General features: G+C 42.0%; 3 protein-coding genes and 1 long non-coding RNA gene across 4 annotated transcripts; 3 read left to right on the top strand and 1 right to left on the bottom strand.

Annotated features, from left to right (window-relative positions):
* The first annotated feature begins 9,839 nt into the window (after window positions 1-9,839).
* LOC134440336 (organic cation/carnitine transporter 2-like) lies at window positions 9,840-28,836 on the top strand. The gene is made up of 10 exons (XM_063190371.1): window positions 9,840-10,199; window positions 13,369-13,472; window positions 13,824-13,978; window positions 14,153-14,324; window positions 24,639-24,780; window positions 26,138-26,238; window positions 26,381-26,595; window positions 27,512-27,694; window positions 28,311-28,446; window positions 28,550-28,836. Exons 1-10 carry the CDS (start codon window positions 9,840-9,842, stop codon window positions 28,665-28,667), a joined length of 1,686 nt encoding a protein of 561 aa, XP_063046441.1. The 3' UTR covers window positions 28,668-28,836.
* A 3,771-nt stretch (window positions 28,837-32,607) lies between these two features.
* Window positions 32,608-50,531, top strand: LOC134440295 (organic cation/carnitine transporter 2-like). The gene is made up of 10 exons (XM_063190314.1): window positions 32,608-32,967; window positions 36,130-36,233; window positions 38,983-39,137; window positions 39,258-39,429; window positions 42,103-42,250; window positions 43,948-44,048; window positions 44,336-44,550; window positions 48,710-48,892; window positions 49,964-50,099; window positions 50,192-50,531. Exons 1-10 carry the CDS (start codon window positions 32,608-32,610, stop codon window positions 50,244-50,246), a joined length of 1,629 nt encoding a protein of 542 aa, XP_063046384.1. The 3' UTR covers window positions 50,247-50,531.
* Window positions 50,532-54,819: 4,288 nt separating this feature from the next.
* On the top strand, window positions 54,820-123,918 carry LOC134440294 (organic cation/carnitine transporter 2-like). The gene is made up of 17 exons (XM_063190313.1): window positions 54,820-55,360; window positions 56,147-56,250; window positions 59,290-59,444; window positions 59,600-59,771; window positions 61,863-62,004; window positions 68,710-68,856; window positions 70,053-70,153; window positions 106,026-106,197; window positions 109,991-110,094; window positions 110,356-110,510; window positions 110,670-110,841; window positions 116,474-116,615; window positions 120,091-120,191; window positions 120,616-120,830; window positions 122,896-123,078; window positions 123,294-123,429; window positions 123,540-123,918. Exons 1-17 carry the CDS (start codon window positions 55,001-55,003, stop codon window positions 123,589-123,591), a joined length of 2,613 nt encoding a protein of 870 aa, XP_063046383.1. The 5' UTR covers window positions 54,820-55,000; the 3' UTR covers window positions 123,592-123,918.
* Window positions 95,322-97,305, bottom strand: LOC134440296 (uncharacterized). The gene is made up of 3 exons (XR_010032941.1): window positions 96,689-97,305; window positions 95,955-96,064; window positions 95,322-95,487 (listed from the first exon to the last, which is right to left on the bottom strand). It is a non-coding gene; the product is annotated as an uncharacterized LOC134440296 (long non-coding RNA).
* Window positions 123,919-127,347: the final 3,429 nt, after the last annotated feature.

Below are 127,347 nucleotides of genomic sequence, written 5' to 3'. Positions count from 1 at the left end.
GATCATAAGTCGTCAATGTGTGCTCTAAGTAAAGTGAAGTTCATATGGATGCATCTATAACGCACTGTATAATGCACATCTATAATGCATCATAATGTACTGTAAGCCCCATCAGGCAGCCTGTAGTTTATATCCTGTCATGAGCACTCATAATACCCTTGGATTTATAAAGTATTATAAGCTACATTCATGGTTATGCATTACTGTTAACATAAAGCATCATGAAACATCATCGGTGTAGTCGTAATGCTTTGTAAGTGATTATAATGTGCATTATAATTTGTTATAAATGTGCTCATAATGCGCTATCGATATGGGCTTCATAGAAAGTGTTACCGAAAAGGGCTTATCAGAAGGTAGACCCAAGGCCAGTGTGAAAGGTATGAGTGATATAGAGACAGGCGATCGTGGTCGGTTTGGTGCTGTTTTGTCTGAAATGCTAAAAAAAAAGAGGAGCATGCCGGTATTTCCTCCTTCTAGGCCCAATGACCTCTGGAGGCAGGACAGTACAATAATACCAAACTGCTTAACCCAAGCTGTAATATAGTTGTAGTTGAATGTAACGTAAATATGTTTTAAAATGTTCAACTGGATGAATGTACAAGCTTTGGTTCACGTTTGTTGCACCTCAATTATACAAATACAATACCATTTTAAAAAGAAGTGAAGAGGTTTTGTAAAGCAATATCAACACTGTAAGATTTCAATAAATCAGGACAACACATAATTTGTCACTTTGTGGTGTTTTTCCAAAAAATCCCAGTGTCACTTCAATGGACCACTGCTGCATTTTATTACACATGAGGGAGACAGTTAAGGCACATTCTTTTTTCAATTACATAGGCGACACAGTCACCTCCAATATGTCTTGTCAGACCATTGAGAACAAATGGTAGAAGGGTGACAAACTTAAAGGTGCACCGTGTAATTTTTTTAGTAGTAGGGGATCTTCTCAATGGGCCGCCACTTTCAATTTTCAGAAATAGACATTTTTAGCTGCAAAATTTTACTGTGTTTTGGCCATACTAGTAAATATTGGTTTGCTCAGAAAATATTCATGAAAAGATCAAATTTGGCAATAGGCAGCCCAGTTTCAAAGAGCTGCATAGTTGTAATACCTGCTCTGGCCACCCTGCACCACCATCTTACACGGTGCGCATTTAAAGTGACTCTCCGGGGATTTTTGATCTACTTAGGACCTTATTTCCTTCTTACCAGGCGAATATAACGGCCGCAACGAGATTCAAGCGACACAGAATCGCATCTGTGCAGCCAGAGAGATACGAGCAATTGAAGCGACTAGAGTATGTCCGTTAAAAGCAGAGCCCAAGCATTCCAACATTCCCATTGGCTGTGGTCACTGACTTCTATACAGTCATTGGCTCTGGCGGCTTGTCGCCAAACCGAGTCATAGCTCATTTGCAATTCAACTACAAACTGTCGCTCTCGTCACGCGAATCGCCTCTAGTGTCCAAAATCACTTTTGTCGCACGACTCAAATCAAAGTCAATTACCTCTGTCGCTCACCTCGCTCATGTCATGGTCGTTGTATTTGTGCGGTTAGGCTGAATCCCATTTCACCCCTTAGCCCTACGCCTTTCCACTTCCCCTCTATTTTCCGTGTATATGTGAAGGGCTAGGGCTGTCCCAATTCACGTTCAGACAGAGGGGAAGGGGCAAGGCAAGGGCTCCTTCAAACGGAGATTATCCGAAGGCACACTTCAAATGGAGGGGTACGACCGAATTCCCTGAATGCATTGCGAATGCCTTTTAAAAATGTTGGCATCAACAAAAGCACATACATATAAGTATTTTCGGCATAATTTATGGCTTTACATTTGTAATAATTGTTGGATTGTGCAAGTTTATCATTGGACCACGAACCGTGTCAACACAAAAAGCAAAAAGCTCTATACATATTACAAGGTTCTTCAAAAATGAGTAATTAAGTAAGAGTAATTGTTCACATTTTTGATCATGTTAGCATGTCTGGAACCTCTGCTGCCCTTCTATGTGAATAGGCTCGAAGTTACAATTTATTTTTTTACTTACTTTTGTTATTTGTAAGACTTTCCAAATGTGTCAAAAGTTTTGTTTTGATGCACTGAACATTTGTTCGTTTGCTGTAAGTTGAAAGATTTTGGTGTCAGGAATACTATGTGTGAGTCTTTTTTTACTTACAATTTGATATCAAATCAGGGGTTAGTTTCTCAAACTACTTCCTAGGTTAGCATTAAACTACACATTTTCTTTAGTAGTATCTACTTTCTTCAACAGGCGAAATACGTGTTTCTCGAAACCCTCCTTTCCCCCTAGTAAATCAGAAGTAGTTTGCCTACTTTTTGAAATCTTCACTTCTACCTCTACTTTCTGACCTACTTTATATTCATGACAGTGCGTGAACATGAAAGCAACAAGAAATAAGCATGGATAGCCCTATTGATTGGAGGACAACCATATGTTCTTTGTGACCTCATGACTCAAATTCTCCTCTGCGAAAATACACTTCCTTATTAAACATTGTTGAAATCATTCAATTACTGTAGATGTGGTAAATATCTGGCGGAAATACATAATTTCTTTTCGCAATACCAATATGCACATGCAGTCAGGGAAATTGAGCGTTGTGCTGTGGGGAACAAAAAAAAACGATTCTATGTTTTCTGTTCAAAATGATAGCTTCAAAACGGAATCGAACTTGTGTGGCACACAGCTCGCTTTAAACGCGAGAGCTCGTGTCATTACGCCACCATCATCCAAGAGCACGTCCATTTATTATTTATTTTTTTTAGCACTGATCACTTAACACGGTGCTCTCTTTTGCCAATGGATGTGCACTCCTAAAAAACAATGCCCCACCTTGGCCCTCTTGGTAATTTTGGTCTAGAATTGTCCCTGCCTGGCTGATCCATTCTAGAAGGCTACCTTTATTCCGGCGTAATGCTCTTTTGTATTGAATACTCTTTCGTATACTCTTTTGTATTGAAGCAAAGCAGGTAGAGCATTAGTAGTATAAACAACTACTGGTTTCTCGCAGAAAATTCTGGCATGTGTAATATGTTTATGTCTATGCACTCATACCTGGTTTGAATTTGAATTGAAGCGGTCTGACGTCACATGATGGTAAAATTGTGTGTTTTGACAAGAATGTAGGAATCTGTGGAATGTAGTCCAGCCAGCTTCTCATGACATGTAGGGGTATAAGTTCTTATTTGACTCCATGCCACTAAATTCAATCACAGTCAGTGTATGTTGTGTAATTTTTTCTTTAATTTTCAGTTTATACTTTCAACAGTTTTTAAGACCTAGGTTAAAACAAGTGTATGGACTTCTCATGAAATGACTCTGACATTTTTTTTTTTTTTGCAACGCCCAAAGGGGGGCAGAAAACTAGAACCCAAACTCCACCTCCTCTTTCTGTCCACTGTCAGTTTTTTTCTTGTGTTCCCTGGGTGAGGATATTATAGGTGTTACACTTCGAAGAGGGGATGTCTGCGCTTCAGCCTTGGTGGTGCTCACCGTCGAGGACAGCAGTATAGAGACAAGCTGGGCTACTTCACAGTGACTAGACCCAGAGATGACTGGAGCACTCAGCAACTTTTTTAGAGGTTTTTTATTTTGGTGCACAAAATGACTGACGTTTCGGCGCACCTGCGCCTTCCTCAGAGTCAAACCATACTGGTGATACCACAGTCAAAATAAAAACATCTTCCCTCCCTTCTGCTTTGGCATTGGTTCTTCAAAAGGGGCTGGGTGTATGTAGTAGTTAACCAGTAAGGGCACTCATGGTAGATCTAACAGTTTTCATTTGTCAGTAAAAAAATTAACTGAAGGTGAAAATAAATCAAAGTGAAAATAATCATTATGGGCCAGAGCATTCCAAACACCCAAGTGGACACAGTTAAACAAAAAAACAAAAAATATTAATGATAAAATTAAACATTCTCAAAGAAAACATGAGAGACAAAGTTCCTCGTTAAGTCCATGGGGTTCCACTGTGTTAAGTGTGTGGATCCAGAAGGCTTCTCTTCTCAGTAGAAGTTTGACCACGTCACCACCTCTTTGGGGAGGTGTAATGCTGTCTATTCCCCAGAATTTAAGCGAAGCGCATCAGCCATGATTCGCCTTTGCATAGTGGCGCGCTATTGCATAGTCCAAGTTCTTATTTCTTATGGCAGCCTTGTGCTCAGCAATTCTGACTTTCAGTGCTCGTTTGGTCTGCCCCACGTATATGAGTCCACAAGGGCATTTTAGGATGTAAACGACATGGGTGGTATTGCAGTTAATGAATGAGTTGATTTTAAACTTTTTGCCAGTATGTGGGTGGGAGAACTGTTTGGTGTCACTCGAGTTTGAACAGTGGGTGCATCGACCACATCGGTAGAACCCTTGGGGGGGTGCTGTCAGCCAGCCTAGCTGTTTAGGAGGGCTGGGTGATGTATGCACAAGTCGATCTCTCAGTGAGCGCGTTTTCCTAAAAGCGATGCGTGGTTGTTCAGCACAAATGTCACTTAGGGCCGGGTCGCTTTGTAAGACATGCCAGTGTTTTTTGATAATTTGCTTTACCTCTCCACCCAGGTTTGAGTACTCAGTTGAGAAGCATAGTCTCTGTGTTGAAGCGCGCCTTGTTTTTCTCAGTAGGTGCGCCCTCTCTGTGCCTTTGGCTCGCTGATAGGCTGTGGCTATGTCCGTTTCAGCATACCCGCGTTCGCGGAAGCGCTCCGCCATTTCCATGGCCTTTGTGTTAAAGTCTGCGTCACTGCTACAGTTTCTCTTTAGACGTAGGAATTGACCGATTGAAATATTTTTTATTAATTGTTTGGGGTGGTGACTGTCTGCTCTGAGGAGCGTGTTTCTACTGAGGGGTTTGCGATAGATAGTGGTTTCTAGTTGGCCTTGGGCATTTCGGAGAATAGTCAGATCGAGGAAGTCCACTTTTTCCGGAGAATGTTCACTTGTAAATCTTAAGAATGGGGTAGTGCTGTTGATGTAATCCATGAATTTTTTGAGGTCAGTAAGGGTTCCAGTCCATGTGAATATGACGTCATCTATGTAGCGTTTCCATATGGGGATGCATGATAAGTAAATATTATTGTTGGGATTAAATATGAATTTCTCTTCCCAAAGTCCCATCACTAAACACGCATACGATGGCGCAAAACAGTACACGCCCGAGAATTGAAAGTAATTCTTTGTTAATATCAATTCAGCCAATGTTAAAAGAAATTCATTAGGGGGTACCATCTCAGGTGCACGGGTGTTAAAGAAATGTGAGAGGGCCTCCATGCCAGCTGTGTGTGGGATACAAGTGTATAGGCTCTGTACATCACATGTCACTAGTATGCACCATCATATTTGAATTCCTTCTGTGTATTTAAAATGTCCGTCGTGTCCCCCAAATAGGATGGAAGATTTGTAACATATTTCTTCAGAAAAAAGTCCAGGTATTGGGAAAGCGGTTCCGTTAAGCATCCAATACTAGAAACTATTGGTCTGAGGGGAGGATTTTCGAGTGACTTGTGAACCTTGGGTAGACCATAAAAAATAGGACATATCGGGTGTTTCACCATCAAAAAATCTTTTTCCTTTTCTGTTATCCAACCACGGGTGTGTGCAGTCTGGACAACTTCGTCAATTATGACTTTGTATTGTTCCATGGGATTGCTTGGAAGTCGTGTGTAATGTGCCGTTTCATTTAATTGGGACATGATGCCTGTGTCATATTGCTGTTTATTCATCACAACCACAGATTTGTGAGTATATCTTTTCATAGGAAAGCATCAAGATTTGTTTATCTCGGTCTCAAGAGAGATGAACAGACCAAGGATATGGGTCACTGGAACCATGTCGTGTGATCTGAAGAGACCAAGATAAACACATTTACTTTAGATGGTGTGAAGCATGTGTGGTGGTAAACAAGTGAACTTTACAAACAAGTGAATCCTCTCGATGGCCAAGCATGGTAGTTGGACTGACATACATGGTTTGGAGATGCATGAATGCTGTCAACATTGGCAATCTGAAATACACCTAAAAGAAGCATGCATGTCAACATGCACTGACTACTGAAGCAGATCATGATATTCTCCATAGGATTGCATTCAAATCTCACACCAATCTATTTAAGCCAGGTGCACACTCAAAATGTAAAAGTTCAATGCAAAGAAAGGTTGAAACGCACACCGATGACCTCCCTTTTAATCCCTTTTCATTTCGAGATGATTCGAGCCAACACGGCCCCTTCTCTGCCGCATTTCAATCTGGGGTGTACTCACTTTTGTGGGTACATGTTCAAACATTAATGGCTGTATTTCGTTTTTTTTCTGAGTGAAAATAGTGGTTAAATATGTTGTTAAAAGGACACTAAACATTGTGTCAAAGTGATTTTTTATGCTTTCCTATGAAAAGATTTACTCACAAAACTGCAGGGGTGTACTCACTTTCGAGATATACTGTAGTATACTACATGTACTACTGTCAGAGGCAAAGCCAAGTTTGCAACGGAGACATTTGCCACTGCTTTATCTTAGTGTTTGTTGATGTATGCTGCTGTTTCAGTTTGTACTTCAGGGTCTGTCTCAACCTTGCGCAGTAGAAATGAGCTTATCAGAAGGTAGACCCAAGGCCAGTGGGAAAGGTATGAATGATAAAGAGTGCGTTTTAATATGCGACCTTGCCTCCTCCACTTGCGCTTGTCTCCTCCTCCCGCCTCCTGGCCCCTCCTCCGTGGAGAAAACGATAAAGTTTCCCAGCTGTCAGCTTAGCCACAACAACTTTTGAGGGACTGTTTTTCATTCACCATCCCAATTGCAAATGAGAAAAAGACTCTATAATTGAGCTTTTGCAAGATATTGAAATATAATGCTGTTGTCAGTGATGTCATCACGACGAGAAGCAAGTGGAGGAGGCAAGTGGAGGAGGCAAGGTCGCATATTGCAACGCACTCATAGAGACAGGCGATAATGGTCGGCCAAGACTCTGGCATGCAGTCTAGAGGACTTTTATGCTGTTTTGTTTGAAACACTAAGAGAAAGAGAGGCCTGCCGGCAGGGCCGTAACCAGACATTTTCACATACCGAAGTCAAATACTGCGTGCTGTACTACATACTGTACATTTAGAATGCTTCAAACACTTCAGTTTGTTTTCATTAATCACTGCCTTGAGGATAAATGGGGGTGGAGTATACAGACTGAATTTGTCATTGTTGATCATATTACTGAAAATAAAATACAGAGGACATGACCTCTGTGTTCTCAATAGTAGTTAACTTACGGCCATGCCTGCCGGTATTTCCTACTAATACAATCCCAAGGACCTCTGGAGGCAGAAGAGTATAGCAATACCAAGCTGCATTGTAATATAGCAGTAGTGAGCTAATGTAATCTAAAGAGTTTTCGAAATATTCAATTGAATGTACAAGCTTTGGTTCAGTAAAAGTGTGTTGCACCTCAATTGCACAAATACGGTGCAATTCCTAAAGGCAGAATTAAAAGGTTTTGTAAAGCAATATTCTAATACTGTAACATTCTATTCAATCATTACAACAGACATAATTCATCTAAATTCATCACTTTGTGTTGTTTTTGAGGAATCCCAAAACGATTGATCTGCGAAGAATATGGTGAAGTAACATAACTGCCACATGTTAATAGTCTACCTCAAACTACTTGGGTTGGACAGCAGGATCATTTCTAGTCATTATACTCAGCTTGGAGCTCTGCGTAGCTACCGCCTTTCCACTTTGTAGGGCAGAAAGGACCACTGCTGCATTTTTATTACATACAGTACCATATGGGGGAAACACTTGAGGCCCATTATTTTTTAATGAAATGGTTGATACAGTTACCCCCTGTATGTCTTATCAGACCCTTGAGAACAAATGGTGTGAAAGAGTGACAAACTTAAGTGGTAGACTTTATCACATAATATAATGCAATGAGGTTTGAATATCATGTAGAAGTTACATGTGTTTCTGTCTTGTGTATGATATTATTCTAATTTGCAGCATGGTGTCAATCCTGGACATATATTTGGTGGACTAGACACCTAATGAAGATCTGCGTGGTTCTGTGTCCAAAAGACACCACACCCAAAATAATAGGAAATATATACATACGGTCCACATACACGAACCACATACCATATGTAGAGGTCGACTTTACTCCTACATATCTGTTGGCGCTGCAGTATTTTGATTGGGTCTGTGAACAGCATCAATGGCCTTTACCAGCGTAGCCTCTTACTGCAGATGGGGTCGCCGGCGGGCCTATTCACTATTTGCTCAAAATTCTCAACTACATCATAACAACATTGCTATGACAGTACCGAGAGCCTTATGTAACAGATTAAGACATAGCCATTACAATTTTGGTGACAGAAAAGTTATAGTATAGGCTCTGCGCTAAGGGTTTAAAATCGCATTTCTGCATCACTATACCTGTTAAAAAAGGTGCAGATAGAGTCCTTGAATCAGCATAGTCAAGTCAAAGTTTATTATCATGATGCAGTCACTAGACAGTAAATAGGATGCAAGACATACTGTAAGAACATTGTAACCTTGAGCTTAAAAACATCTATAAATGTTTACATGTTAAATTCAGAAGACACAATAAGTTACGTTCACCCTCTGGTGACCTCAGTCTGTTATGTCAGAGAGCACGTGCAAGGAAAATACTTACTAGGCCTAGTAATTATCAGCAGCAGGGCAGACTTACACCAGTCTGTAATGTGCAGGGTGTGGTGGTTAAGTGTGCTAAAGTGCTTGGGGTCAAAGATCAGCATGAGGTGTTTCATTGCCATCAGCTGATCAACGCAATGTTGTGTTCACCTTTTGGTTTAAGTTTTGTAGCAGATCATCCAGGATTATCTTTCACAATTGGAAGAGTCATGGAAGATTATATTTAAAATTCATGGTCAAAATCGGAATAGCTTATGTAATTAATGTGCATTGTCCTAATCAAATAGGCCTAAATGAATGAAATGAAATGAAAAAATCCTGTGGGTGCATTTCCACTATATGTTCTGACAAAACAAGACTACTGTAGTGTTTCAACCTTAAAGATGTAATTGTTAGTGGTTTATTTGCAGAATTTATTCTGCCCATTCACAAATGTTATCTTTTTCATGAATACGAAGGCTACTGCTACATGAAACTACTGGTTATGCTTGAGTAACAGGCCTTTATTCGATCATTTGAATGTGGTCGTGCAATGTTTGAAACTTATTTTACTTTGTTACTTATATTGTTACTTTGTTAGTAGAACCACATTTGACTTATTTGTTAATTATTTAAAATATATAGCTAATATGTAGCTAACTTTTAATCTCTGATCACATATCAGGGCCATTTTATGAGTACTGTACAGGTACCTGCTGTAAAGACTTCTTGAATATACAACCTTTAACACTACTTCAAAATGACGTCACAAGATAGGTTGATAGCTAGAACGTAATGACTGTAACTACTGGTAATAAACTAATGTAGCTGGCCACTGGCCCAGTGCCATACCATGTTATTACAACAGAGAGCAAGTCAAAGGACCCACTCAGAGCACAAAATCAAACACATCTATCAACATTCACCAATGCTGTAAGATATTTCCCTTGAGAACAATGTTTTCGTGTGCTGTTTATAATCAAAAAGTTACATTTTACGATGTCCAGAGGGCAGATGGCTGGATATGCTGACATTGCTGAACACAAGCAGATGCCTCCAACCACTCCTGCTCTAGCAAAGGTTTTTATGATTTAAATAGTGTTCTAAACTCCACTGCTGGAATTGTACATACATGTTGATTGTTCTAGCTCTTTGGAATCCTGCCGGGAACATTCAATCATCATGAAGTACTATGAGGAGACCATCTCATTTTTAGGGGAGTGGGGTCCTTTTCAACGACTGATTTACATTGTCTTGAGTCTTGGTGCCATTCCCAATGGATTCACTTCCCTAGTCATGGTTTTCCTTGCGGACACTCCTCCTCATCACTGCAGAGTTCCATCACTGAACAGCAGCTATGGAGGACTGGGCTACAATCTGTCCATCCCGACTGAGGAGCTGAAAGGGGAGACCATCCTGAGTCGCTGCAGACGCTACACTGAACAGGAAGACTCTGACTCTGTCTACAGCAATGACACAGAGGGCTGTCTGGATGGCTGGGTTTTCAGTAAGGACAGATACGTGTCCACTATTGTCACTGAGGTGAGTCTAATGACCGATTATGTTAGTTTATATATAGGCCTACATATATGTATGTACATAAACATACTTACTGTATATAGAGAAAGGACAAGTATGTATACAATCTGTTTTTGGGCTTTTGTGGCCCTTATTTGGATACAACCATTTGAGAGGGGAAGGGAAATGAGAGGGAGGAAGAGATAGGTTAGATTTGGGAAATGACCCAGGTCAAACCCGCACCGTCTGGGGACAGCTGCCTTGGTGGGCTGAATCACAGCAACTTCACCCAGGCTGTGAGTTAATGAATATGTGAAGCTCTGTCCTTTGATGAGACGGCTTACTCGTGGAAGTAAGAATATACTTAGTTTGTTATTATCTATGAGTGCGTTTTAATATGCGACCTTACCTCCTCCACTTGCCTCCTCCACTTGCTTCTCGTCATGATGACATCACTGACAACAGCATTATATTTGAATATCTTGCAAAAGCTCAATTGTAAAGTTTTTTTCTCATTTGCAATTGGGATGGTGAATGAAAAACAGTCCCTCAAAAGTTGTTGTGGCGAGGCTGACAGCTGGGAAACTTTATCGTTTTCTCCACGGAGGAGGGGCCAGGAGGCGGGACGAGGAGACAAGCACAAGTGGAGGAGGCAAGGTCACATATTGGGATGCACCCCATGTGTTGGACTCACTCAATAGTCAATATGGTGTTCCCATGTCTTCCAGGCCTGTCATGACCAGTTGGGCAAACTAGGCAGTTGCTTAGGGACCTCAGCTTAAAAAGGAGGCCCCCCATAACAATGGATGAAACAAACGACAACTTGGCCTACTGAATGTGACAGCGTTTCCCCACATTTTATTGCTGACAAGTGCAATATCATTTTTGAAACCCCCTTTGAGTGAAATCATTTGGTTCATATCGCCATCACTTTCTCGCACTCATTTCCTATACTATATCTTTATCTTCCCCATCCTTTCAGTGATAATACATGACATGTTAGCTAGTTTTGTCAAGGGACACACCAGGGGAGGGCTGGGCGTTATGGTGCGCACTATGTGTCCTCTGTCCTGAGTCAGCTCTGGGGGATTTTTTTTTCATTGAAGCAACAATGGGGAACAAGATTGTGCCATTTTGAATCCATTTTGACCTGAAAACGCCTGCTAAAAAGGCCATAGGTTTTTTGCCTATCTGGCCTTACGTATACAGGCATTGCTTACTTAAACCTTCATAGTCTACACCAGTGTTAATTTCGTCAGCTTTTTTTGATTTAGTCTTAGTCACAATGACAAAAAATCAATTTTAGTCTTAGTCATATTTTAGTCATTGTCTTCCCAATTTAGTCTTAGTCTTAGTCAAAATGTCGAAAATCAATTTTAGTCAATATTGTGGTGTAAAATAAATAACCTACAATGGCTATTGTTATTTCAGAAAGTATTACTAATATAGCCTATTGCAGCAAATATTCACCTTGTTACTTGGTCATTTTCCACCAAAACCCAAATCAGTCATTTCAACATCATAGAGCAAAAGAGCATCGCACACACACACACACACACACACAAACACCCATGTGCAGGCTGCTCTCTCTCTCTCTCTCTCTCTCTCTCTCTCTCTCTCTCTCTCTCTCTCTCTCTCTCTCTCTCTCTCTCTCGTGCATTAGAAGCTGCTGCATATTATTTGATTTTGAGTTTGATCACGGAGGAAGCTACATGCTACCGCGTGACTTAAAGCCTGCAGATTGCCGGCAGTGGGAAGACCAGACATCCCAAGTCTCCATGAAGTTCAAGAAGTCTCCCCGATGACCACGAGTCAGATCAAATATAGCTGGTTTTAGACTATGCAAGTTAGCGGTTTTTGTTTTCAATTGGCAATGCGAGCAGAGAACGATAATGACTCGTGCGGCATGCATGGAATAGGCTTAAATAGATTGCGCGAGCACACTTCGTAGACCCCTATGCCCTGCAAAAGTCCCAGGAAAAATAGTTAGGCAGGGGTATGCAGACTGGACGGTAGAAAGCACATGTACATACAAATATTTAAACATAATGCTGTTTTGTTTGTCTGGGGTGTCGAGGCTCGATAACCATGACCCTGAAAAGAGTTTTTGGAACTTAGGAAGACGCTGCAGACGCATGGAAATGCTGTCGACTTCCTTGGGTCTTTTAGCGTTGTTCTCGACGAGAACAAGTTTCAAATCTCAACAGTTTAAAACTCCTTAGCGATCGCCCATCCATTGATTATTTTCAAAACTACAGTAGCCGTGCCTCTGTTTAGACAGGCCAACTTTCCCCCCGCTGGCGCGCGCTCCCCCGGTGACTGATTTAAATAAATTCACAAATCCGACCTTCATGATTTGCTTGCGATGCCTACTCATGTGGTTAAACAACAAATATAGCAAACATCACAAAAAAGAACAGACAACGAACGCCGGGCAGCCTAAGTGAAAAGGAGAATAGTGGAAGCTCGAGGAGGTTTAACATGACAGTATCAGAGGATTGGCGCGATGACTGTCATTACTGCAGAAACACATGTCTTCGTCATGGACAAGAGGGTTGTTGAACATATTTCAAAATTAACACTTCCCTCAACGTCGGCTATTTTTTCTCTTTCTCTGGGAATGTTTTAGAACCTAAACTCAACTTAAATGGACTCATTGAACTACTAGGTTACAGAACTACTGACTGAGCCGCGCCATGCACTGGCTGGCTGCCAGCAGAGACAAGCGAGGCAACAGCGTGAGCGCGCAATAACCTATGAAGTTCAAGTCACTTTGGCCTATATTACAATTACAAATTGCAAATTATAAATAATTATATTTTTTTAATGTCCATTCGTCCATGGCTTGTACATTTCGTCTCGTCTTAGTCTCCTTGATGAAAATATGTTTTATTTTCGTGATATTTTTATTTGCTGGAGTCAATTTTTAGTGCGTCATCGTCTCGTCATCGTCAAGGGAAAAAGGGGCGTTGACGAATTATTTTCGTCATCGTCGTGGTTGACGAAATTAACACTGGTCTACACAGTATGTAGCATGCAGCTGAATTTTAATCTGTGTAACTCCAAACTTTTGCAGTAGCATATATATTTTTTTAACAAAGAAAATTCAAAGATGAAGTCGTTATTGTGTTCAGTGTAAGCTTGTGATTGTAATTCGCCTTTTATGCACAAAATATTTGGTTATCTTCCACAGTGGAATCTGGTGTGTGACGATGGATGGAAGGGTCCCTTTACATTAACTGTGTTCTTCTTTGGAGTACTGGTTGGATCTTTTTGTTCTGGAATTTTGTCAGACAGGTAAGACTTATGGCTCAGCAGTATGGAATCAAAACTGACCAAGTCAATATTTCATTTGGGTTAAATTTGTTTTCTAAGGCTATTCAGGATAGAGTATGCAATGCAACTGCAAGCACTCAGCCAGAACAAAAATAGTTGGGGACCCCAACATCAAGTCAGACGCCTAACAGAGCAAGTAACTGAAGAACCTATCTGAAACAGATCTCACCAAATAATAGTTGTTAAAACCCGAAGGACACATTTACTGTACATTCACACGTAATTATAAGACTATCTTTTGGATATAAAACGTTAGTCTTGCAGTTGGATTGCAGTCATACATGTATTAATCCCTTGGTCATCTCTTCCCAGGTATGGCAGGAGGATCACTTTCTTCTCTGCAAAGACCCTGCAGATTCTCATCAGCTTACTTATGGCTTTCTCGAACAGCTGGGAAATGTTCTGTGTAGTTTTCTGGCTTGCAGGAGTAGTGTCTATCTCCAGTCACAGCGCTTGCTTTGTACTTGGTAGGTCTGTATTGCTGCAACAGAGTTGCGTCAGGGAATCTCATGCACTTCAATGCATTCTGATAAGCCTTGTCAGGGTTTTTACCATCATATTTCTTCACATAGCAATACAGATATAATAATTATTTGAACTGATTCCTGCCATTTTCTTTTTTCCTCCGACCGTTCTGACAGGCTCTGAGATACTCAATAAATCAGCACGTGAGAGTTTTGGGATCATTGGGGTTGGTTACGGCTATGCCATTGGCTATGGTTTCCTACCACTATTCGCATACTACCTTCGGGACTGGAGGACACTGCAGATAGGACTGTCTCTGCTCGGGTTTTTATATTTTCCCCTCTTTTGGTAGGCCGACACTCACACAAACACAAATGCACAGATCATGTTTAATTATTGGCCTACCAATAGGTACGTATATTGTTGCTGACATATTTATAACATTGTAGGTATCTAGGTCAGTTTCTCAGACGAATCTCCTTGAACTACTTTGTCACAGCCAGAGAGCTTTTAGCTTCCTTGAAAAAAAAAAAGGTTTCTACCTAGTGACCACGGATGGTTCTTTGAAGGTTCCTTGTTAATAGTGTGGAATCCTGGACTTGAAGCTAGATGGAGCAAATCTCCTCCCCTTCACTACAATTGTGTACCTTTCTGTAAAAAAAGAGCATGTCCTCAAGGAGGCTTCAGCTTGCCACTGTGGGGGATCCTTCAAAAATTTTCTGAGGAATCTATGTGACAAATTAGTTCTCAGAAGAACCCTAAAGTTCTTCTAAGGTTCTTCAGACAACCTTTAGGGGTTCCCTAGGCCTACCCCTAAGAATTAATTGGAAACATTGAATTCCTGAAATGTCCTGGCCCCTTCATAGTCAAGTGCAGATATGAGTTGACCCCAAAAAAATTCTAACAAAAGGTTTCTCAGTGGTTTCCAGTTGTATCAGATGTACTTAAAAACATACTCAAAGTCTACCAAAATCAACCTTCAGGAAAGGCCTCATTTTCAAGATGGCTGCCGCCAGGCCCTTAAAAGGACTGCGGAATGAGAAAAGGTTGCACCATGCATAGGTTTCTTTTTTTCTTTATTACACAGACGCGTTTCGGCGCTCTGCCTTCCTCAGTGTGCAATATATACAAGTGACAACAAGACTTAAATACCCACACCCATCCCATTCCATCTCCCCACCACCCAATGGGAGCTCAATGATAATTTACAACAATTATGTCATTACATCAAGCACATAGGAGATCAATGAGTCACAGTCAAGCATTGGCAAAATTAAAGAAAAACACCCACAATAGGAGCCTATGATCAAAAAATATCAACAAAATTAGACAAAATGTTTAAAGAAAAATGGTTAAAGAAAACAACTTAATGACAGTTCTTCATTCATTCCGTTGGGAATGCATGTGTCAAGGTTAAAAATGTACCAGGCCTCGCGCTGAAGTAGGCGATTCTCACGGTCGCCCCCTCTTGGAGACCTATTCACAACCTCCAGCCCCATAAACCTCAAAGAATTTGCGTCATGGCCAGCTGCATTAAAGTGTCTGGCCACTGAAGATTTTTCATCCTTTCTTCTGATTGCGCATTTGTGTTCAAAAATCCTTGTTTTTAAGTGTCGCTTAGTTTTGCCAACATAATGTAAGCCACATGGGCATGATAGCAGATAAACAACACAAGTCGATAAGCAAGTAATGCGACCCTTTACTTTATATGTTTTGTTAGTTGTAGGGTGCGTAAAGCTTTTTTCAGTTATCATGCTGTTGCATGCCGCGCAATTCAAACACTTAAAATTCCCATGGGGAATCTTGAATGGAAATGGCGAGGGTACGGGGAGCTGTGAGCGCACCAACTGATCTTTTAAATTGGGTGCTCTTTTGTAACAGGTGCGCGGGGTATCTTGAAATGCATGGCCAATGTGTGGGTCGCTACTCAGAATGTGCCAGTGTCGGTTTACAATGTCTTTCAGTTGGTAAGAGATTTGTCCATACGTGGATACGAAGGTTACTGGAGTATTGGTGGGCCTGGATGTTAATCTCTGTGCACCACCCTCCGTCAGTAAATCAGTTCGTTGGCTAGACCGTACTTTAGCAAGAGTCTGTTGTAATAAGTTGGCATCGTAACCCCTATCCAAAAATCTCTGGCACATTTCACCTGCCTGCCTGTCAAACGCGTCATCATTGTCACAGATGCGGCGCACGCGTAACAGCTGACTGTATGGTAAACTGCGTTTGAGCGGGGGCGGATGAAAGCTCTTGTAGTCCAAATAAGCATTTCTATCTGTGTCTTTCCGATAGATCTCTGTGCGTAATGCACCATCACGTTTTTTTACCAGTACATCCAGGAAAGATATGGACTCGTTGTCATGGTTCAAAGTAAACTGGATTGACCTAAATCGAGTATTGACATAATTATGGAACTCATCCAGTTCTTCCTTGGTGCCTTGCCATAATATAAACACGTCATCAATATAACGAAAGTAAGCCTTCAGATGGTGTTTAAATGGGTTGCTAGTGTATATAAAATCTTCTTCAAATTTCCCCATGAAGAGATTGGCGTAATTTGGTGCCATTGGTGAGCCCATGGCCGTCCCCTGGGTTTGTAAGTAGTACTTGTTCTGGAACATAAAGTAATTCTTCGTCAACACGTCTTGAGCTAATGACAGTAAAAAGTCTGCATTTGGCATTTGTTCCTTCTTCAGGTAATATTCCAAGGCCATTAAGCCTTCTGTATGTGGAATGTTTGTATACAAACTATTGACATCCATTGTACAAAGTAAATCCGACGCATTCACCTGTCCAATGTTCGATATCTTTTTCAGAAAATCGGTTGTGTCTTTTAGATAGGAGGGCAATTCATGTACCAATTGTTTTATATGGTGGTCTACAAATTGAGACAGCGGTTCAGTGATAGATTCATTACCCGAGACAATAGGACGACCAGGTGGATTATCGAGTCTCTTGTGTATTTTTGGAAGAGTATAAATTACCGGTCTTAATGGGTTAGTTTTTACCAGATATTTATATTCATCATCATTAATGATAGATTCAGACAATGCCTTTTTCAGTTTCGATTTTATCTCATCACCAAATTTCACAGTCGGATCCGCTTGTAAGCGCATGTATGCACCCGTGTCCCCCAACTGTCTTTCAATTTCATGCACATAAGAAGACACATTTTGGACAACAATAGATCCTCCCTTATCCGCAGATTTTATCACAATTTCGGAATCAGACATCAACATTTTCAATGCTTCTTTCTCAGAGGTTAACAAATTCGGTCGAATCGTGCATGTCCCACTTTTCAAACTGGTGAATGCATCTTGTTCCACCAGCCGGCAAAACGTCTCCACAGAAGAATTGGTAACAGGAGGAAGAAAAGTGCTTTTTGGTTTAAATGTTTTAAATGCCATGCATTTCAAGATACCCCGCGCACCTGTTACAAAAGAGCACCCAATTTAAAAGATCAGTTGGTGCGCTCACAGCTCCCCGTACCCTCGCCATTTCCATTCAAGATTCCCCATGGGAATTTTAAGTGTTTGAATTGCGCGGCATGCAACAGCATGATAACTGAAAAAAGCTTTACGCACCCTACAACTAACAAAACATATAAAGTAAAGGGTCGCATTACTTGCTTATCGACTTGTGTTGTTTATCTGCTATCATGCCCATGTGGCTTACATTATGTTGGCAAAACTAAGCGACACTTAAAAACAAGGATTTTTGAACACAAATGCGCAATCAGAAGAAAGGATGAAAAATCTTCAGTGGCCAGACACTTTAATGCAGCTGGCCATGACGCAAATTCTTTGAGGTTTATGGGGCTGGAGGTTGTGAATAGGTCTCCAAGAGGGGGCGACCGTGAGAATCGCCTACTTCAGCGCGAGGCCTGGTACATTTTTAACCTTGACACATGCATTCCCAACGGAATGAATGAAGAACTGTCATTAAGTTGTTTTCTTTAACCATTTTTCTTTAAACATTTTGTCTAATTTTGTTGATATTTTTTGATCATAGGCTCCTATTGTGGGTGTTTTTCTTTAATTTTGCCAATGCTTGACTGTGACTCATTGATCTCCTATGTGCTTGATGTAATGACATAATTGTTGTAAATTATCATTGAGCTCCCATTGGGTGGTGGGGAGATGGAATGGGATGGGTGTGGGTATTTAAGTCTTGTTGTCACTTGTATATATTGCACACTGAGGAAGGCAGAGCGCCGAAACGCGTCTGTGTAAATAAAAAGAAACCTATGCATGGTGCGACCTTTTTTCATTTTTCAGTCTTACAATATTTTGGTCAGCACCCTTAAAAGGAAGAAAAAAACTGTTGGGTGACGCCTGCTCCAACCCTTATGAACTTTAAGATTAATTAAGCAGAGCTCCCCTCGATATGTCATTCGAAGAACTTGAACGTCTCACCAACGTGAGAGCCAACACCTTTGCCTACACAGAGCAAGACTCAGAACAAATCCTGTTTCCTCCGATCGCAATGGGATCGCCGACAGATACCTGGGAGGCACAGTGTGAAGTGATGCACGACCTTCAGAAGAAAGAAACCAGGGCATTCCTGCACGGAAGCACGCTTTCACAATATTGGCGGAACAAACGCATACCAAGAGGTTTACGCATCAAGAAGAAACCGACACTGGGCCGAGAAGACCCCGACTTCTGCGTCAAGTGGTGTGACATCCTCAATAGATGTTCACTGGACCTGATGCTGCTGGTAATCGAAAACCAAAACAAGCGAATGACATCCATCAAACAAGAAATCGCGGAACTCGACACTCAACTAAAGAAGGACTTCTCCGCTGAGCAATACAAAGAATTGGTGGAGAAGTGCGACGCTCAACTAGAGATCTACAAGACGGAAATGCAGCGCTACAAAATGGACAAGTACAGAAGAGACACAATGGACTACCGAAACAACGCCGTCTACTCATGGCTTCGTCAAGGGCCAGGACAAGGCCTTCCGGGTAGACCCAAATCAAGACCACGGAAAACTACGAACCAGACCACTTCCTCGAGCGACTTCAGCACGGATACTGACTCATCCCTGACGACATCGCGTTTTTTAAGATCCGCCCAGGGCCCGCTACCATCTCCAAATTACGCACCTGGCGCGCAACGCGGAAAACGAGGAGGGGGAAAAAGCGCAAGAGGCCGGACATGAGTGGTGGATCATCCAATGTAATCAACATCTCCTCCAAGCAGCTGACTGAAGACCAACTCTCACTCTTGTCCAAAGGCCTCTCATTTGTTCCAGCGAGAGGGAATGACCCATTCACCACCAAGGTAGAAATGTTTAAATTTTTCCGATCAATACGCCTCAAGGCTTTCTACTCGAAGGACATTCACAATAGACAATACACTCAACGGGAATATTCCACACAAGAGGGCATTTTGCCCCCCAAAAAAACATTTAAACCAAAAAGCACTTTTCTTCCTCCTGTTACCAATTCTTCTGTGGAGACGTTTTGCCGGCTGGTGGAACAAGATGCATTCACCAGTTTGAAAAGTGGGACATGCACGATTCGACCGAATTTGTTAACCTCTGAGAAAGAAGCATTGAAAATGTTGATGTCTGATTCCGAAATTGTGATAAAATCTGCGGATAAGGGAGGATCTATTGTTGTCCAAAATGTGTCTTCTTATGTGCATGAAATTGAGAGACAGTTGGGGGACACGGGTGCATACATGCGCTTACAAGCGGATCCGACTGTGAAATTTGGTGATGAGATAAAATCGAAACTGAAAAAGGCATTGTCTGAATCTATCATTAATGATGATGAATATAAATATCTGGTAAAAACTAACCCATTAAGACCGGTAATTTATACTCTTCCAAAAATACACAAGAGACTCGATAATCCACCTGGTCGTCCTATTGTCTCGGGTAATGAATCTATCACTGAACCGCTGTCTCAATTTGTAGACCACCATATAAAACAATTGGTACATGAATTGCCCTCCTATCTAAAAGACACAACCGATTTTCTGAAAAAGATATCGAACATTGGACAGGTGAATGCGTCGGATTTACTTTGTACAATGGATGTCAATAGTTTGTATACAAACATTCCACATACAGAAGGCTTAGTGGCCTTGGAATATTACCTGAAGAAGGAACAAATGCCAAATGCAGACTTTTTACTGTCATTAGCTCAAGACGTGTTGACGAAGAATTACTTTATGTTCCAGAACAAGTACTACTTACAAACCCAGGGGACGGCCATGGGCTCACCAATGGCACCAAATTACGCCAATCTCTTCATGGGGAAATTTGAAGAAGATTTTATATACACTAGCAACCCATTTAAACACCATCTGAAGGCTTACTTTCGTTATATTGATGACGTGTTTATATTATGGCAAGGCACCAAGGAAGAACTGGATGAGTTCCATAATTATGTCAATACTCGATTTAGGTCAATCCAGTTTACTTTGAACCATGACAACGAGTCCATATCTTTCCTGGATGTACTGGTAAAAAAACGTGATGGTGCATTACGCACAGAGATCTATCGGAAAGACACAGATAGAAATGCTTATTTGGACTACAAGAGCTTTCATCCGCCCCCGCTCAAACGCAGTTTACCATACAGTCAGCTGTTACGCGTGCGCCGCATCTGTGACAATGATGACGCGTTTGACAGGCAGGCAGGTGAAATGTGCCAGAGATTTTTGGATAGGGGTTACGATGCCAACTTATTACAACAGACTCTTGCTAAAGTACGGTCTATCCAACGAACTGATTTACTGACGGAGGGTGGTGCACAGAGATTAACATCCAGGCCCACCAATACTCCAGTAACCTTCGTATCCACGTATGGACAAATCTCTTACCAACTGAAAGACATTGTAAACCGACACTGGCACATTCTGAGTAGCGACCCACACATTGGCCATGCATTTCAAGATACCCCGCGCACCTGTTACAAAAGAGCACCCAATTTAAAAGATCAGTTGGTGCGCTCACAGCTCCCCGTACCCTCGCCATTTCCATTCAAGATTCCCCATGGGAATTTTAAGTGTTTGAATTGCGCGGCATGCAACAGCATGATAACTGAAAAAAGCTTTACGCACCCTACAACTAACAAAACATATAAAGTAAAGGGTCGCATTACTTGCTTATCGACTTGTGTTGTTTATCTGCTATCATGCCCATGTGGCTTACATTATGTTGGCAAAACTAAGCGACACTTAAAAACAAGGATTTTTGAACACAAATGCGCAATCAGAAGAAAGGATGAAAAATCTTCAGTGGCCAGACACTTTAATGCAGCTGGCCATGACGCAAATTCTTTGAGGTTTATGGGGCTGGAGGTTGTGAATAGGTCTCCAAGAGGGGGCGACCGTGAGAATCGCCTACTTCAGCGCGAGGCCTGGTACATTTTTAACCTTGACACATGCATTCCCAACGGAATGAATGAAGAACTGTCATTAAGTTGTTTTCTTTAACCATTTTTCTTTAAACATTTTGTCTAATTTTGTTGATATTTTTTGATCATAGGCTCCTATTGTGGGTGTTTTTCTTTAATTTTGCCAATGCTTGACTGTGACTCATTGATCTCCTATGTGCTTGATGTAATGACATAATTGTTGTAAATTACCATTGAGCTCCCATTGGGTGGTGGGGAGATGGAATGGGATGGGTGTGGGTATTTAAGTCTTGTTGTCACTTGTATATATTGCACACTGAGGAAGGCAGAGCGCCGAAACGCGTCTGTGTAAATATAAATAAAAAGAAACCTATGCATGGTGCGACCTTTTTTCATTTTTCAGTCTTACAATATTTTGGTCAGCACCCTTAAAAGGAAGAAAAAACTGTTGGGTGACGCCTGCTCCAACCCTTATGAACCTTAAAAGGACTGCGGAATGAGAATTAACTTGAAATGACAAAGAATAGTGGTGTTTCAAACATGTTTTGACAATGTCATATTGTAATTAGTACATTTGCTTGATAAGTATGTGATTAGGAGTACAATTTAATATAAAACAAATTAATTCGGAATGTGTGGTACTGTACAATTGGTCAAAACAGGGCCACCATGTGTACGCTCAAACTCTTGTGTGTGTGTTCTTCTGTTGTTGTTTGTTCCATTTTTTATTTTTGTTTGTTTAATGTTTTTTTCTTATTTTTCTTTTTTTGGACAGTTGTTTTTTTTAAAGGGACACTGTGCAGGAAATGGTCAAAAAAGGTACTGCAACTATGCTGCTCATTGAAACTGGGCTGCCTATTGCCAAATTTGATCTTAACATGAAAATGTATCAAGTTATAAACAAAAATGTTCTACTATGGTCCAAGTACAGTGATTTTTGCAGCTGAAATTGGCTATTTTTGGAAATTCAAAATGGCGGACCATGGAGAAGATCCCCCTTTTCATCTATGAAAAGTGCCATTTTTCCAGTCATAATGAATACTTAAAATTTGATCGTGGTGTTAAGTATTCATGAGAAAGGTAGCATTAGGGAATGGGCAGCATGAATTCTGGAAATAAACAACTAAAAATCTCACACAGTGTCCCTTTAAAAACACACATTTACATTTTGACCTGAATGTTGAACAGAAACATTTGTATGTATATTCTGCAGCTCTGTCCTATTATTTCTTTTTTTTGTTTCAACGACCTTGAAAAGATGCGCTAGTCATCACATTCTTCCTCCCACTGAGGCTTATTGCAATTGCCAACTTGACATGGTCCATAAGCAGTAGTCCATATGCCTTACAACTGCACCGTTGGGTTTGTGCAGTTACAGTGGATCATCTTCATGAGACTATTAGGGGCAGCAGGCTTGCTGGTCATAGCTGGCAGGAAGTGGTTGTCCACAAGTTTCCATCCCCAGTTCACTGGATTCAGCTGACCTTTCTTTCCAAGTCAAGTCATGACCTGAAAGTAAGTTCTGAGTGAGTGGAATTTGGTGGAACATTCAGTCGGGGGCAGTCGTTCTGGGGTAACAACAGATTTAGTGGTAACAAGCTTCCTGCTGAAGATGTGGTAACGCAGAGAAGCAAGTGAATCCGTATTCTTACCACCAAACAGCACTGCCAATGCCTTGGTCCTATATTGTGGTGCCGTCTTGATTTGTCATCAAAAACAAATTGGCACATGACTTGAAGGTAGAGTCCCCATCGACAAGTTTGTGAAAAGCTGTCTGTTTGCCAACACCAAAAATGTGTGATGTTGAATTTACCTGTTACCAGAATGGCAATGACCCAAGTCATAATGTAGGGCCTATTACTAAAGGCCATTTGCACTGTCTTAGTCGAGCAGTACTATGGATGTGAAGTTTTCAGTTTCCAGCGTTGCACTGGTGGAACGGCGTGCGTTAAGGGTCTACAGGAAACACATGGAATCTGTGGCCAAGTCAATTAACTAATTTAAGAGCTTCATGCCCATTTTAGACGCCATCTTGAAAATACACCTTTGTAATATTCAGATTTTGGTAGACTTTTACTATGCTATTAAGGGCACCCTATAGTACACAAAACAGCTAATAGAAAGCTTTTGTTTCAAATACTGTTTCGGAGTAGGGTGTTTTGTCATACACACTCTTATTTTAAGAGCCAGCAGTTGTAATGTTTCTGTAAAAAAAAAAACTACAAAAAACATCCAATTGTACTTAGAACCACTTATCTATCAAGGTAATATTGTAATTAGAATATTACATGGTCAAAACATATATAAAAACACTTTTCCTGATCATTGCACAGTAATCTTATGTCACAGTCATCTTACAGTAATTTGAAGGGCCTGGTGGCGGCCATCTTGAAAATGAGGCCTTACCTGAAGTCAGACTTGAGTAGACTTTTAGTATGTTATTAAGGACACATAATACTACACAAAACAGCTCAGAAACCTTTTGTTAGATTTTTTTTAGGGTTGGGTGGTGTTTTTCCATAACTGCACTCGACTATCAATACAAATAAAATGAGGCCTTACCTGAAGTCAGACTTGAGTAGACTTTTAGTATGTTATTAAGGACACATAATACTACACAAAACAGCTCAGAAACCTTTTGTTAGATTTTTTTTAGGGTTGGGTGGTGTTTTTCCATAACTGCACTCGACTATCAATACAAATAAAGTCTACTGCCCAGTGGAATCTGTTAAGCAAAGGATGAAATATCTACTTTGGCTGAATTAGAGTTATACAGGTACATCGATGGGACTAAATGTAAGATTTCATAACCTTCCCACCAAGGTAATTATTTCCTGGCACAGTCATTAGGAGACAGCCGTTATTGTGTTAGCAGTAAATTATTATGTTGCCTATTATGTCTGAAGAACTGCATATTTTTCAGGTTATTATGTTGGTGGGTGCTACATGGGTCTGAACACTGAAGCTTAGAAATGACCAAGATGTTCCACATGTTCCCTTTTAAAATACGCTTACTTGATTACACAACCCAAATGTTGCACAAAAGGATCGTAGCGATTTTATGTGCAGATGAAAGAATGGGCACTGTAATGAAAGGCATATAATACACCTTAGGAGCATGTTGGCGTCAACACATTGATATCTGATCACGTTGAAGGAAGTGAAGATATTTTTAGGAGTGAAGATCAACGTGAGCGCGCTCCTGAGGAGTTATTGCACTGTTTACTGCAATGCATTAGCAATACATGTTTGTTACATAAGTCTGCTTTACTTCATGCTCCCCTCAGGTTCATCCCAGAGTCCCCTCGCTGGCTCATCACTCAGGGCCGGTTGCAGGAGGCAGAGGCCATCATTCGAACTGCTGCCAAGAAGAACGGCATCACGCCACCAGAGGACATCTTCCAGACAGAGTTCAGTATCAAAACTAAGGTGACCCAGACCAGAAGCAAGTAGCATAATGAATTCTATACTGTATATTACTGCTGCGGTGCACTTTGTTGGATAGTGTGTATCAGGGAAGTTTTGTTTTTTAAGACCATTGCCTCTTTTCCACTGCCGGATTTCTGGTAGGCCTACAGCTCGACACAGTGCAACTTGGCTGCCACTTTTTGCTCTTCGATTGAGCTGTGTCGTGCCCAATTGAAAAGTAAAATGTGGTGGCTGAGTTGCGCTTCCTTGAGCTGTGGGCCTTCCAGAAAAACGGCAGTGGAAAAGAGGCATAATTGTACTTGTGTGGTGCAGCAGACAGCTCATGTCTAATGACAGGATAGTCTTCTGACCAAGTTGAATTGTGAGAACAATGTTGTCGATCAAAGTGAAACGTAAGAGAAATTGCAGATTTTAATCAAGACACTGAACTTCCAGACAATGATTCGTCTGTGCAGGGGCGTAGGCAGAAATAATAAAACAGGTGGGCCCAGAAAAAATCGGACGGGCCCAACCCGAAAGCATGTAGGTAGATATAATATATATTATAATATAGTGCTCAAAAATGATACTTTGAAATTGAAATCATAGAAAGATCACAGAAGATGAACCAGACTTTTGACAAAATGATTAATTATCTCTCAGTGCTATGCCATTAATTATAGTTAAATGAGGCAACAGTTGACTGTCAAGTGTGAATGGGCCATGAGCCTCTGCTTCTTCCAATTTGTTGTGGGTTACGGTTGCGCTTTCACGGTACATCAGCTGTTCAAGAGAGAATTGCAAATACTGCTATGTTTTTATGTGGAATTATAGTTTACACACTCCAATATTGACACCAACTACACACCTTCGGTACTAACAGACATGCTGAGTATATCAGAAGCCTAACCAGAGATGATGGATAAGGAGGTGATGGCTGATTCATAAGGAGTTTTTTTCTGGAATGAGTATGACGTAAGGTTGTAAGTTTACAATCCTATGAGGATGAATAGAGTTCAAAGTGGAAAGTCACGCCCATTTAGGACACTGGAGTTGAGCCCACTTTGTTGCGCTGATAACGTTTGGTGTGGTATGATACGCTTTATCTTGGTATACTATATATTAGCACTAATGACTGTTCATGAATGCTAAGACTGGCTTGTCAGTTCACTATAGTGGAATAATGACTCATACCTTCCAAATTAATAATAGGCTCCCACCCAATTATTATTAGAAGCAATGCACAGACATGGAATTAAGTAATAATTCATACTGAACATTAATGGCATGTGTTGAGACCTGAAGAAAGACCTGATTTTTCCTACTTTCTGCCATATAACTAGCAGAAAATGTCATTACTGTATATGTTTTGTTCCAGGAAACCGAGCTTGAATCAAAGGGTCAGGATAAGTTCACTTGGCTGGATCTCTTAACAACTGTAAATATACGAAACATGACTATTATAAACATCGCTATCTGGTGAGTTTAGTTTTTCATAGTCTGTTATGGAATGGATGTTTTATCATTATATAAACTTAAATGTCCTTGTATACTGTAATTGCCCTTATATGCATGCCGACCATTGGAGTGAATTGGTCACAAAAAATGTGTATTTCTACAGGATAACTGTATCCCTGACATACTATGGCCTGTCCTTTAACACCTCCAATCTGGATGGGGATCCTTATCGCAACTGCCTCATTTCCGCTGGCACACAATTCCTTGGTTACACTTTTGTGTGGTTCATGTTATGTTACACTCCACGCCGGGTCATTCTGCCATTCACTCTTCTTGTTGGAGCGGCTTCCCTGCTGCTCACCCAGCTTGTGCCTGAAGGTTTGTATGATGTAGCTTATTAGTCAGGCTCTGCCTTCCTAGTGATGCAACACTTTCAGAGTTGCAACTAGTCAGGGCTGAGTTTCCCAAAAACGCTTAAGTAGTACTTAAGCCTAAGTAGTACTTAAGTATGAGGGGCCACCTAGGCAATATACCAGAAATAGGTTTCACATCATCACTAAAAGTTTCTAACGACATTATTTTACCTCACACATGCAAGCATTTTATTTGCATGTACCAGAACAAAACATTGCATGTAGGCCAATACGACTATTTTATGCATTCACTTTTTGTGATATGATATTGCCTAGACGGCCCCTCATATCAAACTTAAGTACTACTTAGGCTTAAGTACTACTTAAGAGTTTTTGGGAAACTCAGCCCAGGTCAGGAGCAATGCAAGTACTTTCTGAGTTCCCGAAAATACGGCAACTCCTCCCACTTTGTCGGTAAGCAAACAACCATCATCAAACCAAGGGAGGTGGGTCAACCATGCTGTTTGGGAAATATTAATCGTTATGCTCTTGATCAGACCAAGTCTCAAAGAGATTTGAATGTCGATGAAAATCAGGCTAGTAGCTTACTGTAATCCACCAGAACTAGACAAGGGGTTCCCAACCACCAGGTTGCGGACTGGTACCGCTCTGCGGGGTATTTGATACGAATGTCATGAGTTTTTTTTTTAATCCAGAAGACATTGATATGCCTTACACAACATATCTAAAATATAGGTCAAACTTTTAGTATCGCCATATCAACATTTGCCATAGCCTAGTCTAGACGAGTATTTTTTGATGCAGCGCAAATCTCTGTGATAAAAGCTGTGTCTTCCTTGATCATGCTTGATATAAAGTTATATGAGGACTGTCATTATGGTGCCCTATCACTCATCAAGCCATTTCTTCATTTCCCCCAGATCTCAGTGGGTTGACTGTCACCTTGGCAATGGCAGGAAGATTGGTTGTAACTGGGGCCTTTTCCTTCCTTTATGTCTATTCCACGGAACTCTTTCCCACTGTGGTGCGCAGTATGGGATTGGGTGTCTGCTCCATGGCTGCCAGAGTTGGATGTGCTGTCTCGCCATACATAGCTCATATTGGTAAGAACTGCATCTCACAAGACGTCTCTATTGTCATCAAGTTAGTCATTGGCCCACAAAAGGCATTTTTCCACATAGAACCCGAAAGTGCTGTGCCGTGCTTTGTTGAGCTGAGTGGTGCTGAGCGGTACTGTCAAATCAGCCTGGTTTGTGTTTCCATTGCAAACCGTTACCTAGAGTATGGTTGGGGTTACGTTTTTGGCGTCATGTAGCATTACTTTACATATAGGCTAGTTGACTTAACGTAAGGCTGACAGATATCTCAGCTATCGAAGTAGGCTACAAATAGATACAGCGACATCATATTTGGATACATAAATGTCAAAGTAATACAGTGTAAAAACTAAAGAGCATTCCAAGAGAGTTGATCTGGTGGCCACCATAATTATTTTTTGATTCACCGGTTAAGATGAGCTGACGCCGATTCTGGGTAGTAAGCTGCGAAAGACCCGTTCAGCTGGCTTCAGCGCTGGTTGTCGAGCTGAGATGAGTTGTGTTGTGTCCAGTTGAAAAGCAAAAAGTGCCAGCCAAGTCGCTGTATCGAGCTATACCTGGTAGAAATCCGGCAGTGGAAAAGAGCCTATACATACACATAATATTGTGGTTTTGCTTTCAGGTACATATAACAAGATACTACCTTTTGTTCTGATGGGTGCAATGAGTCTCCTCTCTGGTGGTCTGAGCCTGTTGTTACCTGAGACAAAAGGAGAAAAACTCCCAGAACTCATTAGCCAAGTCAAACCTGTCCAGTGGTAGGTACTTATGTTGAAGCTATTCCAATGTACTTATTTGTCTCTTTCTGTCATTTTAGCATGAAATCCGTTCAGCTGAGGTTGGTTTTATATTTTCTTTCAGTTGTTGCTCTAAGGTGAGGTCTGGTGATACGAAGGGTCAGGATGGCGATGTGCATTTGAGGAATGAAGATGAAATTACACCAACAAAAGGACAGGAAGCTGCTGTTGGCAAAATTTGATGAAACCTTTTGAACACATCAAGCAGAAGACTGTTTTGCATCTGTGGAACCTGCAAGAGATGTCTTGTGTTACTGTCTAAAAACATCAATTGTTATTGTTATGAACTTATTACCGCATTGTAGGTAAAGAATTATAGAGTTCAAGTGTTGATTGCGTAATTTCACACCAAAATGAGTCCAGAATTGAGGTTATTTAATGTATTAACTTAGAGGTGCAGTGTGTAAGATGGTGGCCAGAGTATGTATTGCAACTACGCTGCTCATTGAAATTGTGCTGTTTACTGCCAAATTTGATCTCTTTGTAAATATTTACTAAATAATGATCTAATATTTATTACTATGACCAAAGTACAGCAAGTTTGCAGCTAAAATGTCTTTCTGGAAATGTAAAATGGCGGACAATGGTGAAGATCCCCCTTTTCATGTATGAAAAGTGCAATTTTCCCAGTCATAATGAACACTTAGAATTTGATGGTGGACGGTAAGTATTCATGAAAAAGGTAGGCTTTGTAAATGGGCAGCATGAGTTCTGGAAATAAACCACTAAAAATATTACACAGTGCACCTTTAAGGGCTCAAACTTTAACTTTCCAGTAACTATGTTGCAAAGTACTAGTAGAGAGAGTCTATGGGTAGTACGAGAGAGGAATCTCGCAACTTTTTCCGGGTGGTACTGTCCACTAAGTGGTGCCATCCAGACAGCGCAGAGGAGTGCCAAGGAGCGCAGAGGCTGTTAGAATGAATGGGGTCAAATGGAGATTGCTTTGGGAGTGAATTGGTATCATCGTTTTTTATTTCTTCCCAAAGGCAGGATAAATTATCCTTTCAAACAGCACTTAGTTTGAATGTTTAAACTTGCTGGATCTTCCTTTATTGTCAATATGACGTCACAAGTGGCTTCACACTGCTTTTGGATTGGTCGGCCGGCTGCATTACTGTGATCACGACGGCCGTAAAGCAATTTTGTTAACTAGATGCTAGCGGAGCCTGACTCATAAATGCCAAAGCTCTAAGAAATCAGAAGGACATAACTCCCAGGTTATTGTACATTTCATTTAAATCCACATTGGTTTCTCAGAACTTACAGTAATATTGTCAAGTTTCAGCCAACAGCGAGCACAATTGTCAGTTATTAGCGCCAGCCTTATTGGCTCTGCTGTCTCGACAGCGCTCCCTACAGTAGGTGAACTGCAGGCACGGGTTGGATGGCGAGATTGGACACTGTATGTAAACCCACTGTGGTACTAGGGACAGCATCATTGTTTGGGGGTGGTTGCACTTGCAGCACATTACAACCACAGTGTATTGATGAATGTTAATAAATGACTATGATTAAAAATGTAATTTCTAGTGTTTTTTTATTCACTATTATTGTTAAAGATTTATATTACATATGTGGCAACTATTGGGGAGCGTCCCAATGTTCCCACGCCCCATTGGTCCCACAGCCCATTGGTCCCACGGCCCACTGGTCCCACAGCCCATTGGTCCCACAACCCATTGGTCCCACAGCCCATTGGTCCCACGTCACTAAGACTTTTTTTCATTATTTAGGCCCATTGGTCCCACAGCCCATTGGTCCCACAGTCCATTGTTCCCACAGCCCATTGGTCCCACATTGCTTTTTTATTTGAATTTTTAGGCCCATTGGTCCCACGGGACTCACTAGTTCGATGCCCTTTCGGTACTTACCGCTTACGTCATACGACCCTAAACCTAACCCTAACCCTAACCTTAACCCTAAACCTAACCCTAACCCTAACCTTAACCCTAAACCTAACACTAACCTTAAATCGCTTGTTTGAAATGTTTGATTACCATGAGAAGTACAGAGAGGGCGTCAAACTAGTGGGTCCTTTGGTCCCACAGCCCATTGAACTGTTTGTGATGTGGGACCAATGGACTGTGGGACCAATGGACTGTGGGACCAACGGACCTAAAATTAAATTTAAAAATCTTAGTGATGTGGGACCAATGGGCTGTGGGACCAATGGGCTGTGGGACCATTGGGCCTAATTTTGAAAAAACACAAATGTCTTAGCAATGTGGGACCAATGGGCTGTGGGACCATTAGGCCGTGGGAACATAGGGCTGACCCCAACTATTGTACATCCTTGCATTCAGTATAATTATTTGCTTGATAAAATGTTAATGGTGTTTATACCCAGTGGTGATTCCAGACGATTTTTGTAGTGAATTCAGAGGCAGTGGTTTTGTGATGGTGCTTCTGGCAGTTGCATGGTCAGCCCATCCCTAAGGGGCCCTCCTGTTTATACAGCTGATATTGCTGTAGCAGAAGTTCATGTCCTTGATGGAAAGGTGAAAAGGATGTGCTACGGATTGCAATTCTAACAACTATTATTGTCCCCAACCTCAGTCATAATAAAATGACATATGCTTGTTGAGTTTTGTTAATTTTTCAGTAACCATCACCACCAGCCGTAATCGTAATCTTATTCTCAACAAGAAACAGAGTTTCATTATACATATATTGTTCATAACCACATCACTTGTAGACAGAAATCATGTAGTACTATCACCATTGAGGAACTGAACTGAACAAGTTACCAACAGGGGCAGAAGTGGGCCTTACTTTTCTTCACAGCATATGGCCATTTCAATTTGCATCAAGCTTGATTTGTTCTCTTCTCTTTGTGCAGAGGAAGAGGTGTCTCCAGGTCAGAGTGTTACAAATGCTGCATGATAGGGAGAGGCAGCTGATAGCATTCAGCCAAGCCAAGGCCCCAGTCTAGCTGAGTTTGGTGCTATTTTGTCTAGAAAAGGCTCTGTGATTCCAAACAAAAGTCCAACAGTAAGCCCTGCCTGTAGTGAGACCGGTTTGATTTTAAAACAGTTTTACGCTGAGTTTCTTTGTCTTTATATGTTATTTTCTCAAATGTGCCTTAACAACATAGGCTACAGTACATTAAATGTTACATTATGTTTTGTAATTTAATCAATCTAAAGAGAGCACTGCAAGTAAAATGCCAATGTGAAAATGCCTATGTGGTATCACAATTAAAATATTGTGCATTTGTCTTGTTTAACACTGATGAAAAAAAGGCACATCATTTTTGGATATATTTTTTTAATTTGGGGAATTGTGTGTAGACAACATCTAAATCGACAATTTGTTATACACCTTTGAGTAGACATTTTGTTTATTTGTGCAACAAGACCATTATGGTGAAAAAATACACAGGGGGACCCCTGAATAACGAAATGCTACATGACAAGCTTGGTACTGCAAGTGTGCTTGAAATCAAACAATTCACACCATTTGACGTAACCTAATTTCTTGTTACATATCTTGAGACTGAAAATCAGAAATATGTGAAATATCAGATGTTGACCTAAGCCTAAACTTTTATCTAAACCCATATATTTTGTATGTTGGTGGTGCACTGTATCAAAATTCATTGATCACTTATTTGTTAGGGTACCTAACAACTGCTATGTATTCACATGAGATTTCATTCTGGAAAAAAAAAACCCAATATGTCCCTTTTTTGACATCAAACGATTTTTGCACAAAATTGCATGAAACATGTGAAACACAAAATATAAACATGTGAAAACCTGATGGAAGCGTTAGAATAATAGTCTACATGTCATTGAAACATTTTATTATGTCTCATCATGCACACCCTATTTGGTTAGTGACCCATCACTTTTCTGTACATTTAGTCTTTTTCTGTTCAGCTGTTTTACTTTTATTTTATTCATTCTGGAATCAGGATATGCAAACTGTTTTGTTACTCACCCATCAGGGTTTTTGGGGGAAACCTGGTTTTCCTGACACCTTGCTTTTCCTGTTTTAAAGTTAAACTCCACCCCTTCTTTCTTCCCACTGCCAGCTATTTGTCAGTTTACACTTTCTGAGGATACTCTAGATGTGCTGGTTCTACTGACACATTACCTCTTTCATTGATATACCAAGATGAAGGATTATGAGGAAACCATCACCTTTTTGGGAGAATGGGGTCATTTTCAAAGAATGGTTTTCTTTGTCTTGAGTCTGAGTTACATGAACAATGGATACATGTCCCTATCAATGGTCTTCGTGGCGGATACTCCTCCTCATCACTGCAGAGTTCCATCCCTGAACAGGAGCTATGGAGGACTGGGCTACAATCTGTCCATCCCGACTGAGGAGCTGAAAGGGGAGACCATCCTGAGTCGCTGCAGACGCTACACTGAACAGGAAGACTCTGACTCTGTCTACAGAAATGACACAGAGGACTGTCTGGATGGCTGGGTGTTCAGCAAGGACAGATATGAGTCCACTATTGTCACTGAGGTAAGATTTCAAGGTCCAGGGGCCTCATGTACAAAGAAGTGTGTGGATTTCCTACCAAGTAAGTGTGGACGCGAAAATCTTGAAAGTTACTTACGGAAAAAAAAAATCAGTATCAGTATCAATAAGTGCGTAACCAGGTTTTGCCGTGAAATCTTGCGCACATGCACGAGCACACGCGGTCCCAAGTCTCCGCCTTGCCTCCTCCCTTATGTATGGAATAGCGGACGACGAGGTGTCCCGATATCAAGGGAAATAATGGACGAGGCGGAGCGTTCTAAACAGCCCGACGGCGCAGCCGAAGGGCTGTTCGCTTCGCCAAGTCCATTTTCCCTTGATATCGGGACACCTCGAAGGCCGCTATTCCGCTTATCACCCGGTTACCAGCATTTAAGTATTAATTTATTAATATGTTGATCTAAGGCTTCGTGAGAAAGTAGATTCACCACTGCGCTTGGTACGTTGCTATGGGCACCATTTCCTAATCTAGTGAGACGCGCCTCTATCGGAGGCATGTTAGAATGCGCGCAGAATGTTGGGGTGACTTGACAACCAAATGCGATAGAATTGACGACTGGGTTTTTGACTTGACAACCAGATGCGATAGAATTAGTAACGGGGTCTTGACTAGACAACCAGATGCGATAGAACTGACGACGCGGTCTTGACTAGACAACCAGATGCGATAGAACTAGTAACGGCACTTCGCCAGAACGTTAGAAAAGAAGCAACTTGGACGCCCGCACGCCCGCATGACATCATAGGTGTCCTGCTACTGGGGAATAAAGGACACCTGCTCGGCCAATCAGAAGACGTTCCGTCTGCTCACTGGGTGATAATATTCTATATGAATATTCTAATTAGTATGAATAGACCCATTCGTGTGTATTCATTGGTTGAAAGAATGGGAAAGGGAATGTGGGAGGGGGAGCGCGGGAAATACATTTCATGATGCGAGGGAAAGGCGCTGTTTCGGAGGTAGCCAATTTAAAAGGAAAAAGGCTGCGCGCAATAGTCTAACGAAATTACTTTAGCGTGTATAAAATCAGGCATTGGTAGGCTAATACTTCATGTGAGGACTGCAGAAAAAAAACTGTCATGTTATACTGTACGTACGATGCAGGTTTCCCCCCAATTGATATATACTGCTTTACATCAAAACATATTGCGATGAGGCAGTCGTCACTGCCGAGAAATAAACGTTTATGTTGGGTATAAATATGAAAGATGACGCATGCGCATAGCCTACGCCACATGTATGAATAACCTGCAGCCAATACTCAGTTATAAATTCACCTGTTAATTAATGGACTGATTTTACAGTAGCCTTATTAAAAGAGAAAGGCAAGCACTGCAGTGAGGACGTTCCCAACAAATGCGAGAAGACACATCGCAGATGTCGTAGTCTAGAAAATATTCAATGTTTAATAGCTGCCAAACACTTGAAATAATACTGCTGATGGGCATCCAATTTCGTTGTAATTCCAGGATAGTTTCATGAGTCCACTTAATTTTAACCAGCTGCCTCAACAATAATATGGTTGAGGTGGTTTTCTTTTTCTATTTTTTTTTTAATCACACTCCTCAACATTCAAATCCACATTTAACTGGCTGCATTTTTGCAATATTTCCGACCGCGTAGCCTACAGCACATGTAGTTGCGCTGCATGTCTCTGTGTGCCGCCAAAAAGATTAAATGCACCAGTTACTGCAACTTCCACGCTTATGGCAAGTCTGTTTTAGTACATCTGAACGTGGCCGTGGAAAACAACTTAAGTATTTTTTTTTGTTCGTAAGTGAGCTTCGTACATGAGGCCCCAGGACATTGTTATGTAGCAATTTTTGTCATTTTGTCGATGACTGGGAGATATGTGTGTGTCCACAGTTGTCACTGAGGTGAGCCTTAATAACCTTATACTTCTCCCATCAATCTTTGAAAAATGATTATGTGGACATTTTAGGCCTAATTGATATAATCCTCAGGAGGCATTAGCACTGAATCCAAAAAGTCAAAGAATGCGTGCACATCAGTGGCACAGGTGCTAGACCATGTAGGAGCGGGAAAGGATCTGTACACTGCTTGCAAAAGACTCAATTTATTAGGAGCAACGTTTCGATCATAGATCTTCTTCAGGCATGAAGAAGGTCTGGACCAAACATAAGATAACTGAAAAGAAAATAAAGGTCCACAACACCACTGTTTGATGCTCCCAAGGATTTAATGGCACAACGTTTTGGACTAACCGTCCTTGTTAGGCTGCACTGTGATGAGGGATGGTTAGTCCGAAACGTCGTGCCATTAAATCCTTGGGAGCATCAAACAGTGTTGCGGACCTTTATTTTTTCTTTTTAATAACAGTAAGTTATCATAACAAACATGATTCAACATAAGCATTTGCACGCTGACACAGGTGGATACTTTTAAATTCAGATATTCTTTTATCTATTTACGCACAAACACGACATGTGGATAGAGATTAAAAACTCCTGTGCTGTACATTTTAGCTAGACTGGCTCTCACCGACGATGCGTAATACCGTCTGGTAGCGCTGCCATTAACATGCTCTTCTCGAGTCAGAAAATAAATGGTGCATTTATTGCAACTCAGCACCAACAAATTCCTCAAAATATGTTTTCTGTTAATTTCTAAAGAGTCAATATAGTCTATAATCTGTCCTGTGACTCATCAATGCGAGCTGCCGTTGATATTTAAGCAATAAATGCTCCGTTCATTTTCTATAGAAAATGTTATTGTTGATGTTAATGGCAGCGCTACCAGACGGTAGTTTGTGTAGCTCCGCTCCACCAGGGGTCTCCGGAGCTACACACAAGCACCGTCGGTGAGAACCAGGCTACAATTTAGCCCCCTAAATGGGATATTTTTTTCAGATTTAAAATGTGCATTTTATCATGTGAACAAGGGGCCAAAGCCAATACGTTTTAAAAAATAAATATAAAATGTTGACCTATGTTTGACCTAAGTATATTTATTTTGTTCACTTGTTCATGTAGATAGACCTTTAGAAACGGCATTTCAAAACTGGTTTTAAAAATATCCAAAAAGATTTTTTTAAATCCACATCTTGCATAAATGATCCGTATCTGGTGTAACCAGTACCTTAATTGTTGGTTCTCCTAAACTGATTTCCATGTTGTCTTCTACAGTGGAATCTGGTGTGTGATGATGCATGGAAGGCTCCCTTTATATTGACTGTGTTCTTCTTTGGAATGTTGGTTGGATCCTTTGGTTCAGGACTTTTGTCAGACAGGTAAGGCGTCAATGGTACTAACTGCACTGAGGTTTCATGCATGTACTAGGCTAGGGTACATCAAATGCCCCCAATGAAATTTTTTGCCTTGGCCCTATAGTAAAAATGTTCTACACCCAGTAAAAACACACTGTGTAAAATATTTTGAAATTTGGATGAAGTCTACCGGGGTCACCAGTCCCATGAAAATATGGTGATAGTGAAAATCTTGGAATATAATGGACATTTCGGTGCATCAAGCAACCCAGTAAAAACATATTGCCTCAGCTGTTTGATAGAAAGGTTCTATGCACAGTAAAATCACTCTGTGTAAAATATGTTGAAATTTAGATTAATTCTACTGGGTCCACCAGGCCCATGAAAATACAAAATAATGGTGATAGTGATGGGCAACCTGGATTCCAAAGCTATGTTTAGACAAGAAACCGGCCATTTTAAGTTTTTTTGATATTCAATTTTTAATTTTTCAATGTATCATAATTCATATTCTGAAGGTTGTTGTATTCCATGCCGTTTGTGTAATTTGTAGAGCCAGAAAATAGCTTTCAAATAACACCTCAGACATCTTTTTGTGACTTTTACTGACTGATATAATCAAGGCTGAATGTATAGTGTCCTACCCTAATATGTAAACCTTTGCTAGTCTGTTTCTCCCTTAATATTGGTGCCAGATTCACACAAATGCAGTTCTGGGGTGCTACCTTGCTACTAAACAGGCACAGCAAGTATGATTGAAATCAGTGTCGGTCGGGTACCAAAGTGTCTGATTTCATGTGAAATGACCCAGACATAAATACTTAAAATTGATGGTGGTGAAAAGTATATGATAAGATAGCTTTTGTGAATGGACAGGATAAATTCTGGAAATGTATTACTAAAAATATTACATGCACCTCTAAAAACAATTCCTGTCGTTCCACTCATGCTCATTGCTACACGATGATGTGAAGCAACAACGCAGTCCCAGCAGGTGTATCCTCAAACTATTTAATTTAGAACTATATCTTCGGAACTTCATAGTGTCAAATTGGATCATAGCACTGCTTTAACTGTGTGATTTACTCACGAGGGAAGACCAGGATTTCAAATTGTTCTGATTTTATTGCGACCCTAGGACTGCACAATGGTGAGGTGAAAAACGCTTGTCATTACCCCATGTACACATGTGAGAATCACGATTGACCTCCGATTGAGCAAGAAATCGGCCCGATTCTTAGAAAGTTGTGCGAGTGACAAAAACTGTCACAAGTTGCACAGTGTAAGCCTGGCTTAAGATTCAATATTTATGTGTTTTTTACACTGAGTTTGAAGTAATCATGAAGAAATCCAATTGCAGAAATCCAAATGCATTTTATGCTTAAACAGCGATGCATTTAGCAGAATTTAACCAACTTTTTGGATATTGAATGCGTTAAGGGTCACACATCTGCTGTACCCAGATCTCTTCATCAATGGCTACGTGTACATGATGTTTTTAAGTCCGATTTAATAAATGCGATTTAAATTGATCGGATTAAGAGTTATTTTGCGACGTGTGTACATGGCACTTTCACTTAAATGCGATTAAACGTCTGGGGAAAATAAAGCATTGCGATTGGACTGAGGACGCACATGCTGAGTGAGCCAAATAAGGCTTGGGGGCGTGGTCGCCAAACCTTCGGGGAACTCTGTTTGCTTCTGCCCGAAAATGAATTCCCCCAGTCGGACTGAAGGCTGAAGAAATCCCCTTTGGGCCTGGTTCTTTCAAATGCTAGTTAGCACCCACCTAGCTTAGAAAAACGAACTGGTCAAAGGGTGATGTGGAGTAACGTTTTTGTGCTTCATTACTTCGTGGGGCACTTTTACATCAATATATGGAAGCCACAACATTTATAGTCGCTTAGGGGTTGCATCCCAATATGTGACCTTGCCTCCTCCACTTGCCTCCTCCACTTGCTTCTCGTCATGATGACATCACTGACAACAGCATTATATTTCAATGTCTTGCAAAAGCTCAATTGTAAAGTCTTTTTCTCATTTGCAATTGGGATGGTGAATGAAAAACTGTCCCTCAAAAGTTGTTGTGGCGAGGCTGACAGCTGGGAAACTTTATCGTTTTCTCCACGGAGGAGGGGCCAGGAGGCGGGACAAGGAGACAAGCACAAGTGGAGGAGGCAAGGACGCATATTGGGATGCACCCAGGGACTTTAAATTAAGCAAAACTTTCATGTGAAAATCAACAGGAAGTGCCGCCATGTTTTTCTCACTGGCAAAGAGCACGGTCTCTTGGCGCCATCATGTGGTCAACGAGCATGCGTGGAACGACTGGATTTATTGTAATTCCAAATAAAAGGTTACATGACAGAGGAACGTGTTTAATCAGATTTAAAAGAGGAATAAACCACCCACTTTAATCGGACTTAAGTTTAAATCGGAATAAACTTAAATCCTGTTCGGTAAGTGTTTACATGATATTTTTAGAGTGGAATTAAGTTTTAATCAGATTTAAAGTGAGTTAAATCGGACTTAAGTGTCTCATGTAAACGCATAGATTGGAGGTATAGATCAATTACTGGATAATACATCAGTGTACCCCATCCCTCATTACATGACACATGTAAAGGAGTTAGTGTTGTGGTCGTAAGTTCTCAAACCTGAACTGAGAGTGTACGAAGAATTGAAGTTGGGCATGCTTTTATTATTTCATTAACAATGACATGTATAATATATAAAAATAATTCACACTAATCCCTCAGTCATTTCGTCCCAGGTATGGCAGGAAGACCCTATTTGTTTCTGCAAAGACCCTGCAGATTGTTCTCAGCTTACTCCTGGCTTTCTCTAACAGCTGGGAAATGTTCTGTGTGGTTTACTTTGTCATTGGACTAATGACTATCTCCAGTTCCTGTAGTTGCTTTGTACTTGGTACGTATGCATTGCTTCAACACAGTTAGATATTTACTCTATCATCATTTTAACATGCAAATACACAACAATGAAACTCTTTGAATTCCTGCCATAATCTTCTTTTCCTCCAATGGTTAGGCTCAGAGCTCCTCAGTAAATCAGCACGTGAGAGTTTTGGGATCCTGGGTTTCGGTCTGTGCTATGCCACTGGCTATACCATCCTGCCACTCTTTGCATACTTCATTCGGGATCGGAGGACACTGCAGATAGGACTGTCTCTAGTGGGGTTTCTATATATTCCCTTCTTTTGGTAGGTGCCCCAACCCCACACACACACACACACACACACACACACACACACACACACACACTTCAATATTTACAAAGTTAAGTCAAATTGGGGATTTTCTGTTGATTTCCATTAGTTTTTAGTTCAGGGTCGTTAACAGCTTTGGCAGAGTCCAATTGAAAAGCCCCCCACTCCATGAGAGGAATTGGGACCCAATTCTGGGTCCCCTCTCTCTCAGGGCCGAGGAAAACAGACAACTTACCCACTATGTTGAGGGGGTTTGATGATTCAATGACATATGACACGAGCCAAGTACATTCAGAAAAATATGGTAGGCTACTAAGGCACTGAATATTAAGTTAATCATTTGAATATGATTATCACTTGAACTGTAGGAATGTCGTTTATCGTCGTTTGGAATGACATTTGTCCGCTCATCAAAATAATAAAATAGTTAAGGCAGACACAATGTACTCAATAAACGTCTACTTTATGTAGTGGAGCGCTGCTCCTTTAAGGGAAAGTCTGACGCTGCGGCACACGTCACCACGCCGCTCGTAGAGGCTTATGGGAAGTCTCTTCATAAATACTGCCAGTGGCTAGCATTCGGTAAGCCTGCAAAGTCCCCCTTTGCGCGTTTCATCGCCACCGGCGAATGCTGTGGTTGCTTCTCCCCTCGTCGTCGAGAGGAGTGCGGTGTCCAGTTCAGATCTAGGAGATGTGGACCATTTCTTGTCCTCGTGAGTATGTGGACCATCTCTTGTCGCTGTTTATGTGCTAGCCAGCGGCTAGTGGCTAACTTCGCGTCTGCTGTTCTATAGGTTGTGATTCCAACTTGGCGTCTCTTACTTGGCTAGAGTGATCTCTTGCTTCTCCACTGGCAAGGACTTCGGTGGACAATACCAACGGTTACCTTGCGCTTTTCCCGTGTCCTGCACGCCGGTATGTATTATAGTGGGTTAGCTTGTGCCTTTACCCAGCTCTGACTGTTTGTTTTCTTACCATGGTTGCTAACGACGGCCATTATTATGGTTTCAGCGTGTGGTCGCTACCGGCGCCTCGGCCGTGTACCTCTGTATTGGCACTCCGACTGTGAGAATTGCGCATCGGTGCACCCTCATCTCCGGGTAAGGTAACCTCTCGGCAGCAGAATCGTGTGATAGTGGGTGTCCTGCTAGCTTGGCTAACGCTCTCCTCCTCCCTCGCAGGTTGTATCCGTGTGGCCGTGGTCAGACACACCACGCGTTTAGGTGCAAGAGCGGCGACTTTTAGCCCCGGTTGTGTGGTGCCTCTGGACGCCGGGAACCCGTATCTCGGCTGCTGCTCCGGCCTCGGGAAATCGGACATTCGTGTGTGTGTGTGTGCGTTGGCGCGCTTTAGTTCAGTGTGTGTGTGTGTGTGTGTGTGTGGGCGCTCGGCTCGGTGTGAGCTGGTGTGTGAGCCATTCCACAGTGTGTGCGTGTGCGTACGTTGGTGCGTGTGAGTGTGTGTGTAGGTAGTGACGAGTGAGTGTGGGGATACCTAGGGGACTGCACTGAGCTGAGCCTCTGGGGTTGGTTTACCTCATGTTTTGATTTTCGTTTTCTTTCGTTTGCTGTGCCTAATTTCCTTTTTTTTTTCATTATTTCATTCAATTATCTAATTTCTTATTTAACTGCATGTGTTTACTGGATTTTGATTTATTTTGCATGGTTTGCTGTGATTTCTTGTTGTTTCTGTTTGCCGTGAATTATTTCTGTTTGTTGTGAACTATTTCTTTACTTTTTCTTTTGTTAATCCTGAGGTGTGCCATTCGCCCTATTGTGTTAGCCGTGCCAGCCCCTAGTGGCAAAGTCTGACAACCTGAGTGTGGGTTCTAAGGCCTTAGGCCTACCAGGTGTGTTGTCTATTGTGAATTAGTGAACATACTTTGGGGCAGGTGTTTACAGATCCGCGGGTGTGGTGGCAGCACACCCACCCCTGCACTTTACTGTTAACGTGAACATACTTTGGGGCAGGTGTTTATAGATCCGCGGGTGTGGTGGCAGCACACCCACCCCTCCGCACTTTACTGTGAACGTTTGGGGCAAGTGTTTATCGATCTGCGGGTGATTGCGATAGCACACCCACCCCACTGCACTTTGTGAATTGTGAGTACCTTTTTATATTTTATTACAGAGAGTGACAAACATATTTTTATAATGAAAAGAATAATAAAGATTTGAATTATTAATGGTCACCACTGTCTCTGCCTCCATTGTGCACGAACCTGTGTTTGCCTGGTAATCTATTGTGCGGGTACATTGTGTGTTGGTCCGGGGTATCTGTAACTACCCCTACTTCATTTCCTCCGGGGGCTCCACCCCCGGGGGTGGCGTAGTCGAACTACCTCCTGTAACGGTCTCGCCCACTACATTTACATGAAATTCTACAGACATTTTTCCGCTAATGATTTTTTTTTTGATGGTAAAGCCACCAAACAATGAAATTGACTTGAAATTTCTTCAGGATTGTTATCTGATTTTAATTGGTCTTGTTGACATGGCAACTTGCTTATATTCATTGCCCCCTCTTTGCTAACCTGATGCATGATCTCCTTTAATTTAACTTTATAGAAACACATTAGGATTTGTTTACGCCACTGTATACGGGTATGTTTTTATATTTCTATTGCTACTTCATACATAAACCTGCTTTTCTTCCTGCTCCCCTCAGGTTCATCCCAGAGTCCCCCCACTGGCTCATCACTCAGGGCCGGTTGCAGGAGGCAGAGGCCATCATTCGAGCTGCTGCCAAGAGGAACGGCATCACGCCACCAGAGGACATCTTCCAACTGGGGCTCACCTCAGACACGAATGCCTTGGTCAGACTACAGGATTTTAAGATCCTTTTGTCTTGAATTTGTCAGGCTATACACCTTCTAAAACCTTGAAAAGCTAGCTTGTTAGGTTCACACATAGGAAGTGGGACACTATTAAAATCGAGAGAATGGGACTAGTTAGTAGCGATCAAAATAAATAAACTAGCCTACAGTAGCCTATGCCTGCTACACGGTGTGTATTTTGGGCAAAAAATAAAAGCTATGAAGGTCATTGGAAGTGCGTTATTTGGCTACTTACTTTCTCGAGAAAGTGTCATCTTCTGAAATAGGCTATTTGTGAAAGCACCGTAGATGGCTGTCTCCAGTTTGCGTTCTGTGATAACTCGACGAGAAGTCGGCAAAATAAAGTCTTAAGTTCCTTTGTGCAGTGAGTAGGCTAGCAAATTTGGAAAGGTGATGTGTCCTCTTGGAAATCATTTGAAAATTATAGAAGAAGCAACACTGCTACAATTACGGTCAAGTTTTAATGTGAAAGCTGACGTTTCGGTCCATCAGACCTTCATCAGAGCCTTGACCGTAATTGTAGGGTAGTGTTGCGCTTCTTCTATAAATTTCAAGTGATTTCCATTAACATAGGACCTGCAAACAAAGATTCAAGGTGTGCAGGTCACCTCCTCCGTATATTAACTCCGATATTAACAATGTCATAGCCTGTAAGACCAGGCAAAATTAAGCAGTCTCAAGCTATGCGAGTGTGCTGCTTTTTGACGGCAGCTGATCTCGTCCGTAGGTTACCTTTGTGTGGGCAGATGAAACAGTAAGCTAATTGAGTGGCTTGATGTGTTACCAAAACGTAAGGAGATGAAGACTAAGGAATCATGGCCAGTTCTTATTTTTGGAAGGTGACTGTTTGCTCCATAAAGGGAGCGCGTAAAAACGTGCGAAACCGCTGGCTTGGTGGTTATGGCACTGGGGGTGCATAGGTAGTCTGAAATTCCACCTGTTTGTTAGCAGATGCAAAATGCAAGTAGCCAGCTCAACATAGGTTATCTTCATTGGCCTTCCCTAATAGCCTACAATGTATTTAACAGTTTTTGGGAATGTAGGCCTAATTGCCTCAAATTCTATGACATGAAATGAATGACAGGTTCACAATATTTGCGTACGACACAATCTCACGCGATATAGGCCTAATGTGTTTCTAACCCCACCCCGCATTGGTTTACACCAACGATAATGTATAGATGTTGAGATTTTGTTTTAATTATTTTTTTTTTATTTCTGTCTATAGTTAGTCCTAGCCTCTTCTTGACCTTGCAAATGTCCAGTGAGCGAACCGGCTGTTTAAATCGACCCATCCTCCGAGCTCCGACTTCTCAGCTGTTAAGTTGATTGACAGCAGAATGTCTTAAGCTATTAAAATAACCTGAATGAAGGCGATCACTAAAAACATAAAATGAAAAGTACTAAACTGCCAGAAGATGTGTCATCTAGGCAGGCGAGGGGACGTCACAGTGGCTTATGTTCTAAAACCTTGCGACTGCGATTTGACATGATTAATCTTTTGAAACTGCTTGCAACAGCTCGACGCTGCTAGACGTAGGGAATAAGGAACAGGGAATATATTCTGATATCTTGAATAATATAGGTCATTAAGAAGGTCAAACAAGAGTTTTGATTGATGTAGCTGACGTATAATTTGTATGGAGCTGACTTTGAATATCACTTATTTTTTCCAGGAAACTGAGTACAAATCCAGTGGTCAGGACAAGTACACTTGGCTGGATCTTGTCAAAACCACAAATTTGAGGAACATCACACTTATAGTCGCCACCATTTGGTAAGTTAATACGTTCATAGCTTCAAGTAATGTTCTAGATAGCAATCTCTTTACTTAAATGCAATTTAGACGTCTATTTTGCTATGTATATTTTTGGTTTGTTTTATTTATTTGCAATGAATATATGATTCGGATAAGGTTTAGGGAGCTCAAAAGGACACAGGCGGAGGCATCAGAATCAACACTTTCGTGTGGAGTTCTCTCAGTTTTCATTAAGATTATGTGATTATGTGTTTATATCACAGTGCTTCCAATCACTGTTCAAAACAATGTATGTATTTCTACAGGATAACTGTATCCCTCACATACTATGGCCTGTCCTTTAACACCTCCAATCTGGATGGGGATCCTTATCGCAACTGCCTCATTTCTGCTGCCACAGAATTCCTTGGTTACACCATGGTGTGGTTATCTACTCGCTATGCTCCTCGCCGGTTCGTTCTGCCATTCGCACTTGTTCTCGGAGGGGCTTTGCTGCTGCTCATCCAGCTTGTGCCTGAAGGTTTGTATGATACAACTTAATGTGCTCTCTGTGTCACAGGTAGGGGGCGCAGGTTTCTATGCAGCGTCCCCTTTGATACCAATAACTACCCTGAGCAGTACACCACTAAGAACACCAAGACACAAGATTAGTTTTTGAACCCATGTTTAGTCACTAAATCCAAGAGTCTCTTTTGGAAGTGTCTTTATCAGTCCAAAGTCCAATTGGGCCTTATTACCTCCAATGTGGAGCCCGTTTCCCAAAGGGCCTTAAAGGAGAAATCCGGTGTGAAATGGCTTAAATAGTGTTAAAGCATGATGTTCAGCGCTAACCTTTTCCACATACCTCACCTGGTTAAGTCCCCTCCATTCAGAAATCCAGCGCTAGTTAGCTGACGCTAACATTTCTCATTTGCAGCGAGTCTGTCAGCACCAAAGAAGCCATCGTTATAAATCTGTATTTTCCATCCATTTACGAGGCTGAAAGTTACTCAATGCTTCATGCTGTAGAGTCGTGGGGTTGTTGACATGTAAATCGAGGCATGGAGAGCTTTGGTAGTGCACAGTTAGTTTAGAAACACGGCCATTCGTAGAGGCTGCGCCACAGCCTGATGGAGCCAGCACCACAGCCAGTTTAACAGTTACTGCCACTCCACTCACTCGATCCATGCCTGCAGTTCACCTAGAGGGCGCGGTCGATAGAGCGCAGTCAATTAATTCCGCATGGAGTCTACACGTTGGCACCCCTAGAGTGCAGTACCACCTGGAAAAGTGGTGAGTGGAGTGGCTGTAACTGTAGACCTTCTGTGGCGCAGCTACAGAGGGGATCTGTAGACATTTTGACGGATATTGTTTTTAATAACAGCAGGCTGACATGCAAAGTTTCCCGACAGTTGTCAAAGCCTTGAACGCAGCTAAAGATTGTAACTTTGTGCATCCCAATTTGGAACTCCAACCAATAGGCCTACTTGTCCTCTTAATTTTAAATGCACTAGCCAACTTCACATGCTTTATCTGAGTCTTATTGCCCTCTGATGGGTCAATCTGCACAAAGGGGCAACAAGATACAGTGTGAGGAATAGGCTATGTTTGTACACCCTTTAGAATTCCTTACCTGTTAATGCAAATTGGTCAATATGGTCTGGTATTCACCATAACTGCATGAGACAGTGTGAATGATTGTTTTATGAATTTCTGTAAATTGTGTCAATACACATTCATTGTTCCACTAATAATAGCAACCTGACAAGGACCAGAGGCACCAAGCTAGCCCCATATGACGATGCTATAATAATGCATTTGTGAACATCAGGACTTTTAGAGATGGTTTTGTAACCTTTTAGAGATGTATACAAATCAAGAATATTTTGAATCAGACAATGCTTCTCCGTTATTTAATTCTTTACTGGTGTGTATTTTCCACTGGAAAGGGCAGCTATAGGCTAAGCGACACCTGAATGAGTGATGTTGAAATCCCTCAAATATGATAGTATTGTTTGTCTGAATGTCTCTAATTAGCTTTTGGAGGATTCTTAGCTAAGGATGTACTTACTTATTCCTCCCTCTCTTGAGAATATTATAGTCAGTAAAAATATAATGACATGTTTGAGTGGTATTAGTTAAAGCAGACACTGCATGGACCTTTATGTAATTTTTTGGAAGATCAGATAATGTTTTATGACCAATTTAGACAGAAATATAAGAAATTACAAAGGGTGTACTATTTTTTTCCTCCTATAAGTCTGGTGTTTTGCACATTTAGTACCTTTTCATCTGCAATACAATATAAGCTTAGTGTTTATTGACACTTGTCTACTATTATTTAGTAGGCTACCTACTAATGCAATGTTTCTTCTCAACGTTTTCTGCGTGCAAGATATAACAATATTCATCATAATAATGAATAAGACAGTCAGCTGGTATGGAGGTTGGGTACAGCACCATTTGTTTTTGCTTTTGTGTGTGCGTGCATGTGTGTGTGTGTGTGTGTGTGTCAGTGTTGCCGGTAGTTACTGTAGTCATACTACTTTTTTGAGTGACGAGTAGTCTAATGCAACTACTATTTCAAAACTAGTAGTCAGATTAAAGTTACTTTTCTAAAACACAGTGCGTTACTATTTCTGCTACATAGGCCCGCCTACTTTTTGTTTCAAGTGAGGAGTTTGTAGCGTCGCCTGAGGATATGATATGAAAAAAAAACGTCTAGGAAAGGCGATAGGGATTAACTTTGCTCTGACATTAAATCAGATTGTGGGGAAATGTAGCAGAATAGTCCTAGGTATGAACAGTTGTACCAACATCATTCGCAATTTCTAATTCATTATTTGGGTGCAGGGACGCGCGCTCTGCAGATGCGTAATATTTGCGTTACATGCCGAGAGAGGGGGAGAAAGGTGAAGGATAAAGTAGCCTATTTAAGAAGAAATGTGGTCTCTGCGCAGATAATAGCGAATTGAAATGCATACTTGATCTACTGATACGGGTGTAGTCTATTAAGGGGGGTTGAGAATTGTCAGTCTTCCTTAAAAAAAATCTATGACAAACCCTCTGTTAACGTGACCTATGTGGTAAATGAAAGAGTAACGGTAAACTTCGGCAAAACCTTTCCCTTCTTTCATATTAAATGTACCCTTCTTTGTTTTACAGCCTATTTAACTGTAGGACTACTTGAGTAGCTAAACTATAATTGCAGCGACAGGTTCTGAATCTCTCGCTGAACACGCAACGCATGGAAGCTCCATGGCGAGACTATCTCATTCAAAAATCGCGGATAGCCTACTCATAGTGTTGCATTGCATTTCGGTCATCTGGAAGGGCTACAAAGCTAACTGGTATGTTGTAGCATAATAATTTGCGTACAACGGGACTCAGTTGGTGCGCAACTTTGTGGTGACATCGCTGGGGTTTCTATTAAGAGGCGCTGCGTAAAGACATTTGCACGCGCACATGTGTTTCCTGTTATAGGCTATTGTCTTGTGATGCAAACGCTGCTATAGCAGGCAGGGAGAAAGCGAGAGATAGGGAGTTAGCCTATGAGAATGAAGAAAAGTGTTCATTCTCATAGTCGCTATAGCAGGCAGGGAGAAAGCGAGAGATAGGGAGTTAGCCTATGAGAATGAAGAAAAGTGTTCATTCTCATAGTCTTGTATGTACAACAGTCCATACAGCATGGCTAATTTAGGAGGATTCCAAAAACTAAAAGAAAATTGGGTCGCATAAAAAAATGACAGGGTCAGTCGGCACCGGAACCAAAACATTTTTTTCTAGGCCCTGTCTTATTTATTTTTTATTTTAAAAACATGCACGCCTATCTCAAGAAGAGGTTTGCAAATGTCAGTGTCATTTTTGATGTTGCTGTTATATGTCAATAAAATGAGTAGCCTAGGCCTATTGGCAGAACTGGTGATCATTTTCATGTTATAGGGGCGGGCCGGAGTCAGGGATCAGCTTCTGCTGAACGTAACTAAAAGTAATCTAACTTAGTTACTTTTAAAAGCAAGTAGTCAATAACGTAACTAAGTTACTTTTTAAAGAAGAAGTCAGTAGTCAGTAGTGGTGTCAACAATGATCGATTCGGCAATGCAATCCAATGCGGGGCATGGACGATCCAGAATCGATCCGACAATTTCCAGAATCGATCTGGCAAATTTTAAGTTTCAATTACTTCCATGTATATTTCGGGAGCAAATGAATGTTAAATTAAATAAAAGCACTTCAAAACATTGCAAGACTGATACCGACTGATACAGAATACAGCCAATACATTTTTGCTCAGTATCTGACTACTTGTATTGCCTCATCATGACTGATTAAAAATTTGCTTTGCTTTCAGTAGAAATGTAATGCATTGCAATGCATTGTAGAATTGAATCGGATCGGATCGGATCGCATAGAATCGAATTGAATCGAATTGCTACCTCCCGAATCGGATCGTGAGGGCAGTGCCAAACCACACCACTAGTAGTTAGTAGTCGGATTACTGTTTCACAGTAACTGTGGCAACACTGGTGTGTGTGTGCGCACGTGCGTGTGTGTGTGCGCGTGTGTGTGCGCGCACGCGCGCGTCAGATTGATTTCACTGTTGATTTCACCCTAATTTGTTTTTAATAAGGCTATAGCCAGCTCAACTACACCATACTGTCATTATGGCATCATCTCACTCATTTCCTCCTGTCCCCCAGAGCTCAGTGGATTGACCGTCACCTTGGCAATGACTGGAAGACTGATTGTGACCGGAATTTATGTATTCATCTATGTGTATTCTGCGGAACTGTTTCCCACCGTTGTGCGGAATATGGGATTGGGTGTCAGCTCAATGTCTGCCAGAATTGGAAGTGGTGTCTCGCCATACATAGCCCATATCGGTAAGGATCTCTTAGGACAGGTAGTGTGTCCACATTTTGATGCATGGGTAATGTATGTTGTTCACACACATGAATATACATGAATATACATACATGTATCATACATATACCAGAAGCAAACATAACCATTACAGTAATAATGTCATATCTATCCAAAATGGGCTGTGTAGTATTCCGCTAACCTGCTTTGGTCATAACTTAAAGGAGCACAATGTAGGATGATGTCGTTTGCGCGGTGCCCGTGGCATGCCTTTCTCAAAATCTACACAGTCATGAAAAAATGCTGTTTAAATAAACTGTGGGAATGTTTTTCATCAGGGAATGCCAGCGGTTGATACAAATCTGAATACTGTATGTAAAGCTATTTTTCGCAGATATTTCTGTCAAAAGTTGCATTTGGGGCTCTCTGATAGCGGACCGTGAAATTGATCGCGAGAGTCATCGTTCACTTAGTAATGACTCAAATAAGAATCGTCTGACTCTACTCGGGACAGTGATTAATTAAACGTTTAATCCTACTTACTGTAGAGCCCCTTTAATGTTACCCATGACACACATATTCATAGTCAGGCTGGACAATGGCAACATGATGTGCAAAATTACAAAACACTAACGGTTCAAAAGATCGATCTGCGATCCAATATCGATTCACAACTTTGTGGATCGATCTTTTGCAGATGATTATAGGCGGTATTCCTCAATCACATCCTGTAGTTCTCATCCACATTCATGTAGGCTACATGCCCGCTATTTCATGTTTGTGTGGGCATCAAAGGCTGAAATATTTAGGTTTTTATAACTGGTCTTAGGATTCTAGGCATGAATGGGTTAAAGTGACAACCCAGCAATACAGAAGATCGATATCGAATCGAATTTAATCAGATCGTGGATCGAATCGGATCGTGACCTTCTGGATCGGAATCGAATCGATCCAGGAAATTTGGAGCGATAACCAGCCCTAGTAAATGAGCCCATAAAGTCCATGTAGATTGTTGCTAAAAAAGACAATTTTGCTTCCTTGGAATTGATGCCTGCATGCACGAATGGGTGACATTCTATTTTTGCTTTTAGGTACATATAACAAGATGCTACCCTTTCTTCTGATGGGCACAATCTCTATATTCTCTGGCGTTTTGAGTCTGTTGCTACCAGAGACTAAAAATGAAAAACTTCCACAACTCATTGGCCAAGTTAAACCTCTACGGTGGTGAGTTGAAGATACTCAATTGTATTTGTTTCACTATCGTTTTAACATGGCATAATTTTTGCTGAGGTTATCTCACATTTTTATGCTCACAGTTGCTGTAACAAGAAGAGTTCTGTTCAAACAAACAGTCTGGAGGGGGCCATCTGAGGGATGAAGAGACAATGGCAAAAACAAGAAGACGAGAGGCTGCCACCACCGAATTTTGTCAAGACATTTTTGGGCACATTTCACACTGACGTCTGTGTGTAACATCTGTGGAACTTGCAAGCAGGGCCATCGCGATACATACGAACAGTATGCAGAGCGCTGTAGTTATCTTTAGATGCATGTATATGTAGGCCTACTGTATGTGTGTATATATTTATATGTATATTTGCATATTTGCAGTTTTTCTGGTCTTATTGGCATGTGTGTCAGTAAAATAAACATTGTTGTTTCATTCTATAAACTACTGACAACATTTCCTCCGAATCTCTTAGTGAAATCTCTTAGTGAAATCTGATCTACCGATTCCCAAACCACAATTTTTTTATCACGGATCCCTAATGGCAATTTCCCATGTCATAACTGTTTACATTGTTACGCTATGCTGAAAAGCAACACATTCAGGGAAAGTGTACGCTGTAAAGGGCAGGATAACATGCAACACGACTCACGTAGTTTACCTACTGAAATGTCCATGCTGTCTGTATTACGTGGGGAAAACCAAACGGCTATTGAAAACAAGGATCTGCGAACATAAGTCGTCTATACGCAACTGTGACGACTTAAAACATATGGGAATTGAAGTTGTGGAGACACCACGCAGGGGTGGGGATAGGGACAATTTACTTTTGAAAAAGGAGGCTTATTGGATTCACACTTTGGATAAATTCATCCCAAGAGGGATGAATTAAGAAATTATACTGTCTTATTTTTTGTAAAATATTTCTGTGACGTGGGCTAAGATCTTTCTGTCTCTCTCTCTTAGCTCTTTTCTTAAAGAGACATGTTCCAACTTGTAAAATAACATTTTGTCTAAAACTTTTTTGATGGGGTTTAAAACCCTCTTTTGTGCTGTCTATTGCAGACTGAGAGACCAAGACATGGACATTGAAATAATTTCTATTTGTGTTTATGTTTTGATGGAACGTGCCTAATTGTTGTAAAGTTATAATGATGTGTATCCACTGTGTCTCCCTCTGGTGGTGCACTTTGTGTACCTGCACTGGATATTTTTGGAGACACTTCCGGTGGCATTTTAGGTAACTAAGTTTATTTAAGTCACACCTACTGGGGTCAAAGGCGAAATCGCCATTTCACACTGAAGAAGGGTGTAAGCCCGAAACGTCTGTGATGTGAGGCGATTAATAAAGCAAAAAGAAATCTGATGAGTGCTTCTTTATTCATTCATTTTTGAGATTTGAGTTCATTCATTGACTGAGTTAAGCACCCAATGTTAAGTAGTAGACTACAAGGTGTTGAGCGTGCTCCCTGATCCTTCTACGGGTGCTTATCAGAGCCATTAGCACTACTAGTATCAGTGGACCTAAGCTTTTGCCAAGGCACGTTTCTTTGGATGGGTTTTTTGCCATCACAATTCAAAAAGTGTCCTAATTCCGTCTATATTGAGGTTTGTAGATTGCGGAAGCACCCCACCCACAGAACAATGTATTAGCCAAAACTGAGGTCCACTGATACTATCCAAGATACACTGATACCATTCTGCTGGTGGACCAGCAGTATCGCGGGTATGGAACTCAACTTGCCCTCAGGCTCCATCACAAATGCCTGCCTAGTATTCAGGGGAAGAAAACCTTAGGCCCGACAATGTCAACCCAACTGAACCTCCATCCCTTCTGTCTGTTCACTGGTAGCCTATTATTATTATTATTATTATTATTATTTAGTAAAGAGAGATATACTCCACGCTCCTGCACTTCACAATCTGGTGCATCACGGGAAAGGACTTGATAAAACCAGGGAAAGAAAGGAATCACTGGAGCATCTTCAGATGTGGAAATTAACTTGTTTTATTGGGCAAGCGCCAAGACTAACGTTTCAACGTTCCCACGTCTTCTTCATAGTAAATGCTTGCCCAATAAAACAAGTTAATTTCCACATCTGAAGATGCTCCGGTGATTCCTTTCTTTCCCTGTATTATTATTATTATTATTATTATTTATCCGTAGTAGTAGTTGTTGTTGTAGTAGTAGGAGGAGTATTATCAGATATAAGCGAACATAGGGAATTGACTTTGGGTGTCTGTAATAGCAAGTACAAAGTAGTACAAAAAACATCCCAATCATGATACTTGCAGCACCATCAAATAAGATTGCAAAAGCATAGTTTATCAGGATGGTGTCATTATATGGGGATGTTGTTCATCCTCTTGTATTGTTGCTCTTTAAGTGAAGTAGTGGGGCGCACATCCAAGACGCAGGTGCGGGACAAAAAAAAATGCTCTTAATCAGATTTGACTCAAGATAGACAAACGTCATACTTAGGCCTATTTGTAGGAAGTGTCACATGATATATCAGTCAAGTTCAGATTAGATAAACCTAATTCAAAAAAGTGCATCCCAAGGTATTTAGAGATATTAACACATATTAACAAATATCTTTAGTATGTTACACCAGTCTTTGCCAAATGTACAAACATATTTGCAAAATATTTACATTAACTATATATACACACACTTTTGACATTTTTAAGCATGATAAGGTACTACGGATATCTATACAGTTAAAGGGTTGTTTTTTATCCAGGAGACTACAAAACAGCATCATGTTAAAACCTTCATTGCAGTCTTTACCCACTTCCAAAGGACAAACAGTAGAACAAAAATAATGTTGATTAACCCATTGATGCCTAAGGCACCTGCAAAAAAGGGTGCTGAATGCCTGAGCCCTTACATAAAAATATGCACTAAGTTGCATTTAAACACTAAGATCCTCATCTTTCATTAGAATGTGTTCATTCATCTCAAATAGATATTTGTTAAATAAAGTTGTCTCAAATGTCATGAGCCTGAATGTTGCATAATGCAGCTCCAAGCGCCTGGGCCAATGTTGCACAACGCAACATCAGGTATCGATGGGTTAAAGACATTCAGTTGTTTGTGTGTTTTCTTTTCTTTCTTTTTTTGTATACACACAATTAGCAAACAGTCACTAAACCTGTTACGAGAATGGGCTGATACTGAGGTCCTCATTCATGCCCCTTGGTGGCATGGTGTAAATCCAATACAGCTCACGTTTGAGAAGTAAGTTGTCAATATTGCCCCACCTCCTGGGCATTTTTACCATCTCAATTCCCATGTATTTTAGAGCAGACACATTATGATGGGCCACTTTAAAATGGACTGCCACTGAACTTTTCATGTCCATGGTGCGCATTGCACATGTGCTCTGCTATCCTGGTCTTAAGTGCCCTCATGGTCTTCCCCACGTAGGCCAGGCCACATCGGGCATTTAAGCTCATGAATCATATTCTTTGTGAGACAGGATATGATACCCTTAATGGCATTTTTTACCAGTATGAGGGTGATTTTAAAAAGTGAGTTTTACTGGTGAAGTTACATTGTTGGCAGTTTTCACATTTAGTTGCTACTTGGATGTTACTTAAAGTGTGTCGGGGGAGGAGGTGGGGGTAAATCCGCCCTTACCAGCATGTTCCGAAGGTTTGGTTGCCTCTTTGGTTTGGTTGTAGTGTGTTTGGGGGAAATCTTTTTAAAGCTTGGGTCAGAGTCAATGATGTGCCAATGTCTTTTTTACACTCTGTTCAATGTCCTTGGCAATTGGGGAGTACTGTACACAACATGATATTCTGTATTGCATTTTTTGTTTGTTCTCCTTTTCAAGCATTGATCTTAGGATATGTTATTAAAACGGTCAGCAGCTTGTCTAATCCATTGATCCTTGTAGCCTCTTTCTTTGGACCTGTTTTTCAAAACCTGACAACAAAGGTCATAGGTATGCTTCAGAACATTCACGTATTCGCAAAAAATGCTGAGCAACAGGTCTGAGTTTGTATAAATGGTTGAAAGGGACAAAATGTGAAAATGCCCTAAAAGCAATGGAAATTCCAAGCTTCAATGAGGAAATAGATTGTGCACATTTTTGTGATTGTTTTTAGTTTTGCGTGGTTTTATCTGTAGGGAATATAGTGTTATATAGGCCTCTATGTGCATGTATGTAGGTTATGTAAATACTGACAACAATTGGAAAATACTATGTTCTTTGATATTGCTGTTGTATTTTGTGAATGATCACTGTCTTATACATGGGTTTCCCATGTCTTTGCAAACAATTCCTCTCTGCGCCTACCTGGCTGCACACTGTTCTACCTCTGATTGTTGAAAACTGCTGTCATGCAAAAAGTGCGCTCACGTGATTGGCTCCTTGCCATTTTGCCCCTCCTCACATCACAAATGTTTGTAAACAGAAAACACATCTATGCCGTGAACAATGCGAGAGGTGGGCCAAAGCTTTTGGTAATACTCTTTGATTGGCAGCTTTCTAGTGCTGGGAGCTGTGTGAGAGGCGGGCTTAGTAATGTGGAGAGCTTCAAGTCTAATTGTCTAATTGCCAGCACCTGGCCTTTGCTTCACCCTAAACAAAGCCACTACTCCATTCTTTTCTGCTACTGCCCTGAAGAAGGTACTCATGCCAGTACATGTGGCCTTTGTTTTTAATATGTCCATGTAGGACTTTATTTTTGATTCTTTTAAATTTTAATTTTAATTTGGAGTGCCATAGTCAGAGATTTTCTCATTTTTTTGACGACACCAAACGTCAGCTCTGAAGTCCTCTGAACTTGCAGTGGGGGGGCTTTTTGCATGTCAGGTTTTTTTGTGTTACTGATATACAAGATGTGTTGGTTTCACTGACATATGACTACCTGTCATTGATATTCCAAGATGGAGGATTATGAGGAAACCATCTCATTTTTAGGAGAGTGGGGTCCTTTTCAAAGACTTATTTATATTGTATTGAGTCTAGGTGCCATTCAGAATGGATACACGACCCTATCAATGGTCTTTGTGGCGGATACTCCTCCTCATCACTGCAGAGTTCCATCCCTGAACAGCAGCTATGGAGGACTGGGCTACAATCTGTCCATCCCGACTGAGGAGCTGAAAGGGGAGACCATCCTGAGTCGCTGCAGACGCTACACTGAACAGGAAGACTCTGACTCTGCCTACAGCAATGACACAGAGGGCTGTGTGGATGGCTGGGTGTTCAGCAAAGAGAGATATGTGTCCACTATTGTCACTGAGGTGAGTCTAAATGGCCTCAAATTCCCTACTAGTGTGAGCTAAAGCCTAAGGCAGTGTTTCCCAACCAGGGGTACGTGTACCACTAGGGGTACGCGAGCCCTCTTGCAGGAGGTACTTGGAAAAATGTAATTTGAGCAAATGCATGGAGCATGGAGCACACTAGAGGATAGAGGAAACCATATAGAACAGGAGTTATGGGGTACTCATGGCACAGCAAAATGGCTTAGGGGGTACACGAGACAAAAAAGGTTGGGAAACACTGGCCTAAGGCACCACACACACACAGGACTTTTGTTTTCCAGTGTAAAGCATGCAATGGAATAGTGTAAAGAAATAATCCTACCAACATGAGTTAATCAACATAAATTTGTGCTGCGTTGCAGTCCTTCAAACACTTGACATGTGCAGGCCCCTGTCACCTTTCAGAATTTTGCTTCCTGCCACTTAGAGCTACTATAGCCCACAGTGTGCAATATGCCAGTCAAACCATTAAATGCCTGCAGTTATTATGAACATTTTTTGATGATGGGAAGCAAGCACTTCCTCACAAATCATCCCTTTGCCACATGAATATGCACTAAAATCCTGGATGGTGTTTTTTAATAAATATCTCGAATATGACTTGTTTGCCGTACACATTAGGCTATATATTTTCATATTATATTCTATTTCATGCAGTATCATTCAGCATTTGGATGAAAACAAATATATAATAATTGTGATTTCACCAAGAATGCTTAGTGCATTTATTTGTTTGATACATGATTACCACTTTGTCTTCCACAGTGGAATCTGGTGTGTGATGATGCATGGAAGGCTCCCTTTACATTAAGTGTCTTCTTCTTTGGAATGCTGGTTGGATCTTTTTGCTCAGGAATTTTGTCAGACAGGTGAGGCACCTCAATGGTTGGGCCGGACATGCGCCGCGCTTACACCGGGCTCCTGTGTGCAAGGCATGATAATGTTAGAATTAAAGAATCTTTGTCCGCGCCGTTGGTGTGTATGCGCCGTAACCCAAACTGACATGATTTCATTCATGTGCACATGCATTGATCATGAGATTAATCTGCACTGTATCTGTCAGTGAAGTTTACTTGGGTGCATGTATTTGCTGAAATCAATTATTGACTTCGTGCATGGCCTTATGTAAGGGTCCCAGATCTATCTAAAGTTGAAGAGTTCAGATGCAAAACCCCCGAAGTGCCTTTTCAAAAAATAATCTTAATTCATTTTTATTTAAAACAAAGCTATCAAAAATGCATATTTTTTATTGTATTTATGTAATATAACTATTTATATGTATTATCGAGTACATGAATGTAAACCAAACCAACAACGGGGTTCTCTAAAAATATAGAAGTGCAGGTCTTCAGAAATGGAGGTAGGGGGTTTTGCATCTGAACTCTTCAGTTGCTTCCCTGGAGGTAGGCATCCTAAAAATGACTGGATGAACTTGTCTGACAGGGAGCTCACTCTAGCCTGGGCGAAAGCCAACTGTTGACTCTTGAAGGCTCCCGAAAGAAGCAATCTGTAGGCTATGGAAACCCCCACTGTTGAACACTCTATTGCAACTTCATTCAGTCACGTCGAACAAAGAAGCAACCTAGTTGCTCCGTAGTAGGCTAGAAACACCACGTATGAAAACTGATGTGCAATGAAACAGAATTAATTTAATGCTTGTGAAATGATTAATGTGCATTATGAAGATTTTTTTGCATTCTACGTGTTTATATTTCTCCCGTCAAAACGGCTTCTCACATGGAGGCTTGGAACTTCCAACATGGCTTCATGGGAATGGTGACATAATAGCTAGGCCTATTTGCCATTTTGAAAAAATGGGTCAATAATGCCGCAAGCACACACAATTAGACACACAATTCCTCGACAACTCATTCCTTGGTCAAGGACTGGAGTCACTTTAGACAATCGGAAATTGGTCAAGCAATTCTTTAGAGTAGACTACTTGTAGAAACTGGCGACAGAAAAGCCATGGTGATTTTTAAAGTGCGTGGGTGGGGAACATGTACAGCTCCAGGCCACTTTATTAGAATAGCATGAAAGAGTTGATTTATTTCCATAATTCCATCAATAATGTTAAACTGTCATGGATTATAGATTATAGATTTCCATGCCACGTTTTGGTGCACTCAATAGTTTAATTTTAATTGACCAGAAATAAAACCCCATTCATTTTCAATGGGGTTTCATTTCTGGTGATTTCAAATTAAACTGGTGAATTGGCACCAAAACGTGGCATGGAAATCTACAGGGTATATTGAAGAGTGAAGTGTGGGTCACCAGGTCAACAAACAAGAACAGCTGACAGAAAAACATCAAGAATATCTGGGCTTCCATAACTCCAATGCACTGTTTCTGCCATTGACTTCAATGTTAAACGCATCATGGCAGTTATTAAGACAGAGAGAGTCCTAACCCAGTATTGAACATTGCATGTTATGTAGAAAGTGCCAAATTTCAACTGATTTGATGTGACCTGAATTTTGCTGAAAAAAAATGAGATTTTTATTACAATATTCTAATGTTGCGAATTCACCAATTCATGGGTTTTTTGAGCTGGAAGGCCAAAATATGTAAAAACAAACAATTGAATGATTGGAATAGTGAAAAAAAACTGGGCCATGAATCTTAGGATGCCTGCAATTTTTAATAAGTCTATTTTTCACTTGAGCATGTTCTTAAGTCATTCCAGTTCTTTCATTAGTATAACCCCCTGCAGTGTCAGCACGACACTACGAGGGAAATGTTCTATCACATTTAAATCTAGTGCCTTATGTTCCTATCTTGACTCTTGCCAGATGAATTCGTTCCGCCTTGCTCCACGAACTTGTATCTGGAGCCAGTGTTGGGCTCTCAAAAACTTGCAGAAATGCGCTAAATTCCACCCAATTTCAACATATTACATTGATTTCAATATTTTCCCCGTTTTTACCCGCAGACGGCCATCCCAAGCAGCCCAATTGGGCGGGTAACCGCCACTGTCTGGAGCTGTGCCTTATGTGTAGGTGTGCAAAGGCATGGTTTTATTTTATTTTTAAATCCTTGGACGTGACAGGGGAAACACCTTTTATTTTCTTGAGGTGTTACTTAAATACTCTAAAATGGAATTGACAATACAGAATCAATGTTGATGAGTGAGTTATTGTCTGAAAACACTGCCACGTTTCACTTATTTCTTCCCTTCTCCACTATGTTGAAACTGACTACGCCACACCTCTGTCAGCTCACAAAGATGAGCAGAAATACACAATGGTCTGGCGAGAGTCAGCCAATTTATTTCCCTAGATTTAACTAAAAATTGCATTACATATGAAGAGCTCAGATGTAAAACTCTAAAGCCATACAAAAATCTGCATTAAAAAATTGCATTTTCACCCAAGTAATCTTCATCACAAAGTCTCTTAAATATCATTATTAAGTACATGTAAAACATGTAATAATAATATATATATATATAATAAAATTTGAGAACATTTACAGAAATACTACCTATTTCTGTTAACTCAACTCTTGCAATGCACTTAGAATGTTCTGCATCTGAACCAGTCATATGCAGTCAAATGTGACTTGATAATAGTACGACAACCACATTGGGATAATTGAAGATAAAGGACATGTGGGACGACATGGGGCCTAATTCTGAGGCTAAAATATCATAAATGTGTGAGTGTAGTTGTGGGAAGATGGGGGTGAGAGAATATGGGCATGTTCTGTTTGTAGGCCAAAGACACAAAAGGAAGGGCCCCTCTCTTAGGTCTACCATGAGCAACATCAACTCAGTCATGATTCCCTAAACTGCCAAATTTTCCATCTCCGCTGATAGGACACCGATACTCCAACGCAACAAAAGTAACTTTTGTACACACAAGTTTTACTCGAATGTTTTTGATCCCTTGATCGTCTCTTCCCAGGTATGGCAGGAAGATCACCTTCATCTCTGCTAAGGCAATGGTGATCCTCCTCAGCTTACTCCTGCCTTTCTCCAACAGCTGGGAAATGTTCTGTGTGATTTACTGTCTTCTAGGAGTAGTGACCATCACCAGCTACGGCCTTGGCATAGTACTAGGTAGGTCTGTATATGGTGATGCATGTCAAGTGCTTTCATGACAGTTTGAGTCTTTATCATAATTCTTTACATATGGCAATTGCAGAACAAAACATTAAACTGTTTAACTCTTGGATTCCTGTGATTTCCCCCCCCCCCCTCCTCTAACTGTTCAGGCTCAGAGCTCCTCAGTAAATCAGCACGTGAGAGTTTTGGGACCCTGGGGTACGGCCTGTGCTACTCTGCTGGCTATACCATTCTACCCCTATTTGCGTACTTAATGCGGGATCGGAGGACACTGCAGATAGGACTGTCTCTGGTGGGATGCCTATACATCCCCTTTTTTTGGTAGGTGCAGACTATGAGAAACTGTAATGAATATGGCGTATCAGCGAAGTTTGACACACAAAAATAAATGACCTATTATTGAACTGACATGAAGGAATCCACACAATGTGCATATGCAAAATAAATGCCACGTCGTGAACAGTTTTTGACGAAATGGCTATATTTTGATCATGTATTTCAGTTCTGATCACTGAATAACCAAAATCGCACAAAAGGTGAGCATTCGTGAAAATAATAACAAGAACAACAACAATCAAGACAGGAATGTGTTTTGGTTATCAGCCAATGGGACCTACAAAATGTAATATTACATTATAGGTACTTCTAGTACTCCTTCAAGTGACCTGTTTTTGTCAGTTATAGAGTAAAGACTACACTCCTCAGTAGCTCTAGTCTACAGTACCGTAACCACCGTCTTGTATACCATCAGTCCGCCACGAATGGCAACTGCCACGCTGGAGCGAGTTTGTCCTTTTCACACAGTCTGATTTCTCATCCCATATGTTTTCCCCACAGGTACATTACAAGTTTTACCATTATAAGAATTAATCAAGTCTGGCGTAGCCTTTAGTTAATGCATTGCTCTTTAAGAATGGTACTTGATATAAGCATACTGGCCCTCATTTATCAAACTTGCGTGGAAACCATCGCAGAAATGAGCGCAGATCTCATCGTACGACGAAGCTCACGTGAGATTTACTAAACATGTGTACCTCTCCAATCCCATCGTAAGAGCGAGCGGCTGTTGATAAATCCAACGTCTGAAAACCAAAACCTGGCCCTCGTTTATCAAAGCAGCGTACGACGAGAATCATACGTACGTTGTACGTACGTTATTTTTCTACGACCAGTTGGTATTTATCAAATCTCATCGTAAGCGCAGGAAAGATGAAATCCTACGACTGCTCTCAGACGGTGTACGCCGTTTTCAAGTTGGACTTGAGATGACTATGATCACCAACTTGAGCAGCAGTTGTAGCGCAACAACTCATCATAAATATGTGGCCTACATAATTACAAAATGTTTTTACATTGTATATTTTGGCTATAAGCCAACGTCTACCTGTTTGAATTGGTGCACCCTTCCTGGGAGCGCTGCGTTAATTTGGCATAGGAACAAGAGACTTCTAATTTGTGATTTGACGTGATGTGTGAATATTTGTGCAATATAGGCCTACAGCCGCATATTATTCAGTTGTGGGATCAATGACCGACGTCCCTTCTTTTTAACAGCTGGGAGTTCATGCGCACATCAATCAATAGCCTACAGACAGTAGCCTAATAATCTCCCGGTTGAGTTTCGACGTGTGATCGCACACAACTACTATCCGAATATAGGCTACACCACGTGTGTGTCCTATAACATTTTATAGTCGTCCACTCCATAGGTGGTAAAAGGGCTATCCGGTCGAAGGACTGGAGCGCTGGAGAGAAGCAGGGCGCACATGAGCGTGAGAAGGACAGCGCACTGGACATAAACAACTCTCCTTCCCCAACCAATTGTTTGGGCACTGTTTGTTGGCCAGTTTCACGTAGGACCCTTTTTTTGACCTATTTTACAAAAGATAATCATATTTAATGTTCATATATTTAAATATTTCAATAATATTCATTAAAAAATATCTTCCTTATGTCTACTGTAGTCAATCAAACATTTCATTGTAGGCTAACCATCAGTATTTGGAAATCAATATCTACCCCTTCCATATTGAGAACCGAAACACTGTTGACTACAGCTGTTGATTATTTCCACGTGTTATTTTGTTGTCTACCTCGCGTAAAGCCTAAATTCAAGCTGTCAATCAACCAGAAACGTGGATGTTTTAGACGGTTTGCGTCTCTCCATGTCGCAAACTCAGGGGTGCGGTCTCCTTCCCGCCAGTTTAGAGAAGGTGTGATTATTTTAATTACGATGGTTTTCAGACGATGGATTTATCAACTGCCGCTCGCTCTTACGATGAGATTGGAGAGGTACACATGTTTAGTAAATCTCACGTAAGCCTCGTCGTACGACAAGATCTGCGCTCATTTCTGCGATGGTTTCTAAGCAAGTTTGATAAATGAGGGCCACTGTGTTTCTGTTCCCCTCAGGTTCATCCCAGAGTCCCCCCGCTGGCTCATCACTCAGGGCCGGTTGCAGGAGGCAGAGGCCATCATTCGAGCTGCTGCCAAGAGGAACGGCATCAAGCCACCAGAGACTATCTTCCAGCTGGAGCATAACGCCGACACTGAGGTGACGCAGCAGATGCCAAAATACACATAGCATAATGAATCTGATCTCTCTACTGAAATACAATAGATATCTTTCTTATCATGGAGGAAACATCTGTTTGGGTGTACTCCTGTATGTTTGTCCGTTCCACGCACAACTCTAACACCACTCCACCAAATGATCTACAATTTGTAGGGGGACTTTCCAATGGTATGACAGTGTGAAGTGTAAAGTGTCACACTGTTAGGACATAACATGGCAACATAAAATACCAAAGGCAATTGATTTACTGTAACTAATTCCCATTGTCTTTTGTCACTTGGCACTCTGGGTATAATGACTCTAATAAGTATTTGATCCCTTGATGATTTTGTTGTTTCCCCAACTAATAAAGACATGGTCAGTATACAATTTTAAACATGGGTATATTTTAGCATGTAGAGACAGAAAAGCAAAAAGAAAAATCAGAAAATAACTTTAAAGAATATACTATTGTAACTGATTTGCATTTCATTGAGGGAAATACATATTTGACCCATCTAGCCAAAGACGACAAAGAACTTGGTGGCCTTGTTTTCAGTGAAGTTGCCTTGTGTCTTGACAAACCATAATATTACTACTTTCATGCATGATGGTGAGGAGGCTGTGTAGCCCATGTTTTAAAAATGCTGTTGTGCATATATTTAGGCTAGTGTTGATGCATCGAAGTGAGAGGTCCCTGATGAAGACTGTGAAGTCGAAACAATATCCTTTTTGTTTTCTTTTATTATTTCATGGCTGGATTATAAGTGTGCGGACCTCTCACTTCGAAACTACAGTTGGCCTTTGACCTGCGCCTGCACAGTCTTCACCTTCAACTAGTTTCTGATGTATGCCTGCTGTTCTAATAAAATTCTATACATTATTGTTTTTTTTGTCTTGTTACCTTTCACCTGATTTCATCCACTTCTACAATAAGTCTGGCCTTGCCATACACCAGCTTCCACTCGAGTTCTCATTATTATTGACCTATGGGGCACCTAAGTCATGCCTGTTGTAAGGATGTATAAGGGCAATATTCAGTTACTACCAATAGGTGGCGCTTGATGACCATGGAATGTTTGGAGGTGCAGTATTACCCAGTGCAGTCTGTGTTGTATCTCAGAGTGGAAGACTACGTTCCCATGACAAGCTGTGTTAGTTATCTCCGAGGCCGCTAACGTGTATGTTTTATTATTGACCTTCTTATATAAAAGTACAAACTCGGCATCAGTGTTTTCGTGGTTTATTTATTACAAGTTACCACATATTTTTGGCGACGAGGTGAAACTGGAGTTTGTTTTCCCGTTTGTTTTGTTGTTAGCGTTATCTAGTCAAGTGTCAGCTAGTTTAGGCGGCAAGACTGGCTATGAGTGAAACCGGTGGAGACCAACGACAAGAACCAGCTATCGCAGAGGAACGAGGGGTTGTCGAGAGGAACAGAGCGCCCGTTGCTGTTGAAAGAGGACAGGGAGAAGGACAACGACCTGTGCAGATCATGGCAACGTTCGGGACAGTCGGTGAATATGTGGAGGGAGACGAGGATTGGACTGAGTATGAGGAAAGGTTGGGACACTTTTTCAATGCTAATGGAATTACTGAAGAGGCTAGGAAGCGCTCGATTCTCCTGAGTGTGTGTGGGGCGAGGACGTACAAGCTGATACGGAACTTGGCTACACCACGGAAACCAGGTGAAATTCCATATGCAGACTTAGTCAAACTTGTTAGCGACCACCACAATCCGAAACCGTCTATAATTGTCCAGCGTTTCAAGTTCCACAGTCATTTCAGAAAGTCGGGTCAGTCAGTGGCTAACTTCGTAGCAGAGCTTCGACAGCTGTCTCAACACTGTGAATTCGGAGCGGTGCTAGATGATATGTTACGTGACCGGCTTGTATGCGGCATAAATGATGATGCAATTCAGCGCCGTTTGCTGAGTGAGACAACACCAAAATTGGATTTCAAAAAGGCGCTAGAGATTTCTCAGGGAATGGAAACGGCTGCTAGCAATGCCAAAGACATTCAGAAAGGGCAAGCTGGAGCACAACCTGTGGCAGTGCATCATGTAAAGAAAGACAGTTCGCGATCTGGCAAGCCAGTTGAATGCTTTCGGTGTGGAGGGGCACACTATGCAAACGAATGCAAATTCAAGGATGCTGTCTGCCATGGGTGCAAGAAAAAAGGACACTTAGAAAAGAAGTGCAGGGGGGTTAAAAACAAAAACACTGAAAAATGGAAAGGAAAGCAAAATCAGGCACACACACACCATGTTGAGGAAACAAGCGAGGAGGCTATGTGTTCTTTTGACATGTTTGCAATGGACACTGATGAGGAACCGCCTATGCCATACTATGCCACAGTCACTGTACACGGAAAGGATGTCAAGTTTGTGATCGATTCAGGAGCGACGGCGTCTGTCATCAGTGAGGAGACCTACAGGAGGACATGGAGGTCCAACCCACCGTCCCTGACTCCATCCAAGCTCCAACTGAGGACGTACACCGGTCAGCCCATACCCCACCTGGGAGTGCTACAGGTGAGCATAACAGTGGGAGATCAGGAGGCTGAGGGAAGACTAGTGGTGGCCAAAGGTAGTGGGCCCAGTCTTTTGGGCCGGGACTGGCTCAGAAAGATAAAATTGAACTGGCATGAGGTGAAGTACACGGGCACAACAGAGGACGTGCTGCAGCGATACAGTGAGGTGTTCAGAGATGAGCTGGGCACACTCAAGGGAATGACAGTCAAACTGCACATTGACCCCAATGCCAAACCACGTTTCTACTTGCCCAGAGTGGTACCCTACGCCATGAAACAGAAAGTGGAGGAGGAGCTAGAGCGCTTACAGGCGCTGGGCGTCATTGAGCCAGTGCAGTTCTCCAAGTGGGCAGCTCCCATTGTTCCTGTTATGAAGCCTGATAAAACAGTTAGGATATGCGGGGACTATAAACTTACCGTGAACCAGGTCTCAAAGCTGGAGGAGTATCCGCTGCCAAGGGTGGATGACCTGTTTGCAACTCTGGCTGGGGGCAAGTCATTCACAAAACTGGACATGAGCCACGCCTATCAGCAGCTGCTGCTGGACGATGAGTCCAAGGAGTTCGTCACAATAAACACACACAAGGGATTGTTCAAATTCAACCGCCTTGTGTTTGGAGTGGCGTCCAGCCAAGGACAATGGACAGTCTGTTGCAGGGCATCCCACACGTAGCATGCTACCTGGATGATTTGCTCATTACGGGTGCTACAGAGGCAGAGCATCTTGGCAACTTGGAGCAGGTGCTACAGAGACTCTCAGATGCAGGGCTGAGACTAAAAAGGGACAAATGTGTGTTCATGTCACCAAGTGTCACTTACCTAGGACACAAGATCACAGCGGAGGGTATCTCCCCAGTGGAGGACAAAGTGCGCGCTGTTAAGGAAGCCCCAAGTCCCAAGAACGTCACCGAACTCAGATATTTTCTTGGGATGGTAAATTACTATGGGAAATTCCTGCAGGACCTCTCAAAGGTCTTGGCGCCGCTGTACAAACTACTGCACAATGACACAAAGTGGCAGTGGTGTGAGGAGCAAGAAAAAGCGTTCATGGAGGTGAAAGAACGACTCCAGTCAGCGAAATTGCTTGTGCACTTTGATCCAGACAAAGAGGTGACCCTCGCATGTGATGCCTCACCGTATGGGGTAGGGGCAGTGCTGTCCCACGTGATGGAAGATGGATCAGAGAAGCCTATTGGCTTTGCTTCACGCACTTTGACGGCTGCGGAAAAGGGGTACTCGCAGCTAGACAAGGAGGGCCTGGCAGTTGTGTTTGCTGTTAAGCGCTTCCATCAGTACCTTTACGGCCGTCCTTTCAAAATCCACACAGACCATAAGCCACTCATGAGTCTGTTTGGTGAGACACACTGCATTCCACCACTGGCCTCCGCCCGAATCCAACGTTGGGCACTAACATTGTCAGCCTACCAATACACCATTGTGTTCAGAGCAGGAAAGGACAATGCAAATGCCGACGCATTCAGTCGCCTGCCATTGCCGGATACACCTGTCACCACTTATGTGCCTCCAGAGACTGTCTTTTCATTAGAGAAGTTGTCGGAAACACCAGTGACCGCATCCCAGGTCAAGCAATGGACTGAGCGAGACCCTGTCATGTCTAAGGTAAAGACTTACCTGTTACAAGGCTGGCCAGCGGTTATTGAGGATGAGGAGTTAAGGCCTTATGTGAAAAGAAAGACTGAGCTGAGTTTACAAGATGGGTGCATCTTCTGGGGGTCGAGGGTCGTCGTGCCTGCCCCAGGCCACTCACAGATCGTGGAAGAATTGCATGAGACACATCCAGGGGTGTCTAGGATGAAAAGTCTAGCAAGATCCTACATCTGGTGGCCAAGCATGGACTTAGACCTGGAAAACAGGGTGAAAGGGTGCAAACAGTGTGGGGTCAATCAGAAAAGTCCGCCACCAGCTCCCTTGCATCCATGGGAGTGGCCAGACCGTCCCTGGTCTAGATTACATCTGGACTTTGCAGGGCCCTTCATGGGTCAGATGTTCATGGTCATGGTCGACGCCCACTCTAAGTGGATAGAGTGCCACATCATGGGCAACATAACAGCTCCCTCAACCATTGAGAAACTCCGACAAGTGTTTGCAGTTCATGGTTTACCTGACTCCCTGGTCAGTGACAATGGCCCAACCTTCACAAGCGAGCTGTTCAGTGACTTCATGCAGCAGAATGGAATCCGTCACATTCGCACGGCTCCTTTTCACCCAGCATCGAATGGACTGGCTGAACGTGCTGTAAAGACCGTGAAGGAGGGGTTGAAGCGCATGACAGGTGATTCACTGAGTTCTAGACTCTCACGTTTCCTGTTCAAGTATCGCCTCACTCCACAGACCACCACTGCACGTACACCAGCAGAGATGTTGATGGGCCGTAGGCCTAAGTCAAGGCTAGATCTGCTTCGCCCTGACCTAAAAGCAAAGGTGGAGAGAAAACAAGAAAAGCAGAAGGAGAGACACGATCTTCATGCGAGAGACAGACTGCTGAAACCAGGTGACAATGTCTATGTCAAGAATTTCTGCAGTAACTTCAAGCAGCAATGGCTTCCGGGGGTTATCCTGTCACAGAAAGGTCCCGTCTCCTACGTCATCAAGCTGACAGATGGACGAGAGTTCCGCAGGCATCAGGACCATGTGCGGCTGCGTCACGACACCGACCCAGAGACTGTCAGCACTGCAGAGTTGCCACTGGTGACTCCTGGAGGAGCGTCTCCGGCAAAGAAATCGCAACCGGAGGTGTCTGTGCCACCGGCAGAGACTGGACAGTCAAGCACCGGCACACCGACACCACCGACCCCTGTGGTGACCGCAGCACAGGAGTCTCCCAAAGCTCCAACGCCTGTGGTGACTGCTGTTCCACAGGAGACAGTGCGCAGATCACAGCGTGCTCGAAGGGCTCCTGATAGACTGGACTTTTGATAAGTATCACTGCTTTTCTTAATGCATACTATGTTTTCTTTTCAGGTGTATGCTAAAAATAATTTGTTGACTGTGTTAAGGTCAGTATGGGTTTATGGAAGTACTCAACTCCAGATTGATTTTCAGTTGTTACATTTAATAGTTAAGGGAGGAATTTCTGAACTTAATTGGGGAGGAATGTTGTAATGATGTATAAGGGCAATATTCAGTTACTACCAATAGGTGGCGCTTGATGACCATGGAATGTTTGGAGGTGCAGTATTACCCAGTGCAGTCTGTGTTGTATCTCAGAGTGGAAGACTACGTTCCCATGACAAGCTGTGTTAGTTATCTCCGAGGCCGCTAACGTGTATGTTTTATTATTGACCTTCTTATATAAAAGTACAAACTCGGCATCAGTGTTTTCGTGGTTTATTTATTACAAGTTACCACAATGCCCTACTTCCGAGTCGTGGGGCTGAAGTTCTGAAAATTTTGAATGGGAGTTAATGGAGCGAGTCAAGCTAAATCCTCATCCTGTTTGGCATGTGCTCCGGATTTCACATATGATGGCAGTGAATTTTAAAGGTTTGGATTTGCGCCGTAAGACCACTCATTTTCGTTACACAAGAAAGGTTATTTTAGCTTTTGCGCAAAACTGTTTTAGAGACTACAACGTGCGCCTCGCATTTTGACGTGAACCGAGGCACATCCAACCCTGCCGCTGCACCGCGGCTAAAGTGGCTGCATGTCGGACATGCGACTTCTGTTGTGTAGTCCAAATAATTACATATTTTTGCACGCACACAACTCAAAAAACGCTTGCCAAGTGAAGTCGACAAACACACCATTGGTTATCTTTAATTCTGAGGTACAGCATATGTGTGATCGACGGAGGAATGTGAGGTGGATCGGAAAATAACTTTGATCAGTCCACTAAAGCCCAGTCAAAAGTTTTGGCTTTCCCAGCCCCATGAGCCGCCCAGAAGGGGTGGAAACTTAGGTGCCCCATTTATTACCATCAGCCTACTGTGATAAGAGGGTATGGTAGCCTACCATTGGTAGCCTACCATTGTAGTCATATAGGCTACGGTACAAAACACAACACTGGCAATTAGGTCCTACAGGCTGCACTAGCTGAAGTACAATGGCCCTTGTACTGTAGGTTTTGTGTGTGTTTGCTTGCTTGTTTATTTTTTAATTTAACTATTCTTCTTGCACAATCCACTGCAACATCTCCTTGGATTTTGTTTTCAGATCATGGAAAATGTTCAGGAGCAGTGCACATGGTGGGACCAACTAAAACAACAGAAGAACATGAGGGGCATCATTTTAAACATCCTTGGATGTTTTAAACCTCCACCAGAGGATATCCTTCAGCTGCAGCTCAGCTCCAACTCCAAGGTAACTAACCCGCACCATGATGACACTAGCAGTGTTGCCAGATTTTCTACGACAAATAAGCGGCTGACGCCCTAAAAACAAGCCCAAAAGAAGCGACTGAGGGGCGTCGTGAAAACAAGCCCAAAAGAAGCGACAGAAAGGGTGGGTTGTCAGTCGCGTGCCTGGTCAGGGAAGACCTTGCTCTTTACGGGGATCTGCGTGGCTGCTAAAATCCCCACAAGTGACCACAGAAAGTGGGAGTTAACAATATTGTAGCAGGGTCACTTGTAAGGATGAGTGAGAAAAAACGAGTTGCCATTGAGAAACACATTCAAATCACCACCAGAGCAGGAGAAAACAGCAAGCCCAACCTTGAAAAGAACAAGCCCAAAAAACCGCAACCCGCGACTTTACAAAATTAAAAGCGACTGCTCAAAAAAAGAAGCCCAAAGTCGCGTATAATAAGCGGACTTGGCAACACTGGACACTAGTACTACTACTGGGGATTGTTATAGCCTTCTTCGGTCTCAGTAGAAGCAAACATCATAGTCTTGCAAGACCTCAGGTTGCCAAGATTGGTCCGTATACCCCCATTCTAATTCAGTATTATTAGGCTGGAAAGATCATACAAACAATCTTTTTGTTCAGGCTACAGATGGCAGAAGACTCTGTAATTGCATCTGATAGGTTTGGTGTTGTTAGGACGATGTCATTATGGCCAAAACATTATAGTTATAGTTCTACTTCAAATGGCGTTTTCTCAGCTTTTTAGCGAGAAGTGAGCATTTGGCAAATTCCACTATTTTCAACAGATGATTATGAAAGAATGGAAAGGGGTAGAGAGACACAACTTTTTTTCTGATGACAGATGAGAATCTAATCTGTGTTTTGATTGGTATGGTGTTGACATAGACACAGAACTCAATTTTCTGTGAGCCTCCAAAAAGCACTCTAAATGATGAAAAATCTATTTTATGAAAATGACTGGCAGCCAATGAGTTCAGTTACTAAGTTAAGTTACTAAAAAGAAGTTTCTAAAAATTACACAAAAAAAAGAGTTAATTAGTTACTTATTAAGTTACTCAAATTAATTTACTAAAATTTATATAAACATCACCCGAGTTAATTTTATGAATCTGGTCCCTTCACAAGTCAGTGGTGAGTCAGTGTAACATAATAGCCTTTCTATGTTGTTGATTTACCCCCCACCTCCGCAGGAAACGGAGTATAGATCCAGTGGTCAGCATAAATACACTTGGCTGGATCTCCTAAAAACGACAAATATGAGGAATATCACAGTTATTAACATCATTATCTGGTTAGTGAAGATTTTCATTCAGTACAGTAGTTTGTGTTTAACATGACTTTATAAATGCATTTTATATTACACTTTTAATGTTGGATCATCCTTTTTTTCTTTAGGCATATGCTAGAGGGTTGTTTTTAGACTTTTTTCATCATTATACGTTATGCTACTGTTATTAAAATGTTGCCAAGTCTTGGCCAAGTCCCTGCTAACAATATAATGTGCGTGTTTCTACAGGATAGCCGTAATCCTGACATACTTCGGCTTGTCCTTCAACACCTCCAATCTGGATGGTGATCTGTATTGCAACGCCCTCATTTCTGCTGTCACAGAAGTCCTTGGTCACATTTTTGCATGGTTGTCTACACGTTATGCTCCTCGCCGGTTCCTTCTGCCGTTCACTCTTCTTCTTGGAGGGTCTCTGCTGCTGCTCATCCAGCTTGTGCCTGAAGGTTTGTAGGACGTAGCAGCTGTCGGTAAAAACGTGTGGGGACCAAAATCCTCACACTGATTGCACCAAAATACTGTATGTTGGGAATGGAATGGCGTTTAATGATTCATTGTAATTCAGTTATGAATTATGTAAGGGTTAACGTTCGGCGAGAAGGTCGCTACCGTGGAATAGCAGCACGACAGAGAGAATCTTTAGACCCCGACGCGGAGCGGAGGGGTCTTGTTCTCTCTGAAGTGCTGCTATTCCACAAAGCGACCGACTCGCCGAAAGTTAACCCGCTTATTATATGGATATACTTAAATGATTCACACATGCGGGGACATTTCTTTAGACCTATTTAATGTTAAGATTGTTGCTGCGCAAAACAAAACAGTGCCGTTGTGGAACACCGCTAGGCAACAGCTAGGTAGGCTAGCCAGGACAACAGGTGTTGTCTATCACAGCAGCTGATTAGAGTGACAAAAGACCGGACCCCCTGCGGAGTGATATGAAACATTCGCCTTAGCCACTGACTTGTATACAAGCCAGTGGCTTTAGCAGTGAACGTCTTGTTGCCATTGACAGCGGTAGCCAGGACAACGGGTGCTGTCTATCACAGCAGCTGATTAGAGTCTTGTTGAAAAGTCGCTTTAGCAGTGTAAAGTCTTGTTGCCATTGACAGCGGTCTGTTATAGACCAACCCGTCCGTTATCGAAAAATAACAGACGTCCGAACGTTGGGGAGCCCCGTTGAAATGAATGGAGCATTCGACAGATGACGTCACAACCATATAATAAGTAATAATTAACAACTGAATAAATCAGGGTGCAATTAAAGATCAATCGCATTAAACCTTTAGGGGAGCTTTCTACACAATGCACGTTCAGTGGTACACAGCAGGTCAGAAAAGCACACACAAAGAGCTCAATGTGAAGGCAGGTTGAATTCTTTGAGTGGTTGATTCAGTAAACAAGCAACAATAATCTACTTATTCACACAATTTGTTTTATCAACAAACACGAAGGTTTCCTCACTGCTCAAATTGGGTAACGAGTAGGCCTAATGACTGTAATGGCAGTGTGAGTGTAATGGGAGTTATATACAAAGAAATGTATCAATCCAGATTTCTTGGCATTTTTGATCAATATAGCAAGCAAACTACCCCTAAATTACAGCTCAATGTGCCCTTACCGACCTCAGGACATGTGTTTTTGTTCACACACAGCTTGCTCTCGTGTTGTTGCTGGTTGTTGCTAAATCAAACATTATCATTTGAACCCGGCCACCATAAGTATGTACATCATAGTTATTTTCAGTCTATGTAGGCCTATACTTTGTGCATACAAAGTTCGATAGCTGTTAAAAATCTACTTGTAAGGAGAGAAATACACCTTCATGATGACCACAGGTATCCTGGGATATCTTCATGTGCTCTACAGTCATTGAGTAACGCAGTACGGTTGCCGTGGTGATTTGCATAGAATTGACATAAACTTCAAGTGAGCCCAACTTTTTGACGTGCCGCAGAGAGAATACCTGCTTTGTGAGCACGGTGACAATGATCGGCCAGATTTCATTGAAAACTAACTGAATGCGTTGGATACGACTTGAGGAGACTGAGGAATAGACGTGTAGCATGAGGTGTGCAGACTGCCCATCTGCGCAAAGTTTTGTTGATTTGGACAGGTAGCTCTTTGTTTCTTAACGTCATTCAATTGTGTTTGTATTGCCTAGTTTAACATTAGCAGTCATAGAAACATGACGATCAAAACCAAACACTAAGACAAAAAATCCTATCCTATTCTTATACTTTAATAGTGTAGGACTTAACTACATATGAGCAATTTCTTGAAATGAGGTGGACTGTTCCTTTTAAGGCTAGTTTGGCGCTTCTGGTTATGCTACTCCATTAGACCACTCCATCTTGTGCTCCATTTCTTTCTGTCCCACAGGGCTCAGTGGATTGACTGTCACTTTGGCAATGACAGGAAGGCTGGTTTTGATCGGGGCTTATGCATTTATTTATGTCTATTCCATGGAACTATTCCCCACCGTCGTACGCAGTATGGGAGTGGGTGTCAGCTCCACAGCCGCTAGAATTGGAAGTGCTGTCTCGCCACACATAGCCCATATAGGTAAGTATATACATTCCCAAAATGCAGCGTGTTTTGTATATTATGGTTCTGCCCCGACCCCCGCTGTCACCTCTGTTGATGTTTTATTAAGTGGGCTTTAGGGATACCGCTTTTTGTACAGCTGATACGAGTAGGCCTACGAGTACATCCATTTCTGTACTTGCGATACAGAGTATCGATACCAATACTTTTACCCCCAACATACCATGAAAATAAATGCCTTGTTCTTTCCACCTGTGGTGTACAGCAATAATGAGTACACCCCTTGAAAAGTACTGTAACATTTTGAAAAATATTCAAAAAACACAAACGTTATCTCCACAATATGCATAGACTATGTTTGATACAATATCTGTTGACCAAACAACATAAAAGTACATTTTATAAAATTTTATTTATATTACATATTTTTTAGTTTTGAGCAAATTGGGGTGGTGATGAAAGTCTAAGAGAAGAGACACATTTTAGTAATTGAGCAAGCATTCAATCAGTTTCACAAGAGTGTAAGGATTCATTACACAGTTTTAGATCAAACAGTTTGCTATAAAACGGAGCAAACCCCTTCCCATTTCTGTCTGTAAGCAATGATACCACATGGAAGAGAAGGGACAACATTTTTAAAATATATTTATTGTGATCATAAATTGTTGGACAGGTGAATCTGCAATTGTCTCACAGAGACATCCAGATTATTTTACAAACATTTAGGTGAAGTGTACATGGAATGGGCAACAAAATTAAACAATCATCATCTCTAATGGAAAATGTGCAGATTATCCGATACGGACGTCAAATTTGGGAAGAAATGATGAGCACACGGACACCATTGACTTGCTCGATATTTCCCGAAGCTGCACTTAAAGTGTGTAGGCACTACGTGCATGCACTCCTTTTGTTTATAACAGTTACGGAGTACGGAATAGAAAAATTAATTGCTGAGCAACTGTAGTTTGTGTGGGTGCTGTACAACGCCAATTAAACTGTTTTACAGTGTATTTACTATGCTTAGAATGTTGTGGAGAGACTATGTGATGATTTGACTTGATGGTATACTGGTAAATGTATGAAGGGGCATGCAAGTAGGCCTACATGAGGGCAGTGCGCCCTTGTTTCCCGGTTCAGAAAAAAATAAATGTATCATCATGTTTAAAGATATGGAAAGATCACAAAGCCCCTCCTTATACACTACAACACCAACAAAACAAAGGAGTACGTAGAGAGTGTAATAACAGATGCTGGCTAGCATTCAGGAACTTTAAAAATAGTGAGGTTTTTATTTTTATTTTTCAATAACACCAGAAAATATTAACCAGACAACGCTGATTTGATCAACTATCGGTCAAACGGACATTGGTTAACATCCCTGAGGCTAATTATTATTATATACATGTTTCCTTTAGGTACATATAACAAGATAATACCTTTTATTGTGATGGGCACAATCTCTGTATTCTCTGGTGGTCTGAGCCTGCTGTTACCAGAGACAAAAGGAGAAAAACTCCCAGAACTCATTAGCCAAGTCAAACCGCTCCAGTGGTAGGTACTTTTGCTTATGTTACGCCATTTTATTTGTTTCAATTTCATTTTAAAATGGATGCAATTTTAAAAGAGGCTGTTTTTTTCAGTTATTGCCACAAGATGAGGACTGGTGATACAGACAGTGTGGAGATGCCTGTGGATGAGACGGCACAATCAAATAGCAGAGTTGCTTAACCAATTGATGCCTGATGCTGCTTGATTCAACATTTACCCTAGTGCCAGGAGCTGCATGATGCAGCACTCATGAAATTTTAGATTTATTTTTTAAAATGTTGGTATGTTAGAGCTGAGTGATTATTTCATGTTTTATGTGTTTCAGAGGTTGAGATATTTAGGTTTTTATTGTCCGAAAAATGCTTAATTTTATTTATTGGAACATTAATTGTTTACTGTTTTATTGTCCTAAAAATGCTTAATTGGTTTTATTGGAACATTCATTGTTTTTTATTGGAACATTGTACTGAAGTCTGTGTTATCTCCTCTCTCTGCCTGTTTGTATACTTGTACACTTGAACCAAATCTCTGCCATTTGTCTGTCTGTACACTTACGTTTGTATTACACCGCATTCCACATTATTATGCAAATTACATTTTTTTTGCCTTTTTCCCAAATAATCAATAGAAATGACACTCGTCATAATTTTCAAGTAATCAACCATTAGAGTACAATTTAAAAGTTTTTGAATGAACCTTCCAATGATAACGGTATTTTTTAAAATAATAAAAAAAACTTTAAATGCTCTGTTCCACATTATTACGCAAAAACGTTTTGTAGTGTTGTAATCCAAATTTCCTTGAAATTATGACGACTGTCATTTGAATTGATTGTTTGGGGAAACAGAGAAATATGTCATTTGCGTAATAATGTGGAATGCGGTGTATGTTTGTAGTCTAGTTGTTGTAGTTTCTATTAGTAGGCAAACATTATTAATAATTTTCTGCTCACACCTTGAAAGCAGGCTTCAAATGTAATTGTACCATCTATAATGGCAATAAAGGCATTCTATTCTATTCTATCAAGATGCACTTATTCCATAGCCTGGGAACTCCCATACTGCCTTTAGTTCTACGCAACTGTTTCGATCTGAAAGACACTTGTGATTAGGTCTGGTGTTAACCAGGCAACTTATTCCATGCACCAAATAAGCAGGGTATCAAACCAAAATAAATCTGGGCATCTAGCATCGGCAGCAGACTATTCTCACTTTTACATAGTTTTAGTGTGGTAAATGTTAGGGTCAAGAACTCGCACACCTTGGATGCAGATGCAAGTGTCCTTTTATTGCATGTTTCGAAAATAAAAAAGTGCTACCAAAGTGCACAGTGCAAACGTTTCGGTCCCATTCAGACCATCCTCAGTGCCAGTGCCTCAGTGTGGTAAATGTTCACATTTCAATTTCAGACAAGCATGAATGTACTAAAATTGTTAATCATGACATATTTCAAAAGTTCAGATGGAAACCCCTATAAATCCACATGGCTACACCGTTAAGTAAAAGGTCATTCTTTTTTTATCTAACATTCATATTTAAATATAGGAATGTATTTTTATTTGAAATTACAAGGTTATTAATTGGTGGAAAATGATAATCAGCATAGGCTTCAGGCAAAACCAGCTAAATCCATAGGTGTTTTGTGTGCAAAAACCTCTAAATTAATTTTCTTCTTTGCAGACATAATTGTCACAAAACCACCAAAACTACAAATTGAAACATTGAAAAAAGTTAAATGCCAAGTATATGGGGCAGTTGTGATGGTGGTGTTGGTATGGTTGGATCATTCATAGCTTATTTAAAATGGGGCCTATGGTCATGGGCCAAACTATAAAACTCCACCCTCAGGCTCCATTAAAAGGTCACCCTGAAGTGCTCGCATTAAAATCATAGATTTTTCAAGGAAGACCAAATATGCCACTCACTGGTTTCCCAGTGCATTTTAGACAGGCGATTTTAGTTGCAGTTCCACCCTCTTTCCATGTGGGGCGCTCAATTTTTGGAGAACAGAATGAATGTAGTCAGAGACTGTCTGTACATGAGGAGATGGAAAACTCCATAGTCCATAGGAATGACTGGGAGCAATTCGTTACACCAATATGGTGCATGCTTGCACGTATCCCACCTGGCCGGCAACAAGAGCCAATTGCTTGCTGAGCTGTGGAGCAGCTTGTTGTAATTTATCCAATCATCTCGCCACCTCAACGCAAAAGCTTTTACGACTACTCAAACCCAATCGGTATGCTTTCAGAATGTACTTTCGCCGGTCGGTGGCAGATGACATATGCACCCATATCAATTACTCTTATGTGGTTGCTCTTATGGAGTCTGCCCCCAATGGATCCCACAGACCGCGAAGCAGAACATTCCATGCATGTGCAGTTCAACACATCAGTAGGAAAACCATGATTTGCAGCATTGCTTTCATATATACGGCCAGTCCTAGATAGCCATTATAATCGGGTTTTCATTGTGATTCCAACCATATGGGTTGTGCATCCCTCAATTTTTGTTTAATCATTCGTTCTTTGATGCCTGTGGTCCTACTGTCACAAAGTACCACGGCTCAGGTTGGGTTCCTTAGAAAAAACAGACTGGCTCCGCCACAGCAGCACTTAAGTGCAGGGTGTTTATTATTTGAAGTGCACCCAAAATCCAAAAAGTGACAAAAATGTGAAATTGTGGCTTGTAAATAAAGTTGGCCAATAAAAAGAAAAATTCAATAAAGAAAATAAACTAATTTGAGAGTCCAAAATAATTATTCAAGTCCATCAAAATAAGTAGTGATGTCAAAATTGAAGCGAGGCTACGGAGCCTGTGTCGAGCAAAAATGGGCGTGGAAACGAAGCCCCGTGCCGAGGCTTGCTTCGTCAACGCAAAACCACGTGACCGAGGCCTCGGATTCTGTGCATTGCGTCATCGTTTTAATTCAAGTGCCGGCAAGAATAAAGATGGGTGGCGCCTCGTGGCAATTCGTGGGTTTTGAGTTGGCGTGTGTTTGGCATTTGGTGAGAGATTGGCTATTAGAGATCGACAGTGTATTTGATAGAGTAAGTTCAGTTAGTTAGCTAGTTACTTATAGGATCAGATATTATAGGGCGACATTAGATATATTATAGGATAGATTAGTGATAGATAAGAGTATAGGTTTAGAATAGTGTTTAAGGGTAGATTATCTCATTAGGCTATATTAGACTAGATCTATAGTACACATTCACATACACATAGTATAGGATACACATAGATTTAGCATTACATATAGATTAATTTGCTGCATTAGGCATTATCAGATTAGAGTAGGGCATAGTTTACTGCAGTGTTTGTCTAGTGTTTGTCCTTTGTCCTTTGTCTTTTGTTTGTCTTTGTGTTCCTACTGTTTGTTTAAAAAAAAAAAAAAAAAAAAAAAAAAATCTGTTTGTGCTAACTGTGTGTCTGTTTGTCTTACCTGTTTTTCTTCAGTGTTTATTTGTGGCTTGTGTGTTTGTGTTGGACTTAATAGTATGTATATATACACATCTATATTGCATATTTTTTATAGCTATTATTAGCCTAACTTTATTATATATAGGCCTATATATAATATAGATATCATATAGTATTATTACCCTAGACTATATTATTGGTATAGTATACACCGATAGCTAGGTAGTTGTAGGCTTAGTATAGGCATAGGCCCGGGTAGCCTTCTACCACCATGGAGCCACCCAGAAAGAGAAAGACCTCTCCTTGCTGGGAACATTTCGAAATGATTGCTCAAAACAAGGTGGGTCATATTTTGTATTATTGAAGAATATAGTCATTTTGTCAATACTATGCATTCAGTTCATGCACACTAGCTGTCATTGGTTAGTTTTTCTGTTTTTTTTTAAATAGCAGTTACTGATTATACTCATTTTCATTTTCATAATGAAGGTGAGATGTTTGCTGTGCGACAAAGTACTGACATACAGCAACAACACCTCTTCAATGGTGCGTCATCTTCGTGCAATACACGAGCATGTCCTTTCATCTGCTGATGGCCAACCATCTGCTGCTGCAGCTGATCCATCCTTTGGTCCAGGTAATATCCATATTTCATGTCATTGTTGTCATATTTGGAATTCCTTAGCCTGATCCTGTCCATCCCATAATACTGATTTCATGAGCCAATCCTTTGACGGAAGTACGTAGGATGTCTCGCGAGGCTATAAATTCCCATTATTGAATTTTGTATTAGGTTCCAGGCAAAAAGAGTTTGAGAAGCTGTTGGTCAACCTGATTATTAAGGACTCCCAACCCTTCTCCATTGTGGAAGACAGTGGCTTCAAAGCCCTGATGTCGTTCTTGGACCCCACTTGTGTTCTACCCTCCAGGGGGGTATTTGTGATATACTGCATGGAAGCATTCACTGTTTGTACTTGCAAGTGTTATTAGACTAAGTTATTTATGTTTGTATTTTGTCAACAGACTCTGAAGACAATGGTCGACAAAAAATATGAGGAAGAAAAGGAGAAGGCAAAGGAGAAATTAAAGAAGTTGCATCCGTCAGCTTGACCTCTGGACATCTATCAACACTGAGTCTTACTTGGCTGTGACCTGCCATTTTATTGACCAGGAGGACAGTCTCCAAACTGTTCTCCTTGGTGTTGAGCACTTTCCAAATGCTCACACCGCCGATAACCTGGCAGCAGTCCATAAGCGCTTCATGGAGGAATGGGGCATCCAGAGTAAAACAAAATGTCTGGTGACTGATGCAGCAGCCAACATGATTGCATGCGCAACAGCATTGAATGTGAGGCATGCCTTGTGTATTGCGTACCAACTTAATCTGATGGTTAAGAAATCCCTTGAGGAAGTACCCGGCCTCCCCGAATTGAGGATGAAGTGCCGCAAGATGGTGGCCTACTTTAAGACCAGCACCACTGCCAAGGAAATTCTGGCCAATAAGCAGAGGCAGATGGGGAGGCCGGTACTGAAGACAGTCCAAGAGGTTGAGACGAGATGGAACAGCACCTACACCATGATGGACAGGCTCTATAACATTAGGGAGCCCCTTGCAGCGGCCTTGGCCTGTCTGAGAACAGACATTGTTCAGCTGACATCGATTGAATACAGCATCGTTAAGGATTTGCTGCAGGTCCTGGGCCCATTTCATCAGGCCACGGAGGAACTGTCAGCTGAGAAGTGGGTCTGCTCCTCCAAGGTCATCCCCATGATGAAGATGTAGAGCCACAGCACAGCCACAAAAATTGATACAGTCGAAATGCCCATGGCAAAGGAGCTCTGTGCCAAGCTTGTACACAGAGTCAGAGACCGCTCTCTGAAGGCAGAGTCCATTACGGACCTTACATTCCCAACCTTATTGGACCCAAGATTCAAGCGATTCGGGTTCCTGAGCGCAAACAAAATGGAAGAGGCCATTGCTAAGCTGCAAGGGAAGTGTGCGGAGGTCATTCGGAGCAATGCCCCCCCAACACCTGCAGACGACACAGCCATCTGAAGCTGCAGAGAGTGGTGAGTATTTACTCCAATTTAGACATATTGTGGTATATCACCTATTAATAGTTGTTTTCTCTTTCCCCCTTGTACTTTTATAGGTGACCTTTGGCATCTGCTCGATACAAGTGTGGACCACAGCCGGTCAACAGCCAGTGCAACAGCAGATGCCACCATAGAAGTGGGGCGCTATTTGTCTGAGGCCATTCTGCCTAGACAGGAAAATCCACTCAAATACTGGAAAAGGCAAAAAAAAAAATTATCCAAATTTATACAGTCTTGCATCATCCTATCTGTCCATTCCTGCATCATCAGTTCCTTGTGAAAGGTTATTCTCCAAAGCCGGAGAAATCGTGTCTAAAAACAGAAATCGACTGAAACCTGACTGTAGAAAAAATCCTTTTTCTTAATAAAAATCAATGAGAAACATTTGCCCTGTTGTGATTACTCCGCTCCCAGTTCCAAGAACACTCTCACTCTGAATGTCCAGTTCATAAGCACCCCCCCCCCCCCCCGCTCCCTCCCTCCCCCCCCCCCACCCCCCCCCCCCCCCCCCCCTCCCCCCCCCCCCCCCCCCCCCCCCCCCTAGTTCCATAACTCACATCCAAAAGCACTTTTTCAATGAAGCATACATGCAACCACATTCATACTCCCAGTTCCACAAACTTTTTCAGTGTCAAAATAAAGCTTGATTTTTTTATTTTGGGGTTCACATCACTTCCCTTAAACTGACTTTCAAAGTCTTCCCAACACCTTTCAATTATGTTGCTATGATAAAACTTAGGCAACTGTTATTTAGAGATATTTAGGTAGATTATGCCTCCTAAAAAGAACTTGTGTTTGATCTAGCAGACAAGGTGTTTGCATACCAACAATAGGGTTGTTGGTTCACCTCCAGGCTTCCCTGTACATGGAGTTTTATTTAATTATTCTATCTATATATTGTTGTGGTGTGCCATATTTCACTGTTCCACAAGCACTCCCATTCTAACCTCTTCTGACAAGTTGCACTCTCACATATGGATAGGCTACTCTTTGGTCGACAATTCCAGTAAGATTGCCTTACCAAGTCCAATTACTGTGGCCTAATGGGCACATTGCTAGATTTGACATCAACAAGTAGTAGGTTCAAATCCCATCTACTGCATGATTGAACATGTGAAGAAAAGAATGCATTCTGTGTTAAGTCCCTCTTCCCATTTTCAAACCACAAAGTCTATGTAGGCCTATATTTCGTTTTTAAATGTATTTATTATGGTACGTTACTGCATTGTACTCCCCGTTCCACAAGCACTCATATTCCTCTCATGTGTTGCACCCTCACTTCCACAATCGAGCTTGCATCAGTGTCAGAGCAAAACTCGAAAATAAAGTGTTCCACAATTTAAAAAAAATATGATACCTCCATGGAAAGACCTTTCACGTATTTATTAGAAGAAAAGGTGTGAAATCAACGTAGCATGTAATTTCATTGCACTGTAGTAGATGACGCAAGCGAGAACTGTTCACCGAGGCCTCACATTTCGTGAGGCGCGTGGACGTTTCATTTTGTGCGGCGCTATGCACCGCAACAAACTGTTTGCGCCCCAGGCTGCTGTTGACAACAATATGACAAATAAATAAAGCCCTGCACAGTTCAGTTAATGTGCCTGTTGTTTGGCGCAGTGGTCAAGTTGCCCGACCTGCAATCATAGAATCACAGGTTGAAATCCTTGCAGAAGCGACTTGATGCTGATTACACTGAGATTGACAAGGTCAGGGAGCTGTCTGCTAAATGGGAAAAAGGAAACTAAACCGTCTGTTATGAACCTGGCTTAGTGGTGAGTGTGACAAACTAGTACTAAGGACGTTATATGTTCGAAGTCGGGTAGTGGACAAATGTTGGTAACACTTTACAATAATGGTGCATGAATTATAACGGAATAATGTTGGAAGTAATGTATGATTTATGGTGAATTAACACATGATTTATGTACATAGTGATATTTAATCTATCATTAGTTAATAAGGAGTCATGACATGAGTGATGAGGACTTACCATTAAGTAAATGTGGTAGATCAAAGGGAAATTCGTGGTGTGAATTACAAGGTTAACATATCATGTATTAACATGACTGATGAAAATCCTGTCAGATCAACCCAGTCATACATGAATCCAACCTTAGTTAATGTTGCCTCTCCAGCAATAATGGAATAATGTTGTAGTCATTAAATGACACTCAGGATAAAGGTGGTAGCCTAGGCCAGCGGTTCCCAAACTTCCCCGCGCACCCCCTTGTACATTTCATTGTGGCTCGCGCACCCCCTTAGCGAATATTTTGGTGTGCTGATGGCCACGCAAGTATGGATTCACTGTACATTCACTGCACATTATGCACAGTTTTGAATAATCCTCTTTTCCAAGTCTTGGAGTTAAACTGCACTTCAAATGGACCCTTCACAATTCACCGTACAATTAAAAACTACTTAAAGTTAATTGATGCTGTATAAAAACTCTCACCATTGCTCTATTCAGCTCGCGCACCACAGGCTGCGCAACCCCAGGGGTGCACGGACCACAGTTTGGAAAACCCTGGCCTAGCCTACATTTAGGCTACTATAGTGGATTTCTATGATGACCAGCCGAAATAATCAGCCCACAGCCTTGGTCTCATTAGCGGCGCTTCAGCGGCCTGGGGCCGCCCGGGGCTCAGGAGAGTGGCCGGCTCGGAGCTGCCGGCCCCGGGCCATTTCTTGCCTGATCGGACTCATAGCCGACCCCAGGCACATTCAGGTACACGCCTTGTTTGTGAAACGTCAGTCGGGCACAGCCCAAATCACAGAACGACAACAACAGAACAACGACAAAGAAGGAGAAGAAAATTGAGCAAACTCTGCTGGAGCAGGTCGCCGTTTGGCTCGTAGCCTACGGACAAAGACGACAAGAACTGCAAAGAAAATGGCTTGCCTTTCAAGAACAGTTTTATTACATGGCAAAGTTGTCGATTCAGAAGCTGTATGGGACGCAGCGCATGTTAAGAAGACAAAGACGCATGAAAATACGAGCAGCTCGACAACTGAGAGTGAACAGAAGGAGACGTGCGAACATGCCCAGTTATCAAGAATCAAGATCAAGAGCTTTTTATTGTCATTGACAAATAAATTTGACAACGAAATTGCGTTTTAGAATACACTGTACATGTACCCCAGGGCCGCTGCTCATACGAGCGCCGCCACTAACACACCTCCACCACCTAGGCTCAAGTTTAATACACATTGGGAAAGGATGAGGGTAAAAAATATGTCCATGTCTTCATATTATAGAGTTACAACATCAAGGCATAGATGAAAAAAAACCTCATATTTTAGCAAAAAAGCAGTAGAGACAAACATTCGTATGAACCGGGGGGTGGGGGTGGGGGGGTTGGAGATGGGGAAGGGAGAGAGGTTGCAGATAAGACAGAGGACGCGTTGAAGTTGAGGGAGGGGGGGGTGGCACTGGGTAGTCCTATCCCCACTGTGCACCAGATCTTATCCGCCTGAGAGACGGCCTTGGCCTGGTCCACAGCAAGTCCAAAACAACACCAGGTGTCCATTGTGATGGGTAGGGAGGCAGAGTCTCCTGACACTGCTTGTCCTCCAGGGAGAGATAGATGAGTCCTGACCTAGGTCAGGTCGCTGATTTGCTGGGGCGCCAAAGACAGATTAGATTCATGTTTGGGTTATTGCAGGCATTCCTTTTTACTGCTCTGCAGGGATACGCATGTGACTGGCCACACGTCTCAAATACAGATGAATTTCCAACAATTTTGCCTCCAGCCCGATCGATTCAATTTGGCGGTTGTGTGCGACAAGTCCATCAATGCGGCGATCCATAGCTTCGAGGTGGCGTTGTACGGCCACAAGCCCTTCCAACAGTCTGTCCATCGTACGGTGACCAGCCACAGAACTCTCCAAAGCGTGATTCACAACCACATTCTGTGCTCGAACTTCACTGCCCACCTTATCAATCAAGCCGCGCAGCTTGGGGCCCATAATAGCTGCTGCGATCTTCGTACAGTTGCGGTAGATCAGGCCCAAGAGTAATCCAATTCCCAACAAGCCTGTCACCAGAAAGCCAAAGATGTATAAATCTTCAATGTCCTCCACGTCCATCGGAGCAAGACACATGATGCGCCACTTCCCCCACGGGTCCATCACGTAGCCAGCTGCCGATGTCCCGTCTGGACAGTTGGGCTCCCCCGAACCCACTTTGATCTTCGAAAAGATGGTGTCAATTGCGTTGATAGACCAGTTGACCAAATCCATTGTTAATTTCAAATTCAGGAGAAAAAGACAGCGGGAGCCTCTGCAGAGTAAGTCAGACGAAGACAGAGTGCATAGCAGGGAGAAGGATAGGAGATAGGGAGAGGGAAGAGCTAAGAAAAACACGTCCGCCTCCTCCGAGGTCATCCCCCCGAGTTAATCCCCCCAATCGCGCACAGAAGCATGAGCCCCGGACATAGCGAGACATGAATGTGCAGGTAATTGAATAAGTTACCATGTGAAAGGAGACCAAATCCCGGAGACATAGCCATCAGTTGCTATAGAAAATTATGAGCCCCGGACAGCGACACACCCCCTCGTTGCGGCGTGCCACTTGTCTATTCATTCATGTTATTTCCATCCATTTGACATTAAAGCCCTTGTGTAAATTTCAAACTGTGTTTGGCGATCTGTCTGAAACGTGCGATATAGCCTACCAGACCTACTAGTAGAGCGGCTACAGGAAAAATCGTGCAAATTATGATACAAGCGTGAAATTCGGCAAGTATGTGCTCAAGACCCATACGATCAAATCTACCCGATTGGCCACTTGAAATGGCGGCCATTTTCCAAGATGGCCGCCAAAAAAGACCCCAGAAATGGATTTATTGCATAGAATTGACCTAGAAATGTATAATACAAGCATGAAATTCAACATGTATGTGCTCAAGAACAATATGATCAGATCTACCTGATTGGTCACTTGAAATGGTGGCCATTTTCCAAGATGGCCGCCAAAAAAGACACCAGAAATTGATTTATTGCATGTAATTGACCTTGAAAATGATGATACAAGTATGAAATTCAACATATATGTGCTCAAGACCAATACGATCAAATCTACCTGATTGACCACTTCAAATGGCGGCCATTTTCTAAGATGGCCGCCAAAAAGGACCCCAGAAATAGATTTATTGCATAGAATTGACCTAGAAAATGATGATACAGGCATGAAACTCAACATGTATATGCTTAAGACCAATACTGTCAAATCTACCTGATTGGCCACTTGAAATGGTGGCCATTTTCCAAGATGGCCGCCAAAAAAGACCCCAGAAAGTGATTTATTGCATAAAATTGACCTAGAAAAGTATGATACAAGCATGAAAAATTCAACATGTATGTGCTTAAGACCAATACAATCAAATCTTCCTGACTCGCCACTTGAAATGGGAGCCATTTTATAATATGGCCACAAAAAGGCTGAATTTAGCCCAGAGGTGAGCAAAAAAAATGATGATACAAGTATGTAATTTTGTGTGTTTGTGCTTAAGAGCAATAGGCCTAAAATCAAATCCACTCATTTGCAACTTGAAAATGTATGGTAGCCATTTTTAAAGATGGCCATCAAAGAAGACACTAGAACTTCATTAATTGCAATTAATCTAGCAGATGTGGCCCAAATCAATGTTAACATTCACTGTTTGAATTTCCAATGATTTCATCATAGAAGGAAACACAATCAAGCAAAAAGGCACACAACTATAGGCTACCGAGGGTAACCCCGGCTCTCTGAGGCATATGAACCAGACATCTCACTATGGCCGCGACCATTTGCCAAAACTTGCTTTCAACCATACCGTCAGGCCAATGAGCTGCACAGCTGGGGATCCCGCCCCCTCGGGGACAAAGCCCAGGTGCGCTGGGCTCTGAGCTTCAATCTGAGGCAACTAACCTTTGAGCTTGTGGGTGAGTGTAGCAATCTAGTGAGATGTCTCGTTCATCTCCCTCAGAGAACCAGAGATACCCTCGGTAACGTATAGTTCTCTTTTTGTCGAAACACTCGACATCCCACTATGGGTATTGAAAAACTCCAGATTGAGTTGACTTTACCTAGAATGCGCAAACAAAAGCTTGGCCGGGGCACAGACCGTTCTCCTGCCGATGCAGAGCTGTTGAAGGCGAAGAGGCAGCGTCCATCAGCAGTGATAAACGTCATGCTCACCCAACGCGCAGCCCGAGACGCAACAGCCGCCCAAGGGCCCAGGGTCTTCGTTCCGAACCCGAAGAAGAGAGGCTAGGCACCAGGCGCACAAAGGCAGCGTCCGGACATCCAATACCACGGAGAGCACGCAGTGGAGGGAACCCAGGGCACGGAAACCACCCGTCTGGGTGTAACCGATGTGCAGTTGGAGCCCACAGAGGTGTAGCAAGGCCCCCAATACCAAGTGGTATTCCCCAATGGCAAACCAGGCCTTGGCACAAGGGGGCATTTCCAGCATGTTCAGTACTAAACATCCGCAGGTGCAACCGTGCTGGCAGAAAAGACCATTCTCGAGCAGGGCCGTAGGTCCAAGTTGCAGACGGAGAACCTAGTAGCAACCACCACCACAGCGAGCTGGCCAAGCCAGCCCCGATAGATACCCGTTTGAGGGCACACACTATGGTTCCCAAAGTCCAAGGGGGACATCAAAGATAAACTTCCCCTCGATCATGCATCCTGGTCGAGCAGGGGCCTGAGATACTTCATTGGAGGAGTATGGTCTAGCTAACCACGGTCGCCCTACCCAGGGACAGCACTCCAGGCAGCACAATTGACACTCGCGCTCCTGCTGAACGAATGAGACACACACAGTAAGGGATGACCGACCCAAGGGAGACACGTGTAACCGCGCGAATAGACCAGGCGCGATGCGATTCAAGCGACAGAGTGCAGCAGCAAGCGATACGAGCGATTGAGGATGTCCGTACAGGCAGAAGGCAAAGCATTCAAGCATTCCCATTGGCTGTGGTCACTGACCTCTATACAGTCATTGGCTGTCGCGGCTTGTCGCCGAACCGCGTCATAGAAAGTTGAAAAGATTTCAACTTCAAACTGTCGCGCTCGTCGCGCAAATCGCTCTAGTCTCCAGAATCGCTTTTGTCGCGCGACTCAATACAAAGTGAATTACTTCCGTCGCTCGCCTCGCTCAGATCCCCGCTGGTGTATTTCTGCGGTAATGCGTCCTATTAGGAGAGGCGAGGATCCAGGTGGCCTTGACACGATCAGCCTTCTCACCCTCGGGTAGAGGGCGCAACTGACTAGAGAAGTTGCGTTCCACAGAATGTTCCACAGTCTCTGGGAGGAGGCTCTTATCTTTGAATGTTCCAGGCTGACAAGCCAAAGCCATTATGTGATAGCTAAATCAAACATGTCAATGTCAAGTCCAGAGCAAATAAACTAAATTCATGACAATGCTTGTTTCTGGTGTACCTTTTTTTTAACAGCAATATCGAGAGAACCACGAATTGCCGTTATTGACACATTATTACCGCAGTGTCATTGTATTATTAGCATCTCATAGCCTTCGGGGTGTGTGTGTGTGTGTGTGTGTGTGTGTGTGTGGGGCACTGCCTCCATTGATATTAAATTAAGAACTGGCATTAGCATGTCATCACCATGCTATTTGTGTGTCATACTGTGAGTGGCTTATGTGTCATTGCAGAACATTTTTAATATCTGTGTCACTTCATCATCCATGCTAACATATTTAAGGAGAGCGAACAATTATTTCCACCAAATTTGCAATTTGCACTTATGAAATTTGCTAATTTCTAGGGTCTTTTTGGCCGCCATCTTGGAAAATGGCCAGCATTTTAAGTAGCAAATAAAGTAGACTTGATTGTAGGCCTATTGGTCTTAATCACATACAAGCCAAATTTCATCATAAATTGCTTGGACAATTCTGTGCAATAAATCATTTTCTAGGGTCTTTTAGTTTTTTGGCAGCCATCTTAGAAAATGGCCGCCATTTCAAGTGACTAATTGGGTAAATTTGATTGCACTGGTCTTAAGCACATGTGCTTTCATGCTTGTATCATAATTTGCTAGGTCAATTCTATGCAATAAATCAATGTCTGGGGTCCTTTTGGCGGCCATCTTGGAAAATGGCCACCATTTCAAGTGGCCAATCTGGTAGATTTGATCGTATTGATCTTAAGCACATACATGTTGAATTTCATGCTTGTATCATAATTTTCTAGGTCAATTCTATGCAATAAATCAATTTCTGGTGTCTTTTTTGGCAGCCATCTTGGAAAATGGCCGCCATTTCAAGTGGCCAATCAGGTAGATTTGATCATATTGGTCTTAAGCACATACACGTTGAATTTCATGCTTGTATCATAATTTTCTAGGTCAATTCTATGCAATAAATCAATTTCTGGGGTCTTTTTTGGCAGCCATCTTGGAAAATGGCCGCCATTTGAAGTGGCCAATCAGGTAGATTTGATCGTATATGTCTTAAACACATACATGTTGATTTTCATGCTTTTATCATACATTTCTAGGTCAATTCTATGCAATAAATCCATTTCTGTAGCCCTTTTTGGCGGCCATCTTGGAAAATGGCCGCCATTTCAAGTGGCCAATCAGGTAGATTTGATTGTATTGGTCTTAAGCACATACCTGCCAAGTTTCATGCTTGTATCATAATTTGCACGATTCAAGCCAAATTGGCCTTGTAGCCGCTCTACTATTCGGCAATAATAGCGCAAAAGCTAAATAAGCCGACATAAATGTCATGTGTGAGTATTTGTGAGACACTTTTTATTGGTGTCCAGTGGAAAGCATGCCAAATCACGATAATGGCACAAGAGTTGGCGGCTAAAAGCACAAAAAAGCCGACATGACTTAGCTATGACATCCCAAGTTTAAGTGTAGTGGTGCCCATGATGCCCTGATAACAACAAAAAAGTTATGTTGGCTAAATAACTTTAAAAACACAAACAGAAGTGCCAAGGTTGCATCTTATGAAATTATGCCATAAGAAAGCCAAACACCCCAAACTAATGCTTAACCATAATTTGCCCAGAATTTAGCGATAAGTCCCCCATGCAGCCACATTATTACACAGAGGTTGACCCCGCCTCCGAGCCTCGGCGGTGCTTGATGGCCCCGGATGGCCCATCGAATTCGACGGGCCAGGGAAAGCGGCCCTTAGCCCCACAACCTGGCCCGGCGGCCATCTTTAGCACCTAGCCCCCTTTTGATGAGATCACCGTCAGCCCCCTTTTGTCCGGGCCAGCCCGGGGCTGGCCCTGCAATGAGACCAAGGCGTGTGGCGTGTGGAGGTTTCATTGCGCGCCGCTACCCAAACGAGCTTTCTGCGCCTCGGAGCACTTCTCAAGTTTTCAAGATTTGTTGTGTGTGTTGAGACTGGATATGTAGGCTAGTGACTTTGATTTGGTTCCACTCTGCAATAAATTCAGCTCATGCCATAGATTGACCCAAATGTCAAAATGATCTATGCACCTCCAATTCCCTTTTGAAGTAGTTTTTCAAAGTGAGACGCTTCCGAAGACGAGGTGGGAAATTGTTTTAGTTCTACCGCTAAGCAACCATAAACGAGACAGCAGTTCTGTCAGCAATCATTAATACTAAACTAGGCCTACAGCTAAATAAGAGAGCAGACCTATTTTATTTATTATAGGTTTTGTGCGGGTTTTAACAGTCTTTACCAGTTGATTCATGTTGACTACAAGAAGGAAACTCAGCTGGATCGTACAGAGTCAAGCGGCTAGCGCAGTGGTTAAAGTGTCCGACCTGGGTTCTCAAGATCATCAGATCAAATCCCTGTAGTAGCGACATAGTGATGATGATTCAACTAGTTCTTGATTTCGCAGGGTAGCTTTCTAATAAACTTGACCAAGTAAACTATGACATCATCTGCCAGGCTGGTATAGTGGTGAAGGCGACAGAGTATCACTTAAATAATTGTGAGTTCGAATATAAGTAGTGGATAACTGATATTTGTTGGTACCCCTTGAATTACATTTAATTCATATAATGTGAATTATAGTAGGCTAATATTTCTTTCTGGTTATTTTAATTGGCTGCTTATTGTGTTGCGTTTATGGCCGATCACTCCCAGTTGCGCGCCGACCTCCACACAATGATGCTCTCTCACTTCCAACACAGGGTCAGCGTTAACCTTGATTTTAGTGTCCCACAATCACGAGTAATTAATTCCATACACACACACCATCACATTTATTGAAACAGAACGGATACAAATAAGACGCGAGAAAAAAGTTAAAATTAAATCCAATGCCTGCGGTGCCAATTCATTGCACACCAGATGGCGCCAGTGAGAACTGAGGCTTCGAGAAAGGCTTCGAAAGCTCGAACCTTTTTGCATGAAAGCCTCATTGGTTCAGGAAGCCTCATTTCGCCATCACTACTTACATGTATATGACGCCCATTTTCCGTTGGTATGTGAGGAACTTTTCCCCCATATCGCCAAGAAACTTGTAAACCACACAGACAACGCGTGGTTCTGTTCAATCAGGAAGGTGATGTTGACCGCGGCTGATGGCTTCTTTGTGGCTTGTGTGTGGAATTCGCATTGTGCCAATTAGTTTTACTGCCACCTAAAGGCTTGGTGTAGAACTAATTTAACCAGAGACGGTCTATTTTCAACTAACTTGAACAATCCTTGCTTTAGTTCAGAATACCATTTTAAAAAAAAAAACAGAGTGGCCAAGCACATTGATGTTTTTCCTCAAAAGCAGCAGAGGAACCTTTTTAATTCGAAGGGTCACTTCAAAATGTAGGCCTATGTCCAAGAAAGATCATTCAGATGATTCTATTTTGATAGCCTATTCTGTAGGTTCATGAAATGTTTATAGCACAGATCGAATTGTTTGATCAACTTAATTTCTGAGCTTATAGTATCATAATAAAATGTACTGACAGCAAAGCTGTGGCTAGTAGAAAGGTTTATGCAGGGGTGGGGAACCTTTTTCATTCGAGGGGCCACTTCAAATTCCTACCATGGTCATAAAATCCTCCGGGGGCCGTACTATGAACACAAATCAGGATTTCCCCATAAAATGTAGGCCTATATAGACACCTTTAGGCCTATATAGACATAGACATCTTTAAAGGTAGACACCTTTAAAACAGTCCCCACCTTTTCTAGGTCCCCTGAATATAACTTAATTGCATTGGAAATGTAATTTCTAAGATTCCTTTAGGCCTGCAAAATATGTCATAGGCCTATTTCATGTGAAGTTGCAAAACATTATAATGATATCAGGGGCCGGATAAAACAGCCTCAAGGGCCCTCGAGACATAGGTTCCCTACCCCTGGTTTAATGGTTAGTGATTCTGAAAAACACCACTGGGCAGCGTGAAAAAACATACACACACACAGACACACACATTTTAGTAAAAGGCCAAAAAATGCCCTTGGGCCCCCAACAATCCCGTTGCCTAGGGACCCCAAAATCCTAGAAACAGGCCTGCCGACCCCCCACTCCCTCCCACCCACCTGACCTCACCCCACCCCACCCCACTTGAAATTGACTGGGGCAGCTCCCGACCTGATCACTGGCATTTACATATTAAAGGCTCTTCTAAGAAAGGGATGGGAGGGGGGCATGGGGGAGCCGCAAATGCTGTGGCTTGAGGTATGAGGCAATTTAAGGTGCAAAACTCATCCACAAATTCCTCTTTTCATGCAGTGTCCCATATCAGCCAAAAAGTTAATCATAATTTACATAGTTACTCATAAATTGAACAGAATAACTATGCAGTTGTTATTTATTTAGTAAGGTGCCATTTCCACGTAGCAGGATAATTTTACATGTGGATATTTTGTTCTCCTTTTTAAGCGGAAACACGACAAAATAGTTTTTTTTTTTGAGGCAGGTTTTTTGATATGGCTACATGGAGATAGAAGGCCAATACCAATGCTTTTTCAGAAATAGTACAATACGTGGAAGCGGTTTCTAAATTCCTTTTTAAGCGGAAACACGACAAAATTGATTTTTTTTAGGCAGGTTTTTTGATATGGCTACGTGGAGATAGAAGGCCAATACCAATGCTTTTTCAGAAATAGTACAATACGTGGAAGCGGTTTCTAAATTCATCCTCACTGTTGTCCTAGTTCTCTAGGCTCATTGGTGGTGTTAATGTGCATAGGCATGGTGTGATGTGACGGTGGAAAAAGGAATGGATTGGGGGGGGGGGGGGGGGGGGGGGGGGGGGGGGGGGGGGGGGAATCAGTTTATTTTCTCGTTGAGGACCCAGTGGCAGCAGAGGGGTTGAAGTACAGGGGTAGTAATGTCAGCATCTGAAACAGCACAGAAACAAGAGACAAACAGTACATAAAATTAAAAAAAAAAAAAAAACAGCGACACTGCATACCAACCATTGACACACAGCTGCACATATATTATAAAAGTATCCAGTGAGGCTCATGAACTGACCTGTGGTGAGAGTGAGTGTCAAATGTTTATGTTAAAAAGCATCATGAGATTAACTTACAGTTTGAGGATCTCTTCTGACCCCTGTAACGGTAGATTCTTCTCAGGCCCATGACCTGAAGACGTGGGCTCATGGACTGACCTGTGACAAGAGCTAGAAAGTCAAATGTCTGAAGTGTCACCGTCTACAGGCTCTTCCTACAGCAGGGGTGGGGAACCTATGTCTCAAGGGCCGTTTCACCGGGCCCCCCGACATAATTTCAATGTTATGCAGCTTCACATGAAATAAAACACATTTTGTAAATGAATCTTAGGAATGACATTTGCAATACAATTAAGTTATATTCAGGTGACAAAGAGAAGGTGGGGTCTGTTTTGAAGCTGGCTGCCTTCAATATAGGCCTTACCTGCCTGTGGATGAAAAGTCTATCATCTATATTGACCCTTTTAATTTAAAAGTGTACTCGCTACTCTGTGGTATTTTTTATACAGTCAAGGATAAGTGGGGCAGTCATTGGTAAGCGGTTAGGGTGTCCTGTAGCCCAGGGCTGAACAACCCAAAGGTTGCTGGTTCATCTCCCAGCCCGCCAGGTTGGTGGAGGGAGTAATTAACCAGTGCTCTCTCCACCATCCTCCATGACTGAGGTACCCCAAGTATGGTACCTTCCCGCCACACTGCAACATACTGCTCCCTTGGGATGCCAATGTAGGCTGCACCCTTGCACAGGTGAGGCATAAAATGCAATTTCGTTGTGTGCAGTGTATACTTGTGTGCTGTGTCACAATGGCAAAGGTGGGCTTTCACTTATATACACCTAGAGATTTTTTCCCCTGAGTCCAATGTTTTTAAAACAGTTGAAACATGAACATTTCCAGTCAATATTTACAATGGAATAGTAGACCTCTGTGTCATATTCCCAAGGAATGGTAGCATCGCATCTGCTGTGCTGTGCTGAGTCAAAGTAATTCATAAGCCTACTGGTTGTGTTTTCCCTGCCCATTCACAACTTTGATGGCCTGCAATTTATTCAGATGTGTTCTACAACTTTTTGATGAAACTTCCATTTTACATTTGATACCACAAACTAGGCTTACTTGTTGTGCTGTGTGGATTTTTGTTGAGCAGGGATCTCACTTACCAATTAGCATGTTTTCCTCTTGTTACCAGCATCAGTCTGAACCTGACTGGACACCTGTGCACTTCACCATATGTGAACTCTGAGGGCAAGTGTACAAGCGGATTCCAAAAAAGTTGGGACACTTTGTATTTTGTGAATAAAATCAAAATGCTGGCATTTTCAAAACATCTAATATGTTAATAATGTAGAGCATTATGTACAGACAACATATCAGTTGTTAAAGTCGAGCAGAATTATTGTTTTGAGGTAATTATGTGATCATTTAAAATTTGACCCATGCAACAAATCTCAAAAAAGTTGGGACAGAGCCAAAACATGTTGTAATAGTTGGATAATTCTAAAAATAACACAACGAAGAATATTTTAAAAGGAACTATATTGACTGCCAACATTAATGCACAACTAAAATACCATCACAGAAAGGCTGTGGCACTCAGCAGCGAAGATTTTGAGGGACTAATTACTTATCTATTACACAGAAAGATTGAATTATCAAAATTGCAGGCATATAAGGCCTATTTCCGTAATATAGAGTTCTGTGTAATCATTGCATGAGTTATGAGATCATGACATACTCGTGGTCAATAAGCAAACTATGACACTCCAACAATGACAGCTCTCGAAAAAATGACCGTAAACACAACACTTGATTAATGCACATGATGCACACATTAAACAGTGTTGCATGCGGAAAAGCTCATTCTATGAACCTAGGAGACATGTGGAACTGTCCTCTGGTTACAGGATGGAAAATATTTAATCCTTTTTGAAAATTATGGAGTCATGCACCCTCCAGGTTATATAGAAATTGAATACTTCAGCTTGATTTAGTGGTCAGTCTGAAAGACAGAATATACGATGGTAAGGGGGTGCAGAGGTGACTTGGTTAGGGTCTTCTTACTCATGTAGAGTATTAAAATGAATGTTGAATGATACATACAGACTTTAAACAGCAAACATAGCTACCAAGGCATTATATTATGGAGCACCGCCTTTAGATATTGTCCCCTAATGGTGGCAAATTTAAATCTCTACTATGTTCCAATAGTGTGGTTCCATCATAAGAGTAAACAGGTCACAAAATTGTTTTCTTGCAGTCAGGATATGCCCATATTAAGCATTACAAAAAGGTAAACAAGTTGAAGAACACACTTATCAGTTGAGCTGCTGAAATCATGTCTCGCACATCAAAATATCTAATTTTTGAATAAAATTATGCCATCAGTCAAAGTATTTAACTGTTCAGTCTCATCCCTTGTGTTGTGTTAGTCTTATCTAATATAAAATGCATTTTATTGGCCCTGTCCCAACTTTTTTGGGATTTGTTGCAAGGGTGAAATTTTAAATGATCACATAATTACCTCAAAACAATAATTCTGCTTCACTTTAACAACTGATTTGTTGTCTGTGCATACTGTTCTACCTTGTTAACATATTGAATGTTTTGAAAATGCCAGCGTTTTGATTTTATTCACAAAATACAAAGTGTCCCAACTTTTTTGGAATCCGCTTTGTAGAAGCCTGGCAAATAAAGACAGGAATAAGTCGGTCTCAGTATCACTGTGCAACTACATTCACAATGTAATATGTTGGTTGAATTCTGTCCATCACAATTTAATATTATGGTTTACATTTCGGCATACAACTTTCACAATGCCAAATTAGTTACATTTAGCTAGCTAGTGTCCTATTTGGTAAGGACATGTACAAGTGATGTAGGCTGTACAGCAGGGGTGGGCAACTTTCATTATAAGGTGGGCCAACATTTTTAATTACCACAATCAGTGGGCCACATCACCACGCACTTGAATTTACAAAAGGATACTTCACTTTTTCTTTATTTATACCTGAATGCTTACACTATTGATTTATAGGGGGTTAAAAACTGTCCTGCACCCGAGCCTCCAGTTGCCCATCCCTGCTGTACAGTATCCTAACAGCAAGGCTCTCATAGTATTTCAAATAATGGTCTATATAAAAACTGGTTATAATAGGTACAGTGCAGCATAAACAGGGTTGAGGGGGTGGTTTCTTTTATTTCGTTGTACCTACCGAGTAGTTTAGCCAATGTCTGTGTGACACGTTCATGCTGCCACCTCCACAGCATCCTCTTCACAACCGCAGGGGCAAAGCATCCTTTTTCAGTCCAAGATATAGACTAGAAAATGAGTGACAGCATCACAATCAGGTATGCAAGTGTAGTGGACCCCCCATTTTTGTCTTTTTGTTATTCCCTTATTCTCACTCCCTGTCTTTTTGTTGTCCTGTCAGAAGTTGTCTTTTAGTTTAATTATGCTGTTGCACGTTTTCGCCAATAGATGGCATCATAGGACCAGCAATGAGTGCAGAGACCCTCTCTGGTGCAGTAGCCAGTGACTTCGGTCACATAAGAAGAACGAAACGTGGAAGTGACAGGCTTTGTTATGATACAGAAGGCAGTGGTGTCAGCTGTACAGTTATGCTGAGGAAAATGTAAATAAATAACGAACTCTACACACTTGAGGATCTTATTTGTTAAGTGTTCAACATAAGCATTCACGCAATAATGCCACCAGGTCACATTTAAGATTTAACTAGGAGTATGTAAAATATTTTGTTATGGATCTTATGTAGTGATAGACTTACCATTTCTTGTTCTGGCATATCTGGCCTATTCCCAAGAGAAGGCTGATGTCCCTGTCTGTTGATCTGATTTTGACGTCGGCAAGATGCTTCGTGCTGTCTGGGTTTCAAACCTAGTGGTGAAATGACAAGGGATTTTATGTAAACAAAATGCGTATTTCTAGTAAACAGATCTAAGAAGTTCCCAGAGCACCCTACGATAGCTGGCATGGTTGGCACAAAGACCCAAAGAGCAAAATTGTCCCAAGATTGTCTTCCAAACAATTCCACTCCAAACATTTTCCTTCTGAAATAAACAATGTCCATATCCAATCAAACCTCAGTAGGCAGCTATCTCGTCAGGTCGGCCTTACCATAGACACATCTAAGCTTATGGGCCTTACGAGTGGCCCGTAAATTTACAATCTCAAACGTCATCACCGTATAAGCCATGGCACAACACAAGCGTTTTTTTGAGAATACAATATATCTTGGCACGTTTGCGCTAGTTATCTGAACACTGATCGTTAACGAATGGCCGAAATAGTGTAGAGCTAGCTGTCATTTATGTTGTGCTAGCTAGGGTCAAGTCGGCTCATCCAAACTAGCCACAGTAGGGGGGGGAGGATTACGCTTCAAATGAACGTGAATGACTCAAAACTTAAGAAATATGTTGTTAGAATGTACCGTATACAAGGTTAGTCTATGAGGTTAAATAGTTTTCTAACATATACATATTTTATATCCCAGTTACGTACCTTATCTTCTGCACGAATCGAGGCCTCCTGTTTCATTGGGCACAATCACGTCACTGGGTAGTCTAATGTTGCCTTCACCAGCTCGGGACCTCTCGAGACAGCTGACGACACTGCTCACATGACAATCGAGTTCTGGAGTTTGGCGCATGAACGCCACTGATCCCGGAACAATCGGGATTCATGCGTGTTTTGTTTTGGTTCTCTTTTCTTTTTTTCACCTCACCTTGAGCCTCCACACCCACGACATATAATTTTAGCTGAAGTAAGCTAAATTAAACAGCCAGAGACCAGCATTACTGACCTATGTGCATCTGCAATTGAATGACATTGACTGGTGTTGTTGATAGTGATTACAAGATGATATTTTAGCATTTATGATACTGTTTACATGTCAGTTGCATGCATGGGCGCCATGTTGATGATGCGTGTGTCGTCACACAAAACACAAGCTCGGGAACTCGTTCTTCTATACTTCCGCCAGAGATCAACCTCGATAATTATCGATCTGACATTGCGTCACCAAATGTTCACTCCCACTTTCCCGAGGTTTTAGGTCGGCTTTCTGGGGATTCTCGACTTTTTGAACGAGGTATAAGTATGATTATCAGTTTTGAGAAGTGGTGACTTGGCGTTTGGCCTACCACAAGGGTCTTATCATTCTCTAATTGTAAGCTAGCCTATTAATATAATAGCCTATATTTGGTTACGGTTTGAACTGAAATACGTTTATACATTATAAAGAAGTAAGGTCATTGAAATCGTGAAAAAAAAACTGACTAAATGTGGAAGTCGTCGCTGCAGCGCCACAGAAACTCCTTCGGCTGGCTCCCTTCAGGGCGTTGGTGATGGCTGGCTAATGACCACACATCGGAACGAGAGACACCTTAAATAAGCCGCTAAAAGAATGCTATGGTGGGAAACGAAACGTTACATTAAGACGGGAGCAGGTAATAAGAATGAAACGTGACTCCCTGTGTTTGCGGGGAGGGGGTGTAGGCTACTATGATGGCCTGGGGAGGTTGCTTCAAGGCGCAGTCTGCAGGTGACGAAGGAAGTGTCGAACGCCACAGCCGCTGTTCCTGACAATGCTCTGTAGCTTCTCTGAAGTTGCCCATTGCCTGGTTGAGATGACTGGCTCCACGAGGATTGTTATGCACATTGGCAATGGGCTGATTATTTCGGCTGGTCATAGAAATCCACACTAGTAGCCTAAACATAGGCTAGGCCAGGGTTTCCCAAACTGTGGTCCGTGCACCCCTGGGGTTGCGCAGCCTGCCATAAGGGGGTGCGCGAGCTGAATAGAGCAATGGTGAGAGTTTTTTATACAGCATCAATGAACTTTAAGTAGTTTTTAATTGTATGCTGGAAGGGTCCATTTGAAGTGCAGTTTAACTCCAGAACTTGGAAAAGAGGATTATTCAAAACTGTGCATAATGTGCATGAATGCACAGTGAATCTACTTGCGTGGCCATCAGCACACCAAAATATTCGCTAAGGGGGTGCGCGAGCCACAATGAAATGTACAAGGGGGTGCGCGGGGAAAAAGTTTGGGAACCGCTTAGCCTGAGTGTCATTTAATGACTACAACATTATTCCATTATTGCTGGAAAGGCAACATTAACTAAGGTTGGATTCATGTATGACTGGGTTGATCTGACAGGATTTTCATCAGCCATGTTAATACATGATATGTTAACCTTGTAATTCACACCACGAATTTCCCTCTGATATACCACATTTACTTAATGGTGAGTCCTCATCACTCATGTCATGACTCCTTATTAACTAATGATAGATTAAATATCACTATGTACATAAATCATGTGTTAATTCACCATAAATCATACATTACTTCCAACATTATTCCGTTATAATTCATGCACCATTATTGTAAAGTGTTACCGAATTGTTTAATAGCCTATTAGAGTGTCCCATAAAATTCATCTTCACAGTATCTTTCCTTTAATTTCCACACACCTGTTAAACTTGATCTGAGTATTTTACAATCACAACTCAAACACATGATGATTCACACATCCCGTCGCGTTTATTGAAACGGATACAAAAAACAAGAAACAAGAAAAAAGGTCAAATTAAATCAATGCCTGCCGTGCTGCATTGCACAGCAGATGGCGCCAGCGAGAACTGTTCGTTGAGGCTTCGAGAAATGAACCCTTTGGTGAACCTTTTGGCTTGAAAGCCTCATTGGTTCAGGAGGCCTCATTATGCCATCACTAAAAATAGTCAAAAAATAATGTCCAAAGTAATTCAGTCTCAAAAAGGTAAATTCAACTTACAGCCACAATCTGAAGTACAACAGTTTACCTGAGCTGGTACTCAATGCTTCTGCTCACTCTCTCTCTCTCTCAGAATGATCACAGCCCAGTATTTCAGATGCTCAACCCCTCCCACAGGTCATACTATCTTCACATTTAAACTCAATAATCACTAATAGGCACTTTAACACATTACTTCTACATTCAGTAATTGGTTGCAAATTAATACACTTCATATGCATCATTATCATTGCACAATTCCCTTTGTAAAGCACATTATTTCAATACTTCATCAAAAACCCCGTAGAAAATAGTTTGCCCCGTACCCACGCTGCATCCCAGATAGCAAAATGTTTTTGGCAGAGTTTTGGGCCAAATCGTGTCTTGGCCTTTTGGCTGGCTTCGGTTTGAGTCCCCGGGCCAAAAGTGGCCCAAATTTGGCATGCCAAAACCAACCAAACCCAGCCATAAATTGACCAAAGTTCACCCAAAACCTATTTGGGATTTCCACGTACAGCCTTAAAGGCCCCAAAAGGAATTCCAGACCCCACCCTTCAGCCAAAATGCAGCCATAAAGTACCCATAACTGCCATAAATGAGCCTAAATACTGCCATAATGTACCCATAATTCAGCCATAATGTACCCATAACTCTCCCAGAACAGCCATAAATGACCCTAAATACTGCCATAATGTACCCATAATTGATCCCAAATGTAGCCATAATGGGGCCAAATGTCACTTATTTGTCTTGTAAGTTTCCCTGTATACTTAAAATGTAAGTACCGGTATACAGAGAAACTTATAAGACAAATAAGTGACATTTGGCCCCATTATGGCTACATTTGGGATCACTAAATATTCCTGTTTTATTGTTGAAAATCGCACATTTAATAAATGCGTGATTTTCAACAATGAAACTGGAATATTTATGCATCTAGAAAAAAAACCAAGACAATTAAATACATTTCATTATACTTTATTGCCTCCAAATGCTGTGACTGGTTAGGGTGGGCAAGTGGCTGGATTTGATGGATGGGTATAGCTGCACGGCAGGTGGTGGACTGGGTGACTTGATGGGTGCTTGGATGTCTGGGTACAGGCCTCTTGTTTTCATCTTGGTCCCCTGGCCAGTAAAAGCAGGTACTCTATTGCCACATAGAGGTAGGTAGATCAGATCAGATTCGCGACATCTAGGAAAGAATAAAAAGATAAACCAAATTGAATTACTACATGCAAAAGTAACTTTGAAAACAGTGGCATTACATTTTTTTTCTTATTTTATTTAACCTTTATTTAACCAGGAAAATAAACCTGTTGAGATTAAAAATCTCTTTTAACAAGGGTGTCCTGGCCAAGTGGCGGCACAAATGCACTTGATTAATAGAGTAATAGACGGGAGAGGGGGGAGGGGTGTTATTAAAATTTGGTACCTGTTTTTGAGATCCGATTTGATTGACCCCTCCCACAGGTGACTGCAGTGTCCGTTCGCAGCACAGCATCTGAAAAGAGAATGTAGATGTTATTTCATATTTTATACATTTTAAATGACATGAGTAGTAGGCTACAGTAGATTGTACAACCATCTACGGAATTGTCAAAAGTAAAAGGGAGAAAAAGAATAGGAAAAAAACAATACTCAATCAAACAAAACCCTGCCAAAACATATAACTTGCACTTGAGTATATAGTAGCCCACTGATTCTAAGATCAGAGTACTGGTCAAATTGGAGGTTTTTTTAACCTAGCTTTTAGGTTTTTCAATAACAACAAAGCAGTAGGCTATCTATCTCATTGGGTGTGCCTACAGTAGAATAACTGGTGAAACAGACTAGTCACTATGTTATATCATGTGCCATTTTTAAAGCTTTCTGCCAATTAGTAATGCTCCCACTACCCTGGACTTGTCAGTAGGCATATCTGAGGTGTTTTTTTTCCCCTTATTCAGTCTTTTCCGAGATCCTGGTCTGGGGGCAGGCGTTTGTTTACATTTCACCAGGAATTCACTTCTACTTTTACCTTTGACACCTCTAGTAAGCTACTCTCTGTGTTGAGGTATTACAAATGTTAGAGCAAGATTAGGCCTACATGGGCCACATTTCTGTATACGGTTTACCCCCTGTTGTTGATAGCTGAACAATACACACTGCCTTAACAACTGATCATGTTAAATAGCCAGCGCTTAAACACAAACCGACCATTGCATTACCCAATACAGACGTATACTTAAAAGCAGTTACATTAAAAGCAAGGACTTTCACAACGAACGAAGATTAGACCAGAGAGGGAGGTTAATAAATTGTGGAACCAACCTGTAGTATGCCTGTCAAAAAACAAGTTCCTCCACCGGGTGACTGCCTTCAGCAGCAGCACATCTGAAAAGACAATGTAGAAAAAAAGCAGATTCACTCGATTGCTTCAGTAGTAGGCTAGAATTACAGTGAGTCCAACACTTTCCGTGACAGACAGATATTGCTAGATAGTGCTCTGCTTTGTGCCAATAGGTAGAAGATGCTCCATGCCTGAGTTAGCTAGCTCCCGGCTTTTGCTAGCTGTCGTTGGGCAGTTAAGCTGGGATTGCTAGTGTTGTTGTTCTTTGATTGAAATTCCCTTGGCATTGATATCTGAAAGTGAATTTCAACCACTGAACAACACTTAATCAACCGTTACTGAGTATGAGGGTAGCAACTAAGATTAAATGTCACAGTTGTGTGTCACAGACATTTGTGTTTTAGCTCCTGTTAAAAGGGTATCGAAGTTTCAGCGCATAACACGGCAACCGACGGTCACAGACCTATGAAATCAACATGAAAACCGATAACACAAAATGCCTCATCTCTTAAGTCATCGGCGGTTGTATTTAATATAAAAACATGTCAACTGCACTTACCTGCATAAACTGAAGTCTGACACACACTGGCTCTGGGAAAACTGAAGTGAGGCAAGCACGAGTTTCTCTTGACAGTTGATTTTGGCAGTCTTTTGGATTGCCGTAAGCGCACCAATGTAGAACGTTGCTGTCCCGCTCTCCACCCGAGGTTCAGATTAACATGCCATAACCTGGCCATAACTCATTCATTCACAGTCCGCGCGTTTTAATGTGTTGTGGGAAGCCATAAACAACCCATATTTTAGCCAAATCTTTGTTTTTTTTGCTTTCCAGAGGAACGCCCCAATTCACTGGCGCCCAGGTCAACCATAACCATGCCAAAATTTTGCCAAAAGCTTATGGCTTGCCAAAAGGAAGCCATAAATTGCAGATATCTGCCAAAACAAAGCCAAAATATCTGCTATCTGGGATTGCGCCGAGCTGAGGTGCTTGAACAAGCCCTCAGCCCCACTGCTCGAGTTTGCCTGTCATGGCGGCGCGCACACCATACAAACCTTCCCCAAACAAATGCTGCTGGAGTTCAAACTATTGGGCGAAAATGAACAACTTAACAAAACACAAAGAAAGGGGGCTCATAACATACAGGATTTAACCTGCGCTACTTGGTAAGTGTATGTTTACTATTTATCGCGTGAGTGTAGCCGAAGTCGGGGAAAAGTTTCAGTGTTTGTGTTCGCGTGAATGGATGTTTGTTTGAAGTCGCGTGTATTGCGCTAAAATGTTTGTAAATACTAATGTTTGATGCCGTGTCTGTGTTTACCGTTGTGTATGAATGTTATTGTTAGTGACTGTGTGTGTGTGCTTCTCATGTACTGACGCTTGTTAAAAGGATGGTATCAGCCGCTAGTCAGCTAAATACAGGTGTGCACCCCTGTTCCAGTGACCAGATACAATTAACAAGGTGCTGTACGGAGGAGCTAGACAGAGCACTCTGTCACACTCAAGCTACTACCTTGAGAATTTCTAAATTACGGTCAAGACAACTATTTGACACTAAAGTCCACCAAGTAGATTGCCGAGTGCGTCGCATCATCAGCTATAATTATTTCCATAGCGAGTAACCTCAGCTGATGGTGCGACGCACTCGGCAATCTACTTGGTGGGCTTTAGTGTCAAATAGTTGTCTTGACCGTAATTTAGAAATTCTCAAGGTAGTAGCTTCACAAAACACATTCTGCAGACCTTTCAAGAATACATGAAGGACTTTGGACACTTCGGTTTATGTGTGGATACCCTCAACATATTATGAGGTACGTGTGACGTTGTTTTGAGTTGTGCAAGACTTTAAAATGTTGTGTTTTTGAAATGTGTGTAACCGCCGAAAAACGATGCCCGCATCTTTCATATTGCATAGCTGATATGGCTAACGAGCAGTGTTGGGTAAGTTACTTTATAAATGTAATCCGTTACAGTTACAAGTTACCTTGATTAAAATGTAATTGTACTGTAACTTTTTGGATTACTTTTACAAAGTAACGTAACTGATTACTTTTGGATTACTTTTGGATTACTTAAGGTTTAAATGAGCATTGACCCATGTTAAACATTTTATTTGTGAGAACGGACACTTTTTTAACCAAATGTTAAAATGTTGATAGAGTGTCAAGGGTCTTACGGATAGGCACACAGATACGGCAGTAACGCAGGAGATGATGTTTTTCTTTTTAGATGCGTCCCAGCATCTCTATAAGAGGGTATGTCAATGTACGAGCACTTGCAGTGCACTCCTCTCTCCTGGCGCTGCACTTGTCTCGCAATGCAATCAGCTGCGTGCTCCGGGGCCAAATAGTCAACACTGCCACCTTGTGGACACAGGAGGGAACAATTTGAAGAATGCGTTTCAGATGGACGGACAGACATACCCTCTTATAGAGATGCTGGGACGCATCTAAAAATAACAAACAAGTACAAATGCATGTCAACATGCAAACGGCAATAATTATGACGTTTTTAGAGATTAACCGTCAATGTGATGGCGAGAGGACGCATACACGCGAACGTGCCCAATGATAAAAACGTCACTCTCGCCAGCACGCAACACTTTGCCAAACACGGAAGTGCTGCGAGACCGGTAAGACATGAAACTTTCAAATGCTCAAGAAACATTGCTAAGTGCTCTTAAAACACTGAAAACCCACTCGTTTTAACTCATAAGGATAAACAATGGAATTAGGCAAAACAAAATAAAGAAACAACAGATGTTGACAAAACTTGGATTTCGTGTGGTTTGATTGAAAATGTATGCGCGTTTGGATGCAATGTAGCCTATGCGAGTGTAATGTATGAACAGTCTACTCCGGGTTTAAATGGTTGTCAGCTAAGCATGTGTGTTAATAATTAATTAAATAAAAAGGGCCAAAGACTCAACCTCGCACAAATTGCAATCCTGTTAAGTAATCCCCATTCTCATTGAATGTAACTGTAATCTGATTACATCGTTTTTTTCTTGTACTGTAACGGATTACAGTTACTTTTATTTTGTATCCTTTTACCGTAACGCCGTTACATGTAATCCGTTAAGGGTGGTTTATGCCTCGAGATCAGCGTCACTGCATCATGATGCAGTGAGCCGCGCAGTTAACGTAGTGAAGCCCCCCCCATCACGCAGGTACTCTGGGGCACCTCCCCAAAATTGTGTCTCGACGCAGGGAGCGACGGCGTGAAAGGGCGAAAATAGGTCTCTGATTGGTCCTCTCGACCAGCCTGCTCTGTCCTCGAGTCGAGAACAAGCGCTACTTCCTTGTTCTAACCTTCGTCGGTCTACGGACTGTGAGCTCTTCATTAAATAAGTTGCCCGTGCTTTGTTGTTTGATTTATTTACACGAACCGAAGACAACACATGCGCGTGCAAGTTACGACGCTGAAGTTATTTGGACAGTTGAACAGTGGTTCCGAGGTCGAGGAAAATGAGCCACTCGACAAATGAGCCACTTCTTTGTTCCAAACTACTACTGTGGCTGCCAGTGCGATCAAACATGCACGTGATATAAAGATTTAATGTTTCATTTTCATTCTCGTCGAGTCTGTGATGCTAAAAAAACAACCGACACGTCTAGTTTACTCTTTGTATTGAAGGCAGTTTCAGCGTGGAATGACATCGCGCAGACCGTGCTTCAAAACAGGGCATAAACAAGAATTAACTGCATCATGGCTGCGTCAAGCTCACTCTGTGGCACAAGTAGGAAGCATAACTGAGCCTTTACTCCCCAACCCTGCTAACGAGGCTAACGTGATATTATCAAACTTTCTCAAAACGCATCCTTTTGCCTTGATTTTGCTCTAGAGTGACTGTATTTCATCCCAAACATGCAAAAATCAGGCAAACTTGTTCCAACTCCGGATAAATCCTTTAACCAGGCAAGTCCTATGGAGCAATACCCCTCAAAGTGCCCTTATCACAACATAGGCCTATACATATTCTCTAGTCATCTCTTGAATGTGGTTTTCCAAAGAGGATGTATAGAAAATAGCAACAGCTGAGTTTTTGATTTTTGGAGCGATGTGTTTGCTGAAAAAGGGATTTTATGTGACGTCATACACATAGTAGAATGTTAGCAAGTTGTGGGCAACAAAATTCCTCTTGTAAAAAAATCAAAGCGACATATGCACTCGTTCATTAAACCTTTGATCTAAAACTCATGCTGAACTCTCAAAAAATACATTCAAATCTGAGCGCTCTCGAGACATTAGGGTAATATAGACCCTTTTAACAGTCTAGCTCCACAAGGCCCCATTCATTTTAGTCTCCACTGATGCCCCCAGTGGAATTCTGGGGAAACAGCAGTCAGAGAGCCGGTAAAATGGGGCTTTATAGTACAGTAAGTGGTGAGGCCGTTTTAAAAGGGCTGTGGTGAAATCTTAGTCCTGATAATACCAAACCAACTGTAACTCCACCCCTTCTTGCTGCCCTCTGCCAGCTATTTTTCATTTCATAGTTTCTGAGGATACTCCAGGTGTGTTGGTTCTACTGTCATATGACCATTTTTTTCATTGATATTGCATGATGAAGGACTATGAGGAAACGGTCACATTTTTGGGAGAATGGGGTCGTTTTCAGAGACTGATTTTCATTATTTTGAGTCTAAGTTACATTCCCACTGGATACATGTCCCTTTCAATGGTCTTCCTGGGAGACACTCCTCCCCATCACTGCAGAGTTTCATCCCTGAACAGTGGCTATGGAGGACTGGGCTACAATCTGTCCATCCCGACTGAGGAGCTGAAAGGGGAGATCATTCTGAGTCGCTGCAGACGCTACGCTGAACAAGAAGACCTTGCCACAGAGGGCTGTGTCGATGGCTGGGTGTTCAGCCAGGAGAGATATGTGTCAACGATTGTCACTGAGGTGAGTCTACAAGTGTAGCTGACCAATCACACAGCTTCACTGGCATTTTGGAGGACATGATAGGAAGTTGAATACTTAATTATTTTTCTGCTGAAATGTTGTGTGCATTTAGCGACTGCAGATTTTGAGACTGCAGAAATGTCAGAATCAAGGTTTTGCGTGTTGTATATCAACAGGAACTTTACAGCAACTTTAAAATGAAACTCGAAGCATGCGCTGAATTGTTATGCGTTTTTTTTCTCTTCCTTCCTGAACTCGTCTCTTTATGCAACACATCAATCATCGTTTCATAACTTGATCTCGAAGATCGTTTAAGGAGAGATGTATACATTCCACATTTCTCCTCCTTTTCCTTTTTCAAAAAAGTAAAAAATGTCCCCATTGAAATGAATGGTAGATCACTCTGATGCTGATGATGTAATAATGCTGTGCTCTAGCCTGGCAAGTCAGAGTAAAAACAGGAAAAGTACCTGGTACTATATGTAGTGGGAAACCAACTGTAGTTAGAAACCAACAGTTGGGGTTCAGTTGGTGTTACTGCTCACAATCCAAATGGTTATAATGGTAATAAACCACATTTTCAAATGTTTATGTTACACGCACTGTCTAATATTAGTATAGGAAATATCACAGAAGCTCATTAACACTATCCTTGATCACACAATGATAAAGTTGGGTGAGGAAATCAAACATTACTGTACATGCGGAACAAACATTAATCATTAACATCAGCAAAAACCTGAAGCTCATGGACTCTGGACACTGCCTCTATCGCTATCTACGCTGGGTTAAGATGACCCTGAGAAAGACACTTGACCCTATAACCCAGCTAGTGTACCTAATTGACACCTTGCATAACAGCCTTCACGGACATTCTCTGACACCATTAGCATTCAGGGCACTCGCAAGGCTGGCCTGAGGGAGAAATAATGCCCGGGCACTTTTGACTTAAAGGGGCCCCTCATAATTAGCGGTGCAGAACTGACTCAACGGTGGGCCCTGCACCCTCATGGGCCCCTGTTTTCAGAAATGTAAAAAAATTAGATATACATTTCTGAAAATAGGGGCACACGAGGGTGCAGGGCCCACCTGGAAATGCCCGGTATGCCAGATGGCCAGTCCAGCCATGGGCACTCGTCTCCACTGCTGACCAGGGAAGCTGTCTGGCAGGGACAAATGGCAGACTTGTCCCAGGGCGACAGGAGGCCCAGAATTGGGTCCACGTTAAATTGTATGTAAATAGGTCTTGGGCCCATACGCCGCCTGCATACACAGCTCAGCTACACAGATACTAATGGAAACCATTCATTGTCTATAGAGATATGTGGTTGGGGTCTGAACAGTGCCGTGCCAGAGAAATTCTGCATCTGAGACTCCCTGCATTCATTAAAAAATTGCATACTATTGACGTAACAATAGCGGAAAAAATGGCACAAAATCTGTCAAGCTAGTTTAGATTCAGAAAGCAGCAGGACCTGATGGGATAACCCCACACGCATGACTATGTGGCTATTCTAGGCCTGGACGATATGAGAAAAACTTAGATTTCGATTATTTCTCCCCAAAATTTTCGATTTCAATTTTAATCATGATATGAATAAAATCCCTATTTAAAAAAAAAAAAAAAAAATCCGGGGGAGGGGGGCATGAAGGGCATGAATCCAACACATGGATTGTGAAAAATGGTGCAAGGTATGATGCCTACAACGTAGAAAGGACTTAATAAGGCTAGAGATCCATTATAGCGTTACTGGATGCCCCAGTGTCGACGCACTGCTACTACAGCTCGTGTGGCCCGGGAGTTACAGTATATACAGGAAGTATATCAATCTACATTTCTAGCCGTTTTTATCGATATAGCAAACCAACTGCCCTTAAATTACAGTTGTAAATGCTCTTACCAAACTCGGCACATGTGTTTTTTTCACACACAGCTTGGCCTCGTGTTGTTATGCTTATGGTCGAAATCGAACATAATCATTTGAACTCAGGCATCATAAGCACATGCAACATAAATGCTTGTAGTCTATATTTTGTACATCCAAAAGTTCGATAGATGTCAAACATCTACTTTTACGGAGGGAAATGCACCTTTGTGATGACCACAGGTATCATTGGACATCTTCATGTGCTCAACAGTCATTGGGTAACGCAGTCCGTCAGCCGCTGCTAATTTGCATAACTTTCAGGAGAGCTCAACTTTTGACGTGCCACCGGACCCACGCTCGCCGTGCCGGAATCCCAACATGCTTTGCGAGTCCGGTAACAACGATCTGCCGCATTTCATTGAAAATGAATTGAATGCGTTGGTACAGCTTGCGTCAAACTGACAAATGGATGGACACCGTAAAAGCTGGTCCAGGGAAAATGGCAAACTGCACAGAACTGCACACAAAAAATGGATAATCTCAAAGAAAACATATATACAAGTTTATGTTAACGCAGTAACAACACAATAATAGCAACTTACATTCTCTGTTAAATTGTCAATAGAGTTCTTGTTGCATAAGTCTTGGAACTAATGTAATAACGATGGTTTGGTCGGAGAGATGGCTTGCTACGGCTGCTGCTGCTGCTGCTGCTGCTAGCCCCTATACGTGTGTTTATGTATGTTGCAACAGAGCGTTGCCTGCTCCGTGTTGCAAGTGCGTGTCCACAACCTAACTTGACGTGGCTCTCTTTCAACTGATTGGTTACGTGCAGCGCTGTTTAGATATGATTAGCTATTTGCAGGTCTTTGGTGATGTTTTTTTTTTTTTTAATGCGCATCGAACGTCTAATTTATAATCGTAGAAAAATTTCACATCGCGATTAAAATTGAAATCGAAAAATTGTCCAGGCCTAGGCTATTCACAACTCTAACACCATCATAAAATTTGCGAATGACACCACTGTAATTGGTTTGATCACAACCAATGATGAAACAGCCTACAGAAGTGAGATCAACAACCTCATGAAGTGGTGTCAGGGAAACAACCTATCTCTCAATGTGTCCAAGACAAAAGAACTAAGTACTAAATTTGAAGCCATTACCATCAATGGGGAGGCAGTGTAGAGGGTCAAAGACTACAAGTTCCCTGGTGTTACCATCTCAGAAGACCTCACCAAGGACAGTCACACTGACCACATTGTCACAAAATCCCAACAACATCTGTACCACCTTAGACAATTGAGTAAGTTTGATATGCAACCCAAGATACTTAGGTCTTTTTTACAGAGGCACCACTAAGACCATATCAACTGGAACCATTAACGGATGTTATATATTATATAACTTATATAATTATATATATATAATATATAATATATATAACTGTATGTAATATATAGTTATATATATATATATAATATATAATACTTATATAATTATATAGTTATATTATGGGAACTGCTCTCGTCACAACAGAAAGGCACTTCAGAGAGTGGTGCGTAGGCTACAGCACAGAACATTTGTGGCTGTGACCTACCCTCCATATTGGAATTATATGAAGGAAGATGCTCTAGGAAGGCCCAACAAAATCATGAATGACCCAAGCCATGCAACCTTTCATTTATTTCACTTTTTGAGGAGGAAAAAAATGAATTTTACTCAAGCATTTTAAACATTTATCAATATGGGGTGCCTGAATGGCCTCAAACTCCTTGCAATGTATTGATGGAAAATGTAACTTTACCTCTACTACTGGTGACATTTGGAATAAAAATGTATAATGCACATCATGATTCACCATACATTTGTTAGTGCACTTATTTGTCTGTTCCCCAAAACTGATTTCCATGTCGTCTTCCACAGTGGAATCTGGTGTGTGATGATGCATGGAAGGCTCCCTTTACGTTAACTGTGTTTTTCACTGGAATGCAAGTTGGATCTTTTTGTGCAGGACTTTTGTCAGACAGGTAAGGCTTATGCTGAAAACTGTGCTTACACTTTCAGTCATGTACACACACATTTTGACAAATACTGTGCGTTTAACATGTGTTACAAGTGTATGTATCTCTATTCACGAGCCACACTAAGGAATTAAAGAATTATATTGGTTTTCAGCTGAAAATGCTACAAATTATAGTTGACACAATAGTATTTTGGAGATACTGTACAGGGTAAATAACCCCCTGTTTCATTTGAATTGAACCAATCCCTTGGTCCTATCTTTCCAGGTTTGGCAGGAAGATCACTTTCATTTCCGCAAAGGCCCTGGAGACTCTCATCTGCCTACTCCTGGCTTTCTCTAACAGTTGGGAAATATTCTGTGTGGTTTACTTTCTTCTTGGAATGATGTGGACCGCTAGTAGCTGTGTTTGCTTTGTACTGGGTATGTTTGAGTTGCTCCAACACAGTTGAATCAGAACATTTCAGGCACACTGATGCAGTCTGATGCGATTCTCTCTCATCATATATGTTTGTATTGGGAAATGAAGAACAATATGAAGTGAAACTCTTTAATTCCTTGTATTTCCTCTTTGGCTGTTAGGTTCAGAGCTCCTCAGTAAATCGGCACGTGAGAGTTTTGGAATCCTGGGGACCAGTCTGTGCTTCGCAACTGGCTATGCCATCCTGCCTCTCTTTGCATACTTCATTCGGGATTGGAAGACACTGCAGATAGGACTTTCTCTGGTCGGATTTCTATATATGCCCCTCTGTTGGTAGGCCTACACACACACACACACACACACACACACACACACACACACACACACACACACACACACACACACACACACACACACACACACACACACACACACACACACACAGTGTAGCCTACAGTATATGTACAGTAAATTACAATGCAAATCATTGGTACATTTAAATACAGTAAAAGAGATGCAACCAATACAATCCTGGCTGAAACTGACTTTTTCACCTCCCTGATCTGTGCTAATTTGGTCCTGCTCCTTGGACTAGCAGGCTTTAAACTTTGAACATTTAGAAGAAGTGAAATTAATCACCAATGTCAATGTCCACAGCTGTGATGCACACACATCCTGCAATTATTATGAGAAACGAGTGGCTGAGAGGCCAAGTGCCCCAGATGAGGATTTCAGATTTAAATTAATATTTGCGCACCAAAACATCATGCTGGATTAATATATATATATTTTAGGATAAAACTTAACTGCAGCGATGCATGCTTTTTTAATTGCTGAAAGAAGTTTGCTGTTGATACATTCTAATGCAGCATGATCTACATGTATGTGCAACAGCTCAGCCCCTGACAGCCGAATTTAACTCCTGGGCATGTTGGAGAACACGCCTGACCACTCAATGAGTTTCACATCTCTGTAAACGAAAGTCGGAAGTAATTGCTGCATCTATTGTATATACAGCCCATTGTATATTGGTGCAGGATTGCAGAGGATTGTGTACTGTAGGCCTATGGGCGAATCTTGTAAACACGCTGTGCGCAAAGCTGCACATGCGCCAGAAATGCTGGGTGGCAAAAAGAGCTGAGATAACAGCATTTTCTATTCGGGTACAATTCGAAATCCCTAGCATCAAACCTCACATCTCGGCAGAAACTTAGCCAGAAATATCACATGACTTATTATACAACATAGGCTATTGGTTATGTTGGGTTATGGTCTCAATTTATTTAGCTAATTGAAGATTTGGCCAGGTATGGAATGTGCTTAAAACAGTGTGTCACTGAATGTCTTATCCAGATGTTCAGACGAGACATTGCATCAACTGAGACAAACCAGTTTTGTTTCTGAAAGTTAGCTGTGTAGTTGGTCACATAAATACACAGTATAGTCGTTTTTCATGTCACAAACACACCCAGATAAGCCGATCATGACTCATTAAAGAACTGTGCAATGAAATCGAGTTCCACACAACACCCGGGATAAGGCTATCATTATCTATCAAGTCAAGTCAAGTCAAGTCAAGTAGGTTTAATTGTCAATTTCTTTACATGCACTGGTCATACAAAGAATTTGAAATTACATTTCTTGCTTTCCCATACAGACATAGACTAATCTAGGTAAGGACATAGACAGTATAGACATAGACAGTACTTATACATGGACTTAAGACAGTATGGACATAGACAGTGCTCATACAGACATTTAAAGTGCAAGACTGGACAACAGAAGACTTGTAGAGGACATACATTAAGAGGTATTGTTGTGCTTTTGTGCTTTTCCTAAAAAAGTCCTTTATAGCGTTCTGACATGGTAATAGTAGCATTTTGAAGAAAAATAAATATTAAAAAGGTCTGTCAAGTACACCGGCAGCTGTGTGTGTGTGTGTGTGTGTGTGTGTGTGTGTGTGTGTGTGTGTGTGTGTGTGTGTGTGTGTGTGTGTGTGTGTGTGTGTGTGTGTGTGTGTGTATGTGTTTAGTGCAGGTAGAAGGTGCGGTGTGCGTCTGTGTGTGTGTTCGTGTGTCTGTGTGAGTGTGTGTGTGTGTGTGTGTCAGTGTGTGTCAGTGTGTGTATGTTTGGGTTTAGTGCAGAAAGTGCAGTGTGTGTGTGTGTGTGTGTGTGTGTGTGTGTGTGTGTGTGTGTGTGTGTGTGTGTGTGTGCGTGCGTGCGTGCGTGCGTGCGTGCGTGCGTGCGTGCGTGCGTGCGTGCGTGCGTGCGTGCGTGCGTGCGTGCGTGCGTGTGCGCGCATGTTTTGAGTTAGTGCAGGTTGAAAGTTCAGTCACAAGTATAGTAGTGCAGGTGGAATGTTCAGTCGCAGATATGGTGGTGGGGGATGGGGGGGGGGTTGTCAGTGGCCTTGCTGGCTAGAGGCTGACAGTGGAGGGAGAGTGGGTTGAGTGTTCAGCATCTTGATCGCTTGGTGCATTGTGCTGCTCGCCAGCCTGGTGGTACGGGAACGGAGGCGCCTGTATCTCTTTCCAGAGGGCAGGAGGCTGAACAGTTTGTGTGCAGGGTGGCTTGTGTCTTTGATGATCATCAGTGCTTTCCGGGTGAGGCGTGTGGTGTAAATGTCCTGCAGGGAGGGGAGTGGTACTCCAATGATCTTCTTCGCTGTGTTCACAACACGCTGGAGTGTCTTCCTGTTTTTCTCCGTGCAGCTTCCTCCCCACACTGTGATGCAGTTGGACACGACGCTCTCTATGGTTCCTCTGTAGAATGTTGTCATGATGGAGGGTGTAGCACTTGCCTTCTTTAGTTTGCGTAGGAAGTAGAGACGCTGATGGGCCTTCTTCGCCAGTGATGTAGTGTTGGTGGTCCAAGAGAGGTCGTCGCTGATGTGCACTCCAAGGAACTTGGTGCTGCTCACTCTCTCCACAGCATCGCCGTCGATGGTCAGTGGTGGCAGTTGTTTTTGGACCCTTTGGAAGTTGACAACAATCTCCTTGGTCTTGTTGACATTCAGCAGGAGGTTGTTGTCTTTGCACCATCTGGCCAGCAGGTCTACTTCTTCTCTGTAGTGAGTCTCATCGCCCTTGGTGATGAGGCCCACCAGTGTTGTATCATCCGCAAACTTCACTAGATGGTTAGTGCTGTGGGTCGTTGTGCAGTCGTGTGTCAGCAGCGTGAACAGCAGGGGGCTGAGAACACAACCTTGCGGAGCCCCCGTGCTCTGGGTCAGGGTGCTTGAGGTGTTGTTCCCTACCCGTACTGCTTGTGGTCTTTGCATCAGGAAGTCCAGCAGCCAGTTGCAGAGGGAGGTGCTGAAACCTAGTTTGTCCAGTTTTCTGATGAGTTGTTGTGGTATTATGGTATTGAATGCTGAACTGAAGTCAATGAACAGCATTCTCACATATGAGTCTTTATTGTCCAAGTGGGTGAGGGCTGGATGGAGGGCAGAGCAAATTGCATCCTCCGTGGATCGCTTGGCTCGGTATGCGAACTGGTAGGGGTCTAGGGTGGGGGGTAGGGTGGCTTTGATGTGTGACAGGACTAGCCGTTCGAAGCACTTCATGATTATGGGCGTCAGTGCTACAGGACGGTAGTCATTGAAGCATGATGGTGATGATTTCTTCGGCACAGGTATGATGGTAGCAGCTTTGAAAAGTGATGGGATGACTGCTTGCTCCAGAGAGATGTTAAAGATGTCTGTGAAGACATCCTTCAGCTCTTCTGCACAATCCTTCAACACTCGGCCTGGTATGTTGTCTGGGCCAGCTGCTTTGCGTGGGTTGATGGTGGCCAGTGTCCTCTTAACACTGGCAGAGGACAGGTAAAGGGGTTGATCATGGGGGGGAGGGGGAGTTTTCTGTGGGTTGATGGTGGCCAGTGTCCTCTTAACACTGGCAGAGGACAGGTAAAGGGGTTGATCATGGGGGGGAGGGGGAGTTTTCTGTGGGTGTGGGAGTTTTTTGTGCTTCAAAGCGGGCAAAGAAACTGTTCAGGTCGTTTAGCAGAGAGGTGTTGTTGTCACAGCTTCGTGCTGCAGGCTTAAGGCTCAGTTATGCTTCCTACTTGTGCCACAGAGTGAGCTTGACGCAGCCATGATGCAGTTAATTCTTGTTTATGCCCTGTTTTGAAGCACGGTCTGCGCGATGTCATTCCACGCTGAAACTGCCTTCAATACAAAGAGTAAACTAGACGTGTCGGTTGTTTTTTAGCATCACAGACTCGACGAGAATGAAAATGAAACATTAAATCTTTATATCACGTGCATGTTTGATCGCACTGGCAGCCACAGTAGTAGTTTGGAACAAAGAAGTGGCTCATTTGTCGAGGACGAAGCGGAATGTTTCCTCGACCTCGGAACCACTGTTCAACTGTCCAAATAACTTCAGCGTCGTAACTTGCAAGCGCATGTGTTGTCTTCGGTTCGTGTAAATAAATCAAACAACAAAGCACGGGCAACTTATTTAATGAAGAGCTCACAGTCCGTAGACCGACGAAGGTTAGAACAAGGAAGTAGCGCTTGTTCTCGACTCGAGGACAGAGCAGGCTGGTCGAGAGGACCAATCAGAGACCTATTTTCGCCCTTTCACGCCGTCGCTCCCTGCGTCGAGACACAATTTTGGGGAGGTGCCCCAGAGTACCTGCGTGATGGGGGGGGCTTCACTACGTTAACTGCGCGGCTCACTGCATCATGATGCAGTGACGCTGATCTCGAGGCATAAACTACCCTTTATAGTCCGTGATGGCCTGTATGCCCTGCCACAGGCTCTGTGCATCTCTGCTGTCTTTGAAGTGTGTTGTTATTTTGTCTGAGTATTCCTTTTTTGCTTTCCTGATGCCCTGGGACAGGACTTATCTACCGTCACCAGCTGCAAGCCCAAACATTGGAATTTGCTAAGCTGATTTTAATTTTATTATATGAGTTACTTGCAATATCAGTTACTTAACGTGGGCAAATGAAAGGAAAACGTGCAGAGCACAATTCATAGCTCTGGGAAACTAGCTATTTTGTTAGCTTGCTAGCTAACGTCAAGATCAGATTCCAGTGTATTCCACTTGTCATAAAAGCGAGCTGTTACACCAAACAGATGAACACTACCCTAGGTTGCCTAAAACCATTGTGAATAACAGTCTTTACTTTGTAGTGTGGACGTGATGTAGGGCTACCGTGAGTGTGTATGCAACTCGGAGCAAGCTAGGTTTCTGATGGCTACGAGTCTTTCCCATGATATTTCAGACGTTTTAAAAATAGGATGGATTTATACCGGGTATGATGTGGAACTAGATTTCATTGCACAGCTCTTCAATAAGTCATGAGGCTTACCTTCTGGGTGTGTTTTGTAGTGTTTTCACAACACAAGGCGAAGCGACCAAGCTTTTTCTTGCCACACGGAAGAATGAGCAATGTAAACAGTGACGTCACGCACAGATTTGCTCATATATTGTAGGATGAGATATTGGCTGTAATGCTAATCATCGGTAGCCTGGTTCTCACTGACGGCTTAATATAGCCAAAAATAATCAAGGCATGCTATTTGTAAGTACATCATCTGGTAGACAGGGTCATATTGAGGGGCCATGGTGATGTTTAGGCCTGTATCTTCCTTCTAACTAAAACCGGAGGTGTCAAAATCTGCTTGTAAATTTTGTAATCAATTCACAGGCTTGAAAAGTGGGCATGGCACCCCAACTTTGGAGGGCTTCATCTCCGCAAATGTTGGACGTAGGGTGCTAATACCTGGTATTCTTTCAATTGACATCAAAAGGTAACTGTATGTGACATATCGAGTAAATCGGAGAGGGTCACGTGGGGAAGGCGTGTGAATTGACCCTGCTATCAGACGGTAGTTTGTGTACACAAACGCACCGTCGTGACAACAAGGCTAAATCATCGGATTTCAGCCTTCACTTTCTGCTTCCTAACCACTTTACAGGATATTCCTGCTCTGCTTCCTGGTTCCCTCAGGTTCATCCCAGAGTCCCCCCGCTGGCTCATCACTCAGGGCCGGTTGCAGGAGGCAGAGGCCATCATTCGAGCTGCTGCCAAGAGGAACGGCATCACTCCCCCAGAGGACATCTTCCAACTGGAGCTCACTGCCAATATTAAGGTGACTCATGGGCGAGTGGCTGGGATCCCAGACTTCAGAGTGCCACACTCGGCATCACTAAGGTGGTAAACCTGCCTCCTATCACCTCAATAGTTACTATTGACAACTATGCTAATGACTATGTCGAATTGATGCTGTCCCATTTTTGGGAATTAGCTTATTTTACACCTCTCCTTGAGTTAAATGTTTGAGCTTTACTCTTCTCCTGTACGTCCTACCATTCTCTGAGTAAATTTTACCTCCAAGCTAGGGCTGGGCGATATGGAAAAAAAATGTATATCACGATATGGATTATTTTATATCGCGATAGCGATATGTATCACGATATAGCCTTAAAAAAAACAAAACAAACATAGTCAACCAGTTTGATGGACAGGGTCGAAAAAAATCTTTCATCGCCTGTTTTCACCAGTCATCTCGAGAGTAGAAGAACACCACAGATGCGCAAATTGCGGCCATAAACAGCAAGGTTCACGTTAGCCAACTGTGGCCGGGCATTGGCATGAATGACCGGCAAAATAAAACGTGACTGGACAAAATGTCTGACAAAAAATGACTGCAATTAGTCAGTAAATTATATTAGCACATTTTAAATAGGCCTACTTAATGTTACAAAATACCAGTAGGCCTTATATGAAACTGAACAAAGCTGAAACTATTTGTGAATAGCCTATGTAAAAGAACTTGTTATAAACAGCACGCAATAGCCTAGGCCTATTGCTTGCTCTCGTCCCCACCATCGTTGTCCCCAACCAACACGTTATAACGTTATAAAATGCTTCCCAATAATCACTTGACTCACGCTGGTTGCTGTTGAGGGACAATTCTGTTTGTTGTATATTTACCAATATATCAGTGAACACAACAAAGGGCATTGCATTTGCAAAACCGTTTCATGCCCAGAAGTCAAACCTAACTGTTTGGTACTCAATTGCATGCGCAGCATCATAGCATCGAGTCACTTTAACTTTTAGCCTACCTCTGCTGAAAAATGGTGGTGGATTTCCAAGTAGGCTACAGAGGGTCAAGTTAAACATTTCAGAGAATGATGTGCTCACGAGAAGTCCCAGTGAAAGTGCACGCTTTATAACCGGCAGTGGCCAAAATGTGTAGCCCATAGTGCGTCGTACGGAACGTGTCAATTCCATTACTTTCTAGATCCATTGCAAAGCAGAGGTTGTGTAGGAGAGATGCGCTTCACAGAAGCGCAAGGGGGAGGGCTCGGGGAGGAAGTCTCGTGCTCAGAATCTACAAAACAGCGCAGGTAGGAATGCCAAACTTCACCGCAGCATCTAGTTGGCTCATTTTTGGTCAGTTGTCCACGCCTTTTTCCAGCCATGATTCGCACGCTTGCTGCCCGGTGCTCGTCACGTTAGCTGGCAAGGCAGTGGCAAAGACACTTTTCCGGGTACTGCACTCTAGGGGGCGCCAACCGAGGAGTGACTGCAGACTCAAAGTTTGAGTCAAACAGACTGAATAGGCTGCGTGCGCTCTCTCGACAGCATACGACCAGAAATAAAAGTAAAGGAGTAAAGAAATAAAATAGCCTAGTTTGGCCCACAAGTAGTTTTAAAATTATTTTTTGCACATGTTTACAATCATAAAATGGCTATATTAAGAGGTGAAATTATATTAAAATGTGTATTAGCTGTAATAATGAAAATATTTTTTATCACGATATAAACGATAGAGGAGAAAGGTCACGATAGACACGTTTCTCTCGTCCTCACGATATGTCTCGTCATATCGCCCAGCCCTACTCCAAGCTAGCAATTAACATATGAGACCAGCTGGCGGCTACTGGTCTCATAGGACTCAATGTTGACTGCTAGCTTAGAGATAAAATTTGTCCTGCCATACTCAGAGAACGGTTGAAAGTACAGGAGAAAGTCAATCATTTAACTCAAGGAGAGGTGGAAAATAAGCTCATTTCCAAAAATGGGACCGTATCACTATAATGACCATTTTTTCCCCTAGGGCGTAGGTTTTGTCCAAGATTTGGTAAGGACATTACAACTTATTGTCACAGTGGAGAAATAGGTTCTCATGTCCCAATTTGTTTTGTGACAATGCCATTGTTGTCTCTGAAGTTTGTAAAGTAGAATAGTGCTCAAATTCAGACATGGAACGAAACCGTTTTGGGCCATTACGAGCCATATGCATTGCACTTTTAGCACCAAAGCATATGAACTCTGCTTCCACGTGAGGCTACATGACGGGTACTCCTAATAATCACTCTTGCCGCCAATGAAATAGCGGCATGGGTAGTCATAGCTCCGAATAAATCACGGAAACTCTCATAAACAAAATGGCTAATTGAAAGTAGTTTTTATGTTACCACTGCATAGTATATTGAAATATTAAATTAATCAATGTACGCTTCCATTATATTAGAATGAATGGCAAACGTTGGGGACGATTTTGTGTCACTCAGGTATTGGTTGTGATATGTCACGGCCATCGCTATATACAGTAAATCTATGCCCATGCTTTTTTAGATGATGTGACAATTTTCGCTGGAGACGAAACAGACATGCGCCGCGCTTACACCCTGCTTACACCACGCTGCTGTCTGTAAGGCATGATCTGTTTAGATGTATTTTAACCATTTCGGACTGATACACGTTCAGTGGACATTAAGTGGACGTCCGCGCTTGCGGTGTGTATGCACTGTAAAGCTTCAGCATTTCATCTTTTGAGTTAATATGTACTGTATGTATCGACACATGTTTGCCTCCACTGACGTCGCACCCACTGAAATGTTCTACCAAAAGGGTCTACCTGAATTATTTACTATGCTAAGCCTGGCTTTGACTTGGTAGCAAGTCATTCTCATGCCCACGCAAAAATGTCTCTCCTGCAGAGACAATAAAGGCAAATCTTAATCTTCTTGCTATAGGTAGCAAGTTTCAGCTAGCCAATGGACTGTCCTTGACATGACCCAGACAGGATTGACATTTAATTGGACGAGAATAATGGATATCAGCTAGCCATGTCTGATATACGTGTATGTAAGCATCCGACCATCTCGAAACATCAAGGGGACTGACTACTCAGTTAATTACTTGTGTACTGCAGCTGCTCGCGTGTTTACTAATTGGATAAAAACACATCTGCTCACGTGTTTACTAATAGTCTCCAGATTCAAGTTTAGAATTGTATCCAAATAACATCAACATTAAACTAAATTGCTTATGCAGGCCAGTGGAGAATGGTTTTACTTTTTGGAGGGATTTGAACACAATATAGGTCTGTGGACTTTGTTAACACATGCAATATTTTTTTAAATTATAATGATACATTTTTCAATAATTTTAACCACTTCATCTTCATGACTGCACAAATGAAATAACCTCTATTGTGCAGAGGCAGCAGCTTTGTTTTGTCTTCGCTACTAGTTAAAAGTCAGTGGTGATGTAATACAGTATATAACCACCTCCATCTCCATTGTTGATTACGGATTTTTTTCCTTCAGGAAATTGAGCAAGAGCCCAGAGGTCGGGACAAGTACACTTACCTGGACCTTCTAAAATCTGCAAATCTGAGGAACATCACACTTATAAGCATCATTGTCTGGTTAGTGAAAGTCCATGTTAAATAGTGACCTCCGCCAGGTAGGTTATGTTTTTGGTCGCCTTAGTTTGTCTGTCTGTCTGTCAGCAGGATCGCTCAAAAAGTTATGAACGGATTTGGATGAAACTATGTGGAGTATTTGGAAATGACAAAAGTAAAGGAACAAGTGATACAATTTTGGTGGTGATCCGGATCCAGGAACTTTTTAAAGATTCTTTACCATTGCGGCATAGGGCAAATTTTGACATTTCAGTTTGTAACACCACAAAAAGAAGGCAGAAAGACTTGAAAAAATAGATTGTAACATCGTCAAAAATTCTATCAAACCGCTTTCTTGGCGGAGGTCTACACTGTCTGAGTTTTATGATACTCTTTTGCATTATGCTACTGCTATTATAATTTACCCAACATTAACATATTTCTACAGGATAACCAAATCCCTCACATACTATGGCCTGACCTTAAACACCTCCAATCTGGATGGGGATCCTTATCGTAACTGCCTTATTTCTGCTGGAACAGAATTCCTTGGCTACACTTTGGTGTGGTTCACTACACTTTATGCCTCTCGTCGGTTTGTCCTGCCTTTCGCTTTTCTCCTTGGAGGTGCGTTGCTGCTGCTCATCCAGCTGGTCCCTGAAGGTTTGTATGAGTTAATTGTAATGGGCTACATCTATCTACCCAGTGGAGGTTGGCTTCAGGGGATTCGTTGGAACATCCATCCAGCGCCTCCTCAGGAAGGTCGGAGTGTCTAGACTCTAGAGCAGTGGTTCCCAACCTTTTTCTTCAGGTACCCATGTTTTTACTATCGTAAGCTTTGATGACCCAACCGCGCAAGCGCCCGCACGAGAGGGAGTCACAAGATGGCCTCTGTTTCCTGCAAAAACTCATTTAAATTATTTTTTTCCTCAATTCGTCTTTGGTCAAATATAGAATAAATGTTTAATGTAGCACTTACATTTTTTTTGTTGCTTTTTCATTTTGTTGCTTTTATGCATATATTAGTTTATATGCTTTGTCATTTATTCAACATGGGCTATATACGGCATTTCAAATTAAACCACTTAAAATCAAGAGGGCTCTGTGACCCTCTGTGGATCTTTGGCGACCCATAGGTTGGGAATCACTGCTCTAGCGCAAGGCTGAAGAGGGCATCTAGGGACCTGGCAGAGGAGGTGGAGAGAGCCAGATTCTGGTTGTGGCTGCGTAGGAAGGACAGGTTGTGGGGGAAAGAGGGGTCCTAGGGGTAGCTGCAGGGGGCGGCCGCGAAACATCAATGAGGGGTGGCTCCCGGCTGATGACCCTGTAGTTACCCCGTTGACACCGTCGGAGGTGTGTCAGGCGGAAAGGCCATGCAGGTAGACCTGACCTGTGCTTCCAACTAATGCACATTCGCTATGCAGAGAATTATGGTGATGTCTGTTTATCAGCGGCCATCTTAAAGGGGGGATGTGGTGCAACTCGTGCCTTATTACAGATGTATACAGATTATTCATATGGGACTGTTCAGTTACCGGTATGCCCTTTACCGTACAGTTTAATAAAATATGTTAAAAAATGTAACATGTACAGTTGCTGTGGTCAAGAAGCACGTCAACAACCCTGCAAATCAGAACTCTCACAGTCAAATCATAAAATACAGCAATGGTGGAGTGGCGCTTAAAAGCGATAATGATTTTACTCCTTCCCTTGAGTTAAATTATTGAGATTTACCTTTCTCTTTTACTTCCAGCCGTTATCTGAGTCCGACAATGCAAATTCTACCGGCAAGATGGCATATATCATGGTACCTTATGGGACTAGCTAGCAGCTAGCTGGTTCCATAGGATTAAATGATAACTGCTAGTTATTGTTATATGATGATTATTATTATTATTATATTACACTTAGCTGACGCTTGTATCCAAAGGGACTTACACATATTTAGGTTCAGGGTATTGGTTACAGGCCCTGGAGCAATGTGGGGTTGGGTGTCTTGCTCAAGGGCACTTTGGCCATGGATGAAGGTTCTCGTAAGGGTGGATTTTTGAATCTGCAACCCTCTGATCTAAAGGTCAGTGCTCTAACCACTTACCCATGACTGCCCCATCTGGAATTAGAATTAATATAACTAGACTCGGAGAACGGCTGGGAGAACAGGAAAGGGGTAAAACTCAATCACTTCACTCAAGGGAAGAGCTTAGTAATTCCAGAAATGGTGGAAAGGCTGGTTTAACTTTAAAGGACCAGTTTGGTCAATTTCAACATACAGTTGTAATGCTCACACTACCCTGGACTAGTCAGTACCTGAGGTTTTTTTTTCTTTTTCCTCAGCCTTTTCCGAGATCTTGGTCATTGTAATGGGGGCAGCTCTTTGTTTATATGTCATAAAAACATTTGTATTTATTCCCAAAAACATCTGAAAGGTTATACAACATCAGCAGACAACTGGCAAACAGCGGTACCTTATGGGAAAATATTTGGAGTAGGCCTATGTTAAAAAATGTAAACAAACGCTGCCCCCATTAAAATAGCTCATATCTCGGAAAGGGCTTAGCCGAAAAATGTGGCATCACCGGGTACTGACAAGTCAAGGGTAGCGTGAGCAATACAACAGCATATTGAAATTGGCAGAACTGGTCCTTTAAGGCTAGTTTGGCTAGCCTGATAAACCTTTACAAAACTACTGTATCTGAACTCATCTGGGGCTCTCAATTTCCTCCCCCAGAGCTCAGTTGGTTGACTGTTACTTTGGCAATGACAGGAAGACTAGTTGTGACCGGAGTTTATACATTTGCTGTTGTCTATTCCACGGAACTCTTCCCAACTGTTGTACGCAACATGGGATTGGGTGTCTGCTCCATGGCCTCTGGAATTGCATGTGCTGTCTCACCGTACATAGCCCATATTGGTAAGTACATTAAACAGCACATGTGTTTACAAGTTTATAAGTTTATTTATTTAGAAAGGGACAGCATATATTGCCAGCATTTAAACAAAAATGCTAAATATACAAGATTGTAGCCAAGAGGCTAATATCCGTCTTTTGTCCCCAAGTTATTTGTGTTTGGATACTTGTACATACAAACACAGTGTGTACTATTGTTGTTGGTTTTTTGCTTTTAGGTACATATAACAAGATTCTTCCTTTTATTCTGATGGGCTCTATATCTCTATTCTGTGGTGGTCTGAGTTTGTTATTACCAGAGACAAAAGGTGAAAACCTGCCAGAACTCATTAGCCAAGTCAAACCTCTCCAGTGGTAGGTACTTATGCTTGTTACACCATTGTACTGCATTTGTGTCACTGTCATTTCAACATGGAATCGTTTCAACAGAGGTTGTTTTTTTTATTTTTTTTTTGTTTTTACAGGTGTTGCCACAGGAAGAGGTCTAGTGATACAAACTGTGTGGATAAACATTAGTAAGAAAGTGAAGTGCAAAAGTGCAATCATTTGCAATACAGGCATTGCATTTGGTATGACTACTTACAAAGGGGGTCAGATCAGATTTACAACCATTTGCTGTTCAAGATCTGGCCCCTGAAAATATTGATTGCAACAATACTGGACTTCAATGCATTATGCCGTATTTTTGACATAACAGTACTGTAATTGTGACATGTTAGTTTGAGTGGACAATTCATTGACAGTTGAATCTTCTCTGTCCTATTAATAAAGGCAACATCCCCATGTATACTGTATATACTGTACTGTACAGGCTGTTTAAAAAAAAAGAGCTCCATATGGTCTGTATTTGTATCCTGTCCTAAAGTGTCTTTTATACGTGGATTATAGCTGTGTATTTCACTGCACAAAAAACTTTTATCCCATATTATTTTTTTTATTAATAGCCTAGTTTTTTTTCCAGTGGTACTGGTGACTGGGGGCAGCTGCTTTTTTAACATTTTTTTTCCATTCATGTTAACAGCATTACCCAGAAGACATTTAGATTCATTTTTTAAAACAATAAAAAATGGATTGTACCATATGTCTGTTAATTGATAAACCCATTTAAAGATGATTATAACATAATTTCTGCCTAATTTCTATGTGCTCCCGTCCGAATCCACCTGTTCAGTAAAATATGTGGGCAGCAGACCGTTACGGATGATGGCATGCCTGTGGAGTACCTGTAGTGTGTGGGGACAGTACCTTCCTCCAGGGTGCTTCAGTGAGTGCGTTTTAATATGCGACCTTGCCTCCTCCACTTGCTTCTCTTCATGATGACATCACTGACGACATCATTATATTTCAATATCTTGCAAAAGCTCAATTGTAGAGTCTTTTTCTCATTTGCAATTGGGATGCTGAATGAAAAAGAGTCCCTCAAAAGTAGTTGTGGCTAGGCTGACAGCTGGGAAACTTAATCGTTTTCTCCACGGAGGAGGGGCCAGGAGGCGGGACGAGGAGACAAGCGCAAGTGGAGGAAGCAAGGTCGCATATTAAGACGCGCTCACAGACATTTCCTGCAGGTGAATGATACCAGAGAACTTAGAACACAGGGAGAAGATTCACACTGATTGGTTCCCATTGTAGCCAGTTAGCTTTGCATGCATACTGCAGTTCCTATGGAGTGTCCACTAGTTGGCGAGCGTTGGTAAGTCTTTCATGTGGGAAAATGTATGGAATGGAAAGGGGAGCCCCAATGCTAAATACATAACTACTGCAATTTCCAGTCACAAATCTCATCAACAAAACATTCCTGGTAAGCACTATGGCTGGTGTTTAACAATAGGCTGTATTGACAAATCTTTCAGGTGTGTAGTTTTACAGCAGGGAAGAAGATTTCGACCTGTACTCGCTAGCATCCCGCTAATGTTTATGGGTTTGGCCTCATAAAAATTGAGCTTTGTGACCCAGTACATAATAATCTATTGGCGCAAAATAATTGAAACGCTACTCAAATGAGGTCTTATTATTTCTAGCTTCGAACTGGATATTAATATTTCAGGGCAAAAAATGATAAAAAATCACAAAAATTATGATAGTAGAAAACTCCATTGACACCCATTCATTTTGCACTTAGGTTGGATTAGGGTTAGCCAGTTGTGGGTAGTAGCAGAGAGGATCTATGGGTAATACGAGAGAGAAATCTCGCTACTTTTTCCGGGTGGTACTGTCCACTAAGTGGCGCCATCCAGACAGCGCAGAGGAGCGCCAAAGAGTGCAGAGGCTGTTAGAATGAATGGGGTCCCATGGAGCTCAACCACAGATGCTGCCATTGCTTTGGGAGAGAATTGGTATCATCGTTTCATTTTACTTTTCCCAAAGGCAGGATAAATTACCCTTTCAAACAGCACTTAGTTTGAATGTTCAAACTCGCTGGATCTTTGCAAAATACGTATTTATTGTCAATATGACGTCACGAGTGGCTTCACACCCTGGATTGGTCGCCCGGCTGCATTGCTGTGATCACGTCGGCCATAAAGCAATTTTGTTAGCAAGATGCTAGCGGAGCCTGACTCATAAATGCCAAAGCTGTAAGAAATCAGAAGGACATAACTCCCAGGTTATTGTACATTTAACACAAGCAGGTAATTGGAGTGCTTCTGGGTCTTCACCTTTTTTCCTTGGTGCTCATCAGTGTAGGGGCTCTCAAACTTGATCCAGGAAGACAGATGCTGAGGCACTCAAGGTTGCAATTTTTTTACTTTTTTATTTGGCTACAATGCCATTGTAGCCAAATAAAAAAGTAAAAAAAATTGCAACCTTGAGTGCCTCAGCATCTGTCTTCCTGGATCATTATTGTACATTTAATTTAAATCCACATTGGTTTCTCAGAACTTACAGTAATATTGTCAAGTTTCAGCCGACAGCGAGCACAATTGTCAGTTATTAGCGCCAGCCTTATGAGCTCTGCTGTCTCGACAGCGCTCCCTCGGTGAACTGCAGGCACGGGTTGGAGGGCGAGATTGAACACTATGTAAACCCACTGTGCTAGTAGCTAGTTCCGTGAGTGAACCCCCGCTGATGATTCCAGCCTGGTCATGGTTCCCTTTCCTGAAGCAGACAGCCTCTCCTACTCCACTGACCGTGGCAGAGAGACAGGCATGGGCTACCCTAGTGCGACCTCTGCTGGAATAATGAAATGATGAAAACATGCTGGATGAGTAAGTGCTTTTTACAGAAAGCTCCTGCTAATTCCAAGTGCATACAATTATACTTCTAACATACAACGTATGTATACGCTAATAGAAAACATAAGCACTTTGTAAAACTTTAACTCAGGCACATGGGTATGGAGGGCATGTTGTATTTCAAAAGCCCCTGCATGGTAGATGACACTTCATGAAACGTTTACAAACAGGTATGTTGTCCTGGTCCCAGGGAGATAGGGGGCCCAAAATTGGGTTTCTCTTACGTTGGGTAGGGGTCCTTGTCCTGGACCCCGTGAAAGCTGTCAATGGCCCTGCTGACTGTGACTGTGATGTGCAGTATGCTGCCTATGCATGGTGTGAAAAACAAGGCCCAACATTTGAGTATGCCAGCTTGTGAATGTTAAGTCATTCTGTAACACTATTCCCAAGGTGAACCTCTGCAACTGCAGCATTTTCTCATGATAACCAAGGCCGTATGGTAATCATGGTAATCTGTAATAAAGACTCTTATCTCTCAACTCCTTGTCTGTTTAAGATGGCCATTTGCTAATAGCCTCATGATTCTTCCCACACAGTGGCTGCTCAACACTTCACTTCCCAAAGACCCAAGGTAAACTGTGGCCTACATTAATTCCCAAGAAGTAAGACAATAGACAAAATTGTCATTTGATTCCTGGAGTTTAAGTTAACCAGCAACACAGAGAGATCGAAAGACGATCAAGTCAACAGACTCCGTGAAGCCATAGATCAATGTTGTGGACCATTGACGGGAGTTGACAATTTTTTTTTTTTTTTTTCCAAAATGGAGGTATTGCATTTTCCTGGTGAACCAGTAGCCTGTAAATAGGTGAATACGACTTCTATGCTGTCGATCAACATTGATGGAAGCACGTGAGTGAGAACTTGTTGTCACGATGTGGGTGTTATTAAATACAGCGCATTTGCAGTTGGCCACAAATATGAACGAGACGATGAGCTCGCACCGGTTTGCTCTACTAACACACCACGTGTGAGGAGTGGGGGGACAGGCAGTGAGGAGGAGCTGAAGTGGGGACCTGCGCAAACTTGTGTAGAGGTGTGA

The sequence above is a fragment of the Engraulis encrasicolus genome, chromosome 23 (assembly GCF_034702125.1).
Source record: "Engraulis encrasicolus isolate BLACKSEA-1 chromosome 23, IST_EnEncr_1.0, whole genome shotgun sequence".
Lineage (NCBI taxonomy): Eukaryota > Metazoa > Chordata > Actinopteri > Clupeiformes > Engraulidae > Engraulis > Engraulis encrasicolus.
This window is presented reverse-complemented; position numbering and strand designations above follow the sequence as displayed.

What these genes read in the sequence shown, in the direction of transcription:
- LOC134440336 (XM_063190371.1), top strand. Translation starts at nt 9,840, where the DNA reads ATGAAGTACTATGAGGAGACCATCTCATTTTTAGGGGAGTGGGGTCCT. An exon ending in AGTTCAGTATCAAAACTAAG is followed by an intron (nt 24,781 to 26,137) that starts GTGACCCAGACC and finishes GTTTTGTTCCAG; the next exon opens with GAAACCGAGCTTGAATCAAA. An exon ending in CAAGTCAAACCTGTCCAGTG is followed by an intron (nt 28,447 to 28,549) that starts GTAGGTACTTAT and finishes ATTTTCTTTCAG; the next exon opens with TTGTTGCTCTAAGGTGAGGT.
- LOC134440295 (XM_063190314.1), top strand. Translation starts at nt 32,608, where the DNA reads ATGAAGGATTATGAGGAAACCATCACCTTTTTGGGAGAATGGGGTCAT. An exon ending in TCAGGACTTTTGTCAGACAG is followed by an intron (nt 36,234 to 38,982) that starts GTAAGGCGTCAA and finishes ATTTCGTCCCAG; the next exon opens with GTATGGCAGGAAGACCCTAT. An exon ending in CAAGTTAAACCTCTACGGTG is followed by an intron (nt 50,100 to 50,191) that starts GTGAGTTGAAGA and finishes TTATGCTCACAG; the next exon opens with TTGCTGTAACAAGAAGAGTT.
- LOC134440294 (XM_063190313.1), top strand. Translation starts at nt 55,001, where the DNA reads ATGGAGGATTATGAGGAAACCATCTCATTTTTAGGAGAGTGGGGTCCT. An exon ending in TCAGGAATTTTGTCAGACAG is followed by an intron (nt 56,251 to 59,289) that starts GTGAGGCACCTC and finishes GTCTCTTCCCAG; the next exon opens with GTATGGCAGGAAGATCACCT. An exon ending in GCAGGACTTTTGTCAGACAG is followed by an intron (nt 110,095 to 110,355) that starts GTAAGGCTTATG and finishes CTATCTTTCCAG; the next exon opens with GTTTGGCAGGAAGATCACTT.